Source organism: Lolium rigidum, chromosome 6 (genome assembly GCF_022539505.1).
Source record: "Lolium rigidum isolate FL_2022 chromosome 6, APGP_CSIRO_Lrig_0.1, whole genome shotgun sequence".
NCBI lineage: Eukaryota > Viridiplantae > Streptophyta > Magnoliopsida > Poales > Poaceae > Lolium > Lolium rigidum.
Window position 1 is genome coordinate 359341788 of NC_061513.1, and position 133353 is coordinate 359475140.

Sequence of the window (133353 nt, forward strand, 5' to 3'; positions counted from 1 at the left end):
GGCGAGTACTGGCGCCAGGCGCGCCGCGTGTGCGTGGTCCACCTCCTCAGCCCGGTCCGCATCCTCTCCTTCCGCCGCGTCCGGGAGGAGGAGGCCGCCGCGCTGGTCGAGAGTGTCCGTGCCGCGGGGGCGGGCGGCGCCGTCGTGGACCTGTGCGAGCCTCTTATCGCCTACGCCAACACGGTCGTCTCGCGCGCCGCGTTCGGGGACGAGAGCGCGCGCGGCTTGTACGACGACGGTGACAAGGGACGCGTGCTGAGGAAGGTGTTCACGGACTTCGAGGAGCTGCTCGGCACGGCGCCTCTGGGGGGGCTCCTGCCGTGGCTGGGGTGGGTGGACGCCGTGAAGGGGACGGAGGGCAAGATCAGAAGGACATTCGAGGCGCTGGACGGTGTGCTCGAGAAGGTGATCGACGACCACCGTCGCCGGCGTCATGCCGGCCGGCAGACGGGAGAGGACAGCGACGATCACAGAGATTTCGTGGACGTGCTATTGGAGGTGAACGAGACCGATAAAGAAACTGGCATTCAGCTCGACACCATCGAAATCAAAGCTATTATCCTGGTACGTGTTCTTGATTACTCGTTGCTGCCGTGAGGCCGGTCCGCCGGTGAGGGTATAGTAAATATATGTAGTAGCTGACATGTTTCTGAGCAGGACATGTTTGCGGCGGGGACGGACACCACGAGCACGGCGATGGAGTGGGCCATTGCGGAGCTCATCGCGCACCCGCACAGCATGAGGAAGCTCCAGGACGAGCTCCGGGCGGTCGTCGGCGACGCCGACCAGCACGTCGTCACCGAGGACCACTTGGACAAGCTACGGTATCTCAAGGCCGTGGTCAAGGAAACACTTCGTCTGCACCCTCCGATCCCTCTCCTCGTGCCACGAGAGCCACCCAACGACGCCGAGATACTTGGCTACCACATCCCGGCGCGCACACGGGTGGTGATCAACGCGTGGGCCATCGGCCGGGACTCGGCGTCGTGGGATCGCGCGGAGGAGTTCATGCCGGAGAGGTTCCTCGAGAGCGCCGTGGACTACAGGGGCCAGGACTTCGAGCTCATACCGTTCGGCGCCGGGCGTAGGGGATGCCCTGGTGTTGGGTTCGCCGTGCCGACCGTGGAGATGGCGCTCGCGAGCTTGCTGTACAATTTCGACTTGGCGCCGGCCGCCGGGACTTCGCTGGACATGCGCGAGGTGAACGGCCTCGCCGTGCACCTCAAGTCCGGCCTGCCGCTTGTTGCTAAACCGCGGTTTTCGTGAATTAACTTGTTGCACTTGTTGGCTTATCCGTGTCTAGTTCCTTACCGGATTTTGTAATGATCTAGCTGGCCGAATTCCCTCCTTGGCAAGGCAGCGCTCGCGCCATGCGCGATCAATTCCCTTTTTTTATCTCGTAGTGTTTAATTACGTTCACATGTAGCTTTGTGTTCACACTAACAGCTCACGTTCCCACTTGCAAGTTGCATATAGCCAAGAGCGTTCATACTGCATGCATGCATAAAGTATCTCATGGGTTTGCATTTAATGAGCCAACTTTTCAGCATGAGGCTAGCTCTCACAAGTTGCTGCATGCATGCACAGAGCATCTCGCTCTTTTTTTTCAGCACGATGCATACTTTCAATTCTCTTTATTTGCAATTCCCGTTTGACAATTCTCTTTTTTTGCAATTCCCTTTATGTTGTTATTTCGTACGGTAATTTATGTTTTTTTTTATTAATTTTTATAATTCCTTTTTTTGGGCCAGTGGTTTTTAAGGGGGGAAATAACGGGTGGGAAGATCCACTTGCAACTCAAATGAACTACCACTTGCTACTCAAATTAAGTATTGTTTTTAAGTTGTAAGATAACAAAAGTTGCTAAAATATTTTAAATGAAATTTACTTTTTAGGGTCGCCAGGTATTTGTATTTACCGTTGATAAATAACGGGGCACCGGGTTGATAATTTGTAAACAAAAAGAGAGTCGCTACATATTTCAAATTAAATTAAATTTTTAGGGTTGATATTTATTTATATTTACCATTGATAAATAGCGGATCACCGGGTTGATAGCTTGTAAACTAAAAGAGAGTCGCTAAAATATTCTAAATGAAATATTTTTTAGGGTTATTATTTATTTATATTTAACGTTGATAAATAACGATGCACTAGGTTGATAGCTTGTAAAATAAAAAAATATTCGCTAAAATATTCTAAATGAAATACTTTTTAGGGTTGGTAGTTATTTATAATTATCATTGATAAATAACGGGGCACCGGATTGATAACTGGTAAACTAAAAAGAGTCGCCAAAATATTCGAAATGAAGTTGGATTTTTAGGGTTGGTAGTTATTTATATTTACTGTTGATAAATAACAGGACACCGGGCTGATAGCTTCTAAACTAAAAAATATTCGCTAAAATGTTTAAAATAAATTTAACTTTAGGGTTGATAATTTTATACATTTACGGTTGATTACTCAACTGCGGAGGGGCTGATTATTCAAATAGAGAGGGTTGTTAACTTTTAGCCAGAAAAAAGTTTGTCGAAACATATTAACATGGGTGCTAGTTTTGAAGATCTCGTCGAGACGGATTTATTGGTGAAAGCGAATCTTAATTTAGAGTTGTCGTTTGAAAGTTAAAACGTTTTGAATTTTCAAATTTCGGAAATATTCCGCCGACATCGATAGATTCGTCTTTTTGTGCATGCATGCAGAACTTTCCCTCAATAGCCTGCACCAGGTTGATAATTTTACACATTTACCGTTGATCACTTAAGTACGGAGGGTTGATTATTCAAACAGAGAGGGTTGATAACTTTTAGCCCGAAAAAAAGTTTCTCGAAACATATCAACATGAGTGCTAGTTTTGAAGATCTCATCGAGACGGATTTATTGGTGAAAGCGAATCTTAATTTGAAGTTGTCGTTTGAAAGTTCAAACATTTTAAATTTTCAAATTTGTAAAAGATTCCGCTGACATCAGCAGATTCGTCTAATTGTGCATGCATGCATGTAATGTCCCAGGTTTAGAGACGATCGAGGGGTAGATTTTAGAAAGGGATGTGCATTGCATAGTAAATTCTGGGGAAATTTCGCGCTTTTAAACAAAAACTGCATCGAAGGGGGACAAGTTTCTCTCTCGACACCTTACAGTGTTAGGGTTTTGAGAGTGCGACAAACTTGCTTCTCACTTCACTAGTTTAGGGTTTTCGAGAAGAGAGGGAGAGTTCACATGATTGAATTCTAAATGTTATGACATGATTGAATTCAAAACAAGGTTGAATTTGAATTTCAAATTCAAACATTAAATAATTATCCTAAATAATACAATTAAGGAAAATCATTAGGTAAATAATCAATAATAAACAATACAATTAATAAATAATAAAGCTCATTAGAGAAACCTTGAGCTTTATTGATCAACACACACATAATACATTGTCTTTACAATATTCAGATTTGAAATATGAAATTACAACATATTACAAGAATTGAATAAATAGGAAAAGGAAAAGGCAAATTACAAGATCTCTAAATGCCCTAAACTACATTGTGATCTTCATGAATTCTTTGATCTTGATGATCTTGAGTTCATCCCGATCAAGCACTTGATACCCGCACACATACACAACAAGCAAATTATTAAGCCAAGTGGCAAAGCCACTTGGCAAAGTTAACGTAAAAATGAAATGTAGGGGATATGGTCAATCAGCCGAGCTGATCCTCTCCGCAGCCAAGTTCACAGGATCCGGTTCACACAGTACACACAAGCAAAGACACACATCGTGTGTGCATGCTCAACACCAGTGCACCGCTTGTGCATGCCGCACACACACACAAGTGAGTCACAAGGGTGGCAAGCGTGAGCCGTCGACCGCTGAGGTTAGAGGACAGCCATATATAAACCCCTTCAACAAGGAACCCTAGCCAATCCATCGGCAGTAATCTCCAAAGGGTAAGAACACCAAGAACGGGAAGAACAGCCAGAGCTGTTCAACCTGTCCAAAGATCACCACTGAACCAAATCAAGCCTCACAAGATCACCAGGAGGAGCAGGGCAAGTAAATCAACCACAAGAATCACATAGAAGCAATCCTCTACACCAACAAACCATCTAGGAGCTGGAGTGAGGTATAAACAAGATCAACCCGAGCAAAACCCTGTTTTGCTCATAAATAAGCATACAATTGCATCACAGAATCAAATAAGGGTATGAAAACCTGGATGTATCATCATTTGGTTACTAAACCAATTGGTGCCAGCAAGTACAACCAAGGCTAGAAGGAAATCAAACCAGGGAACACTGGTTGTGACAACACAGTGTCACAACCAGAGAAATCCAGCGATGGATTTACTCCTATGTAGCCACCCGCATTCACAAAGCACCTATTAGCCTAGTTAAACCATCGATTAATAGGCAACTTGTGCCTATCTTGTTTATCAACATCAAGGCTACCGGAAATTCACCAAGTGACTAGCCAATGAGCATCTATCCATCACGTAAAGCCAACATAGGTGGGAGCTACCCTAACAGTAATGAATTACCGTCGTGGCTACCTCAACCACATCACAAAACCCCACAGCTTAAGCTCAACACATCTATCATTACCCAGCATGGGTTCAAAAGGAGCTAGGGTACCCAACCGATGTTGGCATCCCTCTAGTTTCATTTCAACAATTTATTTGATCATCACTGTATCACAGTTCACATCAATTATCCACTCAATCAATACAGGCAACACACGTATAATTGATATTAATAAGTAAATCATGAACGAGAACCTTGCACATGATCCAGAGGATCACTGCAAGTAACAGTTATTGCTTGAGTAAGCAATACACCTCACTAGCACAAGTGTATATATCACACGTACATCGTGATGAGCACCAAAGAGGCCCGCATGTAAGATTAACAATTAATCAACAAGTCACCGTTGGTCACATGCTCACCAAAGCTTGCTAACACTTGATACAGTATGGCTATAGGCAAGCATAGCACCGTAAATGAGACAACTATCGAAGAATTATGCCCAAGCCTTAACCGAATAAATAGATAATGAAGTAATAATCATATGATTGTATCCGAAGCACATCAAAGACTTGATGAACCCCTGGATCATGATAAAACAAGTAAAGCACTTAGTACTCATTACTGAATCATACCATTAAGCCAACAGGAATGCTCAGATGAGCATGCTCATGAATTTGAGCACAAAACTAGCCACGTAAGCTCGTGCACTTGCAAATGTTGCAAGAATTGCATACCGCAATTAAGCCATTGAAGCATATATGAATACACATGAGTGTCGCATGCATAGGAACAATAACAGAGGCACAGGGAAGAATTCTAGCAAGAAATGCAAGCTTTAACAGAACATAACTTAGCAATTTTGCATAGCAAAGACAAGCAAGACATCAAGCATGAGCAACACAAAGAAGCACAATCAGCACAGCCTAGCTACGCACCGCAAAGCACCAAGCACCGCAAGCATCTCCAGGAGGAGGAGCCGCCGCGGCCAAAGCCGCAGGAGGAAGAAGAAGAGCAGGCAAGAATGAGAGAGAGGAGGAGATCCGAGGAGACGTGTACCGGAGCAGAGCACCGGCGTGCCATGGCGGCACGGCGGCACAGCCACCACGGCAGCCGCCAAGCCGCGCCCGGCCCGGCGTCGCCGAGCAAGGGCGCTCCGAAGACCGCCACGGCGCCCGGATCGACAAGCAGCGTCGAAGCACCACCAATCACCACGGCCGTGCCGCAGAGGCGTTGGGGACGAACGGAGACGGCGGTGAAACACGGATCGGCGCGGACCGAACGGTGCGCCGTCGTGCGGCCGTTCGATTGCGACCAATCTCGTCGGCGGCGATGGCCGGAGCTGGCCGGGAGAAATTCGGCGAGGCGGCGGCGACGCGCGAGTCGCCGCAGCTCTAGGGTTAGGGTTCTGACACGAGCGCGAGGTGAGGGAGTGAGCGACCGACCGCTCGGGTCGGTTGGACCCGAGCTGGTCTAGCCAAACCACCGGGCTCCACCGACAGTGGGCCCAGTGGGCAAAATGGTCTTTTCCAAATTCCATTAAAAACCGGAAATTTGAAAGCTCAATAGAAAAGTGATAAAAGCTCTAAAAAAATAATTAAAAATATGGAAAAAGATCAAGCATAAAATTCTCTACCCAAATAAAATATCAAAGAGAATTTTTGAAGACAATTAAGGATGAGTCTTAATTTGAGGAATTAAATAATCATTTAAATCACACATATATTTTTCAATAATAAAAATAAGTCCATTAATACCTTTGGATTTCAAAACACCTTGACAACATTTCAAGGTTGGATTTACCCTAAATCAAGTATCCCTAAGATGTTCTTAGTATCTAACCTCTCATAAAATAGCAACGACATCGGAAAGGGGGGGAAACAAACCCTAAAACTCGGAATCATGCATTATTGCTTTTTTAACCATTGCCCTTATCTGACAATGATGCTATTTTTCGTAACAAGAGGACAAGGGTCAGTCCATACCTTCCAACCGCAGAACTTTGCAGTTGTTCGTGCAAGTTCATCACTTGCTCATGTCATTTGAGTATTTCTATCAAATTACTTGCAAAGTATTATGGTTATCACTATTGCACAAAAATCAAAACCACTACTTTCATAACTATGAATATGACTAAGTGGTGGGCAATGGAACCATGGATTGTGTTGATATGGTGGAGGTTCCATTGCACGGGTTTATATCCATCTAGGATTAAACAACAAATGTCGCCAGCGATTCTTGTGCCGTAATATCCGTGTTAACCATAAGATCCGGAGTGGGACTGGAGTAGTCAAAAGTGTTTCCACCTCTCGTTCATCAACGGATGCGCTTTACCGTAGACACTTGTTTCCGTCGGCGGCAAGCGGTAGGCCGGGGAAGCCTTAAGTCCCCACGGCACAGTCCGTAGACACTTGTCGTTCGAAGAACAAGCGGTAGGCCGGGGAAGCCTTAAGTCCCCACGGTATTGCGGTCTATGAGGGATTGTAAGGTGTCCGGAACGGTCTATCCATGATGATAGGGGAAGGCATATGAATGCCCGGAACGGTCTCATCATGGATATAGGGGAGGACAATCTTACAAAAGGGTGGGTGTTCGAGGTAGCGGAGGAACATGATTGGCTAGACCTTATACCGGGCCTCACACCGAAGGAAGTGTGGACGGGAAAGCTGCTCCGGTTGGCACCAAGGATAAGATCTCTTATGGGTAAAGCAACACACCTCTCGCAGAGTGTAAGAATCGTGACTCCGTCACTCCCCGTTCCGGATTGAGGAACTCGCGAACGCGGCCGGAAAGGAGCTCCATGAAGTTCTAGTAAACCGGTGAAGGCCGACGGACATAGCTCTTTGAAATAAAAGCAATCTCTTGAAGAAATGTTTATCAAAACTTGCATTGGTATTAGACTTTCCGGTCTAATATCGTAGCTAGTGCATTAAACACCTCTTATCTATAATGAACTTGTTGAGTACGCTCGTACTCATACCACTCTTAAACCCCATGCTTAGATTGTCCGAATCGTCCGGAGGAGGACCGCGACAACAATGAAGGAGCCGAGATCATCGGCTATGAAGAACCCGACCTCTCGAGAGGTGTTGAAGGCGTAGACTACATCATCGTCTACGGATCCGGGAGGCTTCCGGAGGAGAACAAGCCTAGAGATATCCGAGGAGTAGTAGTAGCCGAGCAAGCACAAACTCTTACCATGTAGCCGCTCGATTAAATAAATGTTTAGTTTAATGAGACAATGGTATTGTAAGTTAAGTTGGGTTCACCTCGAACCCAAGAGTTATCCTCTTAAGACCCAAGAGGAGCTCCAAGACGACTTGTGTATGATGATTGTAATAATATGTGAATGAGTTATGGACCCCGCTATGTTCCGTTGTACTACTCGAGGGATGTAATATTTGCGGAATGGTACTTCGCGAATGTTATATCAACGACCGGCATACTACAACATGCAGGTAGGCGTGTGGTCACCACAGCTTGGTATCGTAGCAAAAGCTTTGACCTTAGGTTGGAACCTAGTAAATGGGACTAAAACGTTAGGAGTCAAATAGGATTAGTAAAGAGTTCTCTAAAAATATGGTGTATATTCAATTGAGAATACAACAATCATATCTTTTAGTGCGATAATTCTTTATTATCTCTATTATGATGCATTATTACTAATCTCATAATCTTTCTATTTCTACAGCCAACATGGCAAGTGCACGACCGGGAAGAAACGTGAAAGTTATGGATTCCACATCGAACGAATACCAAGGAGGACTTGGTGATATCCTTACGAGCCATGTTGCTGGAATTTGGGTGTGATTCCCGTATTCCAAGTAAAGAAGTACATGTTCTATGATGGACCGGTGTTGGCCAAGTGCGAGTAGGACTGCGACTTCCCGAATCTTTGGGATTGAGCGTAGTCATGCCACTGGGGAAGCAAGAACAACCAATACAGCCTACCATATAGCTGTTATGAGAGCCATAACCGACATTCGGGAGCATAAGACGAAAGCGCTTATGGGTTCCGAATTCACACACATTCCTCATATGGAGGAAGATAATGATCCCATGCTGAACCATTTCAAATATGCCAAAAGTAAACCAGCCGAAGCAGCCAAATACATGGATAACAGCCGTAACTTCATATCATTACTCTTTCAGCTGAACCATCATCTGATAGGAGCTATTGATACGATGCTAGAGGAATTTACCGAACCCAAGGAGGAGAGTAGGGGGAAAGAGCCTATGGAGAATGTAGTGCACACACCAGTTTATTCAGCCGGTGACTACATCAGCTTTGATCCACTTGCACGTGAACCTACACTGCTACACCCGGGAACTACCCGAATAGTTCCTATGGGGGATACGAAGGCGGAGCGGAATCCGGAAACAACCAGCGTTCCGAGACTCCGATCGAGAATTCTAGGGGTTGGCGTTGGGGTAGATGATACGGGAACCCATAGTACTACCGAGTACTATGATGGAGAGATGAACGATGATGCCACAACCCGTAACCGAACTATCCTAGTAATGAAGGAGTGGATGGAGGATATCCGACACAAGGTTGAGTCGGGTATGGGTTTTGGTAACCCTTATGGTGGGGCTACAGGAGAGTACACCCGATGGGTGGATTATGATGCACTCAACGATCAGTTCATGAACACTGATTTCTCCTTAGGATCATCATCCGACTCGGATTACAAGCCAACAGGGAGACCTTATGTTCCAGGGTCTATCAGGAGGACGACACGTTCGACTGGATGGAAGCCTGGAATGTACCGGGAGTGAAGACCAATTAGAAGACCACCAAGGGAGGCGTGGCTATAATACACAAGTACCACGTGTATTATAGTTTGTAACATTTGTATAAATTTGTACATATACTTTAATAAGTGAGTTTGCATACTCACATCGACTTGAGTTATGTAATAAGACCACTTATGTATGTAAATATATGGTATATGTTTTGTATGATTTGGATTTGCTTCTTGATTTCCATTGCGTGACTAGTTCTCGTGCACAATGTTGAGCTCGTAAAACTTGCGCATGGAGTAATTATGAGTATCATCTTGTGTTGCGTAACTAGGGGGATATGTCGGGAACGTTAGGAAACGAGATCGAAGCGCAGCCGCATGGAGCGCGAAGCAAAGGAAAAGGAAGAGGCCGAGGGTGCAGCCAGAGATCAGCTTCCACCACCACCACCACCCATGACGCAGCAAAACTTTATCCAAGACATGCAACTCGGCGGAAGAGAGGCAGCGTGTAACACCGGAGCTGCAGAACAAATTCCTTCAGACCCGATGCAGCAGAATAGGGTGGAGAGACCTGAGAACCAGGGAGTTTCGTTAGCGGACTTCCGTAACACCAAGCCGATATCTTTCGCATACGCGCCGCAGCCTATGGATGCGGAAGATTGGCTGATGGATACCGAGCGCAAGCTCAACACCGTTGGATGCAATGATCAAGAGAAGGTTAGATATGCTACCCATCTCGCTATGTGGACCTGCCGCATCATGGTGGGACAACATTGTAGCCGTGTATCCGGCAGGAAAGGTATTTACCCGGGAGGAGTTCGCAAGGAAGTTCAGTGGAATCCAATGTCCCCGAAAGTATTGTGGAACCGAAGCGTCGAGAGTTCGAGAGTCTCGAGCGTAAGGACAAGGCAATCCCGACCTATGTCGGGAGTTTTCCAAGCTGTCCGGTATGCGGTTGAGGAAGTTAATACCGAGGACAAGAAGAAGAAGAGATTTCGAGGGGGTTAAGTCCCCAGCTCAAGGTACAACTACGGATGATGAGAGCAACGGAATTCCAAGAGCCGGTGGATGCAGCCATCACTCTTGAAGATGACTTTAAACAACTCGCAAGAAGAAAAGAGGAAGAAGGCCAAGTATGAGCCGAAGAGGTTTGTTAGTAACAAGCCTAACACCAGCTTGAGTTTCAAGCCCATATACAACAACAACAACAACAACAACAACAACAAGCAACTACTATGGTAGTAGGAAGAATCAGGCATTCCAGACTGCAAATCAAAGCGTTTGCAGGAGCTGTGGACTTCCAGGGCATTTTGCCAGTGGATTGCAAGAAACCAAGGATTATATGCTTTGGTTGTCGCCAGGAGGGGCACATGCTCGAAGGACCGCCCCAAGAGAAACACGGGAGGAGGTCAATCTGGAGGAGGAGGAAGTCGAGGAAACACCGGAGGGAATTGGAAGAATAAGAAGCCCTTCGGCAAGCTGAACTGTACCAGCCTGGAGGAGGTGGTCAATTCTGACCAGGCGGTGATAGGTACGCTCCAGATCCTCACTCATCCTGGCAAAGTACTTTTTGATACCGGTGCAACTACATCATTCATTTCTCAACAATTCATCATCAAACATGGGATTAGTTGCACTAAGTTAGATACACCCATAACCATACTTTCTGCGGGGGGAACGATATTAGTAACCCATGCCAAACAAAAACAAGTCATTATGATCAATAAGTGCGCGTTTGACGCGGACATGTTCATTTTACCGATGAAGGACATTGATGTCATTCTTGGTATGAACTCGGTTAGAAGCTAATGGAGCATTGATCGATCGTGTAAACAAGACGGTGTCTTTGAAAAGTCCCGATGGAAGTAGAATGATCTACCAAGGCGACAAACATACACAGATTGAAGTGGAGCTACAGACTAAATAGCATGAAGGAGGTGAAGTTAGAAGATATCCCCGTAGTAAATGAATTCCAGGATGTGTTTCTCGTGGAATTACCCGGTATGCCACCGTATAGGGAGATAGAATTCACTATCGACCTAATTCCAGGAACAGCTCCGATTGCTAAAGCACCATATAAGATGGGGCCTAAGGAATTGAAAGAGCTTAAAGAGCAATTGGATGATTTGGAACAAAAGGGATTCATTCAAGAGAGTGTTTCACCATGGGGATCACCTGTGATCTTCGTGGATAAAAGAGATGGAGGAAGAAGGATGTGCGGAGACTACAGAAATCTGAACAACGTCACAATCAAGAACAAGTATCCACTTCCAAGAATACAAGATCTATTTGATCAGAGTTAGAGGAGCGGGAGTCTTTTCCAAGATTGATCTAAGATCCGGTTATCACCGTATAAAGATCAAGAAGGAGGACGTTCCGAAAACTCGCCTTTGTCTCAAGGTATGGACACCATGAATACCTTGTAGTACCTTTTGGATTAACCAATGCCCCAGCAATATTCATGAATCTCATGAATAAGATCTTCATGCCATATCTTGACAAGTTTGTCATCGTATTCATCGATGATATCTTGATATATTCCAAGAACAAGGCAGAGCATGCCGATCATTTGAGGTTAGTGTTGCAAACACTAAGGGAACATCAACTCTATGCCAAACTTAGTAAGTGTGAATTTTGGCTAGATCAAGTGGAATTTCTTGGTCATGTCATTAGCAAAGATGGAATCGCTGTCAACCCGAGCAAGGTAGCAGCAGTTCTAGAATGGGAAGCACCCAAGACTGTCAAGGAAATCCGAGGATTCCTAGGAATGGCAGGATATTATCGGAGATTCATTGAAGGATTCTCCAAGATAGCAGGACCAATGACGAAGCTGTTAAGGAAGAACACACCATTCGTGTGGACAGAGGAGTGTGAGAAGAGTTTTCAAACTCTGAAGGAGAAACTCACCACGGCACCGGTGTTAGCAGTTCCTGAAGTCGGCAAGGACTACACCGTGTACTGTGACGCATCCAAACATGGATTGGGTTGTGTACTCATGCAAGATCGGAAAGTGATATCTTATGGATCGAGGCAACTCGGACCTCATGAAGTAAACTATCCAACACATGACTTGGAATTAGCAAGCGGTCGTATTTGCACTCAAAACTTGGAGACATTTTCTCTATGGAGCTAAGTGTGAGCTCTATACAGATCATAAAAGCCTCAAATATTTCTTCACTCAGAAGGAACTCAACATGAGGCAGAAAAGATGGCTAGAATTGATTAAGGATTATGATCTGACAATTAATTACACACCAGGGAAGGCTAATGTTGTAGCAGATGCCCTGAGTAGAAAGAGTACCGGAGGAGTGGAACAAGAAATATCACCGGAGTTGAGGAAGGAAATAAGTCAAGCCCAAATACAACTATGGGAGAAGGAAGCCCATGAAGGATTATCGGCGTTGCAAGTAGCCGATGAGCTGAATGTTAACTTGAAGAATGAGATAATGATGGGTCAGTTGGACGATCCATTCATTGTAGAAGAGATGAGGAGAATAGATGAGGGAAGACCATCAGAATTTCATCGAGGAGAATCTGGATCTTTGTGGTTCCAGAAAAGAATTTGCGTTCCGGATATTGCTGAAATTAAGGAAGTAATACTCCGAGAAGCTCATCAAACACCATATTCCATACATCCGGGAAGTACAAAGATGTATATGGATCTAAAGGAACTATTCTGTGGAATAATATGAAGAGAGAGATAGCACAATATGTTGCGGAATGCCATACCCGCCAGCCGAGTGAAGGCTGAACATCGTAGTCCCGCAGGGAAGTTACAACCTCTACCTATTCCAGAGTGGAAATGGGAGGAAATAGGGATGGATTTCATCACCGGACTACCAATGACTAATAAAAAGAAGGACATGATATGGGTAATCGTGGACCGGTTGACGAAAAGTGCACACTTCTTAGCGGTAAACCAGCAGGATAAAGGAGAGAAACTTATCGATCTTTACATCAAGGAGATCGTGAGTAAGCATGGAGTACCTAAGAAGATAGTGTCGGATCGAGGATCCGTGTTCACATCAGCATTCTGGAAGCAACTTCACGAAGCTTTAGGATCCAAGTTGGATTATAGTACCGCTTATCACCCACAAACAAAGCGGACAAACCGAGAGAACCAATCGGATCTTAGAAGATATGCTTAGGGCTTGTGCCCTAGACTTCGGAGGATCATGGGAGGAGCATCTACCTTTAGCAGTAGTTTTCATACAACAATAGTTATCAAAGCAAGCATCAAGATGGCACCATTTGAAGCTCTCTATGGAAGGAAGTGTAGATCACCGATATGTTGGTATGAAGCCGGAGCAAGCAAAGAGTTCAACCCCGATTATGTCAAGGAAAAACAACAAATCATTGACATTATCGGAGACAGAGCTCAAGATAGCCCGGAGCCGACAAAAGAGTTACGCCGATCAGAAGAGAAGGACGTGGGAGCCACAAGTTGGAGACATGGTATATCTTAAGGTAAGCCCGATGAAAGGACTTCAGAGATTCGGAGTAAAAGGAAAGTTGAGCCCTAGATACATAGGACCATTCAAGATACTAAGTCAGAATCGAGGTTTAGCCTTTGAGTTGGATCTACCAGGAAGGTTAGCTCAAGTTCATAATGTATTCCATGTGTCACAACTTCGGAAATGTTTGAAGACCCCAGATGAACCAATATCACATGAGGAGCTTGAGTTACAACCAGACTTGACATACATCGAGAAGCCAGCCAAGATTCTCGAGGAAAGCTGGAAACAACTCAGAAATAAGGCGATCAAGTATTGCAAGATACAATGGAAGCATCACCCCGAGAGGGAAGCCACCTGGGAAAAAGAGGAGGACCCGAGGAAAACATACCCCGAGCCGTTCGGTATTACAACCACAACTTCGGGACGAAGTTTTCTTTAAGGGGGAAAGGCTGTAATGTCCCAGTGTTTAGAGACGATCGAGGGGTAGATTTTAGAAAGGGATGTGCATTGCATAGTAAATTCGGGGAAATTTCGCGCTTTTAAACAAAAACTGCATCGAAGGGGGACAAGTTTCTCTCTCGATACCTTACAGGGTTAGGGTTTCGAGAGTGCGACAAACTTGCTTCTCACTTCACTAGTTTAGGGTTTTCGAGAAGAGAGGGGAGAGTTCACATGATTGAATTCTAAATGTTATGACATGATTGAATTCAAAACAAGGTTGAATTTGAATTTCAAATTCAAACATTAAATAATTATCCTAAATAATACAATTAAGGAAAATCATTAGGTAAATAATCAATAATAAACAATACAATTAATAAATAATAAAGCTCATTAGAGAAACCTTGAGCTTTATTGATCAACACACACATAATACATTGTCTTTACAATATTCAGATTTGAAATATGAAATTACAACATATTACAAGAATTGAATAAATAGGAAAAGGAAAAGGCAAATTACAAGATCTCTAAATGCCCTAAACTACATTGTGATTTTCATGAATTCTTTGATCTTGATGATCTTGAGTTCATCCTGATCAGCACTTGATACCTGCACACATACACAACAAGCAAATTATTAAGCCAAGTGGCAAAGCCACTTGGCAGGTTAACAGAAAAATGAAATGTAGGGGATATGGTCAATCAGCCGAGCTGATCCTCTCCAGAGCCAAGTTCACAGGATCTCGGTTCACACAGACACACAAGCAAGCACACACATCGGGTGTGCATGCTCAACACCGTGCACCGCTTGTGCATGCCGCACACACACACAGTGAGTCACAAGGGTGGCAAGCGGTGAGCCGTCGACCGATGAGGTTAGAGGACAGCCATATATAAACCCCTTCAACAAGTGAACCCTAGCCAATCCATCGGCAGAATCTCCAAAGGGTAAGAACACCAAGAACAGGAAGAACAGCCAGAGCTGTTCAACCTGTCCAAAGATCACCACTGAACCAAATCAAGCCTCACAAGATCACCAGGAGGAGCAGGGCAAGAAAATCAACCACAAGAATCACATAGAAGCAATCCTCTACACCAACAAACCATCTAGGAGCTGGAGTGAGGTATAAACAAGATCAACCTGAGCAAAACCCTGTTTTGCTCATAAATAAGCATACAATTGCATCACATAATCAAATAAGGGTATGAAAACCTGGATGTATCATCATTTGGTTACTAAACCAATTGGTGCCAGCAAGTACAACCATGGCTGGAAGGAAATCAAACCAGGGAACACTGGTTGTGACAACACAGTGTCACAACCAGAGAAATCCAGCATGGATTTACTCCTATGTAGCCAACCGCATTCACAAAGCACCTATTAGCCTAGTTAAACCATCAGATTAATAGGCAACTTGTGCCTATCTTGTTTATCAACATCAAGGCTACTGGAAATTCACCAAGTGACTAGCCAGTGAGCATCTATCCATCACAGAAAGCCAACATAGGTGGGAGCTACCCTAACAGTAATGAATTACTGTCAGGGCTACCTCAACCACATCACAAAACCCCACAGTTAAGCTCAACACATCTATCATTACCCAGATGGGTTCAAAAAGGAGCTAGGGTACCCAACTGATGTTGGCATCCCTCTAGTTTCATTTCAACAATTTATTTGATCATCACTGTATCACAGTTCACATCAATTATCCACTCAATCAATACAGGCAACACAGATAATTGATATTAAAAAGTAAATCATGAACGAGAACCTTGCACATGATCCAGAGGATCACCGCAAGTAACGCTTATTGCTTGAGTAAGCAATACACCTCACTAGCACAAGTGTATATATCACACGTACATCGGGATGAGCACCAAAGAGGCCCGCACAGAAGATTAACAATTAACCAACAAGTCACTGTTGGTCACATGCTCACCAAAGCTTGCTAACACTTGATACAGATGGCTATAGGCAAGCATAGCACCAGAAATGAGACAGCTACTGAAGAATTATGCCCAAGCCTTAACTGAATAAATAGATAATGAAGTAATAATCATATGATTGTATCCGAAGCACATCAAAGACTTGATGAACCCCCGGATCATGATAAAACAAGTAAAGCACTTAGTACTCATTACTGAATCATACCATTAAGCCAACAGCAATGCTCAGATGAGCATGCTCATGAATTTGAGCACAAAACTAGCCACAGAAGCTCAGGCACTTGCAAATGTTGCAAGAATTGCATACTGCAATTAAGCCATTGAAGCATATATGAATACACATGAGTGTCAGGCAGGCATAGGAACAATAACAGAGGCACAGGGAAGAATTCTAGCAAGAAATGCAAGCTTTAACAGAACATAACTTAGCAATTTTGCATAGCAGCACAAGCAGCACATCAGCATGAGCAACACAGCAGCACAATCAGCACAGCTAGCTACGCACCGCAAAGCACCAGCACCGCAAGCATCTCCAGGAGGAGGAGCCGCCGCGGCCAAAGCCAGAGGAGGAAGAAGAAGAGCAGGCAAGAATGAGAGAGAGGAGGAGATCTGAGGAGACGTGTACCTGGAGCAGAGCACCGGCGTGCCATGGCGGCACGGCGGCACAGGTCACCACGGCAGCACCAAGCCGCGCCTGGCCTGGCGTCGCCGAGCAAGGGCGCTCCAGCACCGCCACGGCGCCTGGATCGACAGCAGGCGTCGAAGCACCACCAATCACCACGGCCGTGCCGCAGAGGCGTTGGGGACGAACGGAGACGGCGGTGAAACACGGATCGGCGCGGACCGAACGGTGCGCCGTCGTGCGGCCGTTCGATTGCGACCAATCTCGTCGGCGGCGATGGCCGGAGCTGGCCGGAGAAATTCGGCGAAGGGGCGGCGACGCGCGAGTCGCCAGAGCTCTAGGGTTAGGGTTCGGACACGAGCGCGAGGTGAGGGAGTGAGCGACCGACCGCTCGGGTCGGTTGGACCCGAGCTGGTCTAGCCAAACCACTGGGCTCCACTGACAGGTGGGCCCAGGGGCAAAATGGTCTTTTCCAAATTCCATTAAAAACCAGAAATTTGAAAGCTCAATAGAAAAGTGATAAAAGCTCTAAAAAAATAATTAAAAATATGGAAAAAGATCAGCATAAAATTCTCTACCCAAATAAAATATCAAAGAGAATTTTTGAAGACAATTAAGGATGAGTCTTAATTTGAGGAATTAAATAATCATTTAAATCACACATATATTTTTCAATAATAAAAATAAGTCCATTAATACCTTTGGATTTCAAAACACCTTGACAACATTTCAAGGTTGGATTTACCCTAAATCAAGTATCCCTAAGATGTTCTTAGTATCTAACCTCTCATAAAATAGCAACGACATCTGAAAGGGGGGGAAACAAACCCTAAAACTGGAATCATGCATTATTGCTTCTTTAACCATTGCCCTTATCGGACAATGATGCTATTTTTCGAACAAGAGGACAAGGGTCAGTCCATACCTTCCAACTCGCAGAACTTTGCAGTGTTCGAGCAAGTTCATCACTTGCTCATGTCATTTGAGTATTTCTATCAAATTACTTGCAAAGTATTATGGTTATCACTATTGCACAAAAATCAAAACCACTACTTTCATAACTATGAATATGACTAAGTGGTGGGCAATGGAACCATGGATTGTGTTGATATGGTGGAGGTTCCATTGCACGGGTTTATATCCATCTAGGATTAAACAACAAATGTCGCCACGATTCTTGTGCCGTAATATCCGTGTTAACCATAAGATCCGGAGTGGGACGGAGTAGTCAAAAGTGTTTCCACCTCTCGTTCATCAACGGATGCGCTTTACCGTAGACACTTGTTTCGTCGGCGGCAAGCGGTAGGTCGGGGAAGCCTTAAGTCCCCACGGCACAGTCCGTAGACACTTGTCGTTCGAAGAACAAGCGGTAGGTCGGGGAAGCCTTAAGTCCCCACGGTATTGCGGTCTATGAGGGATTGTAAGGTGTCCGGAACGGTCTATCCATGATGATAGGGGAAGGCATATGAATGCCCGGAACGGTCTCATCATGGATATAGGGGAGGACAATCTTACAAAAGGGTGGGTGTTCGAGGTAGCGGAGGAACATGATTGGCTAGACCTTATACCGGGCCTCACACCGAAGGAAGTGTGGACGGGAAAGCTGCCGGTTGGCACCAAGGATAAGATCTCTTATGGGTAAAGCAACACACCTCTCGCAGAGTGTAAGAATCGTGACCTGTCACTCCCTGTTCCGGGATTGAGGAACCGCGAACGCGGCCGGAAAGGAGCTCCATGAAGTTCTAGTAAACCGGTGAAGGCCGACGGACATAGCTCTTTGAAATAAAAGCAATCTCTTGAAGAAATGTTTATCAAAACTTGCATTGGTATTAGACTTTCCGGTCTAATATCGTAGCTAGTGCATTAAACACCTCTTATCTATAATGAACTTGTTGAGTACGCTCGTACTCATACCACTCTTAAACCCCATGCTTAGATTGTCTGAATCGTCTGGAGGAGGACTGCGACAACAATGAAGGAGCCGAGATCATCGGCTATGAAGAACCTGACCTCTCAGGAGGTGTTGAAGGCGTAGACTACATCATCGTCTACGGATCCGGGGAGGCTTCCGGAGGAGAACAAGCCTAGAGATATCTGAAGAGTAGTAGTAACCGAGCAGCACAAACCCTTACCATGTAGCTGCTCGATTAAATAAATGTTTAGTTTAATGAGACAATGGTATTGTAAGTTAAGTTGGGTTCGCCTCGAACCCAGGAGTTATCCTCTTAGGACCCAAGAGGAGCCCCGAGACGACTTGTGTATGATGATTGTAATAATATGTGAATGAGTTATGGACCCTGCTATGTTCTGTTGTACTACTCTGAGGGATGTAATATTTGCGGAATGGTACTTCGCGAATGTTATATCAACGACTGGCATACTACAACATGCAGTGGTATGCAGGGTCACCACAATGCAGAACTTTCCCTCAATAGCATGCACCAGGTTGATAATTTTATACATTTACCGTTGATCACTCAAGTACGGAGGGGTTGATTATTCAAATAGAGAGGGTTGATAACTTTTAGCCGGAAAATAAGTTTGTCGAAACATATTAACATGGGTGCTAGTTTTGAAGATCTCGTCGAGACGGATTTGATTGTGAAAACGGATCTTAAATCGGAGTTGTTGTTTGAGAGATAAAACATTTTAAAATTTTGAATTTGATAAGTTTTAACGTGGATGTGAGTCAAAGGAGAAGAAAGAGGTTTGCTCACGTAACCCAAAAAAGTTGTCGGAAAGTGATCGCTAAGCAAGTTTTGAGTGAACGACCGCCAGCTAGGGTCGCCCCTAGCTGGCGTACGCTGTTTCCTGAACTTTGAACCCTAGTTTTGAAATGCAACAATTCTATATTGATTTAAATTTCATTGCAAAAGTAAAACAGTTCGAGATATGTTTTGGGTGACGCGGCTGGAAACGGGTGTGCCCTAAACATTTCACCACACGGCGACGTCCTCTAATCGTCCAATCCGACGCTTTTGACGGACGTCGTTTGGAGGACACGGGCTTGAGATGAGCATCCTCGTCCTAGTTAGTGTTATCTCTTGATCTAGTTTGTTACTATACTTTTTGAAAAAGGAATATCTCCATGGCATAAGGAAATGCTCATAGTGCCAAAACTAATCATTGTAAATTAAGTAAATTTCTGGAGATATGCGGATATTTTTTCTGAAACGAGAGCAAAATCTTTGCCTTATTCATTAATTAAAAAAATGTCTAGTTTTTAGGAAAAAATCGTGCGAAAACCTATAACCATAGGACCAAGCCCACACAAGCAGCTCACCCACATACACACACACGGTCAAACCTACGAGACCCGAATAACATAGCCACATCCTCTTAGCCAAACAGAAGTGACCTTAAAGTGACATGAACGAACACTCGAACCACGACACTCCAACCACGCCGACAAACATAGGCCATGACAATGGGGTTACCCATCTATCAACTGCGGATCCAAGGTAGGCTGCAACCAAGGTGGCACGAAAATTTCAAACCTCTCTGGCAACGGGCACATCTCCACTAGAAACCACATGCCTGGCGGTATTAGGCGAGAGGGAAACTGCAAAATTAATCACATCACTCTTCTCAAAACCAAGATCAGACGTTATTTGTAGCATCGGAGCGAAGATCCCGTCTATTCCCTCGCTCTCAGAGGCGGCTGACACAACAGGCTGCGGTGATTGGCAGGGACTGCCACAAGGAGAGAGACAATCGAGATGTTCTTCCTCAACCACAGATGACATCTGCTCAGCGGAGTCAAAAGGAAGCAAAGCCTGTACGGTGGCGAGTTCTTGCCCACCAGAAGAACATGCCTTCGTCCGCTTCAAAGAAACACCAACGTGTACCAACAGGAGTTTCAGCCTTGCCACCTCCTCACGAAGGGGGCGAGGCGCCTCCTCGATCAACTGAGTGAGCTTCATGCGCAACAAGCTAAAGTGTGATACGTCTCCAACGTATCTATAATTTCTGATGTTCCATGCTAGTTTTATGACAATACCTACATGTTTTGCTCGCACTTTATAATGATTTTATGCATTTTCCGGGACTAACCTATTAACAAGATGTCGAGGTGCCAGTTCATGTTTTCTGCTGTTTTTGGTTCCAGAAAAGCTGTTCGGGCAATATTCTCGGAATTCGACGAAACAAAAGCCAAACCTCCTATTTCTCCGAGGGACACACGGAGCCAGAAGGGCAAGCCAGGAGGAGGCCCACGGCCTCCAGACCATACTGGGGCGCGGCCAAGGAGGGGGGCGCGCCGCCCTATGGGGTGGGCCCCCCAGACACCCCCTCGCGCCGCCCTTTCGCCTATATATTCCTCGCGACGCGAAAACCCTAGATGAACAGATCATATTCCAGAAAGACTCCAGGGGCACCGCCGCCATCGCGAAACCAAGTTTCGGGGGACAGAATCTCTGTTTCGGTACGCCGCCGGGACGGGGAATGATACGTCTTCGACGTATCGATAATTTCTTATGTTTCATGCCACATTATTGATGATATCTACATGTTTTATGCATACTTTATGTCATATTTATGCATTTTCCGGAACTAACCTATTGACGAGATGCCGAAGGGCCGATTCGTTGTTTTCGCTGTTTTTGGTTCCGAAATCCTAGTAAGGAAATATTCTCGGAATCGGACGAAATCAACGCCCAAGCATCCTATTTTTCCACGAAGCTTCCGGAACACCCGAGAGCCGCCGGAGGGAGCCTCGGGGGCCCCACACAACACCGCGGCGCGGCCGAGAGGGGCCGCGCCCCCTAGTGTGTGGGCCCACCGGGCCCCTCCGAGGCTGCCCTTCCGCCTACTTAAGGTCTCCGTCGCGAAAACCCTATTACGTTCGACGAAACCAGAGAAAGCCTTCCAGAGCCGCCGCCATCGCGAAGCCAAGATCTGGGGGACAGGAGTCTCTGTTCCGGCACGCCGTCGGGACGGGGAAGTGCCCCGGAAGGCTCCTCCATCGACACCACCGCCATCTTCATCAACGCTGCTGTCTCCCATGAGGAGGGAGTAGTTCTCCATCGAGGCTCGGGGCTGTACCGGTAGCTATGTGGTTCATCTCTCTCCTATGTACTTCAATACAATAATATCATGAGCTGCCTTACATGATTGAGATTCATATGATGATGCTTGTAATCTAGATGTCATTATGCTAGTCAAGTGGGTTTTACTTATGTGATCTCCAGAGACTCCTTGTCCCACGTGTGTAAAGGTGACAGTGTGTGCACCGTGTGGGTCTCTTAGGCTATATTTCACAGAATACTTATTCACTGTTATGAATGGCATAGTGAAGTGCTTATTTATATCCCTTTATGATTGCAATGTGTTTTGTATCACAATTTATCCGTGTGCTACTCTAGTGATGTTATTAAAGTAGTTTATTCCTCCCGCACGGTGTAATGGTGACAGTGTGTGCATCGTGTAGTACTTGGCGTAGGCTATGATTGTGATCTCTTGTAGATTATGAAGTTAACTATTGCTATGATGGTATTGATGTGATCTATGCCTCCTTTCGTAGTGTGAAGGTGACAGTGTGCATGCTATGTTAGTACTTGGTTTGGTTATGTTGATCTGTCGTGCACTCTAAGGTTATTTAAATATGAACATCGAATATTGTGGAGCTTGTTAACTCCGGCATTGAGGGTTCGTGTAATCCTACACAGTTAGTGGTGTTCATCATCCAACAAGAGAGTGTAGAGTCTAGCATCTATTTATTTATTCTGTTATGTGATCAAAGTTGAGAGTGTCCACTAGTGAAAGTATGATCCCTAGGCCTTGTTCCTAAATATCGCTATCGCTGCTTGTTTACTCGTTTTACTCGCATCTCTATCGTCCGCAATATTACCACTATCAACCACACGCCGGTCCTGGGCAAAGCACTTTTCCGGTGCCGTTGCTACCGCTTATACTTATTCATACCACCCGTATTTCACTATCTCTTCGCCGAACTAGTGCACCTATTAGGTGTGTTGGGGACACAAGAGACTTCTTGCTCTGTGGTTGCAGGGTTGCTTGAGAGGGATATCTTTGACCTCTTCCTCCCCGAGATCGATAAACCTTGGGTGATCCACTTAAGGGAAACTTGCTGCTGTTCTACAAACCTCTCGCTCTTGGAGGCCCAACACTGTCTACAAGAATAGAAGCACCCGTAGACATCAAGCACTTTTCTGGCGCCGTTGCCGGGAAGGAAAGGTAAAAGGCACTCATACTCCGGTCCCAGGTAAAAGTACTTTTCTGTTGCCATTGTGTGTGTGCTCGAAGCTATTTCCTTTAGATCCTGCAATTGCATCTTTTTGTTTCTTGTTTACACTAGTTTGGCATAATGGACAACAATGAGCTTCTTATTCTATTTCCTGATTTAAGACATGGATGGTTTGATGCGAAAATTAAAAAACCCATGGAACATATTAGTATGAACACTTTGAATATCATTGTTTCTAATGATATAGAAAGTTCTAATCTTGGGGAAGCTGGTTTTGATGAGCATGATCTTTTTAGTCCCCCAAGCATTGAGGAGAAAATTTACTTTGATGATACTTTGCCTCCCATATATGATGATTATAATGATAGTAGTCTTTTAGTACCGCCTGTTATGGAGGATAAATTTGATTATGATTACAATATGCCTCCTATATTTGATGATGAAAATAATAATGATAGCTACTTTGTTGAATTTGCTCCCACTACAATTAATAAAATTGATTATGCTTATGTTGGGAGTAGTACTAATTTTATGCATGAGACTCATGATAAGAATGCTTTATGTGATAGTTATATTGTTGAGTATGCTCATGATGCTACTGAAAGTTGTTATGAGAGAGGAAAATATGGTTGTAGAAATTTTCATGTTACTAAAATGCCTCTCTATGTGCTGAAATTTTTGAAGCTACACTTGTTCTATCTTCCTATGCTTGTTACTTTGCTCCTCATGAACTTGTATATTTACAAGATTCCTTTTCATAGGAAGCATCTTAGGCTTAAATGTGTTTTGAATTTGCCTCTTGATGCTCTCTTTTGCTTCAAATACTATCACTTGCGAGTGCATCATTAAAACTGCTGAGCCCATCTTAATGGCTATAAAGAAAGAACTTCTTGCGAGATAACCCATGTGTTTATTTTGCTACAGTACTTTTATTTTGTATTTGAGTCTTGGAAGTTGTTACTACTGTAGCAACCTCTCCTTATCTTATTTTTATCGCATTGTTGTGCCAAGTAAAGTCTTTGATAGTAAGGTTCATACTAGATTTGGATTTCTGCGCAGAAACAGATTTCTTGCTGTCACGAATCTGGGCCTAATTCTCTGTAGGTAACTCAGAAAATTATGCCAATTTACGTGAGTGATCCTCAGATATGTACGCAACTTTCATTCAATTTGAGCATTTTCATTTGAGCAAGTCTGATACCTCAATAAAATTCGTCTTTACGGACTGTTCGTTTTTGACAGATTCTGCCTTTTATTTCGCATTGCCTCTTTTGCTGTGTTGGATGGATTTCTTTGTTCCATTAACGTCCAGTAGCTTTGTGCAATGTCCAGAAGTGTTAAGAATGATTGTGTCACCTCTGAACATGTGAATTTTTGATTATGCACTAACCCTCTAATGAGTTTGTTTTGAGTTTGGTGTGGAGAAAGTTTTCAAGGGTCAAGAGAGGAGGATGATATACTATGATCAAGAAGAGTGAAGAGTCTAAGCTTGGGGATGCCCCGTGGTTCATCCCTGCATATTTCAAGAAGACTCAAGCATCTAAGCTTGGGGATGCCCAAGGCATCCCCTTCTTCATCGACAACTTATCAGGTCATTTCTCTTGAAACTATATTTTTATTCGGTCACATCTTATGTACTTTACTTGGAGCGTCTGTTTGTTTTTGTTTTTGTTTGAATAAAATATGATCCATCATGCTTGTGTGGGAGAGAGACACGCTCCGCTGGTTCATATGAACACATGTGTTCTTAGCTCATAATGTTCATGGCGAAGGTTGAACTGCTTCGTTAATTGTTATATGGTTGGAAACGGGAAATGCTACATGTGGTAATTGATAAAATGTCTTGAATAATGTGATACTTGGCAATTATTGTGCTCATGTTTAAGCTCTTGCATCATATACTTTGCACCCATTAATGAAGAAATACATAGAGCTTGCTAAAATTTGGTTTGCATAATTGGTCTCTCTAAAGTCTAGATAATTTCTAGTATTGAGTTTGAACAACAAGGAAGGCGGTGTAGAGTCTTATAATGTTTACAATACGTCTTTTATGTGAGTTTTGCTGCACCGGTTCATCCTTGTGTTTGTTTCAAATAACCTTGCTAGCCTAAGCCTTGTATCGAGAGGGAATACTTCTCATGCATCCAAAATCCTTGAGCCAACCACTATGCCATTTGTGTCCACCATACCTACCTACTACATGGTATTTCTCCGCCATTCCAAAGTAAATTGCTTGAGTGCTACCTTTAAATAATTCAAAATTTATCACCTCTGATTTGTGTCAATGTTTTATAGCTCATGAGGAAGTATGTGGTGTTTATCTTTCATTCTTGTTGGGCAGCTTTCACCAATGGACTAGTGGCTTCATCCGCTTATCCAATAATTTTGCAAAAAGAGTCGGCAATGGGATTCCCAGTCCCAAATTAATTAACCTAAATAGACACTCCTCCATGGTATGTGATTCTTGGACGGCACCCGAAGGATTCGGTTAGCCATGGCTTGAGAAAGCAAAGGTGGGGAGGAGTGTCATCATAATAAAACTAAAATAAAAAAGGCACTCATTCATGGTATGAGATTGTTGGCGTGCACCCGAGGATTCGGTTAGCCATGGTTTGTGAAAGAAAGGTTGGAAGGAGTGCCACCCAAAAATAAAAATAATTCATGGGAGCCGCTCTTTGAAGGTTTGTCTGGCAAGGGGGTTAGAGTGCCCACTACCATTCGTTGACAACAACAAACACCTCTCAAAATTCTACTTTTATGCTCTCTTTATGTTTTCAAAACCAAAGCTCTAGCACAAATATAGCAATCAATGCTTCCCTCTGCGAAGAGCCATTCTTATACTTTCATGTTGAGTCAGTTCACCTATTTCTCTCCACCTCAAGAAGCAAACACTTGTGCGAACTGTGCATTGATTCCTACATACTTGCATATTGCACTTGTTATATTACTTTACATTGACAATATCCATGAGATATACATGTTATAAGTTGAAAGCAACCGCTGAAACTTAATCTTCCTTTGTGTTGCTTCAATACCTTTACTATGAATTTATTGCTTTATGACTTAACTCTTATGCAAGACTTATTGATGCTTGTCTTGAAAGTACTATTCATGAAAAGTCTTTGCTTTATGATTCATTTGTTTACTCATGTCATTACCATTGTTTTGATCGCTGCATTCATTACATGTGTTTACAATAGTATGATCAAGGTTATGATGGCATGTCACTCCAGAAATTATCTTTGTTATCGTTTACCTGCTCGGGACGAGCAGGAACTAAGCTTGGGGATGCTGATACGTCTCCGACGTATCGATAATCTCTTATGTTCCATGCCACATTATTGATGACTAGATTTAGATGTGCGCCTTGGCGCACGACCCCGTGAAGCTCTTACCAATATAATTTTTGTATAATGGGGATTTTTCTTTTGAGAATTACAAAGCTTCAGATTTAACAAACCTACTAAGCACATAAATGGGATGGTATATCAATTGTTTCTTATACATGAGGTCCATAAACATGCAAGCCTAAAGTTTTGCCCAATGCACTCGTTAAATGTTAGGTTAATTCTACCGATCCATGCACAAATCATTCCTGTTTGCAGCTTCTCCGGAAGTCAACTATAGATATTTGCACACTTCCCGATCGAAACAAGACTAACAAGCCAATTTTCTTCGTAGTTCGCTTGCAGAATATTTAGTTCGTATGCATCAATGCCTCGTTATGAAAGCAACATTAGGAACATCAGAACCAATGGAGTGCTGATTAAATATAGTCGTAAACGTGGATAACCGTTAAATGCCATCACGGAACAATGCGGTCAAAATTCCAAAATGTGGATAACTCATGAACACAGAATTGTTTTGTTATTTCCTCGCATATATGGTCCTGGTATATTTTTATAGTATCAAATTCACATCGATACAAAAAGAGTACCGATATTTAAAGTAGGATTAGAAGACGCAATGCTTATAGATATAGAGGTAGCATAGGCATCAGGAAAAAAACTAAGCCGTCAATGACACGAATAATGGAATTAGCAGGAATTTCTTCATGAATGTCACAATAGATTTCTCGTGGATTTAGCAGGGATTTCTTCATGAATGTCACAATAGATATATCATGGATTTCTCTTCAAAGAGCAAACATCAAAGTATATAGTTAGTTATTGTAAAAAATTTGATGCCTAAATGTTGATCATTTAAGAAGTCTTCAAACGTGGGCTGCTATTTCAAGAAGATAAGACAGAAGGGTGTGACCAGGACTTAAACATCAGCCTCTAGTGCTTTTACAAAACAAAAAATTGATGCATATCCGTTTGTGTGTCAAGAGATGCGAACTTGGTTGCAGCCACGTAAACAACATCAAAAGACGTTCAAGGATGAAGACAATGACCCTACCAGCACAGGATAGTCTATATTTATATTCCAATTATTTATGTCCTCATTTTCACAATGAAAATGCTAATGCAGTACTCCTCCGAGCAAAAATGCCAAATTTCCAATGGACCTCCATAAGTAAATGTAAGTATGTAACAATGGGTTGGGCATCACAAGTAAAATCAAACTAATGGAATATATACATGGAGAGAACACATAACTATGTGAGTCATCAAATGCAGAAAATACACAACCGATATTAGCATTTTTTAGTACCAGCGAGAGAAATTCAAATCAACATCAAAGACTAACTACGCAATTGCAACATCTTTGATAGCAGCGAAACACCTTTTAGATTTTGAATGTCCCTCTTCTCGGATACAACTCGAACGGATAAGCGATGTTCCAATGGTTATATTATCTATTTATTAAATAGTTATCTCGCATAAGCACCATTCAAGATTAACCACCGATTCAGCGGTGCTTAATCAAGCACCAATGCTAAAAAATTAATACAACAGAGCCACTATGAAACTATTAATATAGAAAATGGGTAAAGATGTAAGCAGAGCAGGCATAGCTCAACCATTTCCTCTACATTCATAATTGAACTACAAATGTTCATATAATGGTTGCACTTGCCAATCAAGTAACCAAATGGGTAGTACTAAGATGAATGACTCTCCAAGTATTTGCGTTGTACTCGAAAATAACTTTACCGTAAACGTTCCGAAAATTTATTTTCAAGTATACTTTGGTGTTTGGTCATGACCAAACATCAGCTGTAAGCTGATTACTTTACTCTGCTAGGGTCTAATTAAAGAGCAACTTAACTCGTTACCTGTATAAATATGTCCGTAAATGTTCTGGAATCTACTTTCGAAACTATTTTCGTGAAAAGTTCACCATGCAATTTTTTTATGGGCTAAATATTATTAGTTGACAGGCCATCAGAGATAAGGCTAACCACACGATTTTTAGCACGCCGTCACCATTCTAAGAAGAAAAACAGTATACATTCTAATGCTCATGTTACTCGAACACAAAACCCGTAGCTTCGTTGTAGTTGTACACAACCATTTGGTGCCCATGTCTGTAGTAAAATACCAGTTGCTACTGGATCTGCATGACTGGATTCTTTTTCTTAGCTGAATGACTGGATTCTTATTCTTAGCTGAATGACTGGATTATCTATAAGCTACATACTACAATCAAGTTCGCTAAATGAGAACACACCTAACAATGTATCAGTGCACACATGAATAAGAAACTGAAAAAAGGTATTCATTAGGACACTCGCTAATTGGAACTCTTAAAACTGCAAACTACAGCCAAACTTGCTAATACGTGACACACCCTGCAATATTTGTGGTACAGATTCCCCAAAACCATAGGAATCACATTAAAGACACAGCACTGGTTTGTAAGTCTTCAGCTCCCTAAACCATCCGTGCTTTTATTTTCAGTTGCAACTATTTAATAGGGAAGCACACTGAATATGCATCACAAATGACATGGACCAGAGAGAGGCTGACCTATTATTGGAGATCCAACTCGCTCATTGAACAGGTTGTGAGCAGCGGGAGCAAATGCTCCAAGCCCGGGACGTAGTAAGTTTTGTGAGAATAGGTGGCGTTCTCCGAACTGCATTTGAAAAAATTGCATATATGCTCATATCACTCGTACCTAGAATTGATTTTACACAAGAATGGTGTAACGCTCATATTAAATTGCAGTCCACTACTGGATGCAACAACTGAACCAAATGCAGAATAAATTAAAATACACAAAAGAAATGGGCATACACTGAAGATTTACCTGTCCAATTCCTTCTGATCAAGCTGTCAAGTGTCTAGCAACTTACTTAATTGTTCATCGAACAAATTAACATGCTCCCTCCCAATGTCCCAAGTCCAACCAATATCCCAGAATTGGTAGGCTAGTCAAATAGGCAATAATTCACACAGAGAGAGCTTTCTCTTTGCATTCAGCAAGTTACAACCTGCGGTCAGGTAGGACAAAAACAAAATCAAGTTAGCTAGCTGAAGCGCACAAAATGCAAGTGTGGAGACATTTGGAACCCAACCATTCCATATAGATAAGAACATAATTTAAGAGAAATCTTATAAAATAGTAATAGACCTTAATTATCACGTATAGATGCCAAAATAAGTTTTGAGAAGCGTAACATGATCATATAATGAATATCATATCTTACCTTGTTGCAATAACCAGTCGAGTGAAAATTAGGAGGGCATGTTCATGGATCTACGGATGCTTAAATTTCTCAATATAAATCCATCAAATATTAATATATTTCTATTGCAAAAAAATGAGGAAAATGAAAGATAAAAGAAAGTATCTGCACACACACAAAGACGATATGTTCTAGGAATTACCACACAATGCATATCCGTCTCCATCACACATATTCCCCTTCCACTAAAGGGAGCAGGCCGGACTGCAGAAATAATATTTATTAAGCCATCTCCTAACATTGCTTCGTGGTGCTTCACCTTGAGAATTATAGAAGGCAATATTCATTGAAGAACATAATTTTCTTCTAAGCTTTACCATAAGAACAAAGAAATTAGGAAATCTTAAAACGAAATGCTAACATAAACATGTGAGATTCTGTACTGAAGAAGTGAGCTCACCTTCTGGCTCAACTTGGTACTATACTGTAGTACTTAATACTGCCGAGATAACATAAATTTATTGTAATCTTTACCATAAAATCCACATGAGATTGGCTTTTCTGAAACGAAATGCAAACATAATATAAAAGAGCATCGGAAGAAGTGACCTATTAATCCAAGCATATATATAAAATAACCTACAATTGTGATATGATGTACTAAACACCACAGAATGGACAATGGTCAGCATGTGAAATTCATAATTATCCCATACCTAGTTTATCCTATACCGAGAAAATAAATGAATAAGCATTGCATCTTGCCGATTCACTATCTCCACCTTGTCGTAACTCCTTATCCCGCAAGAACAACACATAATAGAGCGAGAAAGTCTGAAGTTTCCATATGCCGGAAATTGAATCAATCTTGTTACTCGAAGAGTAGTTACTCCACCTTCCGGTTCGTCTCGGGATAAGATAATTGGCTGTGCTCTTGGATGGTTCCCTCTACAGGGAAAAATGGAGAAGGAGGGCGGACACCGGGCTGGTCTTGGGTGCCCTCCTAGACGAATTGGGCGCTGCACCACTCTCCGTAGCATATTTTTTTGGCCAAGAACAACGACGACCGAATGAAACTCACGGCGCCCTCCATTGGAAAAAATAGGAAGAAGAGGGGAAGAAATTGACCCGCTAGTCGGCGTCCTCCTTGACAAATTGGGCCTCCTCGCGGCTCCCCCTGCAGTAGTCGCCGGCCCCCTAGCGAGGGTTGCTGCTCCTCGCGGCTGCCGACCAGGAGATGTCGGCGTCGGCGTCGCTTTGTCGTCGCCATCGCCGGGACCAGCGCCGCCTCGCGCGGTCGCAGCGTCGACGATGCAAGGCAGACGCGGCGCGGCACACCGCGAAGGGCACGCAAGTGCCGGCGGCATCCTTCGCGCGTGCCGCCTCGTCGTGGTCGTGCCTCCCCACCATGTGCACGGCTGCGGCGGCCCAATGGAGACGGCCAGCGAGCAGGAGGCGGGGTGCGGCGGCGCGAGGGAAGGGCCGGCGGCTCGGGAGGGGCGGCGGCTCGGGAGAGATGAGGAGCAGGAGAGGAGGAGGGGACGGCGGCGCTAGGGCAGAGCAGGAGGCGGGGTGCGGCGGCGCTGGCGCGGCGGAGCTCGGGTGGCGGCGGGGCGGGCGAGGGGAGCGAGCAGAGGAGGAAAAGGGGCGGCGCGACGGGAGGTCCAAGAGCGACGCGCGAGGACTAGGGTTGTGTGCTCTCTCCCCGACGCCGGGCCGGGCGGGCTTTCCCTGACCCGTGGATAAAACGTGGGTCTGCGGGAGGGCCTCGCTGCCCTGGACGAAATCGACCGCCGAGATCGCGCCACGTCAGCTCGATCGGACGGCCGAAAATTCAAAGCGCTGTGAGAGCTCCATGGGGGTGCAGCAATCATACCGTGGGATATCTACATGTTTTATGCATACTTTATGTCATATTTATGCATTTTCCGGAACTAACCTATTGACGAGATGCCGAAGGGCCAGTTGCTGTTTTCTGCTGTTTTTGGTTTCAGAAATCCTAGTACGGAAATATTCTCGGAATCGGACGAAATCAACGCCCGGCATCCTATTTTTCCACGAAGCTTCCGGAACACCCGAGAGCCGCCGGAGGGGGCCCCGGGGGCCCCACACAACACCCGGGCGTAGCCGCAGAGGGGGCCGCGCCCCCCTAGTGTGTGGGCCCACCAGGCCCCCTCCGAGGCTGCCCTTTCGCCTACTTAAGGTCTCCGTCGCGAAAACCCTATTACGTTCGACGAAACCAGAGAAAACCTTCCAGAGCCGTCGCCATCGCGAAGCCAAGATCTGGGCGATAGTAGTCTCTGTTCCGGCACGCCGCCGAGACGGGGAAGTGCCCCCGGAAGGCTCCTCCATCGACACCACCGCCATCTTCATCAACGCTGATGTCTCCCATGAGGAGGGAGTAGGTCTCCATCGAGGCTCGGGGCTGTACCGGTAGCTATGTGGTTCATCTCTCTCCTATGTACTTCAATACAATAATCTCATGAGCTGCCTTACATGATTGAGATTCATATGATGATGCTTGTAATCAAGATGTCATTATGCTAGTCAAGTGGGTTTTACTTATGTGATCTCCGGCGACTCCTTGTCCCACGTGTGTAAAGGTGACAGTGTGTGCACCGTGTGGGTCTCTTAGGCTATATTTCACAGAATACTTATTCACTGTTATGAATGGCATAGTTAAGTGCTTATTTATATCCCTTTATGATTGCAATGTGTTTTGTATCACAATTTATCTGTGTGCTACTCTAGTGATGTTATTAAAGTAGTTTATTCCTCCTGCACGGTGTAATGGTGACGAGTGTGTGCATCGTGTAGTACTTGGCGTAGGCTATGATTGTGATCTCTTGTAGATTATGAAGTTAACTATTGCTATGATGGTATTGATGTGATCTATGCCTCCTTTCGTAGTGTGAAGGTGACAAGTGTGCATGCTATGTTAGTACTTGGTTTGGTTATGTTGATCTGTCATGCACTCTAAGGTTATTTAAACATGAACATCGAATATTGTGGAGCTTGTTAACTCCGGCATTGAGGGTTCGTGTAATCCTACACAGTTAGTGGTGTTAATCATCCAACAAGAGAGTGTAGAGTCTAGCATCTATTTATTTATTCTGTTATGTGATCAAAGTTGAGAGTGTCCACTAGTGAAAGTATGATCCCTAGGACTTGTTCCTAAATATTGCTATCGCTGCTTGTTTACTATTTTACTGCATCTCTACTGTCCGCAATATTACCACCATCAACCACACGCCAGTCCTGGGCAAAGCACTTTTCTGGTGCCGTTGCTACTGCTTATATTTATTCATACCACCTGTATTTCACTATCTCTTCGCCGAACTAGTGCACCTATTAGGTGTGTTGGGGACACAAGAGACTTCTTGATTTGTGGTTGCAGGGTTGCTTGAGAGGGATATCTTTGACCTCTTCCTCCCTGAGATCGATAAACCTTGGGTGATCCACTTAAGGGAAACTTGCTTGCTGTTCTACAAACCTCTGCTCTTGGAGGCCCAACACTCGTCTAAAAGAATAGAAGCACCCGTAGACATCGGGGAAGTGCCCCGGAAGTCTTCTTCATCGACGCCACCGCCTCCATCATGCTCCGTGAGTAGTTCCCCCATGGACTACGGGTTCTAGCGAGTAGCTAGTTGGTACTCTCTCTCCCATGTACTTCAATACAATGATCTCATGAGCTGCCTTACATGATTGAGATTCATCCGATGTAATCAGTGTTGTGTTTGCTGGGATCCGATGAATTGTTACATTATGATCAGTCTATCTATAAAGTTTGTGAAGTTATTGTTGCTGCAATCTTGTTGTGTTTAATGCTTGTCACTAGTGCACGAGTGGCATGATCTTAGATTTAAACTCTATAATTATTGCTTAAATTGTATCTACAAGTTGTTTGCACATGTCTATGTCCGGAACCCGAGGCCCCAGAGTGACAGAGAATCGGGATAACTGGAGGGGAAGGCTTAGATATGAGGATCACATATTTTCACCAAGTGTTAATGCTTTGTTCCGGTGCTCTATTAAAAGGAGTACCTTAATTACCAGTAGATTCCCTTGAGGCCCGGCTGCCACCAGATGGTAGGACAAAAGATGTTATGCAAATTTCTCATTGCGAGCACGTATGACTATATATGGAAAAAATGCCTACATGATTAATAAACTTGATGTTCTGTCTTAATGCTATTTCAATCCTATCAATTGCCCAACTGTAATTTGTTCACCCAACACTTGTTATTGGAGAGTTACCGCTAGTGTAGATAGCTGGGAACCTCGGTCCATCTTTCATCATCAAATACTCACTCGGTCCTATATGCCATTAGAAGTAGTATCAACTATTTTCACGGTGTCATTGCCTCCGTATTACTCGCTACTCGTCGCTGTGTTACTCGTTACTATTGCTCTCATATTACTGTCTGCTTTCACATCACCCCTGTTACTAGTGCTTTTCCGAGTGCAGCTGAATTGACAACTCAGTTGTTAAGGCTTATAAGTATTCTTTGTCTCCCCTTGTGTCGAATCAATAAATTTGGGTTTTACTTTCCTCGAAGACTGTTGCGATCCCCTATACTTGTAGGCTATCAAAGTGGCACCGAAAAAGAGAGTCCAACTGGTTTTGACATGCGGATATGTCTATGAAGAAATGTTGTGTATGGCCTGACAAACAATTGCCTTAGAGCAGGTCTAACAGACCCCGTAAAACACCCAAACCCGTATAATAACTGCCAGAATACGGGTTTGAGCTCTACCCGGCCGTCTAGCAGGCCCCGTAAAAACGGCCCCCGCATCAATTTTTGCTGGTTTTGATTACGGGGCGGACCTTCGCCCCTTACTTGTGCGGGGTGGGAGGCCAAATACAGGTCCAACCCCTCACTCGTGGCAGGCTGAAATTTCAGAAAATCTAACTACTTTCGCGATTCGCCTCGCCGGAATCCGGCTAAATTCCGACGAACTGCGGGGCGGGGCTGGCCGGAGCGAGGCGGGGCGAGGGCGGGGCTGGCCGAAGCGAGCACGGCCGGAGCGGGGCGGGGCTGGCCGGAGAGAGGCGGGCGAGGGCAGCGCGGTCGGGAGCGGGGCGGCCGAGGGCGAGGCGAGGCGCCGGCGGCGGCGCGGCCGGGCCGGGCCGGGCGAGGCGAGGCGGCCGGGCGAGGCGAGGGCGGCCGGGCGGCGCGGCCATGGCCGGGCGGGCGAGGGCGGCGCGGTCGGGAGCGGAGCGAGGCGAAGGCGGCCGGGGCCGGGGCAAGGTGAGGCGAGGGCGGCCGGGTGCGGCCGGGGCGGCACGGCCATGGCCGGAGGCGGAGAGCGAGGAGCACGGTGGCTAGAGGAAGAAGATGGAAGGATTTTTTTTTTGATTCGGCATATTTTGGGAATATTCCCTTTTACAGGGTGAGTTTACAGGTTCTGCTAGATTGGACGCGTTTTTGGCCGGTGACAAACGAATACAGGGCCCTCTACTCGCGTTTTAAGGGGCGAAAAAATACGGGACCTTAGACATGCTCTTACCAAATCATCAAACACATAACCTAGAGAGAGTAGCCAGATGCCAGTAGTTAAAGCCAAGAGTTTCAAAATACTAGTGGTAAAAACGAAGGGTGTGTCTAATGCTCAGTTACGGAGCACTAGCTTAGTACTCCGTAGATTGACATCATCGAATTTACTTTATACTTGGTCGGTTGAATTTTGTTGTGATTTGTTGGGCCTCTCTCTTGTAGGTTTACGTTGAGTCGTTTGACCAGTTATTTCTCATTGGACCACTCGTTGGACCACGTAATAAGCTTGGCTAGAACAACTTGCTAATTAATCAAGGACGGTACTACACAGCGGCGCCGCACAATTGCGTTTCCGTGCGGCGGCTGACAGCTGCGTGCTTGTGGCGTCAGAAAAAAGGTGCGTAGCTCCTTTAGGTTCACATGTGAACACAATGACTTTTCACTGGCTCTTTTTTGGCTCACATGCAAACACGGTGACTTCTCAGCAGAAAACACAATGATTTTTTTTCCAAGCTAAACACAATGATTACCTCAGGCTAGAATCCAAAAGTTTAAACATTGTTGTGGCTATAGAAAGAAAAAAAAAACACTACAGTAGTACATATCAGATTATTTAGAAACAACTACTATATTTTTCGAAGGAACCACACGAGGTTCTCCGGAAAATGGATATCAGATTTTTCGAAAGAACTATGAGGTTCTCTAACACAAGTTATTCAACCCGTAGACTACCAGGTTCATTGCAAAGAACTACTAGATTATATACTCTACAAATGTCTACCAGATTATTTTCAAACGACTATCAAATTATTTACAAATGACTACCAGGTTAATTATAAACAACTATGGAGTACTTGATTCTATAGAAACGGCTACCAAATTAGTTACAAATGACTACCAGATTAATTACTCTCAGTCACCAGGTTTGACGGTTAGTACTGCTAATTAGGCACTACTTCATATACTTGATGCCAAAGAAAACTGCCAGGTTCATTAAAGCTAATTGCAATTTTAATTAAGCCTAACTGCCAGGTTCAGACTTCAAAATCTGCGAGAAAACAATCGTCCACAGAAAAATTGATGCGCATGCATCTGATGTCACTCCAGGTTTACATGTAAAAATTAAGGAGTATCTCAGCTAAAAAGAAATAATCAAGAGGAGGACCGGTAAAGGACTATTGGGGCTGTGGCTCTATGTGCTCGACGGCGGCTGGCCGCCTCCACAGGCAGCTCCGTACTTGGTGGCGAAGACGGCTTCAAGCGCTGCTTCGTGCTCCACGGCAGCGGCGGTCGTGCCTCGGCGGCGGCGACAACCTCCCCCGCTGCTCCGTTTTCGGCGCGAGGCGGCGGCCGTGTGGCGACGGCGACGATGACTTCAAGCGCTGCTTCATGCTCGGCGGTGGCGACGACCTCCAGCGCTGCTTCGAGCTTCCCGCCGGCGGCGGCCGTGTGGCGACGGCGGCCTCCCGCGCGGCTCCGTGCTCCGTGCTCGGCACTGGCCGTTCGGCGGCCTCCTCATCCACTTTTCCCTCTGGGCGCTGGTTTCCGTTGCTTTTTGACGGAGAGATATGTGTGGCCCTCGACGGGACTCAAGAAGATAAGGTTGGGTGGCACAGCGTAGTTTAGATGTGATCGGTCACTAAGAGGAGGGATGCATTTTTTTCCTTATAGGAGCCGCCGCACAGGAGCCTCGTAGATGCGGCGCTGATGGTTAGATTTTCCCATTAATCAATACATGGTTTGCTACGTATGTGCTAGCTCACATCCATACTTCATAGCAAGCTGGCTAGACACGCTAGTTGAAAAGAAGCAACACTTTTCTTACTCGTTCTTCTTTCTTTCTTTCTTTCCTTTAGCAAGGAAAACACATAAGTTAATTTTCCAAATGATTTTTGAAACGAAAAAAAAATAATCAGCATGACTGCATACATGTGCAACCGCTAGCTAAGCTAGGTGCATGCATATCAAACGAGAGCTGCTATACACACGATCTATTTTGTCCCATCTATGTACGACGTGCACCATCTAACCAGCAATACTTGAGAGCAAAGTCAAGCAGGCAGCAGGATAGCTCATCGTACATGCATCGGACACACATTGTCGTACGTATAGAAGTTTCGATACCAAAAGAAATAAATCACATCGCTACTTACTCGTACATGCGGTCATATCTGACTTGAGCTACCATGACTGTACCCGTAGGCAGAACGATCTCTTCCTGAATTTTTACGGGACACTAGCTAAAGTCGACCTCACTTGCAACTTGTAACTAAGAGTAAGCAATGCCACATGTAACCGGGCAGTAAATGTCAGTTGCGATACCACTTGCAACTGTGATTTTTTTGAATTTAGTATGGATTTTGAAGTATTTCTCTCTTAGTTGCAAATTCACTTGTAAATGGAAAATAAATCTAGTTGCAACACACTTACAAGTGAGAAAAAACAGAAATTCGAGCACGGATTTCGGACCATTTCTCTCGCAGTTGCAAGTCCACTAGTAATTACGAAACAAACCTAGTTGGGATCACACTTGCAAGTCAACTTGCAACTAGGGAACAAAATATCAGTTGAGACCTCACTTGCAACCGAAAAAAATCAGGGTTAGCACGGACTTTGGTGAATTTCTCGCCTAGTTGCAACTCCACTTGCAAGTAGCCAACAAAGGTCAGTTGCGACCCCACTTACAACTTGCACAAAGAGAAACTTGGGGTTAGCATGGATTCATGCGCATCTCTCTCAGTTGCAACTCCACTTGTAATTGGGCAATAAAGGGCAGTTGCAACTGTACTCGCAACTAGGTCAAAAATAGAAATTAGGGGTTGGCACGTATTTCAGAGCATTTTTTCTTAGTTGCAACTCCACTTGCAACTGGCCAACAAAGGTCAGTTGCGACCCCACTTGCAACTTGTACAAAGAGAATTTGGGGTTAGCATGGATTCGTGCATATTTCTTTCTCAGTTGCAACTCCACTTGCAATTGGACAATAAAGATCAGTTGTGACTCCACTTGCAACTTGGGAAAAATACAAATTCGGGGTTAGCATGGATTTCAGAGCGTTTCTTTCTTAGTTACACCTCCACTTGCAACTGGCCAACAAAGATCAGTTGCGACCCCCATTTACAATTAGAACAAAGAGAAATTCAAGGTTAGGACAGATTCGGAGCATTTCAATCTCAGTTGCAACCTCACTTGCAACTGGCCAACAAAGGCCAGTTGCAACCCCATTTGTAACTAGAGCAAAGAGAAATTCGGGGTTAGGATAGAATTTGGAGCATTTCTCTCTCATTTAAAACTCCACTCGCAACTAGGAAACAAAGGTCAGTTGCGACGTCACTTGCAACTGGGACAAAAGTACACATTCGGGGTTAGCATAGATTCGAGGGCATTTCTCCCATAGTTACAACTCCACTTGCAACTGGGCGAAATAGATGTCACTATTAGAAAAAATCCTATAGCAGAATGGGTCCCACTAGAGCACCAAATAAATTGTACACCAACTCGGCCTGGTAGTGTTGGCTCGCGGACGTGGCGGTAGCCAAAATTGATCCGCCGTCGGTAGGGTTTTCCCTTCTGGTGTGTAGTCTACTCGGGGAAGAAGAATATTGTGTTTCGGAGAACTAACCTTGTTTATTTGGGGGCAAAAAATATTGTGTCCAAAAAAGACATTTCGTCTAGAAAGGGGAACAAGATTTTGCATCCCAAGAATAAATCTCGTTTATGTAGGGAACAAGAAATATTGCTTATAAAAAAATAAATCTCTTCTATTCAAGAAATAAAAAATAGTGTGACCTCGAGTTAAAGAAAAGTGGCATAAATAAACAAATAAAAATTAAGTCTAGAGAAAAAATGTTAGAGAATGAAAATAGAAAAAACGAGTAAAAGAAACATATATGAAAGAGAAAAAATGAGAAATGAAAACAAAGCCAAACTAAATCCTATCTAGAAGCAACACATACCTACAAATGAGAAAGGAACACCAGGTAAAAAAATGAAACTCTAAACGAACCATATCAAATGGAAAACAAATGAATACAAGCCGATGCACAATACTAACAACGTCCACGCGGCAGTGCAGTGGTAGCACCACTCGCCTTGTGTTTTTTTTAACATAAAATTTTATTCATCTAGGAGCGTTTTACAGAGAGAAGCGTGAAAGGTAGCACGCTGGTTTCAGAGAGAGTTTCTCCGATTGGACAAAGTCCTGCATCTGAACATAGTCCTGCAACAGAATTGTACAGGTTCTATTTTGCAATTTTGAAGCTAGCCTTGCAAGATGACGAGCCTTGACGTTGTTTTCCCTGTTTATGTGAGAAACGTTGCTTCGCTTGAAAACAGGGCTACTTTGAATCTGAGCTAGCAGTGGCATGTTGTCCCAGTGCCCTGGAGCGGAGAAAATATCTGCCGCTTTTGCCGCGGAAGCTAGTACTGAGCAATCCGCGAGTCTGGTCGCAAGCATCAGACCAAAAGTCTCGGCCTGAAGAGGAGAAGAAGCCGGAGGGGACATTGCCGAGATGTGAAGTTGTTTGACATGGTGATTATTTTCAATAATTTGAATGAAGACTCCAATTCCTGCTTGTTTAGTGGTGTTGCTTGGTTACATTTCCCACGCGAGTGTCACGGAAGATTGTGTTGCTCGCAAAAGAGTTTGGACTTTTTATTGCCGGCAGAAGTAGATGGTTACGTAAGTAATTAACACCATGATCTTTAGCAGGGGTCGCGCCATCTAATTTGGATCCTTTGATGATAACATTTGCTGTTGCGTACACTTGAGGATGGCCTGCAATATTTCCTAGCAAAGAGAGCATCGTTTCGAGATTTCCAAAGGCACCACAAAAAGGTATATAAACTAGTAAGAGTAATATGTGGATGGTCGGAGTTAAGCAAACTTTGGATTATGTTAGGAATAGAGTGATTAGTTTCAGCTAGAATTTTAATTTTAATAAACCATGGTGAACAGAACTATGCAGCTTTAGAAAAAGGGAAAAGGGAAAATATGTGCATTTCATCTTCTGTGTTGTCACACCTGGAGCAGTTTTTATGTATGTGTTTAGAGAACTTACTTGCTCTCTTACCTGTAGGATTCCCTAGAAGCCTCCAAGCAAAAGTTTGTACCCGTGGCGCCATGTGCTTATCCTGCAAGACCTAGTTTAGAAGAGCAATAGTTTGTGGATGAACAATTTTTGGCCGTTGTCTTGCTGGCTGATCAAGGTTGTTGAAGCAATGTTTATACGCACTTTTGGAGGGGAAATTGCCTGCAGGTGTTAGTTTCCAAATCAAAGTATCTTGTCCAACAACTTTAAGTATGGGAGTCCGAAGAATATCATCATTTGCTATCTCGGGATCTGAATAGAGAGTTAATAAGATCAGCATTCCATTCCATTTGGTTTGGCAACCGGAGTTCTTTCACGGTAGCGGGGTAGATAAAAGATGTTCTTGAATAATTAGATGATCATAAATTTCTTCCCATCTCGAGAACCAAGGGGAGCTCCAAACAGAACTATTCATATCTACCATGTGATAGGTACGGACTGAAATTAAGAGGGCTTTACCTTGAGAGCTGCAGCCCACAAAGCTGATTTTGCTCTCCGGATGGACCGTGGTGATATTTTTCCTTGAGGATCAAAGCAATGCTGGCTGTGTGGTTCTTTTGGCGAAAGAATCATGCCGCGAAAGAATGATCCCCTGGTTGATTGCACTGCAAGTTCCCGATACCTAAGCCACCAATTTTCTTTTCGGTGCAAATGTCGATCCACGCTCTGAGACACAAGCATTTAGTAGTAGGCTCATCTCTTACACCTATCCACCAGAAATTTCTAATGATAGCAGTGAGTTTTGCAATAAATATTTTGAAGAAAAGAATATTAGACATGTAATAAACATGTATGGAGGCAAAAAAAAAAGATTTAATAAGTGTGAGCCTAGCAACATGTGAGAGTCGGTTTGCCTTATAAGCTGAAAGTTTGGATTTAAATTTATCGTAGACAAAATTGTAGGTTGCGAATCGGTCCTTTGCGGGCAAGATAAGTGGATGACCAAGATGGATGGTGTTGGCATCTAAATCCGGAACCTGAAATATTTGTTTTATGTCTTGTTTAGCCAGCAAAGTTACACTTTTACTAAATAAAATGGCTGATTTGTTCCAATTGGGGAGCTGACCCGAATGCTGACAAAGTTGATGTAAAATATTGGAAATAGTAGAAGCCTCCTGTACATTAGCTTTACCACATACTAGCAAATCATCGGTAAACATTAAAGAGTGGATAGGAGGGCATTCTGGTCCAAGAGAGATACCTGATAGGTGGTTGGCTTGCAGCGCTTCTTGGAGTGCTAGAGATAGTTCATTCACTGCAAGAACAAAAAGTGAAGGCGACACGGGTGTCGGATACCTCTACTACTTTTGAAGTGAGCAAAAGATTGACCATTTATAATAACATAAAAGTTCCGCGTAGAAATACAGGCATGTATAAGATTTATGAAATGATGACTATGTAGCTCTTTACGTTGCAAAGCCGAGGCAATGAAGTGCCACTCTAACCTGTCAAAAGCTTTTGCCAAATCTATTTTGATCATAAAATCTTGGCTATCCCAAGAAGATAGAGAGAAAGAATGTGTAATTTCTTGAGCAACTATGATGTTATTTGAAATACGCCTACCTTTGACGAAAGCTTGTTGTGAGGGATGCACATAGTCGAGCAAGTACTTTTCAAACGATTCACAAGCGTTTTTGCAATAAGTTTGTAAATCACATTGCACAAGCTGATTGGCCTATAATCGGAAGGTAGATGGCAAGCCAATTTTTTCGGAATGAGGGCAATGTGTGTGTCATTGAGATGGGCTGGAAGTATACATGTGTTGTTGAAATTGTTGATCAAAGCCGTGACATCATCCCTATCCAACTCCAGGCCGCCAAGTAGAAGGTTACATTGAAGCCATCCGGTCCGGCGATGCATTCTTTTTCATAGATTTGAGTGTCTCCCAAATTTCCTGCTTACTTGGGATCGAGTTGGTGACATCTGGTGATTCATGAAGAAAGCTTCGATTGTTAGTGTCCTGCCATTGTTAGCGCGGTTCGAGCGAAAATATTTTTGAAATAGCTTACAAATTTAGCTACAATATCATTGGGGTCATGAAGATGATTACCATGAGCATCTCCAACAGAGGCTATTTGGTTTCGTCGTCTACGCTTAAGTACAACATTATGAAAATAGGAAGTGTTCTTATCACCTTCAGCCGCCCAATGCTTCTTTGCCCTTTGCATGTAGTATTCTCTAAGTTTTGTCATGGTTTCTTCATATTGTCCAATAAGTGTAGCCTCCATTGAGTGATCTTGATCATGTATTGGTTTGACCTGTGTGGCATTGATCTGATCTTGAATTGTTTCTAGTTGTTCTTGTATGTTTTTTTTCTTTTTACACCACCTCTTTAATGTTCCTGCAAGGTTAGTGGTCCTAGCATGGAAAGGCTTATTAATAAAAGAGGTCCAAGCATTCTTTGCAATGCCCTCAAAATCGTCTTGAGAGGTCCACCGAGTTTTCAAATTCAAAGTGAAGTTTGGGCCTATAGAATTGAGATTCGGTGGAAAGCAAAATAGGAGCATGATCACCAGACAATGATAGGCAAGTTTAAAACATTAGTGTTGGGAAACACACTACACCATTCAGCCTTTGCAAAACAACGATCTAGCCTTTGCAAAATAAGATTAGAAGAAGAACGATTGTTCGACCAAGCATAAGCCGGACCGCTGTAACCCATACCAAAGAGACGACAATGCTTAACATAGAAATTAAAAGCACGCATACGGTACCTATTTAAATTAAGCTGAAGTGGTGTCTGCATCACACATGATTTCATTCATATCGCCTAAACGAGACTACAAGTTTTCCTAGGTTATCATTCGCAAAAGTGGATATTTGCTCCCATATCATCCTAGTCTGGTGATGATGGGGATCACCATAAACACAAGCTAGCATAAAATCCACATTAGTAGCTATATGTGAAACTACTGCTAAGATCATAAAGTGATTTGAGAACTTGATGGAGACATTGAGTTCATCGGACCAAAGCATCCAAAGTCCACCAGAGAGACCAGCGAGACGGAATAACAAAGCTATCAGAAGTATTAAAACGAGGATTAAGATGGTAAGAATTATACCTAGAGGATCTAGTTTTCGAGACAAAAGTTATGTGCGCACCCGTGGAGTTCATCAACCTGGCAAGGAACTCCATCTTATTGGAACTGTCAAGGTCCTTGCCCGCTCCTTGACAGTTCCACCCAATGAGTTTCATGACGCCCTGTCGCCTTAGGGGTTGGCACCATTGCCCAAGTGTAGTAAATGTTGTCTCGTAGCTGACCATCTCCAATTTGTTCATCCTGCAGCACCATCATATTTCTTCTACCAACGACAAAAGGTTCAGTAACATCTTGAAGTGTGACAAACACATTCCGTGGTGGAGTTCAAAGCTGCAAAGGATCGGAGTCGTTCCCCGGGCTTCTCTTCATCTCAAGTGGTCGACCAGCAAGTTGATGTCCCGATGGAGCATCAGGGATTCCCAAAGGAACTGGTTTCTCACCCACTTGACTCGTCTTGTGTTTATTCCCGGGATTTAATCCTAGCTCTAGCGCATTAATTATATCTTTAGCCAATGTATATCAGAGATGGGCCGGCCCACGGTGGTGAGCAACAAACCTAGCCAGATAAGCATGCTGAAAAACAAGAAAATGCACACAACACAAACACAAATCTTAAAGCGGACCCAAAATCGAGCGGTCCAAGAGTTTGCTGAGCTCTAAGCTAATACCCGGTTCTCGACGCTCCTGGTGATAAAAAGTAAAAAAAATACAACCATAATTGGGCTTCGAAAATAGAAGAAAGCCCGTCGGTAGACGCATCACTTGTCCTGGACTGACCCAGGTAGAATCTGGTCTTTCTCAAAAAAAAAAGTAGAATCTGGTCCGGAAACGTAGTCCAAAAGTCCATGGCTGGATGCCCATCCCGACTCGGTCTCAAGTCTCAACCAGGGTTAGATTGGCGATCCCATCTGCCACAACAAAACCGCTCCGTGAAAAGAGGAAAGGAGGCGATCCCATCTGCCACAACTACACCGGCAAGCCGCCGGTCCCTGCCTCCTCCGTCCGCCGTTCCGGCGACGGGAGGGGGTGGGGACCTTAGGTTTCGCCCCGGCCTGTAGTTAGGTTGGTCTAGTGTTTCCTTGAGGTGTTGCTTCCATGGAGGATGCGGCGCCGCGTCGGAATAATTTGCCCCTGCTTTTCCTCCATCTCGGCGTTTCTCCTATCGGTGTCGTCGAGGGGCAGGTGGCCCAGTCTTCTCGCCGATCTCTTGATTCGGTGAGATTCATGTCTGGTGGTCGGCGTTCGGCACCCTCGCTGGTGGCGGCCGCGTCGAATGTTTTAGGTTTGTTTGTTGTCTTGCAGTTGGGTGTGTGGATGATGAAAGGCGGCGATGTTCCTCTTCTCCGACTGCGTTGGATGAAGTTGATGTCGTCGGGATCTGGTGACCACGGGGAAGATCCCCGGCCGACGTGCCACAAAGTCTCGGTCTCGTCGCTTGCGACGGTCCGGTTCATCGGCTTAGAAAGCATCATTGCGTGCGAAGGTGCTCTCCCAGATCTGGGTATGGTGGCTGTTCGCCTCTTTTTTCGACGCTTCCTTGGTGGCGGCGAAGGACGTTGGTGGACGACAGTTCGGCGAGGCACAAGTTTCTTCAAGAGTGAAATTTTAATTTTACTTCTTGTGGTTTTTGTGCAAGTTTGCTTGACAAACATGTTTGTCTGGGATGGTCATCATATATGTAATCTCTCTAAACATATTGTTTAATGAAATATATGGTTGCTTCAAAAAAAAAATGGTCTCAACCAGGGTTGGGCCTGAGCTCAAAAAAAAAAAAACAGGGTTGGGCCTCAGGCTTTATATGACCGAGACGACACAGCAGCCGCCGCATCTTTCCTACGGCGAAGACTCCGGCCGATCTGATTAGATCCACCAATGGCAAGTAAGGAGGAAGCGGCGACCGGCGAGGTGCCTACCATGAAGAGGAAGTCGGCGAGCGGGGAACGTGAGGCGCTAGACATGTTTCCGGCGAAGGAGACGGCGTCCGCAATCCCTCATCACTGCGTCAGGTACCCAGTTTGCCGGCACAAAAAAGTGCCGGCAAAGGCACCAAAAGTGCCGGCAAAGGTTTTTCGAGGCACAAAAAAAAGTGCTGCGTTTATTCCAGTCGAGATTGCTCTTTGCCGGCATTTTTCGTGAGATGCCGCGGTATGTAATTCAAGGCACAAATACTGGTGCCGGTAATAGCTATTTCAGGCGAGATCAGTTTTGCACTGTTAAGAGTTTTGCTCGGCACTTTTCGATTGTGCCGTGGAAGGTTTTGCCGGCACTTTCCGGAGATGCCGCCGAATCTTTTACGGCACAAGGTGGTGACGCCGCGGAACCTTTTTACGGCACAAGGTGGAAATGCCGTTCAAAGCTTTTGCCGGCATTTCGCAAATGCCTCCAAATTTGTTTTCGGGCATATAGGCCTAATGCCGCTGTTTCTTTTTGTAGGCAAATTTTGATATACTTGTACTTGGCAGCATTCATGAACATTCAGTCAAATCATTTAACTTACAATTCAGTCATAAGCATTCAGTCAACACTTTGAAACATCCAGGTATTTAACTTACAATTACACAAACAAGCATTCAGTCATAAGCAGTCATAAACATGATCATCCAGCATCAGATAACTTACAAGCATTCAGTCATAAGCAGTCATCAACATCATCCAGCATCATCCATCATTAGATAACATACAAATTCATCAGCTTGAAAGCATCATCCAGCCTGGTCACACATCATCCAGCAATTCATCGGCTGGACTGGAGAAGCTATGGAGGCTTTTGACTTGAAGGTGAAGGTTCTCCTCCTCTTAGTTACTGTCGGGGTTTTGACTTGTCATTTAGGTTATCCGTTCTCCTAATTTTATCCCGATTCGCTGCTTGCTCCTGCAATGTCAACACCCTACCATCTGATCCGGAATGAATGCGCAAGTTCTTGTCCATGCTGCTCACAATTGATGCATGAGTCATGTCCACTTCTTCGATGCTGACACTGCAAGCATTACCCAACAAGGTTCAAAATGAAGCTATGGTCCCCAACAATAGTTGGCATCCCTATAGCTTGAGAAACGAAGTAATAGAGTCATTCTTGCAAAGCAATTCATTTCAAACAACCAAGCTGATAGGCAACAAGCTAGGCTAGGATGATTGGAAAGCATCACGGAGGTCACTGTATCAATACACATGCTTTTCCAACTATAAGCAACCACCAGTACATGGTGAGGAGCAACAACACAGTTTGTCAGGCAACATGCATAGATAGTTAAAGCATTAGATAGTTATCAAGCAATTGTTTGGGTATCCATGGAAGCAGAATCCGATATATGGAAGTTCCTCTAAATATCAGCGGGTGCACCAATACTACAATCATGGTTGTTTCATGACACTACGGTATTGATCATGTTTCACATGGTTTTTTTCATGACACTACGAGTATTGACTCTACGGTATTGATCAAGAGGCAAGTGTAACTTACATTCTTCCTTGGCCCTTTGGATTGAGTGTGCCTCGGCTTCACCGAGTAGCGTCATTCTCCCCTTTGCTTGTGGTAACCTCGTGGTTCTCTTCAAGACCATGTTGATCATAACCTCTATGTACTCATCGAGTGTGCTGCATTCTGCACGATGCCAAGAGCCACTATTGTTTCACTTGTTGGTGAAGTTAAAGCGACGTCCATCCCTTTTGTCACATTTCTTGTCCCTTTGTTCCTTCTCTTCTTCCCCTCACTTGTTTTTCATCTTGTTCTCTTGTGCCTTCTCCACTTTGACCGATTTAATGATCTTGTTCACACTAGTCTGTCTGAGATAACATATTTTGTTATTTATTTCTATAAGGCTCAGTTATAACATATTACGTAGAGTATTTTTCATTCTATGAGGGTCGGTACCTTTGCCTCTAGATGCTTGTAGGTTGTCTTTGAATGATTCCCTTCTTCTTGATTGGTAAACATTTCTTCCTGGCTAAACATACTTTCTGGTTGTATACACCCTGCTGGCTATACGTTGTTTCATGGGTATAAATTGTTTCTGTCAAATACCAAAAATGTCGCATGAATGTATGATTAGGTGGTAGATTCAATTACCAGTTTTAAAAAGTACCAATGTTAGCAGCTCATACCTTTGGTATAGAACTATTAGGTTCCTTCACACTCTTTCTATCCTTTATTTTTACGGCTCTTCTATCTTCATGAGTTGTGGTGGCCTACATTTAAACAATCAGAGCACACAATTAACAGGACCATCTAGGAGCCAAGTGGACATGGAACTGTTGATACTTTACCTTGGCTTGAGATCCTCCAACTTGTGAGGTATGACTATGTTTTTGGGGAAAATATCTAGTGATACCACTCCTCACATGATACCATGATACCACTTCACAAAATTCAAATTTGTAAGTGACAAAAAAATTTAAAATAAATTTGTGGCTGTTCACAAGATGTGTGTTTACATTGTCTAGAATTTCCAAATCCAAATTTAAAATACATAAAGAGAAACAAAAAAGACAAATATTGTGTGAATAGTGTCATTTTGTGTTTTTGTCTTTATGTGACACTATTCATGCTGGATTTCTCTTTTTTGTTTCTCTAAGGATATTTCGAATTTGTTTATGAAAATTACAGGGTATGTAAACACACATCTTGTGAACACCCAAAAATTTTGTTCCGGATTTTTTGACACTTATAATTTAAATTTTAAAGAATGGTATCATGGTATCATGTGAGGAGTGGTATCACTAGATATGTTCTCTATGTTTTTGGCTTCTTTTTGCATGTGTTACTTCAGTTGATCTAGTTTCCTGCATTTAAACAATCAGAGCACACAATTAACAGGACCATCTAGGAGCCAAGTGGACATGAAACTGTTGATACTTTACCTTGGCTTGAGAACCTCCAACTTCGAGGTATGACTAGGTTTTTGGCTTCTTTTTGCATGTGTTACTTCGGTTGATCTAGTTTCTGCATTTAAACAATCAGAGCACACAATTAACAGGACCATCTAGGAGCCAAGTGGACATGAAACTGTTGATACTTTACCTTGGCTTGAGAACCTCCAACTTCTGAGGTATGACTATGTTTTTGGCTTCTTTTTGCATGTGTTACTTCAGTTGATCTAGTTTCCTGCATTTAAACAAAATTATCAAATACTTACCTGCACCATCTGGATAGTATGATTACAATACAGATCATGAAAGAAGAAGCTGAGTCTTACATTTTCTTTGCAACCTGTAACCTCACTGCTAATAACTTTGTCAACATTTTGTTTGGTAACCTACATTGGTTCAATCATATCACTAATTTAGATATCACCGAGACTTTATGGAAATATACTCGTTGACCATGTAATTACTCATGAATGAAGAAGTTTGTAGTGTACCTGGATTGTAGGAATACCTTCCATTCCCTCTTCACTTGTCTGCTATTCTTTGTTGCTTGGTTGTCCTGTATTTTACGGCTAGCTTGGTACACTAGCATTAGTTGACTCAAGCTGCCCTTCTATGATATCGGTCTTTCGCGCCATGTTTTCGACCACAAGCTTTAGGTCTCTGGTCTCTTTCCTACTCTCTTCAAGAGTCTGCTAGTGCTTGAGCTAGATTTTCCGATCCTTTTCCACCAACTACCATGCCTAGACCATACCTTGTTGACTTCTTTGCTTTGGGAAACAATGTTGAATAGAGGTCATTGGGATTTGGTTCCTCCCCATGCAGCTCGGGATTGGCATTTAGTTTCTTATTGATTTCATTCTACAAGGAAATCGGTGTCATGGCGAGGTATTGTTGCAAGAACAAGTATGTGTGCTTGGCAGTAGTTACTTGAAGGTGAAACTTACAATTTTTCCAGCAGACAAAATTGTCAAGCGGCGAGTCCTTTGCTATTAGTGTGAGTGATCCTGTACAGCTCAGCCCTCCCAATTTTTTTACCTTCTAGGATCTCCTGCAAATCACATGGATTATGCCCTCATGAACTTGTAAAAATATTTCAAATGGTAAGGTTGTACACAAAGTAATATGCAGAAAATTTAATTCTGAATTGATTAGTTTGGATTATTACTGTTTGATCTTGTACAATCGCGATGCTCCTTGACCCAGATAGTGTGTGTACTATTTGGCTGGTTTTTCCTTGCGGTTTTGTTCTTCCTTGACAATCTCTCGCAATTTAAGTTTACATTTTCGAGTTCATGGTAAGATTAGTAAGCATACATTTTCAAATTGAAAGTTTGAAAATGTAATGATTCACCTTGCACTTTTTTTGCTTCCAACGCCTCACCAACCAATCCCATTGAGCTTCGGGAAGTCTTTGGCCACACCCGTTCGCAACGTTCTCTTCTATTGATAACTTTGACTTGTAATGTTTCTTCTTTAAGTAGCACTTGAAATCTTTCCATTTTTTACCTGCAGACTTTAGTACCCAGTACCTATGCCTTTCTTCAACATTAAAGAATGCCTGCAATACATAAGTAGCAACAGTTAGACAAAAAAAACCTTTCCACTGTTATTGCAGTGAGAAATAAATGTAATGCAGTTTATATACCTTAACAGTTTCCCACAAGTGCATTTTGTCAGATCTGGGTACTTTGCTCCAGCTTGTTGCTGCCATTGAAATTTCTTTTCCTTTAACTAAACTTCCAACAAAATTGGAGAACTGGCTGGTGTTTGGACCACAAGGCTGTCCATTGTCATTGAATTCCACATCTATTTTACAGTTTGGATTAACATGTTTCCAGAACCCCTTCGATAATGTTGGACCTCTATGGGATTTCTCTTCTTACGTGCCTAAAACCATAATTGTTAAAACAGATTAGATATACTATATTTCTTTCCATTAGATACTGTTAACACAACATTGATAGATCAAGAATCTAGCCTGGAGTGTTGTTAATTTTAATTGATCCATCTTCATATTCATCACCAGGATCAGTAGTTGCATCACTGTCATAGCCTTCACCATCATTTTCTCTCTGCCCATCCTCAGCACCATCTTCTTCATCATCATCCTCTTCATCACTGTCATCTTCATCATCATCATCATCTTCATCTTCCTCTAGTTGTTCATATATAGTTTTATTCTCAACAATCTGAACAAAGGATATTTAAAAGTAATAGTTAGACAAATATCTTGGAATCCTGCAAAACTGGTTGTGTACAAAGGTGTTGAGATGTAGAATTCATTACTTACTTGCTGGTTCCCTGGCAAGTATCCAGTAGCTTTTGCTATGTGTATGAACCTTTCCAACATATTATCACCATTGCTTCCAGCTGCTACAGACTTCACCTACTTTGATCATCTTTTCCTTCCATTCTTGAGTATCCGACTTATTTGTTCCCGCACATATATTAAATGAATTAGTTGTTGCTTGCACATAATAGTAACTTCAAAGAAAAGTAAGAACATGTCAAACAGATCTGTCATACCCAAACTAACTGTCTATTCTAGGCTCCATGTCAAAGTAATCTCTAATTGAAGGACAGCACAACGAGTACCAATCATCATCTACAGCATCTTTCACATAGTATATCTCGCTTAGCTTGGCTTGCAAATATAAATGGTTCCGATCCAAATTCTAAGCGCTTCGAGTTTACTTGTGTTATCCCAAAGTTGGCGATGTTTTTAACTCCAAGCAGGTTTTGACCATTCACATTTGAACAGTACAACACTTCCTTGGTTGGAATAATTTAACTCAACAATCTCAACTATTCTACCATAATATTCTACTTCTCCTTTTAATGGGTTCTTATCTTTCGAACTAGAATAACTGGAAGTCATAGATGAGTTTGAAACTCCATCACATTGAGTGCTTTTGCCTGCTGCAAACTCCTTTGTGTGGAATACACAACCATTAATGCAGTGAGTCTGTTGTACTTCTTGACCATCATGTAAGGCTTGTTTGCTAGCAAAACAATATCTTCCGGCAATTTTGTGCCTTTAAGAAGCAAAGACCGCACATGGTCAATGAACCAAGTATGGAATGATCCGTGATGTTCTACTTCTACTCGTCTTTTACTTTTTCTCTTTTTCCCAGCAGTCTAAAGCTTTCATATGCTTCTCTGTGTAAGAACTGATGTGCTCATAATTGAAGAGTACATACTTCGTGCTTGTGTCCATGACAGGTAATCTAGTTCGAAATACCGCAAGTCGATAATGGTCTTCCAAAAATCGTCAGGTACTTGCTGCAATTTTTGTTTGCACTACTAGTCAAATTATCATCATGTCTTGGTGGTCTCGTTGAACTTGGTGTTACAATCATCCACATATCTACTTGCAGAATGTCAAACACTCATCGAACAAATATGACTCCGCAATGGATCCTTCAGGGTGGCTTCTATTGTGTACCCGAGTTTTTCATGTTGCCAATGAACATTTATGTGGACCACATGTTCCTGAATTGAACAGGCCCAGCAAGTCTCACTTCAGCTGGAAGATGTATAACCAGGTGCTCCATTATATCGAAGAATGTTGGAGGAAAAATCTTCTCAAGTTCACATAATATCTCTGGCAACTGGTCTTCAACAATTGCTATCTCTTTGTTGCTGACGATCTTCGAAGTAATGACCTTGAAACACTTGGCAAGCTTCACCAAGGGCAATGCAACTTCTTCAGGCAATGTCTTCATTACAGCCAGAGGTAAGATTTCTTCAAACAAAATGTGGCAATCATGAGTTTTCAGCCCAACAAACTTGTTTTCCTCTAACCTTACCTTGTTGTACATTGAGGAAGCATGGTTGTCCGGAAATCTCACATTTTTCACCGGACCACGGAACATCTTCTTCTTTGATGACTCCATGTAGTACATCGCATCCGGCAAGTCAGGTTTTTCTTGTGTTTCATCAATATGCAAATGTTCTCTCGATCTTCATTCTCTTCATATCCATCCTAGCATTTGCATTATCTTTTGACCTTTTGTCCACATCAAGCAAAGTGTTGACTATGTTGTCAAACACATTCTTTTCAATGTGCATTGAATCCAAGTTGTGTCTCACTAGCAAAAATTTCCAATATTCTAGTTGGAAAAAGATGCTCCTCTTCTTAAAAGTTGATTCAACAGTGTGTACTTCCTCTTTATTCTCCAAATCCTCATCCCCTTCTCCTCTTTTCCTTTTCTTCCTTCCACTCCTCTTTTGCTTCTGTAGTTTTCCATATGCAGTTTGGATATCCATTGTCATAGCAGAAATTTCTTCCCCTGTTGGCTGTACTGGAGGATCCCTGAAATCGGTAGTACCATCAAAAGATTTCTCATCTCTTCTGAATGCATGTTCCCTTGGCAAGAACCTTCTGTGACCTAAGAAACATGCTTTGTGCCCATGCTTCAACCTTCTAGAGCAAGTTCCTAAGAGGCAATGAGAACAGACAACAATACTTTCTCCACTCAATATTCCACGTCCCAGCCAGTCACTAATGGTCCAGAGAAGTGCAGCATAGACTCTAAACTTTTTCCCAAAATGAGCATCATGTACAAGAACACCATGGTGCCACAACTCCTGTAGCTCATCAATTACAAGTTGCAGGTACACATCAATGTCTTTCCCTGGTGATCTCCTTCCTGGTATAATGACAGACAATAAGAAGTTGGTTTCCTTCATGCAAATCCAGGGAGGGAAGTTGTATGGGATCAGAATTATGGGCCAGATGCTATATGACAAGTTCATATTCCTGAACGGGTTAAATCCATCTGTAGCTAGTCCAAATCTGATGTTCCTTGGTTCTTTGTCTGAACGACACTGTACCTGCTGTCAAAGTTCTTCCAAGCGAGTGAATCAGCTGGATGCCTCATTACTTCATCTTTGGTTCTCCCATCATTGTGCCAACTCATCGGAGCTCGCTGTTTTGTTAGATATGAACAGCCTCCCGACTCTTTTCTTCGAGTGGGAAATGTCCGATAACTTTCCTTGCAACTCTACTCGATTCTCTTCCCACCTACTACACTTCTCTCAGTCTTCCATCTGCTTGTTTTGCAAACTGGGCAGACATTGGCATTGGCATGGATGCCTCTGAAAATTATGCAGTCATTGAAACATACATCATAAGTATCATACGCAAGACCAACTCCTCTGATGTACTGCTTTGCTTCATGAAATTTCTTCGGCAGAGAATGTCCTTCAGGTAGTGCTTCCCTGAACAGTGTCAGCATATCTTCAAATGCAGCATTTGTCATTCCCCTGACATTTTTAATGTTGAGCAGTCTTACTAGAAACTGCAGCTTTGAAAACTTCTTGCATCCTGGGTACAACTGCTGGCCACCATCATTGACTAACCTCTTGTATGTTTCGACATCTTCATCTTCACTATCATCTTCACTGCCTTCTTCTTCTTCGAATGCAATGAACTTCTAGGGTACATGTCAAACCCATCTAACAATAGCTGGTCAATCTCATCTCTAGCATTACTACTATCTTCCGGAGAGCTAGAGTGTGTGTCGGGATCATTGTTAACAAGCTGGTTCACCATGAAACAGCCAGGTTTTATATCCAGGCATGAATCCAGCACGAGACTAGATGATCATTCACAATGTCTACATCATGCCGGAACCTGTTACCACAATTTTTGCATGGACACGAGTATCTTCCTATCTTGCACTTCATTTCTTACAGCAAATTTTAAGAATAAGGAGACTCCAGCTGCATACTCATCTGAAGACCTTGAAGCTTCCATCCAACTCTTATCCATTATTACTGTTTTTTAGTAAAACTTAGAGTTTAAATAGAATCCAGTAATGAACTAAGCCATCTTATACAATCACAAGGGAACAACTAATAGAGCAATGCAGTAACCAAGCAATAGAGCAATGCAGTAACTATGAATTGCAGTAATCCACTAACCAGTACTGCAGCAATGCATTAACCAAGCAAACAATCACAAGGGAGCAAGTAATAGAGCAATGCAGTAACCAAGCAAACAATACAGGAAGGTTAGCATGCTATCCAGTACTAGAGCAATCCAGTAACCAAGCAAACCAGCAAATCATAGCAAACCAGTAATACAGGAATTTGTAGGTGGAGGTTCGATTCACCACGTACCAGACGAACTCGCCTCCGTGTTGTTTGAGTTCGTGAATCGTTGGAGAAAGGACCGCCGCGGATCAACCTTAGCTTGGACTCCAGTAGGATCCACCTTGGCTTGAACTCCAGTAGGATCCACCATGGCTTGAACTCCAGTAGGATCCACCATGGCTTGAACTCCAGTAGGATCCACCATGGCCGTCAGCACGCGGATCCTAGGGGTCGCCGTCGCTCGCGAAACCTCAGGCCGCCGCCGCCACGCAGAATCCGCAACCCTAATCGGTGGAGGGCCGAGGTGGAGGAGATCTAGATCGGTGGAGGAGATCTAGATCGGTGGAGGAGGAGGTCGGTGGCGAAGGAGGAGGGCCGAGGTGGAGGAGATCTAGCGGAGGTGGAGGAGGAGGTCGGCGGCGGTGGAGGAGGGCCGAGGTGGAGGAGATCCGAGACGGAGGTGGAGGAGGTCGGCGGCGGTGGAGGAGATCGGCGGCGGCGGAGGAGGGCCGAGGTGGAGGAGGGCCGAGGCGGAGGTGGAGGAGGGTGGCGGCGGCGGAGGAGGGCGGCGGCGGCGGATCGGCAGAGGAGGACGAAGGAAAAATGCGAAGGAAAATGCGAAGGGTTGAAGGAAACGTTGGGTGGAAGGACCATTTGGTAAAACGTTTTGAGGTTCGGTGGAAGGACCAAATCATTTTCTTTTGTTTGAAAACAAAACGTTTTGGTAAATTTTTTAAAACATTAAAACATTTTAGCATTTAAGAAACCATGTTAACATAAGCCAAAGGGTTGAGAACCATCCGTTGGTAACCATCATGGATTGAGAACCATGTAAGGATATCTCCATGTAAGGATTGAGAATCAAAGGGTACATGCTCCTTTGGTAAAAAAATTTAAACATTGCAAGATGTTTAAAAGCAATGCAGAGGTTGGTCCGCAATCCCTCATGCATTGGGCGGGCCCAATCTCAAACCCCGCCGCCGCAACCGGGAACCGGAAGCTGCTGGAGCGGGTCGCCTTGGAGCCTATGGCGGCCGAAGACGCAGAGCTGCGTGAGCGAGTCATGGAAACCCTGCTAACCTTCCCTGAGACCAAGGCGCTGTCGGCAAACCAGCTGGTGGAGGCCATCGACAGGATCGTGAGGGAGTCCAAGCCGGAGACTGCGTCTGCCGCCGCCCCAGGCATGGTGCGGCTGCAGGACGATGACATCCGCATCTGGCTGTTCCTGCTCAAGACCCCCACGGTGGACGACATCCTCGGCGTAGACGCCGGGAGGGTCTTTCCGCCCCAGTGGATCAGTGAAAGGAAGATGTACCTGGACGAGCAATGCCAGGTGAAGAACAAGAAGCCTGGCCAGAGTCTGTTGTTGGTGCATAAGATACGCGTAGATTTGATCACCAAGGGCTACGTTGAGGTGCAGAAGGAGTATGTGCAGAGCGACTCTGATGAGGAGGACTGTGATGAGGAAGTTGCTTGCCCCTATGATTACCTATGGCCCTGGCGATGAGGTGCAGGGGGGCGTGGTGCTGTTGATCTGAGAAGGAATGAAGTCCAAATGACGACTCTGAACAAACACTCTGAACAGCCTACTCCAAATTTTAACTGGTTCTGCACAGAAGTTTAACTCACCATGCCACTGGTTGATCCAGATGTGGGCTAGCTTGTATGAGCTCCTGCTAGTATTGCGACAAAAATTGCAGGATTGAAACTATAAGTGATTTGGTTCTGTACATCCGCTGCCTACCTGTCTAGTTAGTGCGCATGTTTTTCTCTGTGAAGTTTGATACTCAGCACAACGACAATGATGCGGTCGTTTTAGTACATATGTGCTCTGTTTTTCACTTGTTAGTTTGATCATAATTTTCTCCACTTTGTAAAAGTTTTCGTCTACACCAAGGAAAATCTAGACAAACATTGTACAAATGGAAATAAGTGTTGCTAATTTGATTAAGAGGGAAAATTTTCTACAAACACCTTATTTTTCTCACGTCCCGCCCGATTATGTCTTTGACAGGTACTATTATAATTTTATGGAGCATTTGTAAGAAACACACTGCATGACAAAAATGAAAAGTTTGCAACTTTTGCCCGGATGGCTAAACTTTTTCGTTGTTGGCCATGTGATATGTTCTGGCAAAGGTGCCATAAAATTATAATGGTACCTCGTAAAAACACATGGCTAGAAAATAATGGTGCAGTGTAGCAATTTTTTCCTTATTTTTTCTTCGCGTATGTTTGCACATGCTGTGTGACGAACTGCGTTTAACCTTCTACCATGACCATTATCATGAGTATGCTCGCAAATTGGTTGGAAGGCTTATATTAGCCAAATAATTTTGATGTTGTAGATGTTGATATAGTTTTCTTCATTTTTAGTCAAAGTTTAGATCCTTCAACTTTAAAAAAAAACTAGATGCACTACACTTCTGCTAAGAGGGGAGTACTCAATAAATTCACCCCGTGAATTCCACATTTTACCCTTTATATGCATTTGAGTAAAACATAGTCTATATTACGCATTCTAAAACATTTGGATCCTCGATCTCTGGTGTGTATCCATTAGGCAAGGTGTGAAGTGATTGCCGCCGTTCAAAAATATTAGTAAGAGGGCAAGGAATGGTACAATTGGACTAGAGAAGTCTGGACATAATCGTAGATGATGCCCTCTGATCTTTACACATTTTTATCACGCCACATCGATGAAATACGATGCTCTTGTCTAATATAAAGAAACAAAATGCTATACTAGGGTTTAATCATGTTCAAAGGCTCCTAGGTGGAATATTTTTGTAGAAGTTTCCTAAGTAGGATAATATGTGTCACAGATGCATAAATGTAGGCTAAAATGTGGAATTCACTCCAATTCCAGTAAACTCGCCTAAGAATATTTTATTTCGAGAAGAATGTACTACATCAGATATTTCTCTTTATGAAAACAGGATAGTACATCAGACATACATGTACGAAACACTGTGTTCTCTTATTACACATAGATAGATCCATCGAATTAGTTCACACTTAAACCAACACGTAAATAATTAGAGGACAGGAATACTATAGCAAGAACAAAAGAGAAGCGGCACGTGAAGATTAAACGATGGTCATCTCGACGGGCGCCGGCGACATCACTCCGTCGGCTCGCAGATGTAACATCGTCTCGGCCGGCGTCAAGTAAACTATAGCTGGCCTGGGTATACGAACGTACGTCATCGTCGGTGGTGATCCTCTTCATGGCGTCTCTGGTGCGTCCCTGAGGTCGTATGCCTGGAGGATCCCGCCGCAGTCCTTGAGCGGCTCCTTGCGGAAGAATGCGATGGGGTTGGCGTAGCGGATGCCCTGCTGCTTGATGCCGTTGTTGCTGGTGAGCGGGACGCGGGCGCGGTCGCGGAACTCCTCGATCTCGGAGCACGACTTGTCGGGGCTCTTGGCCAGCACCACCTCGCAGATCTCCTCCTGGTGGTCCTGGTCGATCTCGATCTTGTACCAGCCGTTCTTGTCCGTCGTCGCCTCCGCCTTCAGCTTGCTCTCGCCGCCGTTGAACGGCCGGCAGTCCACCGCCACCGTCGCACCTGCAGAACCAGTGACACCCATTGTTACGCTACGCACGAGCGCGCGTGGGGTTCGCCACCGCTGGCAAGCACGGCCGGTCGATCAATGGCGTGCGTGCGTACCTTCGACGTTGTGGGAGACGTTGGTCTCGAAGCCGGCGCGGCAGGGGTCGCAGTAGACGCGGCCGGTGACGACGAAGCCGGGACCCTTGTCGGCGGAGGCGACGCCGGCGAGGGCCACCAGCAGCAGGGAGGCGGCCACGAGGGGCGTGGCGAGGGCGGGCATGCAACGCGTCATGGTTCTCGGACGATCGGTGAGCAGATCACAAGGGGAGGGAGAGGAGTTCGGCCGGGAGGGGTGAGGCCGGGAACGGGAATTTATCGTCGGTGCGAGTGCGCTAGGACGGGGGAGGTGAGAGGCTGAGCTCGTCTTTAGGCGCGGGAAGAGCGCAGAGCCACATCGGTTTCAATTCATCTTTGCCGGAAATAGTCTCATCAACAACTGATTTAGCATACGCGCAATGCATATACAGATTGGACTCGCAGGCTCATAGCCGTTGCATTTGAGTTACAGGATCATGTATAGCGAATTCAGTTTGCGGTTGCATGACAGATCGATGCAGAAGCCCAATTGAATGATCGCTTGTTTAGAACATAGTAAGAATGAGATATTTGAATAGAATCCAACTATTCATGTTTTACTACTTGATGTGCTATTTGGGGAAAAGAAAAACCGTTTCTCTCTCCTCGCGTCGCCTCCTCCAGGCGACCGAGGAGGCGAAACCCTAGGTCCGCCGCCGCCGCTCCTCTCTCCGCCCCCACCCTCCTCGTCGCCCCCAGAGACGCCGCTGGCCAAGCTCGCGACGCCGATGAAGGGGGCGGCGGGGATCTGAGCTCTCGGCTCCCCGCGTGGTGTCTCGATGGAGGACCTCCATGCCGGGATCGCCGCGGCCACGGCTGCTGCTCGATGGGATCCCCCCGCTCCGATGGCTGGCCTCTGCCTAAGCCTTAGGTAAGGGTGGTCTCCTCTGGTAGTTCCCCGGTGGGGGCTCTTTCGGGCAACGAGGCGGCAGCCTCGTGTGGTGAGGCGACGTTGCCCGTGCGGCCGGTGACGCTTGCGGATGCTGCTAACCGGTGCTCTGGCCGTGCGGACGGCGGGGCAACGGCGGGTGCGAGCTGGGCGTGGGTGGCTCCGTCGGCTCAGGTCAGATCTCGAAGGTCAGATCTCCTTCTCCCTCTTGGGCTCTCTCCTCCCCACGGATCTTGGCTGTCGGCGGCTTCGGCGCCGGCGCAGATGCCGGCTGGGGAGCCGGTGGGGTGCTCCGGGGCCGGGAGAAATCCTTGGTCGTGGACCACAGCGGTGGCGACGCCGTGGGCGTCGTTCACCTTCCTGGAGGCACCGCTGAGGCCCTACCTCCCCACCCCCTACCTTCCTCCCAGTGAAAGCTCAAAATCCATCGGATTGGACGGCGGCGGCGTCACGGCGTCGCACCCTCCCTGGAGGTGCCGTGTGGGGGTAGCTGGTGAGTGCTACCCTGTTTGAAGGGATTTGTGGGCTGCTGCTGTAGCTGGTAGGGTTGCTGGGCTGGGGGCGCCTTCCGTCCTCGCTCGACTCCCCTGCACCTCCGTGTTCAGTGGCTTCCCCCAAGCTTTCCCTTTTCTTCTCGGTTGTCCCAGTGGAAGCTGTTGCTGCAGGTGCGTGCTCGTCGCTGCGAGAAGGCCAGCGAGATCGAGCCCCATGTGACGGTCTCTTGGACAACAACTCTCCTTGTTCAAGGGTGAACATATCCTTGTCTGACGGTGGGGCGCCCTTCGACCCAGGGCGAGAGGGCAGGGGCCTTCTGCAGCAAGGGAGGAGTTTTGTGATCTGCTGGAGTATCCTTGGTGCTGATCTTGTAGTGTTGTGATCAAGGTCGATTGGCTGGTCTTCTGCTGCTGTTTGCTTCTTCCTAGACATCGAGCGTGCTTCGCCTGTTTCAAGCTGGGCTTGTTTTAAATCTGCGTGTGCTTGTGACGTGCGTGGTGTCGTAAGCTGTTATCAGCATCCTTGTACCTGTGGCCGTATGGCTTTATTAATTTAAAGTTGGGCATTCATGCCTTCCGTTTAAAAAAAGAATGAGATATTTATTAATGGGCACATCTAGATCTCAAACGACTAAGACTTAATTAAATCCTAGTCAGGGTGACATCATCAATTTAGTTGCAACTCATATACTACAACTTATAGATAGCACGAATCTTGAAGCAAATTCAATCATGTGAACTTTTTTTTTCTCAATTATATAACCCACTAGAAAATTTTCGGTTGCAACCCACTTGCAACTAGGAAAATCTCAGTTGCAACCCACGCAACTAGAGAAATCTCAATTGCAGCCTACTTGCAACTAGGAAAATCCCAGCACGAATCAGCACGAATCATGAGTCAAATTAAATTGCTAAGAAATCGACTTAGACACGATAAAAAAAATCCGTTTATTAATGTGTATCACCCTATTTTATAATATAAACCGTTTTAGTAAACTAAAACTGTTTGCTAAAAAGAACAGAGGTAATATATATCCGGACAAAGCTATGACATTTAGTTTGAAACTGAGGGAATATAGGTGAACTTAGCTTTCCGTTCCATACGTTTTGTCAGCTCGAGTGCAAAAAATGTGCAGCCATACTAACAAAAAAAGTAAACGCCATGCGTTTCTTTCTCTGGTTAGGCTCATAACAAGCTGCTTACTAGAGACAATTTAGTCAAAAGGTAATCAATAGATGACTTGACTTGTATTTTCTATGAGGAGCTTCAATCTTGTCAACATTTTTTTCTGTAAGTGTGTTGTTATCTCGAAAATGTGGTCAGATATTAAGAGGGTTTTGGCTCCACAACTTAGGTTGATATCTCTGGCTTATGGAATAACAAAAAGAAAAATAGTCTAATAAATATGGTCAATGCTGCTATTTTTAAGAATTATCTGGCTTGCTAGAAATGATATGGTGTTCAATCGAACACAATGGATCGGAATGCAGGTCTTATGGAGGAAAACAGCCTACACTCTTGCACAATAGAGCATTATGCTAAAAGAGGAAGAAAGAGGAAAGCTGATGACAATGGTGAACAAGTTAGAATGCTTGACTTGAATGTCACCTCTACTATTGTGGCCGGAACCTGGTTGACACCTAAGAAGAAGGTGAGGACTACTCTGGAGGTATGCGCTATGAATCGTGAGCAGGGTGTTGAAGGACCTCTGTTGAGAACTGTTGCGGACCTGGCAAGAACTCTGGGGCAAATGCTTTGATGCTGATGGGAGATGGCGAGTGCTTCAGGTCCTGGCAAGAACTCTGGGGCAAATGCTTTGATGCTGATGGGAGATGGCGAATGCTTCAGGTCCTACACAGGCCTTAGTTTGCTTTTGCTGTTCTCCTGGAGAGTTTGGTTTGTAGTCAGTTTTGTCTTAGTTGTTTCCCCATTGCTGAGAGAAGTGAAAACTTTTCCCGCTGTAGCGATAGCTTAGCTCCTGAGAAGTTTGAGGACTTGTTCTTAAAAGCTGTAATAACTTTGGGTCATATGGTTTCAGAAATGGAGCCGGGGCTACGCCTGTTTTTCTAAAAAAAAACGCCATTGAAGCTGGAGCTACAACTAAAAGAAACGTGCAGGAACGCTACACTTACATACCAGCGCAAATCTACTTCTAGGATAAAACATCAAACCGGAAAAGGAGGCAAGCACCGTCACAGAATTTCAGATGATTCTCATGTTGCATCAGCACATCACACACACTTTGAACCAAGAGACCTGAGAATAGAAAGGTTTCGCCATCATTCTCTATTTCCGAAGAGCATGTTTCCACAACGAGAGGAATACAGCGATTACTCTTTAAACAAAACTATTTTTCTGCGGGTTAAACAACAGCATAAACAAACACTCGATTCAAAAAATTCAAGTTAAAAGAGTGTGAGGAATCTTTGCTTTTCCATTGAAGATGTAAAACAGCATCTCTACATGACAGTGATGATGCCAAATTTTGCTGGGCATTGCAATTCCGCATAAACAGAAGCTAGCAGCAAGTGGATAGTTTTTATAGTTCTCTTTTCTTGGATCAACCAAAAGCATGGTCAGTCAGCATGAGAGAAACTAACTTCTCTGGCAGGACAACACAAAATCATGATTTCAATCAAACATTACTCTTCTGGTCTTCAATTTTCTTCTGGAACGTTGGGAACCATTGCTTCCAATCTGCATCTCCTTGTTGCTCGATCCACGACAAGAAACAGCTGTCTAACAGGCAGAAAAAGTTCACGTACAGCAGTTGGTATCGCACGGGGATGAAGCGGAAGTTTGCAATTTGCACTGCAGGCCAGATGGTTCCCCCTAAAGCTAGAGCAGGAATGAAATCCCTTTTCACATCTTCCTTCACCTGCTCTAGACTCCTTCCTGAAGCAAGACCCACATAGGAGAAGAACAGCCCAAGATCTAGTGGTCCAAACAGGAGACCATCCGCTGCAACTTTTGAGGCAACAAACTTGAACGAGCCAGGTAGATATCTCCGTCGGACCAAACGATCCAAGTATTCGTACCTGGGTGGAGCAAATGAGTACAAGTCATACAACAGCTTGCTTCAACAAATCAGGAGAGTTTTGTTCAAACCGTAGTGAACCATGATTTTACCATCTCAACCATTGTGAGGCGTTAGAACATCAAGTGGGACAAAATTGCGGAATCACCATTCATAACCAAACACACTGGTGGGAATGACAAAATAAGTTAAGGGATGCCACACGCCAACATTGTTCCTAGTTCAAAACCTTGTAGCTAGATGGAAATTTAGAACACTGACCACAAGTCCAATCAGGTTAACTACTAACTGCTTCCCCAGAAAATAGATATTTTGCTACACGTGTCAAAGGAGTGGAAAGAATGGACACCCAGAAAATTGTGTAACATGGTAAAAAACAAGTCAATGTTGAAGTGGTCCACTAAGCACACAAACTAGAATATAGAAGAATGCACAGCTGCCAAGTGCAGTCCAAGCTACTTTTGTTTGCCACAATACACAATGTGAACAGTGTTAGTCAGTAAGAGAAGCCACCATTCATTAACGCATTTGTAAGTACATGCCTATAATTGATAACATTCTGTTTATCTTTATTCTGCTGAAACAAATGTTGGCATCCATCATTTCCAGTAACAGTTACAGTAGTACTAGTAATCAATAACCATGAAGTATCAAAATATTTCAAGGAGTTCAGGAACTAAGGATTTGTTTGGTTCTGGGTCAAAGCAGGCCTTGCCAAAAGACACCAAAAATATAACTAGCCTGGCCTATATGCAGGGAAAGTGCATTTTTACCGATTCACGAGCTATCTAAGGGCGGACAATTAGTTTGCAGAAAAGCTAGTCCCGCCAAGATTGGCAAGGCTTGCTGGGGCTAAACGAGAAAAAAAAAACAGACCCTAAAATTCACTAAGAGCAAAGCATATGTTATGTAAATGTGTTCAATCTTCAATAACTAGTTCATTGCCTATTATCACCTATTACTACTACTCCATCCGTCCCGAAAAGGATTTCGCAGATTTGTCCAAATTCAGATGCATCTACTACTTGTCGTCACCTAGATCAATAGCCTCAAAGGATAAAATAAGTGCATAACTAAGATTAAATATGCCTTCCATTTTGCCCTTTATTATACTCATTGTTGACATCTATATGGTTATCCATTTGTAGCCCTCTTTAGGTCTTTTATCTGCAGTTCTGCACCGCCATGTGGTGACTGTCTGTGCTTGTCTGGGAGGATGGAGCATGTTATCACATTTTCCGTTGTTAATGATGCCAAACTATAATCAGAAAGAAGGAAACCATAACAAAGTTGAATATGACATCAACTGCTCATGCGTGATATGAAACTGTGAGAGAACTAACCAGTAATGTCCAACTGGTCCAACAAAAGCAAAGCCAAATGAACTTGTGATGCCAACCCTCTTCCAATCAATTTTGAACTCTTTATCTTTATCCTGAAAAGGTAACAAGATGTGTTAAGTAGATAACAAAGAAACTGCAGAATGGGGAACATTTTCAGTAGACATGGTAAAATAATTGAACTACCTATGGAGCATTCATAAGGCGACCCAAAGTTCAGAAATTTTGATCCAAGTTCCTGATATTTCGAATTGAAATATTGGTTTACTGGTTACTTGATTAGAAACAAATAATGTCAAACAGTAATTTATTGGTTAACCACAAAGAATCCAATTCTTAGAAGAAATTAAAGGCAAATAGCTCTCCAAGCTGGTTGATCTAAAATCTGAAGTAACAAATACATCAAAGCTAGACAATTGGCTACCCTTTGACATTTAAAGCAATAAAAACTGAAAGTAGGTTTTCAAGAATGCTATCAGAATTGCAGGAACGAATTAAGCATATTTCACCCATTTTCTCCTTTATTAGATCAAACAAACTGCAGAGAAAACAACCCATGCCAAGGTCAAGAACAATCAAAAGGTCAACAGGTAATTCACATGCTCACAAAATTATTGATAAAGCGGCCTTCCATAAAGTAAGCATCCACTTCAAAGGAAAATCACTGAAATCTTATTCCATTACTGCACTCCTAATAAGAGTAAAGTTTCTAGGGAAAGTAGGATGCCATTAAGGGGTGAAGGACCATAGGAACCCAAGTAATCCAGTGATGTCAGTAACCAATCAAATCTCCCAGTGGCAGTTTTAGCAACAAATCTCCTATGTATCAGTATTACCCAAAAAGGACTGCCAAAATCTCATCTAAGCACCAAGAAGATGAGGAGACAGCTACAGGGCTAGATTTGACAAAGTAGGATTTAGTCGTTCCAAACAAGAAAATATGACATCGACAGTCAAATCTCACCTCAAGCATCAAATTCTTATGTGATAAAACACCCACTGGCTCACAGAAATTCTACATCAGACACTCCGATATCGACCTTGTTGACCAATCAAATACGGACCTTGTTTAAACAGATTAAGCATCCCTAACGCCTTAAAACTACCCCATTTGCTAGACAGCCTAGGTTAATACTGTATCCCAGGGAAGCCCTAACTCCCCAGCAACACTGCAACAAGATTAACCGATAAATCTTTGCGCGACGGTGTCCAACGGCCGTACAATCCAGGGATCACTAGCTCGAAACGGAAGAAATAGTAGGGGCGCGCGGTTGACTGGCTACCTCGGGATTCTTGGCGTGGTGGTGGGAGCTGACGGTGTTGTGGGTGACGGCCTGTGCGCCGATGTCGCCAAGGGCCCACAGGATGCCGGAGCTCACCACCTGCGTCCGCACCGGGTAGGAAGACAGGGACTGCTGGTACCATCGCCATAGCCGCCGCATCGTCCGCGAATTGACGGGGGAGAAGAGGAGAGGAAAGAAGTGTGAGTCGCCCTCTCTCTCTCTCCTTTATTCCTTCGATTTGCTCTCCGCAACTCGGTTTTTTCAGCTAGGGTTAGGGGTGTGCGGAAGGAATAGTGTGTCGCCCCAAAGCCCTCTCGGTCTTTGACAATCTCAGGAGTAAAGATATTACAATAGAAAATTTCGGAAATGTCCAACACTTCAAGCTTTCAGAAAATGTTATATACTACCTCCATCTAGAGCTTAAGGCTTACTTTGTTTGAAAATCAAACCAAGTGATTAAATTTTTGGAAGAATGTATCAACAAATATAATATTTTGTAGATACCATATGAAAATATATTTCATTATCTATCTGATGATATTGAATTTGTATTTTGCATTTAATATTTTTTGGTAAAAACTTAGTTAAACTTGACATAGTTTGACTTTCTAAAAATAATATAAGGCTTAATCTTTGGGATGGAGGTAGAAGTACTCTTGGACTGGTCTACCTAGCGGTGCCACATCCAAGTAGCATGTGTAGCGGATGATTGAACCTAGAAAGGAAAGATGCCTCATACCTTTTTCGGATTGAGCATGCCCGGTAGCATGCAAGTGCGAGACGTGACAACCTGCGACAACACACACCAACGACCTGTTATCTGACTCTAGCCACATTACTTTCTTCCTCCTCAAGTAAAAAAGTCAAATCTCACGCAAAAAGCATCAAAAAAATGAAAACAACACATAAAACAGAATAAAACTGCATGGTTGATTTGCTCTTGCAATTAGAGAAATAGAAAACTGAGGAGGACCAGAACAAGAGGTATGATGAGGAAATCCTCTCCCCTCCCCCCTCTCTTTATCTCTCTTCTTCATTTGTTTGGTGATGCAATGAATCAACGCACTTGTTAGCTAAAGAAGGCTACGGTAATAAAAAAAATTAACGTGTGGTTTGGTGTTGTATCATACTGTATTAGCAACTCATGTATTTGAACTTTTATTGTAGGTTGCAGTAAGAGATATTGATTAGATTTTTGCTAGGATGTATCTAATGCTATCATATCTTAGACTGGAGTATCGAATAATCAAGATGAAATCACAAAAATACAAAAATACTACTCCCTCCGATCCGAAAAAAGAGTCGGAGGGATAGTACAATGGCGTTTTACATTTCAACCCTTCGAGAGTCGGAAAAAAACGGTGGTATGTGTGCATCGGACTGTCCAGGCCAGGAGGCAAGGGCTAGCGAGCTCGTCGAGGATGAGATCTGAGCCTCCATCGAGGATGGGACCTAAGCCTCCATCTCGTGCACCAGTTTGCATGGGATCCCTGCACACACTGTACTGGTCAGCCATGCAAGGAAGACAGAGCCTCGGGAGGTCGGGAGATCCAGGCTCGATCCAGGCCCGTGAGCTTTGGATCGTTGTGTTCATGCCAGGGAGGTGGAGGCGGCAGCGCACGCCTTCGAAGCCGGTGATAGGTGATGACCCACAAGTATAGGGGATCGCAACAGTCTTCGAGGGAAGTAAAACCCAAATTTATTTATTCGACACAAGGGGAGCCAAAGAATATTTATAAGCTTTAACAGATGAGTTGTTAATTCACACACTCTGAAAATAGACTTGCTCGCAACAGTTTATCAGTAGTAACAGTTTTATGGCAGTGGGAGTAGTGAAGTAACAGGAGTAGCAAAATAAAAACAGCAGTAGCGATGATTGCAGTAGAAAACAAGATTAAAATAATGTAGGCACAGGGATGGATGAACGGGCGTTGCATGAATGAGAGAGTCATATAATAGCAAGACATATGCATTGCAAGTAATAATGATAAAAGCATCCTAGCATAATATATCCATAGGCGTGTGTTCCTATTTATTCGTGCATGCTCGCAATGAGAAACTTGCACGACATCTTTTGTCCTACCAGCTCGTTGCAGCGGGGCCTCTAGGGAAACTACTGGTAATTAAAGTACTCATTTTAATAGAGTACCGGAGCAAAGCATTAACACTCTGTGAACACACGTGATCCTCAAATCATATCCATCTCCTCCGATTATCCCAATTATTGGTCACTTTGGGGTCTCGGGTTCCGGACAACAATATGTGTATACAACTTGGAGATATGATAAAAAACGATAATTATCATCATGATTCAATAACATTTTCAGATCTGAGATCATGGCACTCGGGCCTAAAGTGACAAGCATTAAGTATAGCAAGTTGCAACAATGTCAAAAATACTAACAACGGATACTAGGCACTATGCCCATACTTATAGCTATTACATGACCAATCTCATCCAATCCCTACCATCCCCTACAGCCTACAGCGGGGAATTACTCACACATGGATGGGGGAATCATGGATGGTTGATGGAGAGGCGTCGGTAATGGCGATGGCGATGATCTCCTCCAAATCCCCGTCCCGACAGGGTGGCAGAACGGAGCTTCTGGTCCTCGGATTGGGGTTTCTGGTGGCGGCGGAGCAGCGGAACTCTTTCTGGAAAAATGTCGACCCCCCCCCCTCGGTTTTTAGGTCCAGGGGCTTCTTATAGTGCGAAGGAGAGGTCGAAGGGGTGGCCGAGGCGGCCAGACCACCCCTTGGCGCGGCCAAGGCTTGGCCCGCGCCAAGGGTGTGTGTGGGCCCCTCGTGGCCCCCCTCCGTCTCGTCTTCTGGCTCCTGGGGTCTTCAAGTGAAATATTGGTTTTTCTATATTTTCCGGGAATTTTCCCGAAAGTTGGATTTCTGCACAAAAACAAGACACCCGAGCAATTCTGCTGAAAACAGCGTTAGTCTACGTTAATTGTATTCAAAACACACAAGATAGAGGGAAAATAACAGCAAAAGTGTTCGGGAAAGTGGATACGTTTTGGACGTATCAACTCCCCCCAAGCTTAACTTATTGCTTGTCCTCAAGCAATTCAGTGACAACTGAGTGCGATAAAAGAAACTTTCACGAACCTATTTGCTTCATATGATGTATATATTCTCACTACATGATCAAATGCTCAGGTAATTCATAATAAAAAGCATGCAACTAAGGATACTCAATAGTTATGCAAGTCATGAAAGGATACCAACACAATAATAAGCAACATGAAACATAAGTATTTGCAGGATTGCAATGTTCATAATTTGATATGATAAAGTGGTATCTCGTTTGCCCTATTTGTGGAGCAAAACATAAATGCCGGGACACCTCTGAAGTTCAAGAGAAGACTAGAAGTAAAAATATCGAAAGATTCAAGCATCACAGTTATACCACAATTAATCTTATTCCGGGACAAGCACATTAAACTAAGAATGACAGCTGTGTTTTCAAGAAAATGCTCGGAGAATGGATGGTGACTCAACATAAAGGTATAAGATTGGCCCTGCGCAGAGGAAAGTAAGATTGCATATGTGCTAGAGCTTTTCATTTTGAATGCAGTAGGAGTGTTGAAAATATGTATTTTGAGAAATGCAACTCATGTCAACGGTAGTGGTAAATAATATGGCCCATGCATAACACTTCCTATAAGCTGCCTGCCTCATGCATAATATACTAATAATGCTCATACCTTGTCCTAATTAGCTTGGATTTCCATGGATTTTCATCGCATACATATGTTTCAACCAAGTGTCACAAAGGGGTACCTCCTTGCCTCCTATACAAAGGTCCTAGGAGATGAATCTCATTTGATTTTTCAATTTTGACAAATCTCAACTTTTTGGACATCCATACCGGGAAGACAAGGACAACAGATATTTGGACTTTTGTCCAACTGAAACTTCCACCATGTGAACATGGCTTTAGTTGGCGGCCCAATGTTCCTCTCTAACAATATGCTTACTCCAATCTTTGCAACTCATGGTAAATCTCCCTTACTTCAAACAAGATGAGCATGCATAGTACACACGATATTCAACAAGGTTATATTGATGGTGTTCCCCATGACAGCATGGTTATCGCACGACAAGCAACTTATAAGAACTGAAATGCATAAGAAATAATACTTACCACAATAGTTTTTAGAATACTTTCCCATGAGCTATAAATTACACAAAACAAATGATAATAATTTTGAAGTTTTAAAGGTAGCACACAAGCAATTCACTTTGGAGTGGCAGCGAAATACCACATATAGGTATGTATGGTGGACATAATTGGCTCTTTGGTTTTAGTAGTTGGATGCACGAGTAGAGCTCATACTCAGTACAAGTGAATGCTAGCAATAGATTGGAAAACGACAATCAAGAAAGCAGTAACTGTCATAATCATGCTTGCGACGGATAAAATTAACGGAAGCATAAAAGCAATACAAGAACTCCAATTCAAGATAAATCATCGAGGCTTAAATGCCTTTTGTTTTAGTCTTATGCATGCTTGAGCATGTTCCAAGTCGATTGAAATGAAACCTTCAGAGGAGGATACCACAATGTCATACCGTTATATGAATAGAGCAATGCAAGCAAACATATATATCACATGTTACCAACTATTAGTAAATTGGAACTAATCATGAGAGAGCATAAACTACTGAGCATCATCAAGTAGCATACACCTTAGACAAACAAACTAAGCATATTCACATAAATGAGTATATGTACAAAAATGAAAACAAATAGAGTTCATAACAGCATCTCACCACAACTCGAATTGTCGTGACCATCATTATTGCTCTTCACTTGTGTGGATTGAATAATATGAAATGATAACCAAGCTCCAATGAAGTCACGAAAGACCGTTGAACCCTGCAGCAACTTTACACAACCAAAGAAGAACAACAAATATTTTTGGGTTTTCGATTTTTAATCAACACACAAAGCAAAATCTTTTTGGATTTTCGCATAGCAAACCATAATGAGAAAATGAAGCAAACTAAGAAGCAAATGAAGAGAAACAACCGAAATATTTTTGGTCTTTATGTGTTTTGGAAAGTAGAAACAAAAGGAAGAACAACAAAAATAAAGAAAACTAAAATAAACACGCGAATGCAGCAAGTGGCAAAAATCTGCCATCCCAGAACAGCAGGCAAAGATCGATTTTTATGAACATGTTCTGTAGCTCATGTCGAAAAGTGCTCAACTAATGAAAGTTAGATAACAACCTGGGGCATATGCTAAAAAATTGGCAGCTCAACATTCCATTCTGGATATTTAGACAACAACTTCCCAAATTCTTACCTCCTTCCCATTAGAGGCTATCCTTGGTATAAAAACGAAATAAACAAACTAAAGAGTGGTTATTACAGTATTAACAACTCCCAAGATTCAAATAAATAGAAATTACAGAAATAAACTAACAAGAATAAAAAGAAAGCGAAACATAGATATACAAAGTTCGGACGGAATATGATATGTAGATGAGCGAGATGTCGGTATACCTCCCCCCAAGCTTAGGCTTTTGGCCTAAGTGGAGATCAACCCCAGGGTGAGTAGTAGCTTGTCCAACTCCTTCTTTGAGAGCGACCACGACAACCTGTGAACACTAAACAAAACAGATTGTGGCAGGGGAACCTCCCGAATAGTAACTCTTCAAATTTCAGCAGGAAATATGGGCTGAACAAGGAGATCGAAAATTCGCGACGAAGAACATCAAGAACACGTGTTTGACCAATGGGGATGTGTTTTCTCGGGTGAGTGAGTAGAATGGCAGAGGAGGGAGCAAGTGGAGGGCCAGGGGGCCCACACATGGCCTTGGCGCGGCCAGGGTGTGCCCCGCGCCATCACATGGTGTGGCCGGCCTGTGGGTCCCCCAGGGCTGCCCCACGTGCCTCTCTGCCCCTTTTCATGCGTAAAAAATTTCTATACATTTTCTGGAATTTTTTGAGAAACTTTATTTTTGCAATTTTTAGAAATTGAATAATGATTCTATCGCAGGAAAACAAATATGGAATGATGAAAAAAAAATCAAAGACAAACTTACAGCAACTCTAAGACATTCTAATATAAAGTCAATCAATGGTACATCGGTGAAAACATAGTTTCATTCATTTAAAATTATTTTGTTAACAAGGTTGATCAAGTCTTGTTATCAAAAGAATTTTATATGAAGCAAAACATTGCATTTCACGCAATGATTATGTTACCTCAATTTCGACGGGAATATTTGCAATCATGACAATATTATTCTCCTTCTTTGGATTGAGCAAAGGCAAATGAACCCCAATTTGGATAGTATCAACATTAATAATTGAGTTTAGACCATAATTCACATCAATCTTCTTAGGAAAATAAACCGTATGCTCTTTGTCATCAACATTGAAAGTTACTTTTCCTTGGTTGCAATCAATAACAGCCCCTGCAGTGTTAAGAAAAGGTCTCCCAAGAATAATAGACATATTATCATCTTCCGACATTTCCAACACAACAAAGTCTGTTAATATCATACAATGATGAGCAACTTGAACAGGAACATCCTCACATATACCAACATGAATAGTAGTAGACTTATCAGCCATTTGCAAAGATATATCAGTTGGTATTAATTTTTATATATCAAGTCTTCTATAGAGAGAAAAAGGCATAACACTAACTCATGCTCCCAAATCACATAAAGAATTTCTAACACAATTATTTTTGATGGAGCACGGAATATTGGGTATACATGGATCACCAAGATTTTTCGGAACCTTACCATTAAAGGAGTAATTAGCGAGCATAGTGGAAATTTCCTTAGTCGGAATCTTCCTCTTATTAGAGACAATATCTTTCATATACTTTTAATAAGGAGGGAGTTTAATAGCATCAGTTAAAGGAATTTGCAAAAGCAAAGGTTTCATCCATTCACAGAACTTATTATAGTGTTCTTCCTCCTTCGATTTATGTTTCTTATTAGGAAAAGGCATTGGTTTTTGCACCCAATGTTCCCTCTCACTACCATGTTTAGTAGCAATAAAATCTTCTTAGTGTATTGTGTATTCTTAGTATGCTTTTCAGGTTCTTCTTCAATTTCTTCCTTATCGGAAGCATAATTTTTATCATTACCACTTTTAGTTTCAACATCAGAAATAGATATACTATTAGGATCCTTTGCAGGTTCAGAGGATTCTATAAGAGTTTTATATTTCTTTTTCATTTTCTTAGACTTAGTCCTAGTATCATCAACTCGTTGAGAATCTTGTTTAATTCTCTTTGGATGTCCTTCTGGATATAGAGGATCCTGAGTAGAAACACCACTTATAGTTCTTATTTCATAAGCATGTTTTTTTAGAAGCATTAACTAGCATATCTTTTTGCACTTTAGTGAGCTGATAAATTTGAGTTTGAACCATATGGAAATGTTTAACAAGCATTTTAACATCATTAGAAGTTCTTTCCACAATATCATGCAAATTATTGATAGCTCTAGAATTTTTCATTAGGTGATGTTCCACTCTTTTATTAAAATTATCTTGCTTAACAATATAATTATCAAATTCATCTAAGCATTGATCAGGAGGTTTAGAGTAGGAAATATCTCTATTATCAAAGCGTTGGAGAGAGTGTACCTTAATAGTGGAAGAACGAGGGATTGGCTTACATAATTCTTTTATATGTGGTAGATTCTTCACATCTTCAGATTTAGTACCCTTCTCCTTAAGAGATTTTTTGGCTTCCCTCTCATCACTTCATCATTTAATTCAATCATTCCCCTTTTCTTCGGTGTTGGTATTGGCTCCGGTGTAGTCCAATCATCATAATTTTTGCTTATTTTGGCCAATAATTCCTCAGCTTTAGCCGGAGTTCTTTTCCTGAAAACACAACCAGCACAACTATCAAGGTATGTCCTAGATTCAACGGTTAGTCCATTATAAAATATATCAACAAGTTCATTTTTAGCTAACGGATGTTTAGGTAGTGCTCTAATTAAAGAACAAAATTTTGCCCAAGATTCAGGTAATTTCTCTCCTTCTACCTGCACAAAGTCAAAGATTTTCTGCAAAGTAGCATGTTGAGCACTAGCAGGGAAATATTTCTGAAAGAAGGCATTAACCAAACAAATAGGACTATCAATATATCTAGGAGATAAATTATCAAACCAAATTTTAGCTGCTCCTTTCAGAGAGAAAGGGAAAATTTTAGTGACAAAATAAGTGTGTATCTTAATATCATCAGAGAATAAATTACTCAAAGTAGAGAATTCATTCATATGTTTCATAGCGCTTTCATTTTCAGTACCACAGAAAGGTTCTTTCTCAACAATAGATATGTAAGATAAATCCAGAGAGAAATCATAATCCTTATCTCGAACATTTATGAGAGATGTGGAAAATTTAGAATCAGGAGACAAATTATATCTAACAGCTCGTCTTGCAAGAAGACTTCTCATAGCACTTGCATATCTAGTAGCATGACATTCTTCAATGAAGTCATCATCAAGTTCAATATAAGTTTCATCAAGATCATCGCTAGGATTCCCCCTAGCTTGAGGTGAACTAACATGTGTAATAGTATTTTCATCATTTTCAATTTGCTTAGCTCTATCAATTGTAGTATCTAGGAATGGACCTAACGAACCACTCTTATCAAGCACAGTAGAAGCATCATCAAAATCATCAGGAGTATTATCAGATTCAGCAGAAGTAGCAGTAGCATGTGGTGGAGTAAGAAGCTTACTCATAACAGATGGCGAATCAAGAGCGACAGAGGTGCTCAGAGTTGTACCTCTTCTTGTAGTGGATGGAAATATAGGGAACTTCGACTCAGGAGCTTTCCCCATAATGAATAAATTGCAGCGAACAAAATCACCTTCAAGTGGGCTTGTAAATAAAGCTATGCTCCCCGGCAACGGCGCCAGAAAATAGTCTTGATGACCCACAAGTATAGGGGATCGCAACAGTCTTCGAGGGAAGTAAAACCCAAATTTGTTGATTCGACACAAGGGGAGCCAAAGAATATTTATAAGCTTTAACAGATGAGTTGCCAATTCACCTGCACATGAAAATAGACTTGCTCGCAACAGTTTATCAGTGGTAACAGTTTTATGGCAGTGGGAGTAGTGAAGTAACAGCAGTAGCGAAATAAAATTAGTAGTAGCGATGATTGCAGTAAACATTAGGATTTAAATATTGTAGGCACAGGAATGGATGAACGGGCGTTGCATGAATGAGAGAGCATATAATAGCAAGACATACGCATTGCAAGTAATAATGATAAAACATCCTAGCATAATATATCCATAGGCGTGTGTTCCTATTTAGTCGTGCGTGCTGATACGTCTCCGACGTATCGATAATTTCTTATGTTTCATGCCACATTATTGATGATATCTACATGTTTTATGCACATTATATGTCATATTTATGCGTTTTCCGGAACTAACCTATTGACGAGATGCCGAAGGGCCGGTTCTGTTTTACTGCTGTTTTTGGTTTCGAAATCCTAGTAACGAAATATTCTCGGAATCGGACGAAATCAAGACCCAGGTTCCTATTTTTCCCGAAACCATCCAGAACACCCGAGAGCCGCCAGAGGGAAGCCCTGGGGGCCCCACACCACACCCTGGCGCGGCCAGAGGGGGGGGGCGCGCCGCCCTATGGTGTGGTGGCCCCAGGCCCCCTCCGAGGCTGCCCTTCCGCCTATTTAAAGCCTCCGTCGCGAAAACCCTAAAACAAAAGACGAAACCCACAGAAACCTTCCAGAGCCGCCGCCATCGCGAAGCCAAGATCTGGGGGACAGGAGTCTCTGTTCCGGCACGCTGCCGGAGCGGGGAAGTGCCCCCGGAAGGCTTCTCCATCGACACCGCGGCCATCTCCACCGCCATCTTCATCACCGCTGCTGCTCCCATGAGGAGGGAGTAGTTCTCCATCGAGGCTCGGGGCTGTACCGGTAGCTATGTGGTTCATCTCTCTCCTATGTGCTTCAATACAATAATCTCATGAGCTGCCTTACATGATTGAGATTCATATGATGATGCTTGTAATCTAGATGTCATTGTGCTAGTCAAGTGAGTTTTACTTATGTGATCTCCGGAGACTCCTTGTCCCACGTGTGTAAAGGTGACAGTGTGTGCACCGTGTGGGTCTCTTAGGCTATATTTCACATAATACTTACTCACTGTTATGAATGGCGTAGTGAAGTGCTTATTTATATCTCTTTATGATTGCAATGTGTTTTGTATCACAATTTATCTATGTGCTACTCTAGCAATGTTATTAAAGTAGTTTTATTCCTCCTGCACGGTGTAATGGTGATAGTGTGTGCATCCGTGTTAGTACTTGGCGTATGCTATGATCATGATCTCTTGTAGATTGTGAAGTTAACTATTGCTATGATAGTATTGATGTGATCTATTCCTCCTACATAGTGTGAAGGTGACGAGTGTGCATCTTGTGTTAGTACTTGGTTTAGTCATGTTGATCTTTCTTGCACTCTAAGGTTATTTAAATATGAACATTGAATTGTGGAGCTTGTTAACTCCGGCATTGAGGGTTCGTGTAATTCTACGCAATGTGTTCATCATCCAACAAAAGAGTGTAGAGTATGCATTTATCTATTCTGCTATGTGATCAATGTTGAGAGTGTCCACTAGTGAAAGTCTAATCCCTATGCCTTGTTCCTAAATACGCTATCAGTTGCTTGTTTCTTGTTTTCTTTGCGTTACTACTTGCTGCGTTACTACTGCTACCATATTACCACCATCAACTACACGCCGTTACTACTGCTCATATTCATTCATACCACCTGTATTTCACTATCTCTTCGCCGAACTAGTGCACCTATTAGGTGTGTTGGGGACACAAGAGACTTCTTGCTTTGTGGTTGCGGGGTTGCATGAGAGGGATATCTTTGACCTCTTCCTCCCTGAGATCGATAAACCTTGGGTGATCCACTTAAGGGAAACTTGCTGCTGTTCTACAAACCTACTGCTCTTGGAGGCCCAACACTTGTCTACAAGAATAGAAGTTCCCGTAGACATCAAGCACTTTTCTGGCGCCGTTGCTGGGGAGGTAAGGTAAAAGGTATTCACATCCTCCGACTACTAAGCTATTTCCTAGCATTGTTGCCGGTGTGTGAGTGCTCGAAGCTATTTCCTTTAGATCCTGCAATTGCATCTTTTTGTTTCTTGTTTTTATTTTCACTAGTTAGGCATAATGGAAAACAACAAAAAAATTGGTGAGCTTTTTAATCTTTTTCCTGATTTAGAATTGTTTGGTGCGAACATTAAAAAACCAATGGAACCTTATTCGCATGCTAGTAGCAATGTTATTAGTATGAATGCAATTACTGCTAATGCTATGGAGAAGACTAAGCTTGGGGAAGCTAGTTTTTGTAATCTTTTTAGCTTCCCATCTTTAGGTGAGAAAATTTGCTCTGATAACACTTTATCTCCCATATGCGATAACTCTAATGATGCTTGTGATATTTTAAATGCACCTACTGAAAGTATTCCATATAAAATACCTATGAAAATTATTGAACGTGTTATGGATAACCGCTATGAAGGGGATGGAGCTGTGCATCCTGGAGATCATTTCTTGTTTTTGCATGAATTATGCGGGTTATTCAAGTGTGCGGGTATCTCTATGGATGAAGTGAAGAAGAAATTATTCTCTATGTCGTTGTCACGGTAAAGCGGCGCATTGGCATAAACTGCTGAAGGATGAGCATTCTCTTGATTGGAAGGATATTGTGCCTCTATTTTATTCTAAATTCTATCCTCCAAGTGAAATTCACAAAGACCGAAACCGAATATATAATTTCTGGCCTCATGATGGGGAGAGTATTGCCCAAGCATGGGAGAGATTGAAGTCTTTAATGCTCAAATGCCCCAATCATGAGCTTCCAGGTAATATCATCATTGATAATTTCTATGCAAGACTTTCTTTTCAAGATAAGACCTTGCTGGATGCTACTTGTTCTGGATCATTCACGCGCAACAAAGAAAAGTTTAAAAGGGACCTTCTTGATCGGATTAAGGAGAACGCTGAAGATTGGGAGAACAACAAAGGTAAAGAGTCAGGTATAAATTATGATTATGAATGCATTGAAACTTTTATGAATACCGATAAATTTCGAAATATGAGTGTTACTTATGGTCTTGACTCTCAAGTTGCTGCAAATCTTTATAAAGCCTTTGCTTCTCATTTTGAATTGCCTAAAAAGAATTTTGATAAGTATCATGAACCTTTTAAAGAGGCTTGCATGAATAATGAAATTGTTGTTAATTATTGCAATAAGCATGCTCAAACTCCTAAGAATGCTATTTCCTATAAGCATGTTAATTTCTGTGGAATACATAGACCTTGTGGAATTAATCAAATCAAAGATGAATATTGTATCCATCATGCTAATGAAAAAACTAGAAAGTGGTTTAGGGCTCTAGATGATCTTGGTAAAAAAGTTTGTGCCCTCTATCCTTTTATTTGTGAAGTTTGCCACGAAGTGGGTCATTTTAATTTTCAATGCTCCTCCAATGATAATTTGAACCCAATGAGTGCTGCAAATTTGTATTGTGATGATGAAATTACTCCTAATAAGCATGATGAACTTACTTTATTTTTGGGGTGTGAAGAACTGTCGAGAAAAATCTCTTTGTTACATATGAGTGATCTTGATATTGATGATGTCCTGCATGGGTGTTTTTCTTATTGCATTGATAATAGCCATACAAATACTTACATACAAAATATTTTAGAAGATGACACCTTGCCAAAATATGATAGGACCGCTGTGTGTTTTCAACTAATTAATGAAAAGGAGGGATCCTCCCAAGTTTCTTCTATTGTTTCTGAAAGTAAATCAGGTTATGCGGACAAGCCACCCTTCGAGCCTCTTCCTCCTAAAGAAGGGAACGAGGAGAAGGAAGAGAAGAAGAAGAAGAAGAAGGGAACGAAGAAGAAGAAGAAGAAGAAGAAGAAGAAGAAGAAGGAGAATAAAAAGAAAGAGGTAACGGCGTATCCCCGCGTGAATGAGATAACGCTAGGTAACCGTAAGTATGTTGCTCCTAATGATTATTATGATAATGAATCTGAATACGATGATCTTCCTATGCCCTTTACATACATTAGCGATCATGATTTGAATGAGCATACTACTTTTGATATTACAAATCTCCGGGAAACTAATTCTGAAAATGATGATAATAATTGCCATAGTGTCGGTGCTATCCATGCTTCCTCCCATAATGATATAGAAAGCTCTAAGCTTGGGGAAGAGGTGTTTGAAAATCCTTTAGCTACTGGTCATTATGTTCTTGATACATCTCCTTCTAATAACAATGATGGTGTGGACACAGATAAACCGACTGTGGAAGATAACTATTCTATTTCCTATGATGACACTGTGCCCCCGATCTCTGATGATTATTATAAAGAATGCTATGATATAGGTTCTAACTATCCTTATGAAACTTGTCATAGTCATGATTGGATTACCAAAAACAATTCCCTTAATATGCAATTTGTTTACCATGTTCAAATTCTTGATAATAATCTTACTCCAATTACTATTAATGAGAATAACTCTTCTTATGCCAAATTTAATGATACTTGTATGCATATGAACCATGATAAGAATGTTTTAAGTGATGGGTATATTGTGGATTTCATCAATGATGCTACTGAAAGTTATTATGAGAGAGGGAAATATGGTTATATGCATTTCAATAATATTAAGTTTCCCCTCTTTATGTTGAGAATCTTGAAGTTACTTTTGTTTTATCCTCTTATGCTTGTCACTTTGTTCTTCATGAATTCATTTGTGTACAAGATGCCTCTTCATAGGAAGCATGTTAGACTTAAATGTGTTTTGAATTTGTCTCTTGATGCTCTCTTTTGCTTCAAATACTATTTCTTGCAAGTGCATCATTAAAACTGCTTGAGCCCATCTTAACGGCTATAAAGAAAGAACTTCTTGGGAGATAACCCATGTGTTATTTTGCTACAGTACTTTGTTTTATATTTGTGTCTTGGAAGTTGTTTACTACTGTAGCAACCTCTCCTTATCTTAGTTTTGTGTTTTGTTGTGCCAAGTAAAGTCGTTGATAGAAAGGTTGATACTAGATTTGGATTACTGCGCAGAAACATATTTCTTTGCTGTCACGAATCTGGGTCTAATTCTCTGTAGGTAACTCAGAAAATTAAGCCAATTTACGTGAGTGATCCTCAGATATGTACGCAACTTTCATTCAATTTGGGCATTTTCATTTGAGCAAGTCCGGTGCCCTAATAAAATCCATCTTTACGGATCGTTACTGTTTTGACAGATTCTGCATTTTATTTCGCATTGCCTCTTTTGCTATGTTGGATGAATTTCTTTGATCCATTAATGTCCAGTAGCTTTATGCAATGTCCAGAAGTGTTAAGAATGATTGTGTCACCTCTGAACATGTTAATTTTTATTGTGCACTAACCCTCTAATGAGTTTGTTTCGAGTTTGGTGTGAAGGAAGTTTTCAAGGGTCAAGAGAGGAGGATGATATACTATGATCAAGGAGAGTGAAAGCTCTAAGCTTGGGGATGCCCCGGTGGTTCATCCCTGCATATTTCAAGAAGACTCAAGCATCTAAGCTTGGGGATGCCCAAGGCATCCCCTTCTTCATCGACAAATTATCGGGTTCCTTCTCTTGAAACTATATTTTTATTCGGTCACATCTTATGTACTTTACTTGGAGCGTCTCGTATGTTTCTTGTTTTTGTTTTTGTTTGAATAAATGCTTGTGTGGGAGAGAGACACGCTCCGCTGGTTCGTATGAACACATGTGTTCTTAGCTTTTAATTTTCATGGCGAAGGATGAAACTGCTTCGTTAATTGTTATATGGTTGGAAACGGAAAATGCTACGTGTAGTAACTGGTATGATGTCTTGAATAACCTGATACTTGGCAACTGTTGTGCTCATGTTTAAGCTCTTGCATCATATACTTTGCACCTATTAGTGAAGAAATACATATAGCTTGTTAAAATTTGGTTTGCATGAGTGGTTTCTCTAGAGTCTAGATATTTTCTAGTGAGGTGTTTGAACAACAGGGAAGACAATGTATAGTCTTATAATGCTTGTAATATGTCTTTTATGTAAGTTTTGATGTACTAGTTTATGCTTGTGTTTGCTTCAAACAACCTTGCCAGCCTAAGCCTTGTATCGAGAGGGAGTACTTCTCATGCATCCAAAATCCTTGAGCCAACCACTATGCCATTTGTGTCCACCATACCTACCTACTACATGGTATTTCTTCGCCATTCCAAAGTAAATTGCTTGAAGTGCTACCTTTAAATTTCTATCCTCTACCTTTGCAATATATAGCTCATGGGACAAATAGCTTAAAAACTATTGTGGTATTGAATATGTACTTATGCACTTTATCTCTTATTAAGTTGCTTGTTGTGCGATAACCATGCTTCGGGGACGCCATCAACTATTCTTTGTTGAATATCATGTGAGTTGCTATGCATGTCCGTCTTGTCTGAAGTAAGAGAGATCTACCACCTTAATGGTTGGAGCATGCATATTGTTAGAGAATAACATTGGGCCGCTAACTAAAGCCATGATTCATGGTGGAAGTTTCGAGTTTTGGACATATATCCTCAATCTCATATGAGAATAATAATTGTTGCCACATGCTTATGCATTAAAGAGGAGTCCATTATCTGTTGTCCATGTTGTCCCGGTATGGATGTCTAAGTTGAGAATAATCAAAAGCGAGAAATCCAAAATGCGAGCTTTCTCCTTAGACCTTTGTACAGGCGGCATGGAGGTACCCCATTGTGACACTTGGTTAAAACATGTGTATTGCAATGATCCGGTAGTCCAAGCTAATTAGGACAAGGTGCGGGCACTATTAGTATACTATGCATGAGGCTTGCAACTTGTAAGATATAATTTACATAACTCATATGCTTTATTACTACCGTTGACAAAATTGTTTTCTTGCTTTCAAAACCAAAGCTCTAGCACAAATATAGCAATCAATGCTTCCCTCTGCGAAGGGCCATTCTTTTACTTTTATGTTGAGTCAGTTTACCCATTTCTCTATCATAAAAGCAAACACTTGTGATTAACTGTGCATTGATTCTTACATACTTGCATATTATACTTGTTATATTGCTTTGCATTGATAATTATCCATGAGATATACATGTTACAAGTTGAAAGCAACTGCTGAAACTTAATCTTCCATTGTGTTGCTTCAATGTCTTTACTTTGAACTTATTGCTTTATGAGTAACTCTTATGCAAGACTTATTGATACTTGTCTTGAAGTACTATTCATGAAAAGTCTTTGCCTTATGATTCACTTGTTTACTCATGTCATTACCATTGTTTTGATCGCTGCATCCACTACATATGTTTACAAATAGTATGATCAAGGTTATGATGGCATGTCACTTCGGAAATTATCTTTGTTATCGTTTTACCTGCTCGGGACGAGCGAAACTAAGCTTAGGGATGCTTGATACGTCTCCGACGTATCGATAATTTCTTATGTTCCATGCCACATTATTGATGATATCTACATGTTTTATGCACATTATATGTCATATTTATGCGTTTTCCGGAACTAACCTATTGACGAGATGCCGAAGGGCCGGTTCTGTTTTCTGCTGTTTTTGGTTTCAGAAATCCTAGTAACGAAATATTCTCGGAATCGGACGAAATCAAGACCCAGGTTCCTATTTTTCCGGAACCATCCGGAACACCCGAGAGCCGCCGGAGGGAAGCCACGGGGGCCCCACACCACCCCGGCGCGGCCGGAAGGGGGCCGCGCCGCCCTATGGTGTGGTGGCCCCGAGCCCCTCCGAGGCTGCCCTTCCGCCTATTTAAAGCCTCCGTCGCGAAAACCCTAAAACAAAAGACGAAACCCACAGAAACCTTCCAGAGCCGCCGCCATCGCGAAGCCAAGATCTGGGGGACAGGAGTCTCTGTTCCGGCACGCTGCCGGAGCGGGGAAGTGCCCCCGGAAGGCTTCTCCATCGACACCGCTGCCATCTCCACCGCCATCTTCATCACCGCTGCTGCTCCCATGAGGAGGGAGTAGTTCTCCATCGAGGCTCGGGGCTGTGCCGGTAGCTATGTGGTTCATCTCTCTCCTATGTGCTTCAATACAATAATCTCATGAGCTGCCTTACATGATTGAGATTCATATGATGATGCTTGTAATCTAGATGTCATTGTGCTAGTCAAGTGAGTTTTACTTATGTGATCTCCGGAGACTCCTTGTCCCACGTGTGTAAAGGTGACAGTGTGTGCACCGTGTGGGTCTCTTAGGCTATATTTCACAGAATACTTACTCATTGTTATGAATGGCGTAGTGAAGTGCTTATTTATATCTCTTTATGATTGCAATGTGTTTTGTATCACAATTTATCTATGTGCTACTCTAGCAATGTTATTAAAGTAGTTTTATTCCTCCTGCACGGTGTAATGGTGACAGTGTGTGCATCCGTGTTAGTACTTGGCGTATGCTATGATCATGATCTCTTGTAGATTGTGAAGTTAACTATTGCTATGATAGTATTGATGTGATCTATTCCTCCTACATAGTGTGAAGGTGACGAGTATGCATGCTTTGTGTTAGTACTTGGTTTAGTCATGTTGATCTTTCTTGCACTCTAAGGTTATTTAAATATGAACATTGAATTGTGGAGCTTGTTAACTCCGGCATTGAGGGTTCGTGTAATCCTACGCAATGTGTTCATCATCCAACAAAAGAGTGTAGAGTATGCATTTATCTATTACTGCTATGTGATCAATGTTGAGAGTGTCCACTAGTGAAAGTCTAATCCCTAGGCCTTGTTCCTAAATACGCTATCATTGCTTGTTTCTTTGTTTTATCTTGCGTTACTCTTGCTGCGTTACTACTGCTACCATATTACCACCATCAACTACACGCCGTTACTACTGCTCATATTCATTCATACCACCTGTATTTCACTATCTCTTCGCCGAACTAGTGCACCTATTAGGTGTGTCGGGGACACAAGAGACTTCTTGCTTTGTGGTTGCAGGGTTGCTTGAGAGGGATATCTTTGAACTCTTCCTCCCTGAGATCGATAAACCTTGGGTGATCCACTTAAGGGAAACTTGCTGCTGTTCTACAAACCTCTGCTCTTGGAGGCCCAACACTGTCTACAAGAATAGAAGCTCCCGTAGACATCACGTGCTCGCAATGAGAAACTGTGCACGACATCTTTTGTCCTACTAGCCCGTCGCAGCGGGGCCTCTAGGGAAACTACTGGTAATTAAGGTACTCATTTTAATAGAGTACCAGAGCAAAGCATTAACACTCCGTGAACACACGTGATGCTCACATCATAGCCATCCCCTCCGGTTATCCCAATTATTGGTCACTTTGGGGCCTCGGGTTCCGGACAATAATATGTGTATACAACTTGGAGATATGATCAAAAACAATAATTATCATCATGATTCAATACATTTTCAGATCTAAAGTGACAAGCATTAAGTATAGCAAGTTGCAACAATGTCAGAAATACTAACAACGGATACCAGGCACTATGCCCATAACAATCTTATAGCTATGACATGACCAATCTCATCCAATCCCTACCATCCCCTACAACCTACAGCGGGGAATTACTCACACATGGATGGGGGAATCATGGATGGTTGATGGAGAGGCATCGATGATGGCGATGATCTCCTCCAAATCCCCGTCCCGGCATGGTGCTAGAACGGAGCTTCTGGTCCTCGAATTAGGGTTTCTGGTGGTGGTGGAGCAGCGGAACTCTTTCTGGAAAAAATGTCGAACCCCCCTCGGTTTTTAGGTCCAAGGGCTTCTTATAGTGCGAAGGAGAGGTCGAAGGGGTGGCCGAGGCGGCCAGACCACCCCTTGGTGCAGCCAAGGCTTGGCCCGCGCCAATGGTGGGTGTGGGCCCCTCATGGCCCCCCTCCGTCTCGTCTTCTGGCTCCGGGGTCTTCAGGTGAAATATTAGTTTTTCTATATTTTCCGGGAATTTTCCCAAAAGTTAGATTTCTGCATAAAAACAAGATACCAGAGTAATTCTGCTGAAAACAACGTTAGTCCGCATTAGTTGTATTCAAAACACACAAGATAGAGGGCAAATAATGGCAAAAGTGTTTGGGAAAGTGGATATGTTTTGGACGTATCAATAGGGGCAGTGGATGGGGCTTGGGAGCTGCTGGCTTCGTCGTCGCGTCGGAGGGAGCAGAAGATTGAAACGGAGGCATCACAGACTCGCAGGGAAATTGGGATGGGAGAGGCGGAAGGAGTCTTTTGGGGAGAGGGGAAAATAGAGCTAACCGATAGAATACGAGGTTGTTTTTGCAAATAGGACCATCCGACACTTTTTCTGGATCGGAGGGAGTAGTTTCCATGATATTTTACAAGCAATTATTGTTATCTATAGTAAGCACTAGAAAATGGAATTTCCCACAATCAGTTGCCATATTATTTTCTATATGTTGTGAGGTTGTTTCGTAGTAAACTGCTAAGATTTTCCTATAGGTTACCAATATAGTTGTGTGGGGAAAATGCACGATGCTATTTACAAGTAGTTGCCATATTATTTCCTCTATATTGAGAGCTTCTTCCCTACTAATATGTTGGGATGTTTTATATAGTTTGCAAAAAAGAAGGGAAAATTGAAGTTACCATGTTATCTACAAGCAATTGCCAGATTATTTCATATATCTTGCATGGTTTTTATAAAGTAACAAATTGCCAAGATCTATCCTAGAGCTTTCCATGTTCTTTACTACTTAAGTGTCGTAATCATTACTAGAACTTGCTCCAGTTTTTATACTAACTTATGCTAACACTAGCTAACATATAGTCTTTCAGATTTGGTTTCTGCCCATAATAATGAAGTTTCCAAGGGTGGGTATGTTGGCAATGTAGGCACAAAGATGACACTAACATCAGGAGGTTGTGTCCACACCTCAGCCGCCTTATGCTTAAATGAGATTCGATACTTTGGAGGAAGCGGAGATGCACTACACGATTTATGCATGGACGGAAGATTTTGGCATACATTATATTTGCAAGAGAAAAATCTAAAGTTATATGAGAAATCATAAGAGCAAATATTTTCTAACATAAAGCATGGCACCATGCAAAAGAAAAGAAGGACACTTAGAACCCTAATATAGGAACAAGAGTCCAAGCACAAGGACTAAGTATCCCACATGCATGTTAATAAAGTAAAGGGATGGAAGTTGGCTTGTGACGGAGTTTATTGATAACCACAAGCTCCCGTTCATTAGGAAATGGTCATTGATTGGGTTTCTACGGTCGCAGAGAGACATACCACGAGATGACTATGACTTCATTAAGGTGATGCATTGAGTAAACATGGAAAATAGCAAGATGATGTAGGTTATGGCAACAACGTATGACTATCTAGAAGGGATGCCTTACACTCCAAAGGAAATGGCCAACTTCGGAGCAACACTTGAACCTAAGACAGGTTCACATATGCAAGGCACGATAATGTAGTTGATGGCGCAATATAAATATTTCTATTACACGCTTAAGCTCCATGATGATATAATACATGTTAGGATATGCAAGACAATGTTCACCCTCAATATGTACCTCCGCCAATGGAGTAAGCCAAGATTAATGTGGATAGAACTTTTGATCAAAACACTCATGTCGGTGTTTTTGGTCTGGTGTGGCTCATGGCTGTAGATGTAAAGTACTGCTAGATGCATCTATCCCGAGTGAGCAATGTCATAGTTCAGAAGAAGTTGATGGCTTATTGTGCCTAGATGTCATCAAGAAACATGTTGATCGTGCGACAATTACCATAATTATCGAGCCGTACAATGATACACTAGTGCACAACTTGAAGAAGTATGAGGAGAATAGATCCCTATCACGTCACCAGTACGAGATTCGGAGACTAGCGATGAAACTCCAACAACAAAGGTTCTAGCACTATCTGAGGGGGTTAATATGGTAGCTCATGAGCTTGCGCAGGTTGATACTAGGAGTGCGAAGAGGTCCATCTCACCACCTATTATTTTTAAGATAATTGTTTGATTGATGAAATCCCCTTTTCATCGCAAAAAATATGGAAAATTCTAACTTATTTATACTAAGTTTATATACTGCGTTAGTTTATCTCTTTACTAAATATATGTGTTTGCACTGATACTCATTCAGCTTATAGTTTTAACAAACATTTTCTAGTTGTAGCTGCCATGCCAGTATGTATTAAATTGTAAGACAAAACTAATATTTATTTCTATACAATTCCAATTTCTTGCATTTAGAAAATACTCGTATAAAAAATCTAATTTTTTTTCACACGAACCATGATAGATTTTTTAAATCTTGTCTAAAAAATGTGAGAATGGAACTTTTATCATTCCCGCAACAATTTGTTGGATACTTCCAATGTGTTTATAAGTATATGATTCCCTTTGTTATCTTCAAATATATATTGGTTGATAGTTCTAGCGTGTTTGGGTCTAGAAAATATCTTGAGATAGATTTTGCACACATATGCACAACCATACATGTTCCCTTAATGATATGATCACACCTAAATGGGTCCCTCATATTGGTATATCCGGTATGGCCTAAATAAAAGACCCATGAAGATCTCATCGGTGAATCAAGAGTTAACGTGTGAAGCATCTGATGGCCCGTGGACTCAACGTGTATAACAAGAACAAGGCATTTGATTGTCGCGACATGGACCTAATCTCCTAGCTGTTTTGGTCTTCTGGTGCTCCTTTTTAGCTTGTTGGATGCATCTTGAAAATTCTGAAGCATGCAATTTGACATTACCTTTTTTCGAGTTTCGTAGCTCCTGAAAAGTCAAAAACATTGAAAAGGTGTATTTATACCTCCAAGAGTAAAATACCAAATAAATGGGAACTTTATGAAACTCCCCGAAATCAATGTAAAACAAGTAGGAAACACCATATAGCATTCAAATATCATATAATACCGTATCAATGTCACAAAAGTTCATGGATACATTTTCATTACATCGACATCTTGAAGCTTAACATATCTTCATCCTCGAGCATAAAGGTGATAAAACAACATGGACCTTGGTGTTCTAGAATTTAGTTTTATATCTTCATGAAAATTGATGCTATTGTGTAGAACATGTGTATTAGGAAGAAACAAAAAATCCAAGAAAGTCATGAAGTTTTAGTTTTCATATACACAAGATCATATCCAATACTATAAGTGGCCAGGTGAGCTGCGGAGTGGGCGCGAGGAGGCAGGCAGTTTGGCGGCTTGGCTGCGGTGAACTGCGAGCACAGGGAGCGGAGGTGGACCCGACGGTCGGTGGCCAGGCGCGGTCCGCAGGGAATCAAGCGTTGACCCAAAACGAAATAGGAACTATTCTTCCTCTCTCCACCAAAACGAACGGAAATTACTCAGATTTGAGTCAAATTGGACGAAATCGAAGGGGAAAACATGGGGAATTAGTAGATCAGCACCAACAACATCAGATCTATGGATCAAAACAACAAAAAACTTAACAAATCCAGAGATCAAATTTCGAGCTATTTTTTGGGAAAAAAATTTGGGGCAAAAATCGAAAGGATGGGGTCAAATTCGTGGCAGCCTAGAGCTCTGATACCATATGATGCAGGCTAAGCCTCGATGTGTGGTCCGATCTCACGAATTGAGCAAGGGGAAAGCGGGGGAGAGGAAGAACACGACGAAGAACACGATGAACACACACAAAATACTACCCGATACAATTCCAGTTTGATCTCAGCAGCCCGAACCACCGTTTCGATAGAATCTCTCTGGAAGAGACATGAGGTAGAAATAGAATTCCCGAGAGAGAGATCGGTATGCAACCGGTAGAATCACTAGTATGAGAGACCGTAGTAGAATCATACGAGTGAGAGACCGATCACATAAAGATGCCTTGATACAACTTGGTAGTGATTAGCTACTAAGGGGTGTTCTTGATCCCAAATGGGAAGTCCTAAGCCAATTCATCTCAATTGTATCCTAGTCCTAATGAAGCGGGAGGTGGGAGCCTATATATATAGGGAGCCACTAAGTACAGGTAGTTTAGGTATACAAGAGGGTACATGGGCCTTGGCCCTAATTGACTTATGGATGGCGCTTCACTTAGTCCAGAGACTCTCATGTATGTAGGTTGGAGACTCCGGTCTTGATCTTCATGGGCCGGAGACTCCGGTGTGAGTCGGCGAGGCCGGAGACTCCGGTGTAGCTGCGCCTGTAGCTTCTTACATGCTTCCACGAGTAGGGGAATTCACCCCATCGCCTTAATACTTCCCGTGGCGAAGGAGGTCACATCCCACGAAGGCGAGGATGAGTTCCATCTAGGCCAGAGCAGTCAAACTTATGATGCTGGAGGTAACAGTTTCCAATCTGGACAGAGTAGTCATGCAACATGTGGACATGATGGTAGTGGCGAGGTTGATAGCGAGGAAGCAGAAGAGAAGATGCAGAACATGATGGACGAGGAAAACCAGGATGGACTGGAGGATGAGCTTGATTCCGATCAATTCGGTGAATTCGATAATTCAGATGAAGATGAGAATGAGGAGGATGTTCTGATCCCCTCTTCGTGGAGCCAGGATTTGAACTTCATGCAAAACTTATCAGAGAAGTCTTCTAGTCTCCTTCACCTTCGCAAGATCGCCGCACCAGCAACGCTCCGCTCGAATGCCTGGGGGCAAGCTTGCATCCTTCTTCTTCCTCGGCCTCTAGTCCTGGTTCGAGCAGGGCACACTCATGGCAGCAAAACAATTGCGGTTCGAAACAATCTTGCGGTTCAGTTCTTTTTATAGAGAGCCGCCAAGAATAATTGGCGGGAAAGAGGGGTGACGGCAACAGGTTGGCGGGGCAAAAAATCATGGACGCGTAGCCTGACGAAACCAGTCGGGTTAAGTATGCCTGATTGCCTCCAATCGGGTTAGTGGACCCCATCTACTGGAATCGGCAAGAGCGGCAGGTGACCCACAGAATCTGAAGGATTCGGGTTTGGCTACCCGACTGCCACTAATCGGGTTCGGCTTCCCCGATGCCCTCTAACCGGGGTACTATTCCTTGACGGTGTATTATTTGCTCAAAATTTTGAAATCAAGTATTATTTTTGGAAATAATAAATGTTTTATATATAAAAAATCGCTAGCGAATCAGACGAAGCAGCTGCGCGCTGCCTCAGTGAAAATACGGCGGGTCCCTCATGGGCCTTGGCTTGCCAAGCTGTCACCGGCGCCGGGCCCCGCCTATCGTTTCGTCCCCCCAACGCTGCGGATAAAGAAAACGGGAGCGCAGCGCACCGCCACGCCTTCGTCTCTCCCCCTGCTCCTCCTCCGGCCATACACCGGCCACGGCGAGGCTCAGGCGGCGGCGTCGTCCGCGGCAGCGAATGAGGTACCTAGCCAAGCCTTGTCGTTGAGTTCCTGCTGCTGGGACTGGGAGTGTGCATAGATTTTCTACCTCTTGTGTTTTGCCCAATTACGTCGTGGAGTCGGCGGGGGACGAGCTCGGAGCAGCGGCGCGTGCTTCTCGCCCTTCTCCTCTGCTTGGTTGGTACAAGACGAACCTCTCGAGCTCCTCCGCCCTCGCTGAATTCCCTGGCCGGAGAACGGATAAGAGGAACAAAGCAAGGAGAGGGGCGCGTGTTACTGGTTCGATGAGCGCTTACCTGCTGATACTAACTAAACCTGTTTAAGCAAAATTGACTGCAATTTATGTGTTACTCCCTCTTCCTGCGTTCTGACGAAAAGCTGTGTATCGCATCCTTGTGTATTTTCACTTCATGACATCCCCTCAATATAGTTACACAATATTTTTTCCAAACGATATAGTTACACAATATAGTTACAGTAACACTGAATGTAGAGCAAGTAATGTGCTCGTGCCCTCTGTTTTTGTTGGAGTACTAGACTACTGTGTTGGAAAAAATTCCTCTGAATTATGGCACCTTAATCCTGACACTGCTGGCCAGGTTGAGGAGCTATCTTGTATGAACAATCATATAGCGGTACAATGGTAGAAACCCCTATACATCTGGCCTCAACTTCGAACAACACAGGCAAGACCAGAAACAAAGGAGAACAGCTGAATGGATCTGCTTCCATGGTAAGCGAATTTGGCGATCTTTGTGTAAACGTAAGAGAGATCCAGTTGTTTTTTCAGTGACTTCTGCGGTTAGCGATCTCAAACGAGTCAAGGAGTTCCTTTTGTGTGTTCCAGGAGGAGGAGAAGCAGGAAGTCGACGGCGGCGCCGTGCAGCCAGCACCAAGCGCGTGCACGACGTGCGCCAAGGGGCACGCGTGCCAGGCAGTGATCAGCCGGACGCGGGAGATGCGAGCACTGATCGACGCGAAGAAGCCGCACCAGGTGCAGGCCGCGTTCGAGCACCTCGCCGACGAGGGCCACCGGCCGTCCCTGGTGACGTACACCACCCTGCTCTCCGCGGTGACCAGCCAGCGCACGTTCGAGTCCATCCCGTCGCTGCTCGCCGACATCGACGCCGCCGGGCTGCGTCCGGACCCCATCTTCTTCAACGCGCTGATCAACGCCTTCGTGGAGGCCGGGCGGATGGGCGAGGCCACCAGCACCTTCTGGAAGATGAGCCGGCACCACCCGGGGTGCCGCCCCACCATCAGCACCTTCAACACGCTCATCAAGGGCTTCGGCATCGCCGGCCGGCCCGAGGAGTCGCAGCGCATCTTCGACATGATGGCCGGCGGCGCCGGCGATGGGGTCGTCGCGTCGACGGTGAGGCCGAACCTGACCACGTACAACATCCTGGTGAAGGCGTGGTGCGACCACCGGAGGCTGGAGGAGGCGTGGGGCGTGGTGGGCAGGATGCGGGCGCGCGGCGTGGAGCCCGACGTGGTCACCTACAACACCGTCGCCAGCGCCTACGCCAAGAACGACGAGACGTGGCGGGCGGAGGAGCTCGTGGTGGAGATGATGCGTGCCAGGCTGCGCACCAGCGAGCGCACCTGGGGCATCATCGTCGGCGGCTACTGCAGGGAGGGCAGGCTGGAGGAGGCGCTCCGGTGCGTCCGGCAGATGAAAGAGGCCGGCGTCCTACCCAACGTCATCGTCTTCAACACCCTCCTCAAGGGCTTCCTCGACGCCAACGACATGGCCGCCGTCGACGACGTACGACGACACCTCACAGCTCCGTGATCATACAACACCTCCATTACACACTGATGATTGCTGAATCGCATACATTTTGATGGGGTGCAGGTTCTTGGGCTGATGGAGCAGTTCGGCATCAAGCCGGACATCGTCACCTACAGCCACCAGCTGAACGCGTTCAGCTCACTGGGGCACATGGCGAAATGCAACAAGGTGTTCGACAGGATGGTGGAGGCCGGGGTCGAGCCGGACCCGCAGGTATACAGCATCCTCGCCAAGGGCTACGTCCGCGCGCAGCAGCCCGGCAAGGCGGAGGAGCTCCTGCAGCGGATGTGCCGCATCGGCGTCCGCCCCAACGTCGTCACCTTCACCACCGTCATCAGCGGCTGGTGCAGCGTCGCCGACATGGACAACGCCACCAAGGTCTACCGGAAGATGCGCGACGCCGGCGTGCGCCCAAACCTCAGGACGTTCGAGACGCTCATCTGGGGATACAGCGAGCAGAAGCAGCCGTGGAAGGCCCAGGAGGTGCTCCAGATGATGCAGGAGGCCGGCGTCAGGCCCAAGCAGAGCACCCACAGCCTCGTCGCCGATGCGTGGAAGGCCGTCGGCCTGACCGAGAACGGCAATCGTGCGCCTGGCTCCCCTGATGATCGTCTCCGCCACAACGCCAACGAGCCAAACCATCATTCGGATGAAGACGATGATGGCAAGCTGCAAAGATCGGGAACTACTAATGAGCATGCAAGGAATGATCATCCATCACATTCCAGTTTCCTGCAGGTGACAAGCGCGCTAGGGACAGGCAAGGCTGGACAGTTCGCATCAGCATTGCCGCTCCAACGATCATGTCAGCTCCGAATGCGATCGTCAGGGTTTTGCAGGAATCTATGGCAGAAGCAGGGTGGGTTGTACAGTCAGGGCATCAGCTCATTCAAGATCATGGTGTTCCTCAGCTAAGAGGCCATGCTCTGTTGTCAAGCATATGTACACTGGTGTAAAACACAATTCTTCCCCCCAATCTCCTGACCGTAGATGCTGGTCATTTTTGTATGATTCTGCAGATACATTGGTCTTCTGCTTCTGCAGGCACTCGATTCAGATGTTGTCTCCTCGTTTTGTGACAGGAGGATCAAATTATATGTGATGTATTAGTGATGCCAACAGAATGCTATCATCAGATGTTGATTATTAATCAGATGGTTCTCTTGTCATGAACAACCTCAAGAATCTACACGATCAGAACCTTTCATTACCCAGGAAATCTCAAGGCAAAACCTAAGTGTAACTGCAAGCACTCTGGGTGAACCTGATGGGCCTGTCGCTGCGAGAGCTCACGACGACCGGGCATTGCACACGCCTCTCGTGTGTGACCCTGACAAGCCTGCCGATGACATACCCTCTGGTGTTCACCACCAAGTCCAGCGTCAGCGGCACCGTGTCTCCGGTGTCGGAGAACGTAGCCCCGGCTCCGTAGAGAGGGGTCTTATCGCCGTGCAGGATCACCGAGGCGACATGTCGGCTCGCCTTGGGCTGGTAGAACTTCTCCAACTGCAGAGCACAGAAGCAGGATGCATTATACATTGTGAAGACATTTCAGAAAGGGGAATTTGTTTTTCTGATGTTCTTGAGGTGCTACACTACCTGACCGTTGGCTATGGGTATCTGTGAGTACATGAGCTGGATCGAGGTCGAAGAGACATGAATGCCGAACATGGTGGAAGGGTTTTCGACGTCGATCTTGAGCGAGCACTTCACGGTGACCAGCTTCGTCGGCACCCCGGTGCGGTCCACGCCTTCGCCGGCGTAGAAGTTCTCCACCGTCAAGCTCTGCAGAGAACACGTGAGGAAACTTTCAGTACGTTACAACAGGAGCCGGATACACACATTAGTCTAGTTTCAGAAAGTTCAATGGAGGTCAATGTACCTTGACGACGACAGTGGGCTTGTAGCGCCGGGCAGCGCCCCAGACGACGAGGCAGACGAGAGTGAACGCCATGACCAGAACCGAGAACCAGAAGGCGACGACGCATCCCCTGGAGACCTCTCCCTCGTCGTCGTCGTCGTACTCGCCGTCGTCCTCGTCGATCACGTCGACCTCGTGCCACCCCTTGCCGTGCCCGCGGGGCCGCTTACGGGAGGCGGCCTTGCCGCCGCCGCCACCCCCGGACGGCGACCTGAGCAGCGGCCCGGAGAATCGGCTGGCGGAGGAGGCCCTGGAGTGCGGGCCGAGGGAGGACTGGTGCGACGGCGACTCGAGCGGGCTGCTGTACACGGGCGTCGCCTGCGTCGACGACGACTTGTCGCCGTCGTCCCGGGAGTCGCGCGACGGGCTCACCACGTAGTAGGCGGACATCTTCGGGGACCGGGACGGGGATGTCGTCGCCAGGCTCGTCACGTCCGAGTCCGATGTCGTGTGCTTCATCGTCACGCGCTGGAGCTTGGAGTTGGACGGAGATGAGGGAGGACTCAATTCTTGCTGAAACTGGCCTGAAATGCTTGCAGAGGAATGAGAGTAAGCAGTCATATGAAGATTGCAAGTACAGTACGTAGCTTTGACGAGGAAAGGAAAGTAATGGAAAACGCTTGTGGAAAGAATTGCAATAATTTATGACCAATTAACTAATTATTAAGGGTACATATATTGATTGAGGAGCGGACCGAAATCTAGACCAGAATATTTGTGAATTAATTAGCAAGCACAGAGAAATCATAAACCGGCACAATTACATCAGCATATCGCCAAAGATCAAAGAGGACGAGTTTTTATAGAACTTCTACAACTTCTAAATTAACTGTTACTACTCCACTATCAAAGTTCTGAAGAAGGTTTGCGGTGATCCGCTGCACAAACAGAAGATCGAAATTCAGAAAGGAGTGAAAGATCAATGCGCTGAATTTTCAGGCAAAATTCAGGAAGGAGTGAAAGAAAAACAACATGGGAGACACGGCAGCAGGGCATCGTCGTCTATGGCAAGTAGTAAATCACAGCGTAGGAATCGAAATGAAGGATCCGATTAGGTCTTCCACCACGATCTCAGCCGCAATTGAATCAAACGATGGATGGAAAGACGAATTTTCTTTGGAAATACGAGACGCGGACAGGATCGACAATCTCATCATGATAAACCCGATCGAATCCGTCGTGTCTCCGGAAACGAACAAGATCAATGCGCCCTCCCGCGAGAAAGCAAGCCAAGGGAGAAGAGTCTTGGATTAATTGGTCGGAATACTCGCCTGTTGTCCGCCGCGCGTAGCCCACGTAGAACGGCGGTAGAAGCGGCGGCGCGCGGAAGGTGCAGCGAGTGACTGCCGGTGGCGGTGGGAGGCCGGACAAGAACTCGGGCTCGACTCATGCAGTCCCGCCGCGCGGTCCACCTTGAAGACCACGAAGCGCGCGGACCCTTACACATGGGCCCTCCGGGGCTGGAGACAGCATCTTATGCTAGCTTTCAAAAAAAAAACTTGTTAATTGTCATTATCTAGACACATTTAATTCCTTATATATCCATATTAATAACAATTATTTTAAATTAGAGTGAGTACAATGGTTGATAAGATAGTCTTATGCTAGTTGTCGCATATGTGGTTACACAAGAAAACGTGTATTATACGATGATTATCTCTTAGTGTTTGTCTCGAGCAATATTTGTTTGCACGCTCCTTAAACCGTCGCATCACTACAAATAAACTACTCGTCTAAACATGTTGACTAACATAAGACATCTCGCACATATCTTAGCTTGCTTAGTAAGAGATTATCTCTTATATAACAATTAACATAGACGAGTACTTATTTTCTCGTTTCTCTCTTCTCTAACTCAACAATTATCGTACATGATATTGATAAGATATAATCATTATACATCTTATTGTAGAATACATTCTTTTACAAGATGAACAAGTGGGTCCAAATCAGCAGGTTCATACGAAGTGTTCGATGCATGATATGTGTCTCAGAGCATGTACAATAATTTTATCTTAGCAATCGAGGGTAACAAAAATGCACTGTGATTTCTCAGATACTGATACTCCTTGTCTTGCTGTCATGTTCGCATAACTATAGTTCTGATTGTGTTTGAAGTTTGCTTCCTCTCTTATACAATTGCATGTAAATTTTACTGCGTATCTAGATTCCCAAGTTACACTTGCACATGGATGAAACTGAACATGAAGAAATACATTGGCCTATGCACAGGGATGAACTGCCTGGTGGATTTTCTCAGCTCTGAATTAATAAAATCGAAATTGCTAAGTTACTCATATACTATTGCAAAAATAGTGTTATATTCATATTTTTTTCGATATCCGGTTTGGTTCATGATATGCATTTCTTGAATTGTGTTATCACCTTCTGAGTTGGCATTGCTAGTCATTTATTGACCATTTTTCTATATCCAAATTTTGTACATCCATTTTGTAATGGCTATTTAGTAATTGTTTCATGTGAATTAGTCTTTTATTGTTTTTTATTCCTCTACTTGTTGGCATTGCTACTCTCACTACTAGGAAAACCATTATAGATAGGAATGTATTTTGTGGCGCACCTAAAAGTGTGTGCTCCACAAAATTATTTCTGTGGCGCACCAAAAAAATATGCTCCACGGACATTTCTAATTTTTGTGGCGCATGTATGACTGGTGCGCCACAGGACTTTGCCTTTCGGTGGTGCATGTGGACGGATGCGCCACAAAATCTCCATGGGGCCCATGCGGGGTCCAGCACATGGGCGAAGGAAATTATGTGGCGTATTTGCCCACATGCGCCACAAAAAGTCAAAATTCTATTGCGCATGTTGGTACATGCGCCACAGAATTCCTTGTGGGGGCCACCACTGACTTTACGAGGCCACAATTATGTGGCGCATATGGCAATATGCGCCACAAAAGTCCAAATTTCTGTGGCGCATATTGGCATATGGGTCACAAAATGTGTAGGGTTTTTTTTCTCCCCACGCAACTCCTGTCCTTTTTAGCTCTGTAAAATAGAAAAGAAATAGATAGAAATTTCAAAAAATAAAATCATTCGAGGTGCCCGTGTATTATGTCGTCTAGTAACTGAGAATTAACAAACATAAATTTCGAGTTTTTTGCAAAATTGCGTTGCAAAATCATCAAACTGGATTTGTGGTTGCATACGAACTCGAAAAAAAACACAATATATCAAAATGACCGGGAGAAAATTCTACATCCGAATTCACCCAGGTTTACCCGTGATAAGGTATTAACTTATCAATTCCTTTGCCGGCGTGCGCGAGCAGCAGCACCTGGTGACCGCGAGCAACAGCTGCTGCCAGCGACCGTGAGCAGCTGCTGCTACCAGCGACCGTGAGCAGCAGCCGCCGGTGGGGTAGGCTTTCTCTTCTTTGCCGACAAGCCCGAGGCTCTGCCCGCTGAGCATTTCTTTCTCCTCTTATATACTGTGGGGATTTTGAAATCGATCTAGGGTTTCTATGAACATTTCTTCCCGAAAACATGAGATCTACAACCTTGAAAATGCTCTGATACCAATGTTTACTTTGCTAGATCGTCTAGGGTTGATCAATACCGGGTAGGAGTAAAGATAATGTGGGTTTACCTTCTCCCTTGGAGGAGGAACCCGCCGAAGTCAACATGGTGGCGATGGCGACACTGTGTGGTCGAGGGAGAGAGGTAGCGACGAAGGTGGCGGGGCTTCCTGTCGGCACTATGCGAACCCTAATCGGTGGGACATCTCGGTGGGGCGAGTGGCAGCTCAGCGAACCTCGTACTGCGTGCCCCGGCTCCCACCTCTTTATATAGCGCAGGTCACAGGGGCCCACCAACCATAAGAGGGTTGGACGCCCCCGATCAGGGCGCGAGTCAAAGGGCCCGTCGAGCCGTTGGGCTCGATCGGGTGGAGATCAAACTAACATGTTCGAGCCGTTGGGCTCGATCGGGTGGAGATCAAACTAACATGTTTGCCCTGTTGATTGCCATTGCCGTTGCACATCAATCCATGAGATTAGAGATTGTAGGGGATATGGTTATGTGGGGATTTGGGAGGATTGAGTGAAGGTTGGGGTTTTACCCAATCTCTGAAAATCTTGGTGCCGTTGTGTGCCATCTTAAGGGTCAAGCACTTCTTTTTCTTTGGAGAAGGCCATCTCAAGTAGGATCTGGGCAAAGTCCGGAGCTAGGCCCAATGCCGAGCAACCGTGTGCATAGCAACAATTCTTCAGATCACAAGATACCCAGTGGCCCGTTGATGAAGCCCGAACTTGATAGAGTCCCAAAAATGAGAAACTTTATTAATTAACAGGTCTCACAGACTGTTTTCCGACAACAACATATCTGAAACACACGAGAACACGAGACAGAGTCTTGTAAAAATACACTGATATACAACGAACTGAGCCCACCACGCTCACAGTCAGACAACGGGAGTCAGCAGTGGCTTCTTCAGGACATGCGCCTCCAAGTTACCGAGTACCAGGTCCGCCATCGCTTGGCGAGTCTCATGCGTCCCGCTCCCCACATGGGGCACCAGGACGACATTGTCGAGCGTAAAGAGCGCCTCCGGGACGTTGGGCTCATCCTCAAACACGTCGAGGCCTGCCCCGCCGAGGCGCCCCTCGACGAGCGCAGAGACAAGCTCAGGCTCATCGACATGAGGGCCACGTCCGATGTTTATGAGCACGCCCTTGGGACCCAGCGCATCGATCACCTCACGGTTGACAATGTGGCGTGTCTGTTCATTCAGTGGGCAAGCCACCACGAGGACATCGCTGTTTGCTGCCAATTCAACCACACTAGGGTAATAGGTGTAATTGTGGTATTCTTTCTTTGTTCTCTGGTAGTAGTTGACTGGGCAATCAAAGGCCTCCACCCTTGTGGCAATAGCAAGCCCTATCCTGCCCAGCCCAATGATGCCCACTCTTTTCCCACTGAACTGCAAAAGTACATACAAATAACTATGAGAAATTAAGCAGAAGACATTCTTTTTATGTCAGAATACGGAAACCGTGTTAAAGGAAGATTTAAAAAAGAACTTCCAAAACGAAATGGCAACACTGCATACTTCAACCACACAAAAGAGTAGCAGTAACCAACTTCGATAGATTCTGTTAATACATAACTGAAAACGTTTGGAACTGATACTCTTATTCATCATGGTTGATTCCATAACAACCATAGCATGATGTCTTACAGGAAGAATAACATGCCGAGATGGTGCTCCGTTCATAAACTAGACTAGCAAACTCAGAGTTTGGAGTACAGAATGAGGATGCTCCCACATTCGCGAGGACCAGCAGCAATCAGATGACTGGAGTGAGTAACGGCTTGTTCAAAGCATGTGCCTCTAAATTCTGTAGAACTAGGTCAGCCATTGCCTTGCATGTTTCTTCTGTATCACTTCCTACATGGGGGACCAAAACGACATTATCTAAACCAAGAAGCTGCTCTGGAGGAAAGGGCTCATGTTCAAACACATCAAGGCCTGCTGCTCCCAAGCGTTTCTCAAGAAGAGCAGACACAAGCTCAGGTTCATCCACGTGTGCTCCACGGCCAATGTTTATTAGTACACCCTCTGGCCCTAATGCATGGATGACTTCACGACTAACAGTGTGATGGGTTTCTGCATTAAGCGAACATGCCACAATAAGCACGTCACAATTGGCTGCCAGGTCAACAACATTTGTAAAGAACCTGTAGTTTGGAAATGGCTTCTGTGATCTTGAATGATAACTGATCGAGCAATCAAATGCCTCAGCTCTTTTTGCTACAGCTAAACCTATCCTGCCAAGCCCAAGAATAGCAACTCTTTTACCACTGAACTGCAGAAAAATAACAAGAGTCGATTATTTTTTGTCTTTGGGAAAACCGAATCTAATCTTAGGATCACATGCACGATGTACCCAGCTTTTATTCTACCATGGAATGCTAAACCATTACCCTCAACTATTTCATGCTTTTACAAGAGTCATTAAGCTGATACCTCATTATTATAATCAGTAGCAGATCAATCTTGCTAAGTGCATTCTGTCCTTGAGATGGGTCCACCTTTTTTTTTCAAAATGCAGGTGCTAGCGCCGGTCTCTGCACCAACTGATGCACGCCGCCAAAGGTGCAACTTGATATTTTGCATTATCAAGGGGATTGCGCTCATGGAAATTGTCCTCAATAGGTTTCCAGAGACCAGGAAAAGCCTCAGAGACAGAAGCATAGTGCATCATACAATTCACAAAAAAATTCCTAGTATTTGGCTGCTACGAAGCACAACCAGTTGCTTATCCATAAAGTTTGACAACATAACAAAATGTGTTGCAATCGCAATCCTATTTGTACTACTAGGAAGCAATGGTTAGGGAGGAACACATCGTGATTTCCATCGTTTCCTGATCAGCCATCAGTCTTAGTATTAGCAAGGTGGATGGGCCATCGGTCAAGTGGTTGGAGAACAGTGGCACTTTCCTTCCGGTGTGCGTTCAAGACCAGGCGGACACGGTTTATTTCATGGGTTTCGATGCACAGCCTCAGACCCTTCTCCTTAATCAAAAGTCGCAGCCCGCTGGGGCTTCTTCCCCTGCTGGTCTCGTTTTTTTAGTACTACCTCTGTCTATTTTTAGATGTTAAAAGTTTGTCTAAATTTGAATGTATCTAGACACTTTTTAGTGCATAGATACATTCGAATTTAGACGAATGTTCCGACATCTATTAATAGACGGAGGGAGTATTAGCGTCCAAGTTACAGCGCAATATGGAGCTAAGCAACAACAAACAACCTCCAGAGCTCTGTGAATATATCCAAAAAAGAACCAACAATCCCTAACCTAGTAAGACGTTGATATCATAGGAGAGAAAGTAGGAAGACCCCTAGAAAAATCCCTTCAACTACAGCACTAAAATTATCTGATCCTCTAGATCTTATATTTCAGTTTTCTCGTGCAAGCATATAGCTCGAGGAGGTCAACGTTTACCAGGTATAGGTAGTCTAAATTTTAGTCAAACAGGTTGCCTTGCACTGTCGAATCAAACCCACCAGCCAAGCTTGTGCAAATATGCCTTAAAGCAACCGATCCTACCACAATTATATTGTTCACAAATTGTATAAAAGGAAGAGTCAAATGTACTAACTACCAACCAAATTTCAGGAAGATAACCAGGGCCCAATAAAGTTTAACTACTTCTCCTTTCCACCCCTCCTAGATTTCGCTCTCGAATTCATCCTCTGTACTGCATCTTCTCGTTTCCCGTAGTTATTTTCTCCGAAATGCCCGCTGCTCTGTTGTCTAATGAATCCTCAATCAAGTTATTGTCGTATCTTGTTTTGACCGAAACTAAGTAGACACCCAAGTGTACAAAACCAAAGTGCTGTGAAGCGAAGTTTGAAGTAGCCAATTAATCAGGCGTTACTAAGCAATAGCAATACGCGGCACTGGTCACTAAGAGGTTACTGAACTGAAGAGCGGTATAAACGGAAGCATGAGGCATGGGAAACAAAACAAACCCGCGTGGTCAAAGTGTAGTCGCCCTTGGCCTTCCACAGCCCGGCGCGCACGTATCGGTCGGCCTGCGGGATCTTCCTTAACGCGGCGATGGCGAGGCCGACGGCGAGGTCGGCGACGTCGTCGGTGAGGACGTCGGGGGTGTTGGTGACGCGGATCCCGCGGGCGCGGCACTTGGCGAGGTCGACGCGGTCGATGCCGACGGAGAAGGAGGCGACGATCTCGAGCGCCGGCAGCGCGTCGATGAGCGCCGCGTCGGCGTTGTGGCCGGCGTTGCCGACGACGGCGCGGATGGCGGCGGCGTTGGCGCGGAGGAAGGCGGCGCGCGCGTCGGCGCCGGGCGGGGCGTCCCAGAGGCGGATGAGGCGGAAGCGGCGGTCCAGCTCCTGCTCCAGGTACGCGTTCATCGGGTGCAGCAGCAGCACGCCGAGGGACTCCATCGCCGCCGCCGTCGCCGTCGCCGCCGTGGGTTGTGGTGGGTGCGAGGCGGAAGCGGCTGGTCGTTGTGTGGTGGATGGGCTAGTGAGTCCTCCACGTGGCTAAAAGTAATGGTGCGGAAATGGCTGACGATTCGCTGTGGGCCGCAAGCTGCCCATGATCCGGTGACTAATTACGGCCTGCTTTGTTTTAGATCCAGTTATTAAGTCAAAGATTCTTGGGCCAGGCTATCCTAGCTGCCAGCCGGTTGACAGGGAAAAGATCGGCCGCCTTCCTTTTTTTTTTTGAACAGGGGTAGGGTCAGAAGACCCTAGGAGCTGCTAGCATAAAACAGGCGGTGGGTACAAATTGCAGAAAAACCCCTACAGTTCAGGGGATTTCTGGAGAAGGACTGAAAAATTACAGAGACGACCTCAGAAGAAGATTGGGAAAAGCGATCAGGTCCTGGACGCTCTGCACCGCAGAAGGAAAACGCCGTCGAGTTGCTCCGCCGGATGAACACCGGCGTTGGGGACGAACTAGTCGGCCCTGCGCCGTGGCGGAAGCGGTGGTTCTTCCCCTTGGACAGCTTGGTCCTTGGGAAGTCAGTTCTCTAGGCGGAGGGCCGCCAATCGGCCAGAAGAAGCAGGGGCGGGGCGGTGACGCCGGCACAAGTCCGCGTCGGTGAGCTCCCCTGGAAGAAAACCGCCTCAGCAACAGCGACGAAGAAGAGGACGCAGCTCCATAGCACCACTTAGGCACACACTTGCAGTGCCGCTTCGAGCACAGGAGAGCAGCTGCATCCATGCCGTCCTCGCCCTCGCCTCCATGGCCGGCCGAGAGGAACGACGCTGATGCGCTACCTCCATAGTAGAAGCAACAGAGATACACCCTCCAAGATGCAACGAGGTTGGCGACGACGTGGTTGTGCTCCTCCTCGCCTCCACGGCCGGCCAGGAGCTCGCTGTCGTCGATGTTCCCCGGCAGGCGCATCCTTTCCCCCTCGCCTCCAAGGCCGGCCAGGAGAAGATGGCGCCCGCCGCTTCCGCGCTGCAGCATGAAGAAGACCGCCGATGGTTTATTGAAGGAAGCGTCGGTCGCCTGCTCCCCTCTCTCCTCCGACCGCCGGAGAAGAAGCAGAAAGCAGATCAACCCTAGAGCAGGTGAGATCCAGGCGGCAAGATCTCGCCCGTCGCTTCCACTACCGGGCAACCAGCCCACTACCGGCAGGCTGCCGCTAAAACTATCTACCCTATCTACTCCGGCGCCATCTCCCCTCCAACTCCGGCCGGCTACTGCGGCGGAGGAGGAGGAGGAGAGGCCGGCGAGAGAAAAGGGGCTCAGGTACTGTAGTGCGAGGAGAGCGAGATGGGGGGGGGGAATGCGTGACCGTATCGGCCGCCTTCCTCCTCGCCACGTTCCATCTGCGACCATCTCACTATTTGTTGTTTGCAATATGATTGCAACAAATCTTCTTGTGATCCCATAAGAATCATCCAAATCCATCAAAACACTACTAATATACGCCAGCGAAAAACCATGGGCAAGCAAAGCAAATCTCTATTTGCCGCAAAAAAAAAACACTTCAAAAAGTGTGTAGCAACATGCAACATATGTGACCAAAAAAAAAGTGTATCCATGCTCGAAACACCCTCATCAACAACCAAAAAAAAGTCCCCAGAAATCACTAACCTCCACCATTAATCATCAACGTGCCACCCTTCACCCATCTAGGTTCGTCGTCCACGAACTCGGCTCGTCACAGCTAGATCACACAATCTTTGGCCGTCGTTCCAACACCTATCAAAGCTTGGTGAGGCGGATTTGAGCTACACCGAATATATCCATGCTGATTTGGAGGAGCTTGCATGAGAGAAGGAAACACTATGGGAAATGGAGGAGCTCAGGTGATGAAGGTGTTGGGAGCATGCGTTCCAAGGAAAGGAGACGAGAGGAGAAGGAGAAGTAGCCCCATGGGAAACACGAGAGAGAACACACGAGAAGAGGGGAGAAGGCGTGAATGAGGGACGAAGCGCTTTCTCCCTTCAAGAGCTATTGATCTTATCACGCAGTGGGCCGCCAAACCTGAATCATTTTCTATCGAATAAACACTCGTCTTTGCCTCCCTTTGCTAAGTCTTGGTCAACTGAGTTTTTTAAGTCCATCGATTCATAAAAGCTTGACATCAACTAATTAAATGCAATTTGAACTAAAATGGAGGTAAACTTTTATAAGACTCAAGATGGACTGAGACTTGGATGGAGCCTTTAAATGTAAAGGAGAATTACCTCAAAGGATCTTGTGTTGGAAAGCTATCTCAAAAGATGTTTTTTTATGAAAATATCAAGAAGAGTGAACCTCCAACCTATGCATTCATGGATGGACATGGCTAATGTAAGTTAGAGATGAAAATAAAACATGTTATTATAGAAAGATAAGTTATCACAATTCATCTCTATCAACTAATGCTTGAATGAGCATTTTTCTTAGATAAGAAAATTCACCATGGCATAATACATGTTAGCACCCATTTGTGTCCTCCCATCGACCAAAGTAAGCCGGAACCGTTGAAGCTGAAGAAGCCGAATGGAGTAGTCGGATCTATAAGACGCATCAATCCTTAGGCGGATCCATGGTAACTTTGGTCACAAGGGGGATCCATGACCATCTTGGTTGCAAGGTGGATACATGGCTATTTTTCACTAGGTGGATCCATGGTCAACCTTGTTACTTGGTCGGATCCGTAGCTACCTCAATCCTTAGGCGGCTCCATCACCTTATGCTCACAAAGGAAGAAGGCCAAATGACTTAAGTCGAAATTTGAGCACTCTAGATCGAAGGTGGAAAATTTTCCTACTTGGCTCAGAGGGGGTTGGAAACATCAGGAGTATGAAGAGGATAGCCGGAATGCCTTCAAAATAACCTCATACGAAAAAGTTCCTAACACGAGAGTTGTTCGTATCATCAAAATGTAAAACTTTGGTTTCAGAGTCATCTGGATCCGACTTACCATGCTAACCCCAGAGACCTGACAAGATCCGGATAAACTTTCTGCTTGGCGACGGATTCGACTTCAAGTTGAAGATATGGTCGGAAATGCATCAAGACGGCTCTGGATGAGACAATGCTCAACATGGAACTTGTTCGTATCATTATAATGTACAACTTTGATTTTGACTCCATCCGGATCCAATCTATTGTGTGAACCGCATAGTCTTGACAAGATCCAGGTGACATGCTGCCTGACGGATCCAACCTAAAGTTGAAGATGGATCCGTAAACACCTCAAGACGATCTCAGATGGGAAAGTAATCAACGTAAGAGTTGTTCATCTCTTTGAAACGTACAAATTTTCCTTTTGGAGCATCTCCGTTTGAGTTACGGAGAAATTTCTAGAGCAATGACAAGAAGCAGGACAATGAACATAGTTGTATCCAGATTCTATCCGACTTAGGGTAAATGTAGGAGGAAATTAGAAGTTCTTTTCTTGTACGAAACATGTAAAGAGTTGTCCAAAGCTTACACGGAAATTCCAGCCACCTCATATATATATAGGTGACGGCCGATTGAAAGTAACCAAACAATCAACAAACATCAATACATCTAAATTTTTCCTCATAGCCTTGTTCCTGCTTCCTTTTTCGGCGATTTTGCATAGATTCTGCCTGAGATCGATAACCGAGCTTGGAGCGGTCAAATCCGACCAAGTTCATCCCATGGTCGTTGGAACCTCCGACGAGGATCCTTCTGAGGAACCGCGGCTTCGGGTCTCAAAAGCGCCAGCCGAATTGTCTTGCGTACCGCGCTTCCGGCCAACCTCCTTCGAGGTGAGTTGCGGCGTATCGCCCGCGGCGTCGAGGGTGCACGAGGACGTGCCAGTGTAAGCCGGAATATTTCCACCCTAGCATCAAGGTAGCGGATTTTCGGCCTCAGCCGGAAATTCTAAGATCTTGTATTTAGCCGGAAACTTCCGGGCCTAATAATACAATTGCGCTTGCAATGACCCAAAGATGGGCTTCCTCTTTGATCTTAGCGACCATGGCGATGGGCATGGTGGAAGTGTTTTGAAAACCCATTGCACTTCCCTCATTCAAAATTTCCCACCGCACCGTTAGCATGATAAGAGAGGCCATCGCGTAATTTCTTCATATACCCACTTGAGAGGGTTAAAAGCTCACACCATTCTTTGATTGTGTGTCGATATTTTGCCTCAAGTGTTGAGAAGTAACTCACATAGACCTACCCACGCCTTGAGTGCCCCCCTCCCCTCCCACACACACACATACATCAAAAAAGCTCGTAAGAAACTCTCACGACATCGCCATCTCTTGTGTTGCCCTCAAAGGACTATTTTCTCCTAGTTTTTAGGGTTTTAGTTTGGTGGGGCAGCACTCAGGTGGTGGGGTGGCGTCTTCTCCAATAAAGTCTCCCTGGATTTAGCCCCATCTCGACGGCGACATCGAGAAGCTCGTGGGAGTGGTGCGGTTCTCGAGGATTTCTTCTTGCTAGGGGATCTCCATATCTTCATGGAGCTTCATGAGCGGTTAGTCCTTCTTCTTCGTCTCCGGGACGAATGTGGTCTTCTTGACCCGTTTGGCGATCGACTTCCCGTCCACAACGAACAACATCAACCGTTTTAGGGAGGAGAGGCAGCGACAGCACGCCATCGACACGGTCTAGTGGTTGAAAACGAAGGGCATCTCAAAATTTTCATTGTAATTTTCGTTTTCGTCGAAGTATAAATATACCGCTTGATTTTTTTCTTAATGTGAGGGTTCTATTCGGGGAAAACAAAAGGAGTATTTTCCTCACGTTCGTTGGCTACAAATATCGAAGCTGGAATCCCGAATTCCCGATCGAGCATGTAGCATAAATCCAAAAACTTGTGGCGATGCAAATTCCAAAAAGAAGATGGGCGCAAGTTTGTCTTCCAGCGTCTCACGATTTATGCACTGGTCGACTGAAATATGAAGCACTTGTAGAAGATTATAGTGAGAAAAGAGACGAAGTGACAAACCGACCCGCGTGGTGAGCGTGTAGTCGCCCTTGGCCTTCCAGGAGCCGGCGCGCACGTACCGATCGGCCTGCGGGATCCTCCGCAGCGCGGCGACGGCGAGGCCGACGGCGAGGTCGGCGACGTCGTCGGTGAGGACGCCGGGGGTGTGGGTGACGCGGACCCCCCGCTGGCGGCACTCGGCGAGGTCGACGTGGTCGATGCCGACGGAGAAGGACGAGAAGATCTCCAGGGACGGCAGGGCGTCCAGGAGCGCGGCGTCGACCTTGTGGCCGGGGTATCCCACGACGGCGCGGATGGCGGAGCCGTGGGCGCGGAAGAGGGAGTCCGGCGGGGAGTGCTCCCAGAGGCGGAGGAGGCTGAAGCGGCGGTCCAGCTCCTGCTCCAGGTAGGCGTTCACGGGGTACAGCAGTAGCACTACTAGGGAGTCCATCGCCGGCGTTGCTGCGGTGATCGCGCGCCGAGGGCCGGCGGCCAGGCGGGTGTGGTGGGCTGGTGGCGACGACTACGAGGCCGCGGCTGCCGCAGATTGTTGTGTGCGGTTGTGGCTAAGTCCTCGACGTGGGCAAGTACTAGGTAGTAGGTACTGGCGTCTGGCGGGGAAATGCTGACGCCGGCCGATGCGGGCCGGCCGGCTTAGCTAGCGTCTCTTTCTTAGGCCACTTCTTTTGGACTTGTGGAGGTGCTTCTAGGTTCCAAACAGGTGAAGCCCAAAAGAACTCTCAGGCTTATGATGAGCTTAATTCCACCGAGAAGCGACGCCGTAGTGCAAATCTAGAAACTGCCCAGACCCAGTTTCCCGAGCTTCTCCTTTAGTTGGCCGAATCGGTATGTCAACTTGGCCCCAGAATTGAGAGCATTTTACAGGAGATGCCACCCCGAAGTGCCGGTCACTGAATAACAAAAAGAAAAAAAGCAAAGAAAGCGAAAACAGATCTCTCCCCATCGTCCCGAGCAAAAATTGGGAGAAGCCCCGTTCGCTAGGGTTCCGCCGCCGGACCCGCCGCTCGGCCGCCGCCGGACCCGCCGGCTCCACCGCCGGCCTCTCCGCTCGCATCCGCCCGTCCAGCGCCGCTACCGGACCCTGCCCCTCCGTCGCCACCACTGCTGGCCCGCCGTCGCCATCGTAGCCGGCCCCGCCGCTCCACCGCCGCCGGCCCCGCCGCCGGCCTCTCCGCTCGCATCCGCCCCGTACATCGCCGCGCCGCTACCGGACCTGCCCCTCCGTCGCCACCACCGCTGGCCCGCCGTCGCCATCGTAGCCGGCCCCGCCCCCGCGCCCCCGCAAGCCCGGCAAGCAAGGTCGTCGATCCACCTCCGCCGGTGACACCTTCGGCCAGTCCATGACGACCCCTGTGCCCACGGTAACTACCACTTTCCTTCCAATTTCGGACATCTTTTTGCACCATGAACTGATTCTATTTTGTGGATTGATGTCAGTTTGTTGCTGCTACTTGTGTATGTGTAGTTGTTCATGGCTGTGAGCTAATATCTGTCCATGTGAACTATGATTTAAATTCTGGGCACTTGTGATCTATGCTATGGTTTATTGATGTTGGCATTTACATGTACGAATAAAAAATCTGGGCACTTTTGATGTAAAATCTGTCCATGTACATTGGTTTACTTGATGTTGTTATGCATGTACATTCACGAATATAAATTCTGGTACTGCTACGGTTGACTGATGTTGTTATGCATCTAGATTGGAAAGCCGAAACATGTGAAAGCAAGTTGGGATCCCGTTGCTCACCGTGTTTTTCTTGATTGCTGCATCGAAGAAGTGAACAAAAACAATCGTCCGGTGCAAGTTTTGAATGCAAATGGTTACGCCAATTTGGTTTCAAACTTCAACACGCGCACAAAGAGACAATATGATAAAAAAGCAAATGAAAAATAGATGGGAAACACTTAAAAAAGATTACACTATTTGGAAGGGTTTGCTCCAACATGCATCTGGTCTAGGAAGGGATCCTGTCACTCATACCATTGATGCTAGCGATGATTGGTGGGCACTTGAGATACAGGTAATGATATGCTTCATATGTACGGCTTAAGTTGTTCCTTTGATATGCTCTAATGATGGTCCCTATGCAGATGTGTCCAGAGGCTAGCTGCCAAGTTTCGGATAGCCCCATTGCAAGATGAGCAGGACTTGTACACAATTTTTGACAAGAATGCTGTGACCAATGTGACAGCTAGGGTGCCTCCATCATCTCATGTTCGAGCTTCTGAAGCTGAAGGCTCCCAGAGTAGGATCAACATTGAGGAGGTTGAAGGTTCAGGGTGTGAAGGTGAAGAAGAAGACCCTCATGTTACACCTTTGCGTGCACCCGGAAAGAAGAATAAGAGATGCCCTTACTCGTCCAGCCCCTCAGCACCAGAGGCTTGATTGGATAAGGATGACATGGGAGCATCACAACAAGAAGTAGTTTTGTATGCTTTGAAATTGAATTTGCCATGCTTGTATCTCCCAGGAACATGTATTATTTGATATTTGCTTTGCACTAGTATTTCCCAGGAACATGTATTTGTTATTTGCTTTGCACTAGAATCTCCCAGGAACATGTATTTGCTATTTGCTTTGAACTTGAATTTCCCAGGAACATGTATTTGCTATTTGCTTTGAACTAGAATATCCCAGAAACATGTATTTGCTATTTGCTTTGAACTAGTATCTCATTTATTTTTGGCTCACTATAGACGAATTCCTCTACTGATGATTCTGATGATGAATTGGATATGTGCTGCATGATTGCTGCTTGTATTGCAGAAGAGAGTGAGAAGGTTCCATATGCAGCTAGAAGAATGCCTTTGATCACAGGGATACAGTGGGTTGAGGAGAGGATGAATGATCCAAGAAAATTCTACAAAGCTTTTCGGATGAGAAGGTCAGTGTTTACCATGTTGCATGACACTCTTGTTGATCACTATGGCCTCAAGTCCACTTCACGGATGTCCGAGTAAAGAGTCACTAGCTCTTTTTCTCTGGATGTTGGGGGCACCCGAGTCTAATAGTCAAGCTGCCGACCGTTTTGAACGCAGTGTTTCTACTGTCAGCAAAAAGTTTCATGATGTGTTAGACTGTGTGGATCATATGGCTGGTGATTACATTAGACCAAATGATCCCACTTTCTCTCAAGTTCATGACAAACTTAAAAAACCTAGATTCTGGCCGCATTTCAAGGATGCCATTGGAGCAATAGATGGAACAAACATTCCTGTCATAGTTGCTGAGAAGGACAAGATAAAGTACACTAACAGGAAAGGTTATACAAGTCAGAATGTCCTAGCAATCTGCGATTTTGACTTGAGGTTTACATTTGCTGTTCCTGGATGGCCTGGATCTGTTCATGACATGGTAATGCCATCGCATATGAAGTATATACAAGAAATATTATGTTGTGAATAATTTATTGAAAGTTTTGACATCATTTAAACATGCAGGAAAATACTATCTTGTCGACTCTGGATATCCAAATAGAACAGGTTATCTTGCTCCATTCAAAGAGCAACGGTACCATGTTCCAGACTTCCAAGGAGCCCCTCCACAGAACATGGAGGAAAAATTCAACCATCTTCATTCATGTTTACGAAATGCCATTGAAAGAGCATTTGGTGTTCTAAAAATGAAGTGGCGCATTCTTCTTTCCATTCCACATTTCCACGATCCTCTGACGCAAACGAAGATCATCACCGTATGCATGTGTTTGCACAACTTCATTCGCGGCAGTAAGCTACATGATGCCCATTTCGATAGGATCGAGCGGGCCTCATATATCCATGAGGATAGCGCATCTTTTACCAGTGGACACACTTCCTCTTCTGCTGATGGCGCCATGGCACAACTACGCAAGGACATTGCTGAGAGTTTAGTTGCGTGAGAAGTTCTTGTATTGTAGTTATGAATTCACTATGACATTTGTTTTATTTTGGATTGTACTAAATTATACTACGACACCGTATTCTAATTATTATTAGATTTTCTTTAATTTTCTTCATTCATTTATAGCTAATTTTTCACTAACATGACCATATCTATGGTATTATAAGTTATTTCGTATCTAATTTAGGGACATTACAGGCATTTCACAACTCAACACCTCAAATAAGCAAAATTCCTAGAAGCCCAAAAAAATAGAAGGAACTTGCTTCTAGGAGCTTCTTCCCACCACAGTTTCTCCCCACCATTTCCTATAAGCTGGCTTCTGCATAAGCAGGAGCCCAAAAGAAGTCGCCCTTAGTGGGCGCCGTAGGTTGCAGTCGAGACGCACAAGCACGGCTGCACCGCCGGGCGGCCTAATAACTGATCTCGACGGTTCACCTGCTCGATTTACGATTTGTCTACAGATTTTTGCAGATCATGACAAAAGTCAGACATTTTTACAATCAAGTGTGTGGTGTATGAGATTGTAAAAGAACTTTTCTGTGGCGGCTAAATGAGTGGAAAATCACAAGTGTCTAGATACATCTAAATTCAAACAAACCTGTAACATCTTTTTATAGACTGAGGAAGTAATTTAGCTCGGCTAATTCTCACTTGTCTAAATTTTCCTAAATCTCATGCCCTTTTTTCTCATGCACCCCGGGGAGTAAAATGTTTTATTATTTTTCTTATTCCTTACTCTCTGCGTCCTCAAATAAGTGGACATCTAGCTATAAACTTTGTCTACAAAAGAGTGTAATCCTATCTTCCTAATGCACTTTAATTGCTTCTCTCTCATCGCACGGAAATCAAACCCAATAATATTAAGCATATACTTTTTTTGTTTTTTCACATGCACTTTGCTTATTGGAGATAAAGAATTAAAGAGGAGAGATGTATGTTCTCAATAAAAAAATTACTCTATAGTACTTCATAATTTGTCTTTAGAAACCCACATGTACACTTATTTGCGGACGGATGGAGTAGGTTATAAAAAGAGTGACATGGGGAATAACGATAGTTTGGATGTCAACGAAAATGCTCCTGGTGGCTGCTATTCAAGAAAACTTTAGACTGCTCATAGTGAGAGTAACATAGCTAGTAACATCACACATCTCAAGGTATTTTGGTGACATGGCATGACAATAAATGAAGAAAGAGAGTGAGGTGGTAACTAGCTATATTACCATAACATCACACACCCCAAGGTAAATGAGTTTACAACATAATAAATGATAGAATGCATGACACCACATATAAGTTACTACCCACTATGAAGGTAGTAACTTAGACTAGTAACATGACATATGTTACTAGTCTAAGTTACTCCCCACTATGACTAGCCTTAGGCAACTAGTAAGATATAGACAATATACACTTTAGACTTACTCCATCCTGCATAAGCTACAATTATTTCACATTGAAGGTAAACCTCCACTAGGCAACTCTAGCAGAACACGTAACTGAGAGCACGGGCTGTGCCAATGATGTACACACTACAGGCTAACACTAACCCACCAAGGCAACGCAAGAACCACTCCTACTTCCATCTTTCTCTGGTCAGTTCACCATCCCAGCATCTCCAAAGCAACCTCCTCAATGAGCGTGGAAAGAACGATCTCCCCTGCGTCTCTTGCCCAGAACTCCGTTTCTTCCATGCACATCCAGTCCTGCCACCCCATGTCCCACGCACTGTTGATCGACGGCTCCAAGCACCCGAGATCCCTCTCCAGCTTAACAGAAAGGCTATCTTTCGAGCCGCTGTCATAGCTTTCATTGTCGGTGTAGCTCTTTATCTTCCGAGTCCCAGTGCTGATATCGCCCAGCAATGCCACCAGGGAGAAGTATGGCGTAGCTCTGCATTTGTGGTTCCTGAATCCGGTGCCACGCGGACTACTCTGCAGACGATGTTTTCGTTCTAGTTGCTCTGTTGCTATGTCCACGTAGAGCTGGCAGTCTTTCACTTCAGCCTTGGGGGTACCTTGGTATTGCTCAACCAGATGATCGTATGTGTGGATGCCTACGAGTTGTGCTGCTCGGTTAAGGAATGATTTGTCACTTAAGAGAAGCAAACTCATCTCGTCTTTGATTTCAGCCTCCTTTATCAGTGCTCTTTCTATTGGTGGGTGAAAAGGATTGTCATCGGTTGAAATAGTTCTTTCAACAGGGCTGGAAGATGAAGAAGCTTCATTTGATCTGCTAAAATCCTCCCGAATGTCTGCAACAAAACGGAAAGTTAGTGCCAGAACTTCTTTTTTTATTTCGAGATAGTCTAGGATTTGAAGTGATGAAATGCAGTCAGGTCTTGTGACCAGATCTTAATGTTAAATTTGTAACCCATAACAAAAAATTAGTCAAATTGAGAGGAATATCATGTAAATCACGCAGTCAAACCTCTCAGATTTGAGCCAATAAATTATAAAGATTGTTCACATGAATTGGGCATCGCCATATTTGCTATATGAAATTTATTTTCAAATCACATAATAACATAAAGTAGCAGTCAGCATAGCTATATGTACTTTCTGAACCATGTCAATGCAAAAAAAAAAAATCTAATGATTAAGAGGGATCAGAAAGTAAACTGTATCTCCCCAACTGCCCAATGCATTCAGCATTTCAACATATCAGCAGTTGAATGGAGTGTGCTGTTCTTTACTAACAAACAAGGGAGCTGATAAAAAACAGTTTAACGGAACAAAACTCAGCACTTATTACCGTCGATGGAAGGATCTGTATCCCAATCAGCACTCTGGCATTCATCACTAGGCGTCGCACTGTGTTCTGTCGATGCACCGTCAGTTTCGATGAACTCTCTGTGCACCTCATATGCCTGCATTCGGAGCAAAAAAGATATGAGGACATAAATTTAAGAACCCGGCAAATGTACACGGGAGGTCCCGTGCACGTTTTAGCCGTTGATGCAGTGCTTTGAGATTCGTGCACTTTGTGTTTCATTATAGTTCATCAAGTTTCAGCAAACTGCATTGCTCCAGACTGAATGAAACCTAAAAAAACTGAGTGACCCCGTGCACGGGACAAAGACACCAACCATTCCAAATCAAGGTCTATCTTATCTAAAGTTTAATCTCTTTTTAAAATATATTTATTTATGAATCTTAGAATACAAGAACTGGTTTCAATTTAAGGCTCTTGGTTTGTGGTCATTCTTTTACCATCTCAGAGTAGTGTAATTTCCCAGATTGCATGAATTTTCAGGGTACGCTATAATGAAGGATACTCACCACAATGTCATCAATAATTGAGTTCCTGACATTTCTACTTGATGCTGTGCTCGCTCTGGAATTACCAGGTGTTCTCCGTAAGACCGGCTTCATTGCACGGCATGATGAAGGACTGCTGCTTGGTGAAATTAATTTCTTATCGTGGTTTTTCACTAGTTTAGAGTTAGCGCGAGACGCTGATGCTGCTTTAGCCTTTGTATCCTTCCTCCCTTCTCCCCTCCTATCAGTCAAATGATGTTTCTGCGTATTGATGCTTCTCCTGTTTGTCTCAGTGACCTGTTTTATGTGCTGATTTCGAGTTACACGAGGCACAACCTTCACATGCTCAGGGGCTTTGGTTCGAGCTTGTACAGTCCTTTGCTCTCTCTTCATCGATTTCACTGAACCAAGCTCAGTTACTGCTGAGGTATCCTGCGAAGGAAGGTTGTCCCTTCGAGAATAAGGATAATTCATTTGAACATTCTGCTGCTTGACCTTATGCTCATCAGAAGTTGTGGTCTTTAAAATCCTTTTGACTTGTATTGTCTTCATGATCTCCTGTCCTGCTTTCCTGTTATGATCAGAGTCCTTTCCAAATAACTGTTTAGGTAGTTTTTCCGATGCTGGCGTTTTTGACTTGGGCATCTCAATATCAAACTGTGCCCTTGGTGAGCTTACTGTCTTCAGTGTCTCATCTTTCTTGGCAGTACTGCCCTTGTGCAGGGGTAATCCTTCAAGGCCCATGAGCCTCGCTACCAAGCTTGGGGATTTAGACCTGTCAGGTTGCACGGGTGTGCAGGATAATGATCTTGGCACCACCTTCTTCTGCTTAGTAGACTCGGATACGACAGGACTGTTTCGTGTGAACCGTGCTGACTGACTCAACGAGGCCTGCTCATCGTTGGTCCTGTAAAGGCTATCCTTGATCACTCTCTTTAGCTCATCAGTAGAATTCCTGAATTGCCCATCAAATCTATTGCTAACACTTCCAGGGAGTACCTTCTTGGCAATCGATGCTTCGAAAAGGGCTTCACGGATTCCGGTTACATCCAGTGATCTCTCACCAGTCTCTGGCCTTCTATTCTTATTTGATTGCCTGATGCTCCGTGACACGGTCTGGAACTTCTCAAGCATCACAAGAGACTCCTGGAGGTCCATGGCGCCTCTTAGGAGGTCCTCAGCAAAATGCCTAGAGAGTGAGGACGCCATCGCATAATCCCTTTGTGATAAGATGGACCTTTCCTCCCAGTTACTCTGTGTGGGGCTCCAGTCCTGGCTTTCACATCTTCGACAAACTGTAGGTTGCAGTGTGACAACATAAGGGGCATCACATTCAGTTTTTTCAGGGTAGCTCTCTTCTTTGTTCCTGGAGGGAAGACTCTTTGAAAGGGATCGGCAAACCACTGATCTGAAACTGTCGTGATTCATATTCTAACTCTCTGAAACAAGCAGAACAGAAACGAACAGGCACACTAAAATGGTCAGACAACATATATAATAAACAATTTCAAGTGAGCAAACATGATATTCTAGTCAAAATGAGAAACGGGGCTACTTACATTATATTGATTCTCTATAACTTATGAAAGTGATGGTAATTTAACCAATTATTTCCTTGAGGAAAAATTGATGTCTGTATGGACCCAAGAGCCTGAATAGGAACAAAGAGGAATCTGGGAATTAGCACAACTTACAAGAAAAGCTATTCCTTCCACCTTCCTAGAGAAGGAAAGGAAGTCATAAACAATTAGGACGTTTCATGCTATACTATGATATCTTCCCAGTTTCTGTCTTTTGCAAGAAACAGGGACTGCTGACTTATTAAATAGCCAAGGACAAGCAGTTGAAAAATTGGTTACACAAGAAAGCTATAGGGGCTTTTCTCTATCTGCCCACGGAGCATCTGCCCCTTGGCCAACCAACCACCTGGCCATTCGTTGACAAATCGGTGCTCAAATTTCACAGGGATCATGTCAAAATCAAAGAATTCACAAGCAGTGCCCTGCTTTTTCACCCACATGATTGCAAAAAGGAAAAAAAAAAAGTGAAGCAAATGAAGATGGCCACAAGTTGGTAGTTGGAGCAGGCCACTGATCCTGAAGTAAAATTGAACAAATTTCAAACCCTAAGCAGTCTCAAAACAATCTTAACCCGAACCCACAGAGCTCCCCTATGCATTTTTTTTCTTCTAAATTGCAGCACAGAAATACCCTAACCCACAGGAAAACAAGAACCAGAACCAAACAACACATCTCTTCAACTCTCCCCTCGCATTCTTCTTGTCCTTACCCCAGCTGAACATGAACAACCCCAAAGCTCGGAGCGGGCAGGCGGAAAGGATTTACCATACCATTTTCGCGAGTACAAACAGAAGTTCAGAAGCCCTAGTGTTCTCCGGCCGCCGCAGCCCCCCAGCATCCCCGAACAAAATGAGAAGCCAGAACGAGAGGGAGAAGAAGAAAAATGCACCTTGAAGGCCGGAGCTCCCCTCTCCCTCCTGCTGCCGCCGCGACTGCGAGTGGTGCGTGTGCGGGGATCCTCAAGATCTGTACTAGTCTCTACACATGAAGAAATAAAACTGCAGCGACCACGACTAGGGCGCCACTACAACTGCGCCAGCATGTGGGCACCTGCAGCGACGCATTTTACTAGTGGCCATGAAAGCTCGAGTCTTGTCTTTTGAGGTGGGAACGGTGGAGGCGCTGGAGGGGGGCAGGTAGCCGGCGTGGTGGGCTCATTTACTTTGACCAGGAACAGGAAACTGCTGCCGATGACGATGCCACCGCCGCGTGGGGCCGGGGTGTCAGAAGTGTTGTACAGAGTACAAATAGGTGTCCCCAAATTCGGACAAATTGACGCTGAATTTACACGGTTTGGATTTTCGTGCTACCTCCAAGTCACTGCAGATTTGGTATCCGTGCTTTGAGCAAACAAAATGTTCACGGCATTGGGTTGTATCGCCGAAGTAAATTGAATGTCGGATCAGACGGATAGTTGTCCACATTGCAGGACCATTTTTTGTCTTCATGTGGGTGATGTGAGCCAAGACAATGAGCAATTAAATCAACAAGGACACAAGCAAGGGTCTCTTTGTTCAAGGGGCTTTTACAAGATTTTGTTTCTTAGGAAATTTCTCTCATAAGTCTACTTGGTTATTAGAAATAACAGAAATGTGTTCCATGATTTAATTTGCATGCAGTTCCAAAGGAATATTTTCCTTTTTAGTCCAACCTCATACGATGCTTGTTTTTCATTTGACAATAACCTCATACGATGTTTTGTTTGTTGCGGAATAAAACATGTTCAAGTATAAAACCCCTTGGGATTTTTCCTATGTGGGTTGCTTGATTTCTGTTATTGAATCCTATAGTGCTTTTTTCGCAAGCATTCCTTTCATTACAATTTCTTTCGTACAATCAAAGCTCTTGCAAATAATCACTCATTTTTCATGTAGTGTGGTTGATGGCAATAAAACTATACACATTTACGAATTCGTCGGGACTTCAAGCGCAGGGTGATGTAGCAAGCATAATTTTCTCTTCAAGGGTGATTCAAGGGTTTATATTGAACTCTCGAGGAAATAAATAGTTCTATACTTTATCCTCTTCAAAGAACCTACAAATGCAAAAGAAATGGTTTTGCTCTCCATCTCCACCGAGGTGTTTGTCAACCACAATGTTGTGAAGTAATATAAAACAAAAGTAAATATGAAGTGTAAAGAATTGTTGAATTTTCAGAATTAATAAGTGTTGAAAGTAAAAGTTCAAGCAAAGAAAATTAAAGTTTGTTCCTTATGGTTTAAAATGGGCAGGGTTCATGGTTTCACTTGATCCTGGTTCATTTAGGTGAACATCGCAAGCTGGTCCATGGCGAGGACGTCCAAACACCGCAGAGAGCAGTTTTGTCTGTTTGAGCATTGGCTACAAATTACTGGAGAGCTAGAAAAAAATCCCATTTGGCGAAGAGAAGAGAAGTGGAGTAAGCCACTTGAGGGGGAGGTGAAAATCAATGTGGATGCATCATATAGTGATGACGACGGTCATTAGAGACTACCTAGGCAATCTTATTGCTACCCAAAACAAGGATCTTCCTCTTATTGCCGATGCTATGACTGCGGAAGCCTATGCTCTTCGGGAGGGTCTTTGTATAGCTCAATAGATGGGATGCAACCGTTGCATTATTCGGTTGGATAACAAAACAGTGGTGGAGACGATGAAAGATGGAGGGTTCTCAACAAATGTTGCAGTTGTGATCTTCTTCTACTGCAATATTCTTGCGTTAGTTTTTTCAAAAGTCGTATGAATATTGTCCACGGGAGACAAATTCGGTAGCGCATGAGCTAGCTAAATTTTCTTTTCGGATCATGTACTTGGGAGGATTATCTCCTAACTTTATTTTAGCTTTGCTGATAAACGATTTAAGTGTGTTTGATATTAATAAAGCTAATTGGATGGCATTTTCTAAAGAAAAACTTGAACAGAAGAGATATGTAGCCGCGTCATCGTGAATCACACACAATCGTCGTGGTTCCCTTTTTCAGTTTTTCTTGTCACGAACAGGAGTAGCACACTTTTGTCGGCCTCGCCGTGGGGCATGGCGGCATGCCATGCCATGGAGTCAGGTCAAACGCCGGGCACACGAGGAAGGCATGCATATGCCTGCATGTGCGGCTAGATTCAGAAAGATATACATACTGTAGAACGGAACAACGCATGTGCTGGGCAAACATCTACAGAGCTCGGTTCATATTTGTTCCTTGGAGGAAGACAGAGCTCGGATCGAAGCCGCGCATGGCATATGCGTCGTGTCTTCCATCGCGTCTGCACATGTGTGTTGTTGTTGCCTTGCGCGGGCTCGGTGCGTGCAACTTGCAACTTGCCACGTACTGCTTGCTGCTAGTACTGATTTGTGTAAGGGTGGCACTGTCTGCACCTTGTACTGCGTACGACTAGTACCCATCAAATGTTTAATTTGGTTGAGTTAGTGGAGTGATAGTGCTGATAGTTTAAGGGAGGGGTTCAGTACGGTGGTCGTGCAAGGAGATATGGTAGTCCCTGGGTGCCAAGATCTTCTCTTGATCTTTTTTTCTGACAAGGGAAGACACAAAATAGATTTTGTGACATCGGGCTGAAATTTCGTACTGCCTCCTGCCTCCAATCTAAATTACTTGTTGCAGGGAAGACAAAATAGATTTTGTGACAACATGCTACAATTTTATACTCCCTCTAATCTAAATTACTTGTCGGGGAAGTATGTTTATTTTTATTTTTAATTGGGCTAGTCACCCAATCCTTAACAAAAGTAAAATAAGATATTGAGGTAAAACCCGCAATAAGTGCTCGCTCTCAGGACACCACAATTACTCCGTCTGTTAAAACCCTCTCGTTGCATCTTCCTCTTCCTTCCATCTCAACCGGCCATAGCGGGAGTCCCCTCTCCCTCCATGTCGCTCCAGCAGTAGGAGGGAGAGAGGACCTTGTTTTTTTCCGTTATGTAGTTAAGGTTAGGGTATGTATGTTGTGGTGTGTCGTTGGGGTGGTGGGAGCGGCGTACGAGCGAATAAACCTTCCTCAACTCTCCCACACTAGGTGAAACTAACTCCAGAAGATTTTCGATGATTTGACAGCCGTCAGCTAGGCTCCTCGCGTCGCGCCCACGCGCGACCAAGGGCCTCCCCTGACGGCACCCCTCACAGCTCCCCTCCCCTCCCCTCTCCTCGCCACCGTCAGAGGATGTCGCCAGGCAAAGCCCACGCGGCGCCGGCGGGGCCCCTCTTCTCCCTCGCGCGGAGGTGGCGGAGCGGCCCCCTGCGGCCAGCGAGGGCATCGCGTTGGCTGGTGGGCGTGGCGGCGGCGCGGAGACATAGTGGGTTGGGCGCGCTCGCGGCGGCGGTGGCTCCCCGGAGCAGCCATAGTGGCGGGCGGCGCGAACTTCGGCCAGGCGGGCGGCACGAACTCCGGCCTGGGCGGCAGAGGAAGGCGAGGGCAGCGCGGGTAGGCTCCTGGCGCGATGTGCGGTGGCACGGCGCCTGTCCGGCCCGACTCGGTGGAGCTCCTGATGGTGTGATGCGTCCCAGCGGTGGATCTGGCCGCCTCGAGTCCGGGTCGGGGTGGGGGGCCGTTTCGAGCCCATCTTTGCCCAGATCTGCAGATGTCCGGCAGCCATGGGGGCTGCAGGTGGCCTCTGGCAGGTGGTGATCCCCGGTTGCGGTGTCAATGGACGGCCTGCTCCTCGTTCGGCGTCTAGCGGCCTCGATGCGACGCTCCTCCTCTTTTTCCTTTTCGCCCGGTGTCGAGTTGGGAAGCCGGGGCGGCAGCCCTGGAAGGTGGGAGCTTGGTTGGTTAGCGGGCGTGCCACGGGCTCTGGTGCTGGCCGGTTTCCTCGGTCGTGGGGACGACATGGAGCTAGCGAGCCGCGTGGTGTGGTGGTGATGCGGTAGTCGCTTCGGTGACGGCTGCTACCCGGTGGGGACGACATAGTGCTTTCACGAGGGGAAACCCTTGCCCTTCGGGCCACGACGGTGGCGTCCGTGGACGTCGCTCCCTTCTTGAAGGCGTCGCTGCGGTGGCACTTGGTCCATCCACATTCTCCGGGTGAAAACCCAAGATCTCCGGATCAGGTGGTAGCGGCGCTTCTGCGTCGCGATCTTCTTGAAGATGCCACCTTGGAGTTCTCATGCCGAGCGGTTCTCCATTGTTTGGCTGGCGGAGGTCCTCCTCTGTTTCCTCTCATCGGTAAGGCTTTCTTCGTGTTCTGCACCCTCGGTGGTCCTTGTTGGACGCATCCTTGGTGTCCTCACCGGCTTGTGAGCGTTGTTGGTCGATTCCTGGTGGTGGCCGGCCTCTGGTGGCGTCTGCGGAGGTGGTGTTGTCTCGTTGGTCACGGTGGTTGTCAGTTTGCCGGCGGGGGGTGAGTACCAGTTCGACAACGTATCCCGCCCTGCGTTTGCTCTTCCTCTCCATAAACTGTAATAGTCGTTGTCGGCAGTTCTCGTTTTCGATGGTTGTTACCTTGTGAGGCCCTAGTTTTGTGTGTGTGTAGTGCATCCTTGTAAGCTGGGTTCAGCATCTTGTATCCGTTTTGCCGTTAAGGGCGAATTTAATGTCGGGCTTCGGCCTTTTATCTAAAAAAAACTCTCCCACACTGGGGGCGACCTTCACATCATCGTCTCGGAGTTGATGGCAGTGTGTGCTTGTAGATCCTTTAAATCAGTGGCTAGGTATTTTCGCATTTCTCAAGATCCGGCGAGATCTGTTTCTTTACGTGCCGCTAGCGTTCGTCGTTACCCACGGTGGCGCTGGGGGATGGGGTGGGGTGGATGCTCCGGAGCGAGGTTGTTGGCCAGGGGGTGGTGAATTTGTCGTTATTCTTTGACTTCGTCAATGGGATGCGGCAGATCTTGCGGGAACGTCCCCCGGTCGACGTGCCACAGTGACATGTGCCTCATTGCTTATAGGGAGCATATTCATCGACTCACAAAGGCTCATCGGTGATGGTGTTATTTGGATTTGGCAATAGTGGAGGTTCGACATCTCTTCCAACCATGTCTAGGTGGCATTGGAGTTTGGCAGTGATGCTTCGGTTTGGTTCTCTTAAAAAATTATTTATTCTACTTAAAAATAAATAACTTAAATTTATCTAAATATATTTGAGAAGAACGTTAACAAAAGCAAGTCATCAACTTCCAATCAGCACATAACTAGACCCACTGACCATCATAGTCCATCCGTTTTGAGTAGTCACGGTACCTTCGCGTTCTGACCGGCCGCCACATGTATGGTTCACGTACCACTCACATCACCGACGCAATTTTGTGCAAGTGTACGATTGCAACACTTGCTACAATGTTGCTGCATGCAGAGCATACGTTTCCGCACCGCACGCGACATGGAGAGTCGGAGAGCATCAAGTGCATTTATCATGCAGCATCGCTGTGAATTTATGGTATCGCATTTGTCTGGATACGGGAGCTGCGTAGCAGAGACATCCACTTGCGTGGGATACCAGCTAGGGCGTACGGAGATTCCGCGGCGGGCGCACACCACGGGTATGGTACGATCTACATGCACAGGACGTGGATGAGCAGATCTGAACTCAATCAAAACAGCTTGAGAATCTGCAGTCATATATATCGCGTGTTAGGATGCTTCCTCCTTAAAATTGAAATAGGCTATGGTCCCGTTTTATAAATAAAATCACAACAGCCAAACTGATACATGCATGTTGGGATGTTACAAATAAAGTCACCAAGGCCAAACCGATACAAGCGTGTTAGAGCATCAGTCGTTCCCAAATCGTCCCCCAAACGACGCTAGATCGAGCGTCTATAGTATAGACGTGTTTCGTTCGTGCCGTGTTTAAACTACTACTTCTTCTTCTTTGATGGCCCCGCCTCGTCGTCCTCATCACGGTGGCGCTTCCTGCTTGTCACCTCTTCCGAAGAGGCGGTGACACGTCGGAGGAACTTGTGTCCTCCTCGTCGTCGCCGGTGCTCGCCGGCTGCGCCTTGGCCTTGGCCTTGGCCTTCGTTTTCGCGTACGCCTTCGCCTTCGCACGGGCCGCCGCCGCCGTCGCCTCCTCAGACCCTTCCTCCTCCGCCTCCTCCTCCACGGCCTGCCATTCCTCCGCGTTGTCCAGTGGCGGCGGGGAATCATCGCCGCTGCTGGGCGTTCGGACTCTGTCCCACCGATGGCGCTATCCTGGAGGCTTGCCCTTGTTGGAGGTGTCAGATGGAAGGCCACAGATGTAGCTCATCATGAGAAGCTTGGATGAATGGTGGCCGGTTGAAGATCCGAAAGCGCATACGTACGGGTCTTATTGAGCGCGGATGGACGGCGGCACAGAAGTTGAAGAGAGCGGCGGTTGCTCTTCCGAGGAGTTCGCGCTCCATTCCGGCGGTTGGCGCGTCGGTCGACGCGGTTGCCAATGCGACGGTTACCCTTCCCGGCAACTGCACCGTCGCTACGTAGGCGGCAATTGAGCGTCCGAGCCGCTGACGCGTCGGGTCTGCGCCTCCTCGCCTCTCATTTTTTTGTGTCCGGCGTGCTCGAAGCGTCCCCTGTGTAGCAGGGGCGGGCTCGGGGCGCCGGACACCGTATAGGGCCGTGCAGATAAAAAGGATCTTTGGGGCGTGCGGTTGGGAACGATTTTTTGTCTGGCGCGCCCCAGATACCTTTGGAGGACGGTTTAGGGACGTGACTAGAGATACTCTTAGGACTCTTACGAAGGAGTTTCTCGCATTCGGCAGCCAAATTTCACGCGTTTGGTTGTTTCTGTGGACATCTCCAGCGAGAAGACCTAAACGGACACACAAATTTGTCAGTTTTTATCTGTTATGGTCAAGTCTCAAACAGAAAATTGGCTCATTTCCCCAACTTGTCAGATTGTATCGACCCCTGCCCCAGCGGCGCTCCCCGGTTTTTATTTCTGGCCGCTACTCCCTGTGGACAAGGGGAGAGGAGGGCGACCCGTCGCGGCGGAGGGTGCGCTCGGCAAGCGGGCGTGTGGCGGAGCTATCGTTGAGGCAGCCCGGGATCAGCGGCGAAGGGTGAGTGAGCGAGCGTGCGGTCGAGGCTGTTGAAAATATGCCCTAGAGTCAATTTTTTTTTTGCACAAGGGAAGGGCCTAGAAGGCCCCAGAGAACATTTCATTCCATAGGTGGTAGGTAAAAGTTACAAAGAGGACCTTGTACATCTCTTGCCCTGAGAAACCAAAAATTTGAAGAAAGGCCCTCTAGATTTACAGAAAACACCCTAGGACTAAAGAAGAAAACGCAATCAGGTCCCTGGATGCCGTCGCCACCAATCGCCGGCGTCCTCAAGGCGTCACCGCCGAGGATCCGGAGCAGAATGCTTGACAGCTCCATTTCCGACGAGGAGACGATGCCGCTGGTCACCTTCACATCACCGGGGACGCACCACTTGATGAAGAGAAGGCGTCGAGCTCCAGCAGCCGCACCGAGGAAGGCGTCCGCAGTGGAGGTTGAAGAATCGCCGCCATGCCGGAAGAAGATCGCAGGAGCCATGGTGACTCGCGCGTGGTTGAGCTCGAATGAGTAGCACACCGTAGGCAAGAGCATGCGCCGTTCAGAGATCACCGCTCCAACTCCATCTCTCTCAACACCTCCATGGCGAGACAGCGAAGGAGAGAGGAGGCAGATCAACTCCATCCGGCCACACACCCAGACTAACCTGGATCTCGTCGGAGAAGCGAGCCACCAGCATCTGACCAACTCCCCATCGCCTCCAAGGCCGGCCAGGAGAAGGTTGTCACGCCAGCTCACCAAGAAATCGCAGTTCTCCTCCTCGCCGCCACGGCCGGCCGGGAGAACAACTTCTTCATGGTCTCGAAACCACCAGCAGAGATCCGCCGCCACCTTATTGGAGAAGGTGGCTCTGCTCCTCCTCCCACTCTGCTCCGACCACCGGAGACCAAGTAGAAGCAGCAGCAGCCCTACAAGGCCATAGATCTGGCGGAGATCCAGGCCACCACCTCCACCACCAGGCATACACCCAAAATGCGGCATAGAGCCGAAAAACACAAAGAAACCTAGCAGATCTACCCCTAAACTACTCCGGCGCCCATCCAATACCTACTCCGACCGGCTATTCCGATGGAGCGGCGCTCGGCGGCCCGGTCAACGGCGGGGAGCCCTCAAGGCTACTGTAGATAGACGAGAGCTGTGGAGGGGGGGGGGGGGAAATGAGCCTATTACTTGCCAACTGTTTTTGCGCTTTGAGGCCCTTGGGGCTCCTTTCCTAGAGTCAATAATAATGTAGTTATTACCATAGTTCCTTGTTTATGATAAAAGTTTATACTCCATGCTAGAATTATATTAAGCGGAAACATTAATACTTGTGTGTGGTTTGTAGATAATATTGTGTCCCTACTAAGCCTCTACTAGACTAGTCCATTGATACGTCTCAAACGTATCTATAATTTCTTATGTTCCATGCTACTTTTATGACAATACTCACATGTTTTATACACACTTTACATCATTTATATGCATTTTCCAGCACTAACCTATTGACAAGATGCCGAAGCGTCAGTTCCTGTTTTCTGCTGTTTTTGGTTTCAGAAATCCTACAAAGGAAATATTCTCGGAATTGGATGAAATCAACGCCCAGGGTCTTATTTTTCCACGGAGCTTCCAGAAGACCGAAGAGCATACGAAGTGGGGCCACGAGGTGGCCAGACCACAAGGCGGCGCGGTCAAGGAGGGGCCCGCGCCGCCCTATGGTGTGGGCCCCTCGTCAGCCCTCCGACTCTGCCCTTCCGCCTACTTAAACTCTCCGTCACGAAAACCCTATTACCGAGAGCCACGATACGGAAAAAGTTCCAGAGACGCCGCCGCCAATCCCATCTCGGAGGATTCAGGAGATCGCCTCCGGCACCCTGCCGGAGAGGGGAATCATCTCCCGGAGGACTCTTCATCACCATGATCGCCTCTGGATTGATGTGTGAGTAGTTCACCCCTGGACTATGGGTCCATAGCATTAGCTAGATGGTTGTCTTCTCCTCATTGTGCCATCATGTTCAAATGGTTTGAGTATGCATATTGTTAGAGAAGAACATTGGGCCGCTAACTAAAGCCATGAATCATGGTGGAAGTTTCAGTTTGGACATTAATCCTCAATCTCTTATGAGAATATTATCTGTTGTTGAATGCTTATGCATTAAAGAGGAGTCCATTATCTGTTTTCTATGTTGTCCCGGTATGGATGTCCTAAGTTGATATCTATCAAAAACGAGAAATCAAATGCGATCTATCTCCTTGGACCTTTGTACAGGCGGCATAGAGGTACCCCTTTGTGACACTTGGTTGAAACATATGCTATGCAATGATAATCCATGTAAATCCAAGCTAATTAGGACAAGGTGCGAGCACTATTAGTACTCTATGCATGAGGCTTGCAACTTATAGGACATCTTATGCATAACACATATGAATTATTTGACAAAATTGTTTCTGTGTTTTCAAAATGAAAAGCTCTAGCACAAAAACAGTAATCCATGCTTCCCTCTGCGAAGGGCCCATTCTTCTACTTTATGTTGAGTCAGTTTACCTATTTCCTTCTATCTTAGAAGCAAACACTTGTGTCAACTGTGTGCATTGATTCCTACATACTTGCTTATTTGCATTCATCATATTACTTTGTGTTGACAATTATCCATGAGATATATCCATGAGATATACATGTTGAAGTTGAAAGCAACTACTGAAACTTATATCTTCCTTTGTGTTGCTTCAAAACTTTCTACTAAGAATCTATTGCTTTATGAGTTAACTCTTATGCAAGTCTTATAGATGCTTGTCTTGAAAGTACTATTCATGAAAAGTCTTTGCTATATGATTCAGTTGTTTAATCATTGTCTTTACCATTGCTTCGAATCACTTCATTCATCTCATATGCTTTACAATAGTATTGATCAAGAATATGATAGCATGTCACTTCAGAAATTATCCTTGTTATCATTTACCTACTCGAGGGCGAGTAGGAACTAAGCTTGGGGATGCTTGATACGTCTCAAACGTATCTATAATTTCTAATGTTCCATGCTACTTTTATGACAATACTCACATGTTTTATACACACTTTACATCATTTATATGCATTTTCCGGCACTAACCTATTGACAAGATGCCTGATGGCGTGTATTTCACACGTTCGTTGGGCAACCCCAAGAGGAAGGTATGATGCGCACAGCAGCAAGTTTTCCCTCAGAAAGAAACCAAGGTTTATCGAACCAGGAGGAGCCAAGAAGCACGTTGAAGGTTGATGGCGGCGGGATGTAGTGCGGCGCAACACCGGAGATTCCGGCGCCAACGTGGAACCTGCACAACACAACCAAAGTACTTTGCCCCAACGAAACGAGTGAGGTTGTCAATCTCACCGGCTTGTCTGTAACAAAGGATTAACCGTATTGTGTGGAAGATGATTGTTTGCGAGAGAAAATAGTAAAACAAGTATTGCGGCAGATTTGTATTTCGAGTATTAAAGGAATGGACCGGGGTCCACAGTTCACTAGAGGTGTCTCTCCCATAAGATAAAAGCATGTTGGGTGAACAAATTACAGTCGGGCAATTGACAAATAGAGAGGGCATAACAATGCACATACATGACATGATAAGTATAGTGAGATTTAATTGGGAATTACGACAAAGTACATAGACCGCCATCCAGCTGCATCTATGCCTAAAAAGTCCACCTTCGGGTTATCGTCCGAACCCCTTCCGGTATTAAGTTGCTAACAACGAGACAATTGCATTAAGTATGGTGCGTAATGTAATCAACAACTACATCCTCGGACATAGCGCCAATGTTTTATCCCTAGTGGCAACGAGCACAACACAACCTTAGAACTTTTACGTCACTGTCCCGGTGTCAATGCGAGGCATGAACCCACTATCGAGCATAAATACTCCCTCTTGGAGTTAAAAGTAAAAACTTGGCCGGAGCCTCTACTAGTAACGGAGAGCATGCAAGATCATAAACAACACATATGTAATAACTTGATAATTAACATGACATGGTATTCTCTATCCATCGGATCCCGACAAACACAACATATAGAATTACGGATAGATGATCTTGATCATGTTAGGCAGCTCACAAGATCCAACAATGAAGCACAATGAGGAGAAGACAACCATCTAGCTACTGCTATGGACCCATATTCCGGGGGTGAACTACTCACTCATCACTCCGGAGGCGACCATGGCGGTGTAGAGTCCTCCGGGAGATGAATCCCCTCTCCGGCGAGGGTGCCGGAGGAGATCTCCGAGAATCCCCCGAGATGGGATCGGCGGCGGCGGCGTCTCGGTAAGGTTTTCCGTATCGTGGTTTTTCGCATCGGGGGTTTCGCGACGGAGGCTTTAAGTAGGCGGAAGGGCGAGTCGGGGGCACGACGAGGGGCCACACCATAGGGCGGCGCGGGCCCCCTTGGCCGCGCCGCCACGTGGTGTCGCCACCTCGTGGCCCCACTTCGTATGTTCTTCGGTCTTCGGAAGCTCCGTGGAAAAATAGGCCCACGGGTCTTCGTTTCGTCCAATTCGAGAATATTTCGTTACTAGGATTTACGAAACCAAAAACAGCGAGAAAACGGAAGCGGCACTTCGGCATCTTGTTAATAGGTTAGTTCCGGAAAATGCACGAATATGACATAAAGTGTGCATAAAACATGTAGGTATCATCAATAATATGGCATAGAACATAAGAAATTATCGATACGTCGGAAACGTATCAAGCATCCCCAAGCTTAGTTACTGCTCGTCCCGAGCGAGGTAAAACGATAACAAAGATAATTTACGAAGTGATATGCCATCATAACCTTGATCATACTATTTGTAAACATATGTAGTGAATGCAGCGATCAAAACAATGGTAATGACATGAGTAAACAAGTGAATCATAAAGCAAAGACTTTTCATGAATAGTACTTCAAGAAAAGTATTAATAAGTCTCGCATAAGAGTTAACTCATAAAGCAATAAATCAAAGTAAAGGTATTAAAGCAACACAAAGGAAGATTAAGTTTCAGAGGTTGCTTTCAACTTGTAACATGTATATCTCATGGATAATAGTCAACATAGAGTAATATAACAAGTACAATATGCAAGTATGTAGGAATCAATGCACAGTTCACACAAGTGTTTGCTTCTTGAGGTGGAGAGAGATAGGTGAGCTGACTCAACATAAAAGTAAAGAGAATGGTCCTTCAAAGAGGAAAGCATCGATTGCTATATTTGTGCTAGAGCTTTTATTTTGAAAACATGAAACAATTTTGTCAACGGTAGTAATAAAGCATATGAGTTATGTACATTATATCTTACAAGTTGCAAGTCTCATGCATAGTATACTAATAGTGCCCGCACCTTGTCCTAATTAACTTGGACTACCGGATCTTTGCAATGCACATGTTTTGACCAAGTGTCACAATGGGGTACCTCCATGCCGCTTTGTACAAAGGTCTAAGGAGAAAGCTCGCATTTTGGATTTCTCGCTTTTGATTATTCTCAACTTAGACATCCATACAGGGACAACATGGACAACAGATAATGGACTCCTCTTTAATGCATAAGCATGTGGCAACAATTATTATTCTCATATGAGATTGAGGATATATGTCCAAACTGAAACTTCCACCATGAATCATGGCTTTAGTTAGCGGCCCAAAGTTCTTCTCTAACAATATGCATGCTCCAACCATGAAGGTGGTAGATCTCTCTTGCTTGAGACAAGACGGACATGCATAGCAACTCACATGATATCCAACAAAGAATAGTTGATGGCGTCCCCCGAAACATGGTTATCGCACAACAAGCAACTTAATAAGAGATAAAGTGCATAAGTACATATTCAATACCACAATAGTTTTTAAGCTATTTGTCCCATGAGCTATATATTGCAAAGGTGAATGATGGAATTTTAAAGGTAGCACTCAAGCAATTTACTTTGGAATGGCGGATAAATACCATGTAGTAGGTAGGTATGGTGGACACGAATGGCATAGTGGTTGGCTCAAGTATTTTGGATGCATGAGAAGTATTCCCTCTCGATACAAGGTTTAGGCTAGCAAGGTTATTTGAAACAAACACAAGGATGAACGGTACAGCAAAACTCACATAAAAGACATATTGTAAACATTATAAGACTCCATACCGTCTTCCTTGTTGTTCAAAACTCAATACTAGATGTTATCTAGACTCTAGAGAAACCAAATATGCAAACCAAATTAGCAAGCTCTAAGTATTTCTTCATTAATGGGTGCAAAGTATATGATGCAAGAGCTTAAACATGAGCACAACAATTGCCAAGTATCAAATTATCCAAGACATTTTAGAGTTACTACATGTAGCATTTTCCAATTCCAACCATATAACAATTTAACGAAGATGAAACTTCGCCATGAATACTATGAGTAGAGCCTAAGGACATATTTGTCCATATGCTACAGCGGAGCGTGTCTCTCTCCCATAAAGTGAATGCTAGGATCCATTTTATTCAAACAAAACAAAAAACAAAAACAAACCGACGCTCCAAGCAAAGTACATAAGATGTGACGGAATAAAAATATAGTTTCAGGGGAGGAAACTGATAATGTTGTCGATGAAGAAGGGGATGCCTTGGGCATCCCCAAGCTTAGACGCTTGAGTCTTCTTATAATATGCAGGGGTGAACCACCGGGGCATCCCCAAGCTTAGAGCTTTCACTCTCCTTGATCATATTGCATCATACTCCTCTCTTGATCCTTGAAAACTTCCTCCACACCAAACTCGAAACAACTCATTAGAGGGTTAGTGCATAATAAAAATTCACATGTTCAGAGGTGACACAATCATTCTTAACACTTATGGACATTGCATAAAGCTACTGGACATTAGTGGATCAAAGAAATTCATCCAACATAGCAAAAGAGGCAATGCGAAATAAAAGACAGAATCTGTCAAAGCAGAACAGTCCGTAAAGATGGATTTTATTAGGCCACCAGACTTGCTCAAACGAAAATGCTCAAATTGAATGAAAGTTGCGTACATATCTGAGGATCATGCTCGTAAATTGGCTTAATTTTCTGAGCTACCTACAGGGAGGTAGACCCAGATTCGTGACAGCAAAGAAATGCTGGAACTGCGCGAGTAATCCAAATCTAGTACTTACTTTACTATCAAAGACTTTACTTGGCACAACAAAACATAAAACTAAGATAAGGAGAGGTTGCTACAGTAGTAAACAACTTCCAAGACACAAATATAAAACAAAAATACTGGAGTAAAAACATGGGTTGTCTCCCATAAGCGCTTTTCTTTAACGCCTTTCAGCTAGGCGCGAAAGTGTATCTCAAGTAACATCGAGAGATGAAGCATCAACATCATAATTTGTTCTAATAATAGAATCATAAGGTACCTTCATTCTCTTTCTAGGGAAGTGTTCCATACCTTTCTTGAGAGGAAATTGATATTTAATATTACCTTCCTTCATATCAATAGTAGCACCAACGGTTCGAAGAAAAGGTCTTCCCAATATAATGGGGCAAGATGCATTGCATTCAATATCCAAGACAACAAAATCAACGGGGACAAGGTTATTGTTAACCATAATATGAACATTATCAATTCTCCCCAAAGGTTTCTTTTTAGCATTATCAGCGAGATTAACATCCAAATAACGATTTTTCAATGGTGGCAAGTCAAGCATATCATAGACTTTTTTAGGCATAACAGAAATACTTGCACCAAGATCACATAAAGCATTACAATCAAAATCTTTGACTCTCATTTTAATGATGGGCTCCCAACCATCCTCTAGCTTTCTAGGAATAGAAGTTTCAAGTTTTAGTTTCTCTTCTCTAGCTTTTATGAGAGCATTTGTAATATGTTTTGTGAAAGCCAAGTTTATAGCGCTAGCATTGGGACTCTTAGCAAGTTTTTGCAAGAACTTTATAACTTCAGAGATGTGGCAATCATCAAAATCTAAATCATTACAATCTAAAGCAATGGGATTATCATCCCCAAGGTTGGAAAAAATTTCAGCGGTTTTATCACAAGCGGTTTCAGTGGTTTTAGCGAGTTTCAGGTAATTTTGCGCGCTTTGCACTAGGAGTAGAAGCATTGCCAACACCAATTATTTTATCATTGATAGTAGGAGGTGCAGCAACATATGAATCATTAGCATTGCTAGTGGTGGTAATAGTCCAAACTTTAGCTACATTTTCCTTTTTAGCTAGTTTTTCATTTTCTTCTCTATCCCACCTAGCACGCGAGTTCAGCCATTAATCTTATATTCTCATTAATTCTAACTTGGATGGCATTTGCTGTAGTAACAATTTTATTTTCAATATCCATATTAGGCATAACTTTCGATTTCAAAAGATCAACATCAGAGGCAAGACTATCAACTCTAGAAACAAGAATATCAATTTTATTGAGCTTTTCCTCAACAGATTTGTTAAAGGCAGTTTGTGTACTAATAAATTCTTTAAGCATGGCTTCAAGTCCAGGGGTTGTATTCCTATTATTGTTGTAAGAATTCCCATAAGAATTAGCATAACCGTTACCATTATTATAAGGATATGGCCTATAGTTATTACTAGAATTGTTCCGATAAGCATTGTTGTTGAAATTATTATTTTTAATGAAGTTTACATCAACATGTTCTTCTTGGGCAACCAATGAAGCTAATGGAACATTATTAGGATCAACATTAGTCCTATCATTTGCAAGCATAGACATAATAGCATCAACCTTATCATTCAAGGAAGAGGATTCTTCAACAGAATTTACCTTCTTACCTTGTGGAGCTCTTTCCGTGTGCCATTCAGAGTAATTAACCATCATATTATCAAGAAGCTTTGTTGCTTCACCAAGAGTGATGGACATAAAGGTACCTCCAGCAGCTGAATCCAATAAATTCCGCGAAGAAAAATTTAGTCTGCATAGAAGGTTTGGATGATCATCCAAGTAGTCGATCCATGGGTTGGGCAATTTTTAACCAGAGATTTCATTCTTTCCCAAGCTTGAGCAACATGTTCATTATCTAATTGTTTAAAATTCATTATGCTACTCCTCAAAGATATAATTTTAGCAGGGGGATAATATCTACCAATAAAAGCATCCTTGCATTTAGTCCATGAATCAATACTATTCTTAGGCGAGAGATAGCAACCAATCTTTAGCTCTTCCTCTTAATGAGAAAGGGAACAATTTTAATTTTATAATGTCACCATCTACATCTTTATATTTTTGCATTTCACATAGTTCCAGCAAAATTATTGAGATGTAGATGGTAACATTGATAAATTAAAATTGTTTCCTTTCTCATTAAGAGGAAGGCTAAGATTGGTTATATCTCTACCTAGAATAGTAGTGATTCATGGACTAAATCTGGAGATGCTTTTGATGGTAGATATTATCCCCATGCTAAAATTATATCTTTGAGGATAGCATAATAATTTTAAACAATTGGATAATGAACATGTTGCTCAAGCTGGAAAGAATGAAATCTCTGGTTAAAAATTGCCCAACCATGGGTGACTACGTCATCCAAACCTTCTATCTGAGACTAAACTTTTCTTGGAAACTTATTGGATTCAGCTGCTGGAGAGTACTTGCATGTCCATCACTCTTGGTGAAGCAACAAAGCTACTTGATAATATGATGGTTAATTACTATGAATGGTACAGAAGAGCTCCACAAGATAAGAAGGCAAATTGTTGAAGAAAACTCTTCTTGAATGATAGAAGTTGATGCTATTATGTCTATGCTTGCGAATGATAGGACATTCGATCCTAATAATGTTCCATTAGCTTCATTGGTTGCCCAAGAAGTACATGTTGATGTAAACTTCATTAAAAATAATAATTTCAACAACAATGCTATCGGAACAATTCTAGTAATAACTATAGGCCATAATAATGGTAACAGTCATGCTTAATTCTTATGAGAATTCTTACAACAATAATAGGAATACACCCCTGGACTTTGAAGCTATGCTTAAAGAATTTATTAGTACACAAGCTGCCTTTAACAAATCACGTTAGAAAAGCTCAATAAAATTGATATTCTTGTTTCTAAGGTTGATAGTCTTGCCTCTGATGTTGATCTTTTGAAATCGAGATTATACTAATAGGATATTGAAAATAAAATTGTTACTACAACAAATACTGCATCCAAGTTAGAATTAATGATATAAGATTAATAGGCTGAAACTTGCGTGCTAAGATGGATAGAAGAAAATGAAAACTAGCTAAAAAAAATGTATCGAAGTTTATTACCACCACTAGCAATGCTTAATGATTCACATGTTGCTGCACCTCCTACTATCAATGGTAAAATAATTGGTGTTCATTGCAGTAGCTCTACTCCTGGATACAGAAGCGCGGAAAACTACACAAGCTGCTGAAGCTGCTGAACTGTATGTGACAGCGCTGCTGAAATTTTTTCCAACCTTGGGAATTGATAATCCCATTGCTTTAGATTGTAATGATTTAGATTTAATGGTGCCACATCTCTGAAGTTATAAAGTTCTTGCAAAAACTTGCTAAATCCCAATGCCTAAGCATATAAGCAACTTCACAAAACATATAAGTAGGAAGAAGAAATAAAACTTGAATATTCCTAGAAGCTAGAGATTACATCATTAAAATGAGAGTCAAGATTTTGATTTAGCAATACTTATGTGATCTTGGTGCAGAAAATGTCTACATTATGCCTAAAAATTCATGATATGCTGACTTGCCACCATTAAACATTTGGATGTTAATCTCAGCCCCGGTGAAAACAAACCTTTGGAAATTGATAATGTTCAT

General features: G+C 44.3%; 8 protein-coding genes across 8 annotated transcripts in view; 3 read left to right on the forward strand and 5 right to left on the reverse strand.

The window, feature by feature from the left end:
* LOC124662198 (cytochrome P450 71A1-like) overlaps nt 1-19595 on the forward strand; it is a 20120-nt gene extending 525 nt beyond the window's left edge. The window contains exons 1-3 of the mRNA XM_047200069.1: nt 1-564; nt 658-1327; nt 19524-19595. The exon at nt 1-564 is cut by the window's left edge and continues 525 nt beyond it. Coding sequence (XP_047056025.1) covers nt 1-564; nt 658-1266 — 1173 coding nt within the window. The 3' untranslated portion in view covers nt 1267-1327; nt 19524-19595. The remainder of the gene's footprint in view (nt 565-657; nt 1328-19523) is intronic.
* A 37743-nt stretch (nt 19596-57338) lies between these two features.
* LOC124665023 (major pollen allergen Lol p 11) lies at nt 57339-57956 on the reverse strand. Its single transcript, XM_047202420.1, has 2 exons — nt 57782-57956; nt 57339-57679 (listed from the first exon to the last, which is right to left on the reverse strand). Exons 1-2 carry the CDS (start codon nt 57954-57956, stop codon nt 57339-57341), a joined length of 516 nt encoding a protein of 171 aa, XP_047058376.1.
* Nucleotides 57957-61597: 3641 nt separating this feature from the next.
* LOC124661993 (protein Mpv17-like) lies at nt 61598-65086 on the reverse strand. Its single transcript, XM_047199884.1, has 3 exons — nt 64844-65086; nt 63564-63655; nt 61598-62221 (listed from the first exon to the last, which is right to left on the reverse strand). Exons 1-3 carry the CDS (start codon nt 65000-65002, stop codon nt 61819-61821), a joined length of 654 nt encoding a protein of 217 aa, XP_047055840.1. The 5' UTR covers nt 65003-65086; the 3' UTR covers nt 61598-61818.
* Nucleotides 65087-89867: 24781 nt separating this feature from the next.
* LOC124659272 (pentatricopeptide repeat-containing protein At5g25630-like) lies at nt 89868-92165 on the forward strand. Its single transcript, XM_047197194.1, has 3 exons — nt 89868-89984; nt 90099-91019; nt 91110-92165. The coding sequence occupies exons 1-3, from the start codon at nt 89892-89894 to the stop codon at nt 91959-91961; spliced, it is 1866 nt and encodes a 621-aa protein (XP_047053150.1). The 5' UTR covers nt 89868-89891; the 3' UTR covers nt 91962-92165.
* Nucleotides 92166-92192: 27 nt separating this feature from the next.
* LOC124659274 lies at nt 92193-93426 on the reverse strand. The gene is made up of 3 exons (XM_047197196.1): nt 92929-93426; nt 92646-92831; nt 92193-92552 (listed from the first exon to the last, which is right to left on the reverse strand). Exons 1-3 carry the CDS (start codon nt 93424-93426, stop codon nt 92280-92282), a joined length of 957 nt encoding a protein of 318 aa, XP_047053152.1. The 3' UTR covers nt 92193-92279.
* A 32-nt stretch (nt 93427-93458) lies between these two features.
* LOC124665025 lies at nt 93459-97946 on the forward strand. The gene is given in 3 exon segments (XM_047202421.1): nt 93459-93541; nt 97392-97657; nt 97660-97946. Coding segments are annotated over 3 exon segments (636 nt in total).
* Nucleotides 97947-98259: 313 nt separating this feature from the next.
* Nucleotides 98260-100931, reverse strand: LOC124659273 (glyoxylate/hydroxypyruvate/pyruvate reductase 2KGR-like). Its single transcript, XM_047197195.1, has 2 exons — nt 100470-100931; nt 98260-98796 (listed from the first exon to the last, which is right to left on the reverse strand). The coding sequence occupies exons 1-2, from the start codon at nt 100905-100907 to the stop codon at nt 98278-98280; spliced, it is 957 nt and encodes a 318-aa protein (XP_047053151.1). The 5' UTR covers nt 100908-100931; the 3' UTR covers nt 98260-98277.
* Nucleotides 100932-111217: 10286 nt separating this feature from the next.
* LOC124661537 lies at nt 111218-114475 on the reverse strand. Its single transcript, XM_047199399.1, has 3 exons — nt 113069-114475; nt 112542-112656; nt 111218-112041 (listed from the first exon to the last, which is right to left on the reverse strand). The coding sequence occupies exons 1-3, from the start codon at nt 114473-114475 to the stop codon at nt 111389-111391; spliced, it is 2175 nt and encodes a 724-aa protein (XP_047055355.1). The 3' UTR covers nt 111218-111388.
* Between the last annotated feature and the right edge of the window lie 18878 nt (nt 114476-133353).

What these genes read in the sequence shown, in the direction of transcription:
- LOC124659273 (XM_047197195.1), bottom strand. Translation starts at nt 100,907, where the DNA reads ATGGAGTCCCTCGGCGTGCTGCTGCTGCACCCGATGAACGCGTACCTG. An exon ending in ACTACACTTTGACCACGCGG is followed by an intron (nt 98,797 to 100,469) that starts GTTTGTTTTGTT and finishes ATTTTTCTGCAG; the next exon opens with TTCAGTGGTAAAAGAGTTGC.
- LOC124661993 (XM_047199884.1), bottom strand. Translation starts at nt 65,002, where the DNA reads ATGCGGCGGCTATGGCGATGGTACCAGCAGTCCCTGTCTTCCTACCCG. An exon ending in ACCACGCCAAGAATCCCGAG is followed by an intron (nt 63,656 to 64,843) that starts GTAGCCAGTCAA and finishes TTACCTTTTCAG; the next exon opens with GATAAAGATAAAGAGTTCAA. An exon ending in GGACCAGTTGGACATTACTG is followed by an intron (nt 62,222 to 63,563) that starts GTTAGTTCTCTC and finishes TGCTCCACCCAG; the next exon opens with GTACGAATACTTGGATCGTT.
- LOC124659274 (XM_047197196.1), bottom strand. Translation starts at nt 93,426, where the DNA reads ATGAAGCACACGACATCGGACTCGGACGTGACGAGCCTGGCGACGACA. An exon ending in AGCCCACTGTCGTCGTCAAG is followed by an intron (nt 92,832 to 92,928) that starts GTACATTGACCT and finishes TGTTCTCTGCAG; the next exon opens with AGCTTGACGGTGGAGAACTT. An exon ending in TACCCATAGCCAACGGTCAG is followed by an intron (nt 92,553 to 92,645) that starts GTAGTGTAGCAC and finishes TGTGCTCTGCAG; the next exon opens with TTGGAGAAGTTCTACCAGCC.
- LOC124661537 (XM_047199399.1), bottom strand. Translation starts at nt 114,475, where the DNA reads ATGAATCACGACAGTTTCAGATCAGTGGTTTGCCGATCCCTTTCAAAG. An exon ending in CAATTATTGATGACATTGTG is followed by an intron (nt 112,657 to 113,068) that starts GTGAGTATCCTT and finishes CTCCGAATGCAG; the next exon opens with GCATATGAGGTGCACAGAGA. An exon ending in TACAGATCCTTCCATCGACG is followed by an intron (nt 112,042 to 112,541) that starts GTAATAAGTGCT and finishes GTTTTGTTGCAG; the next exon opens with ACATTCGGGAGGATTTTAGC.
- LOC124665023 (XM_047202420.1), bottom strand. Translation starts at nt 57,956, where the DNA reads ATGACGCGTTGCATGCCCGCCCTCGCCACGCCCCTCGTGGCCGCCTCC. An exon ending in CGTCTCCCACAACGTCGAAG is followed by an intron (nt 57,680 to 57,781) that starts GTACGCACGCAC and finishes CTGGTTCTGCAG; the next exon opens with GTGCGACGGTGGCGGTGGAC.
- LOC124659272 (XM_047197194.1), top strand. Translation starts at nt 89,892, where the DNA reads ATGGTAGAAACCCCTATACATCTGGCCTCAACTTCGAACAACACAGGC. An exon ending in TGAATGGATCTGCTTCCATG is followed by an intron (nt 89,985 to 90,098) that starts GTAAGCGAATTT and finishes TGTGTGTTCCAG; the next exon opens with GAGGAGGAGAAGCAGGAAGT. An exon ending in ACATGGCCGCCGTCGACGAC is followed by an intron (nt 91,020 to 91,109) that starts GTACGACGACAC and finishes GATGGGGTGCAG; the next exon opens with GTTCTTGGGCTGATGGAGCA.